We start from the raw sequence: 144179 nt of genomic DNA, 5'->3' as shown, positions 1-144179 counted from the left end.
GCAAACCCTAATAAAGATGAAGACCTTTAGATTTAGATTGGACCATATTACTAGGTAAGAGAAGAATGCATCCAAAAAGAAAAGTTTATTTTTAGATTGTGCCTAAAATGGTTTAACATGGAAAAAAGATTAGAATGAAATTGTTTAAATTATCCATCCAAGGTGATGTACCTCATGAAAACCTCCACAATAAATTTTTGCACCCTCAGTTGGTCCTCATAGTTGAACCTATTATACAAGCGAGTAATCCTCTCACCTTTCTCGATGAACTTTTTCAAATCATCCTTATAACTATCTTTAGATTTTTGGGGGAAAGAGACCTTTCATGAGGAGACCAATAGCATTTAAAATTAACTTGAACACTATAACAACAAAAGAAATGCCTCTAACATCCACCTACCCCATCCTTCTAAAAGTAAGAAAACTCCTCATAAAGAAGAAGGTCATGGTCTCTCATGGATTATATATAAGATGCTAACTTCTCTTTCTCAAGAATAAGGGAATAACCAGAAGATGAGTAATCTACTAATAATTGGTGTTGCCTACCCCATGAGCTACTTTTGTTTTTTTTATTTTTTGCACAAATAATAAGATGTTGCATTACCATTGTCTTTCTTTATTGAATCACCCATGCATTCATCCATTCTTATTACAACTTTATGGAATATAAAAATAGTAGTTGGAAATAGCTAAAATCACAAAGTACAATGCATTGTGGTACTAATGGTGACATGAGAGGGGATGCCATAGAGAATAACCTAGTACGCCTCCCCATAAATGCATCCATAGGCTAACTATTTCTAGATAGTGTCAGACTCTAATATGCATGTTGATGTCGAATTTTTCTTTAAAATTTATTATAATTTGGTTTAGTTCACGAGGACTCCTCTAACAAACTAGCAAGGCTAGTGTTGGACTGGCATGTGCAAACTTTATTTGGTTGATTGGTCTACTGCATGGGATATGCTACAAAACTAATACCATTAAGCAATATAAAGAAAAGGGGAACCTAAGCCTTACTAATACAGAGGTTGTTATATATTATGATGTGTCTCTTATATAATGTTCATGGATTCTAGCAGGTTTCTAATGATTAATAGTGTAATGAGGGTCACCCTTTTTGAATTGCACAGCATCTAGCATAGCAGCTCGCTTCTACAAGGGTACTTCTTGACATGGTTTAACTAACATTCTTTTTATTGATAAATATGAGTTTGCTACACATAGCATCTAGTCACCAGGCTTAGATTATTGGAGACGTCCCTTTTACTCTTTTTAGGAAGAGATGCTACTCATGGACTGCAAATCTATAGATTTGAGTCTCCCGCTAGATGAAATTCCGTGATAGGATTGATACTATTGTTGGTATTGTTCCTTTATTAGCTACTTCCCAACTCTTCCACATACTTTAACATAGACTAGGAGTAAATATGGACTAACCACTCATCAATTACATGTGTTCAAACTAGACAAGTGGTATGTACTAACATACCACTTTCATTTCATTGGATAATTTTTCTCTACTTTTTTAGTGTACATTTTTATATAACTTTCTTAGATTCAAATAGATCAATAAAAAATTAGAATACAATTATTTTTTTTAAAAATTAAAAATTAATATTTTAATAACATTAAAAAAATGAACGTTTTTCTCTTATACATTTTTCAAACTAATTAATTAAAAAATAGATGTACAATATCAATAAAGACTTTAGTATCATTACCTAATCTTTAAAAAAACATTTATAAACTAATCAAATGAAAATGACAAACCAAAACCAAGGCAACTATAAAAGAATAAAAGTTAATGTTTTTTTTTTCTTACTAAAAGGAGCGAGAAAATAAAAATATTACAATGGAAAGTTGCAGGTAGGGCAAAAATAAGAAGTAAAGCTAGACAGAAATAATACTCTATGTTACCCCGAGTTTTCGAGACGGGGGGACGAGGAAACGGGTTTCGACAGGGGACAACTAGCTATATATATATAATGAAATTTAATAATAGCAATTAGCAACATAATAACATTTATAAATTAGAGTCTTGATTCTAATTCTAATTATGTTACTATTCATTATTTATTCAATTTTTTTTAAAAGTGTGCATATATAATGATAAGTTGTTTCTATATGTTTAGATCATGTGTCAATAGGGTAAGGTGAAATATGTATAAATGATCCCAACTTTTTATAAGATTGTGTCCTTTTTCAAGATATAATGTATTAAAATATTTTTTTTGAGTAAAATAAAACTAAATAATGAAATGAGTCTACCAAAATCATCATAATAATTTTACCTCACTTTGAGATGCATGTAATGAAAATACTTAAAACAATAAAAGAATACAAAACAAGTTAGTTAAAAACATAATGTGAATGAGTTATAAATTCTTAATGATAATAAGTCACATTAAGCGAGCAACTTGAAAAAAATTACAATAGTAATAGAACTCACAATATGATGAAGATAAACTAACCATTACCCCTTACAAATTCTATATGTATTTCATGGAGACACCCCATTTTGGTCTAATTAAATATATATAGCTAAAGAAATTATAGTATAAATCAATTAAAGTTTATTCTAGTGACAAGTCAGCTACACAAATTCCAATGCATGATATGATCATTAGATGTTTTTGCAAAATGCTTCATCCTCCTATATTGCATCTTTATTACAAAAATTATTCCACTTATTTTACAATAATTTTAATTATAATCTCTTAGTGCATTTTGTAATGGTTCTATTTATTCTAACCTTTAGATGAATATCTAATAACTTTGTAGAGGTTGAAATTGTTTTCCCAATAGTCTTCTTCATGAAAAAATAATATAATTTTACTAATTTAGGTAACTCCAATTTATATTTTACACAACATTTTTTTTTTTTCTAGATCTTATAAAAGCTATATTATTGGGATATAAGTTTTACATCTTTCTTCTATTTTCTTAGTAGGTATTTACTAATGTGGTTATAGTTGCATAGAGATCTAATCCCCTACTCCAAAATGTATTTCTTTATATTATCAAGCTTACTACTTCATTATGTTGTATACCATTAGCAACTTTGTTTCTTAAGTAGAGAGTACCTCTAACTAGGATTGAATGTGTTCTTTAACTACTATATCCTTTGCTTGCAATTCTAATGAACATTTAGATGAAGTGCACAAAGAAGTGTTATACTACCATGCTAATAGTTGCAAATCATTTTTATCTATCTTTTCCATTTATTTGAAGCAAATTATTGGAGATGTCCATTAAAGAACTATTAAAAGTAACTTTAAATATTGTCTTTCAAAAAATAATTTAAAATTTTAATACTATTTAATTTTTCAAATGAATTTTAACTGTTGAAAGTAATAGAATATAAATATGAAGAGATTGATGTTGGTGTGTCTTATTATTGTCTTTAAACCACCTTCATAAATCATAATTAATAAATCAAATACATTTTTTTCAAATGACTAATAACAATGAAGAGAGAAAAACTTCACTCAATACAAAAAATATCTCAAATGATATATTTGGAAGCGGTTAATCTCCACACAAAAACGAACACTTCATATAGTTTTTAAAATTCGCATAACACAATAGATTTTAAAGCTATGAGATTTCCACAATCCATTTTGTATACCCATTGCTCTAGACACCCATTGCTATTAAACCACAAAAAATTCGATGAAAAAACATTGTGTTTTGCACATCTAAAAGATTTTTGGAGTGCCATATTATGTAAAAATTAACCTATACCGAATACTTTTGCCTCCTAATCATATTTCAATATTGACAAAAAATTTATAAATATTTATAATATTTATTATTTTTAAAATGAACATAAAAAATATATATCATATATAAATTTTTACAAGAAATACAAATTTGAACCCAAAAAAAATTTAAAAATTAACTACTATATTTAATATAACAATAAATTTGGACAAATTTATTATGATTGTTACCGAATGTATATATTAATATCATCTTTGACAATACCATCCTTTGACACATGAGAACAAATATAATAAATCGTCAAATTTAATAGCCATATATTTATTTTGTCATCCCTTGGAAAAAAACATTTATTTAACCTGCCGACTGAAGACTTCGCGCAACTAGTTAATTAATTAAGCTATTCGCACTTATAAATTAATTCAACTTTCGATTACTTCATTTAGTAATTGTTAATTCAACTGTTTGAAGAATTCAGAACAGCGTAGAAATTCTCATAGGCCCCAACAAACGGCAGCCTTAAATACCAGCAAATCGATCAATAAACATAGATCTTGGTTCGGTAGATCCCCAGCTCTTAACAAATTCTTCTAGCAGCTGCGAAAGAGTGAAAGGCCTGTACAGCCGCTTATGATCCTCATCATCCACAAGATGCGCTGGAGCCCATATTTCTTTCTGCTCCAGAAAGTTAATGAAAAGGGCAATTGATATTCGATCCTTCCATCCACTGTAAACAACCCGATGATCCGCACTGTGGTAGATGCCATTTGTCCATACCTGCAAAGTGCATTCTCTCTCCATAATTATGCAAATCACCTAAATTCATCAATACAAATCATACATTTTCAGTAACACTAGGCATTCGCACCTTAAGACAGTCACCTATGAAGACAACAAATGAATCGGACAGAGGCTTCACATTCAACCATTTCCCTTCCTTGGATCGGATCTGAAGGCCCTCTTGATTGGCCTGGTAAAGGATTGTAAAGCAACAGAGATCTGTATGAGGAGGCAAAGCTGCTTCCTCTGAACATATTCTTCCCTCACATGAGTAGTGGTTTATAGCCAGGTTACCTGTGTTTTTCTTGAAATCAGAACGGTAGAACGTGTCCACGTCCAAACCCAAGCTCGCAAGAATGATTTTGTTGGTCGTTTGGGCCAGATCTAAAATGGCGGTGGCAAATGTTTCAATTGTCTCGCGGCTATAGAAAAGGCACAGAAAAACACAATCAACTTAAAAAAGGTATTTGTCAACATCAAAAGGATTAGGGAAAGGGAGGTAATAATATGTACCAGATTGCTGCAGTTTCCTCGTCTGGCAGTGACCATATCTTTTTACAGACCTCCGGTATTGAATTGGAGTTGGGCAAGTCATTGAAGACAAGGACTTCGTTGGTAGGAAACTTAGTATATCCGTTCTTTGCTTTGCATGCAGCGGCTCTTTCTTTAGCTTCTGGTGGCATGGAAAATAATTGATGAGAAACAGACTCAACATGTTGTAGCAGATTTTGTGGAATGGCGTGGTTTACAAGGCGAAACATTCCCCGTTCTTTGCAAGCTTCCTTGACACTCGTGACGCTGCAATGGTTTTGTAGCTCGTTTGGTTCTCCTCTTTCTAACTCCAACTGAAACTGGGAAATGTCAATAAGAGGCAGATGAACCTCATTTTGTAAAGAGGAAGCCATGGCTGACGATAAGAAGAAAAGGAAGACTAGAGTTATGCCTCATATCTCAGGCCCACTTTACCTTCCACTTGACAACTAACGACATTAGGAATCGCATGCAAGTTGGTGTTGTTGGGAGAAAAGGAAAGTGATGGGAAGCAATTTTTTTTTCAGAAGTGATGTCAATCGCTTGTCACTCCAGCTCTAAGATTGGGAATATTATTCAAGTGGGTATAATTTAAGCTGGTAGGAATCAACGTTTTGTCTAAGCTATACTTGCGTGGAATATTTGGAGTGGGTCTAGTGTGAGTAGCATATATCACATGTGGATGAGGGATGGTTGTCTGCTTGTGAAATTTTCTGAGATGAAGGTAAGTATGTAATTTTTGTCTTTTCCTTTATTTCAAAGCATCTCCCATTTATTGGACGCAATTTCAAGTAGTTTAAGAAACTACAATCTAGTGAAAAGCTTGAGCATTTGGGAAGTTAGAAGAAAAGGAGATCAAATGAAATCAGATGGGTGATAGTGAAGATGAAGCCCACTAATATGTCCAATGATGAAGCCCACCAAGTGAAGAGTTATAGATGTCTCCAATTAAACATACAAATCATGGAGATCTCCTCCTGGATATGCACTACAATGATTGCAACCTAGTTTCCACCAATGGTTAAATTTTACATATTCTCATTTATTTTCTTTTTCTTCTTTATTTGAATGCTCTAGTTCAAGATCATTATTATCACTTCCTTTTTGTGCATTTACATATTCTCATTTATGTTCTTTTTCTTCTTTATTTGAATGTTCTAGTATCACTTCCTTTTTGTGCAAAATGCAAATATATTGAGTCAGATCCAAAGCAACTTGAGGATGTCTTCTATATTTACATTTACTTTTGTTGTTTTATTCAATGCAAGTTGTTAAAACATTATTGACATTGCATCATTTAAGTGTTTGAAAGTTCTAGATTAATGTCATCCAGCAAATTTATAGTTTTTGAATTTTACGCTATAGTTTAAAGATGGAATTCCTTTAGAATGAACTACAAGTTTTATCAAATAGCTTCATAGACAATAGAAGTGTAAACAAAATAATATATATTATAGTAAAGGTTTATTTGAAGCTAATTTTTTTTAACTAAAACAATACAATACTCAAAATTTACATCTTGTTTTCAACATCATTGTCCATCTTGTTTTATGTTTATATTTTTAAATCTCAATCTTTATATTATTTAACGATAAAATTAGTTTAAGATCTTAATTCTCACAATTTTCTATTACAAATAAGATCTCTATTTAATATTAAAGCTTTCTTTGAAGAGAGAGGGACACATTATTTTGTTCTACATGTATGTTGATGAATGTATGAAAATACATCTTAACACATGTATTTTAGTGTCCATTCCCTTGATATATTTTGGAAATTATTTTAGCTTATTTATTGATCCTTTGTCATCAATTTAAAAATCTCATTTTTTTTAACCTTTTAATCATTTTATTATTATTTTACAAAAAAAAATTATGCTTACATACTTACCCAATATGCTAGGCAGTTTTGCATTCTAGATAAGTATATCATGTCTAAAAAAATATTTCGACAACATTATCATGGTTTTAAAATTATATATATAAGACCATCTTCATGAACGTATCCAAATGACCTTTTGGTTATATAAGTGTGAATGATTCCAAATTTACAAAGGTTTGAACTCTGATATTAAAAATATCTAACACATTTTTAAATATTACCTTTTTCTAGCTAAAACCCCTACATGGACATGTTTCTTTTATATTTTTTCATTGATGATTCCCTTTTAATCTATAAAACAATACTATAAGGAAATATTTATCTCTCAAAATTATCCCTACTATCTCTTATCTATTTTCTACATTCTCTTATTCTCGTTCTACATTATATAACTAAAAATATCTAAATGAACATCCAAATGAGCCATTAATTTTTCATGATTTTTAACATTAAAACTTCGTTATAAATCTAAAAATTATTAATAAGGATATTATATTATTTTTTAGTTTCTTTTTGCATTTTTTATTTTCTAATTTGAAAGTGGTTTCCATCCATCCTTTGTTATATGCATTTTTAAAAAATTCATTAAAATGTAATTTTATATAAATAATATTTTAATTATTATTATATTTTCATTAATACTAATTTTATATTTTATCACATCCATTTACTCATGCCATGTTTGTCAAGTTGATTAAGGCAATGTCATTACTTCTTTCATGGCCATTCACTTGTTGTAAATTCAAGCGGTGAAAACAAAGGAATAGTAGGATCTCGTGCACCTTGTGTGAAATTTGGCGCTTGTAACATCCACCCTTCTTACATGTTTGTCAATATTCTCATTGGGATCCCGTGCTCCTCGCCATAACTAACCTCATAGGCATCTGCCATTTTTGTGCATCATCTTACTCTTCCATTGTCTACATTCTTTTAATATTTTGAACTTGAATCGACTCTTTTCTCTAGGTTAGCATTATAGGACAAGTTAATTATATTGCACAGAGGCTGAATAGAAAGAGGAGTTAGATATACTCTACCAATCATATGTATTGGTTATGACAATTTCATATGGACAGTTTGTATGCAACAATGGACAACTTCATAACCTTCTATCCTCTAGGACTTCGAAGAGGTTTTCACCATTGGACATGTCCTTTCTTTTTACTTTTTCATAGTCTAAAAGCATCATTGTGCAATTTCATTAGAAGACCTTTTATTATTTATTTTTTTGTTTTCGCGACTAAAAGACTTGGCACCCTCTCCCACGTAAGTCACATTGTTGAGTTCAATGATGAATTATTCTCTATGGTCCCTGATAGAAAAATTGTCTCATAGTCCAAGGTAGTCAATGATAGCCTCATCATTTTTTAATGTATCAAGTTGTGGGGACCCTTGTTGGTCCTAGTTAATGGGTTGGAGATGGACAAGTGGAATACCATCAATTTGATCGAGATCAAAATTGAAAAGGGTAAAGATGCATGAGTCTTTATGTATGTCAATGATGTTACCAATGTGGTTGTCGTTGCACCAAAACATCGACCTCTGAATACCCAATACAACCACTAGACTTATAGAATCCATAGGAGGTGGTTAAGTCACATCACAAACTCGAGAATTGCGTTGCACAGCACAAGGAGACCAAGGCCGCACACCTTGCCACAATCCCCCCAGTGCAAGCGAGGGGTTTAAACCTGTGACCAAGCTCTGATACCACTTGTTACAAGTGTGGTTTTCATTGCATCAAAAGATCAACCTCTTAATGTCCGATACAACCACTAGACTTATAGAATCCATAGGAGGCGGTTAAGCCATATCACAAACCCGAGCGTTGTGCTCACAACACAAGGAGACCAAGGGCGCACACCTTGCAATAGATTATGTCATTACGATCATGTTTGGTACTCTCCTCATCAATTTTGATTATGAAATATTTTGATTGACACTACTACAAGGACACTCAGCAATGAGGCTCTTACTTTTTACAATTTAGGCCTAGTGCGTTCATGTCCCCAAAAGGTTTTTATCCATGCTTTTCCACTAAAATTCTTATCTTGGGGTGTTTGACTTACTAACATTTGACCAACTCTGAACTTCTCTTTAAAAGTAGGCACTAGATGACTTGTCTGAGCCCCATTCCCATTCATTGGAATCTATTGATGGATGATGTTCTTCAAGTTGTGTAGTATCATTAGTACAACTTGAAGGACCAATTTGTAGTGTTTCTTTCTCAGTCTATAACTACACAACTGCAAAGATGCATATCCTAGTCCTTTGGTCCATTGTATTTAGTTACTAGTTCTTATTGAATAGGTTCCACAATTCCTTGTTTTTGCTAGTAACTACCATCATAGGTTGTGATGATTGTGGTTTGTCATAAATCTTAGGGGAGTCCATAATTTGTGTAAGATATAGAACTATATTCTCCCATTCCATTGTTCTTGACGTTAGCCTTGATCTTGGGTTGTTTGAAAGTAGAATTTTCAATGACTCTGGATTAATGTGTGATGAATATGAACTAGCCTTTTCCTTGATAGTTATTGTAGCTTCTAGCTTAAGACGAATGTTATTGCAATACATATATGGATTTGGATCTACAATAATGGTAACTTCAATTTTGTTGTTTGGGAATTTGATACATTGATAGTATGTAGATGAAACTGATCACATGAGATGGATCCAAGGATGAATCAAAAGGATTTATATGTGAGATCAAGGTCCAAAAATTACTAGACCATGTCTTGTACTACTAGCCCAACTCTGATTGGTAAGGTGACTATTCCTTTGGATGAGTATTCCTCATCATCATATGTTTTTAGTGTTATCTTTCTTTTTGAATCTACAACCCCTTTAGAGAATCCCAATGATAGAATGACTTTCAAAGTGCAAATGTTTAAACATGCTCCTCCATCTATCAAGACTCATGCTATTCAATGTTTATGGACAAAAGCTTCAATATGGAGGGGTATGTTATGAGGTTTTTAATGGGATGTATTGATCATCATGTTCAATGAATGTAAGATGATGAGGTGAGGATAAGTGTCTCGTCATGGCTTGAAACTAATCAATGTTGAGCTCGATAGCTATGGAAGTTTCTTGCAATATTTGGTCTAGGATAGCCTTATATGAAGGAAATATGCACAAAATCTCAAGATGGACCTGTGAGCTAGTGTGATTCTAAGTTTCTCAACAAGGTCATGTTAGTTAGAGGATGAAGAAGGTTTGAACATAGTGCCTTAAAGTGTGACTTTACTGCAATGTGCTGTTACATTTCATTTAGTAGTTTTATCCTTGACGGTATGGTATAAACATGATGGTCCATCTCAAAAATATGGTTGACAATACATACTCATAAAAAACATTGGCATCAGAATTAGTCTTAGGAGCTTTTCCTTTATCATGTTTTGGGAAAGGATCCTTAAAAATTGCATTTTCTTCATTCGAAGAGTGGCCCTCAACCTCAACCATGTCATTCTCAATAAGATCTTGATTAAGATTATTAAGCTTATGACAGTTTCTAGTCTTGTGCCCTTTTTTCCTTTGATATTCATCAAATTCATTGTCATTCCACCATGTTGGCTTAACCTTTGTTTCAAAAGGTTGATTATATGGTAAAGTAATGAGTTTATTTGCAACCAACCTCTATAATTTTGATTTAGTTGGTTCTCCCAAAGGTGTGTATTTCCTTTGTGGCATAGGCCTTGTTTCCCTTTGGTTATTCAGTTGATTTCTTGATAAGCCAATTTTGGGAAAACTTAAAGTTTTTACCAACTTTGTAGATCCACAACCCCAACATTGATGGTATTTATGTTCTTCTTCTAAAAGTAGGGTTTTTCCTTTGTATTAGGATCATCTTTGTTCTCTTCAAAGATTTTGTTAAGACCTTGCTCAAGAAGAACGTTCTCAATGTATAGACATTTCTCAACAACTTCTTGAAATGTGTTTAGGCATGACTTGTGAAGTTCATATCCAATTTCTTTATTTAGGTTATGTGTAAACATTTCAACCAATTGTTTTTGTGGCATATGACAAGAGAAATGACTATCCAAACTTCTCCATCTTTGCAAAAATGATGAAAATATTTCTCCATTGTGTTGTTTAGTGGAACACAAAGTTGTCACTAAAATATAATGCTTAATGTTGTACAGGAAGTGTTAAATAAATTTATTAGCCAATTCACCCCAACAATGGATCTTAGGTGGTAATCATGAATACGATTCCATAGCTTGTCCCCCTAGACTGCAAGGGAAGAGGCACATCAAGAATCCTCATGGAAAACCTATATGCAAGCACTGAAGAATTCTCTAGTATGTTCCTTGGGATTACCCTTTCTATTTTACTCATCAAATTTAGGTGTATCTAAATTAGGAGGAAAGGATGGCATGGGTATAGTCCTATCAAAAGGATAAGGACAAATATCCTAAAGTGTGTAGTTCTTGATAGGCATATTTATGCTAGCTATTTGTTGTAATTTTTTCATTTGTTGTTACAAACCATCGTTAAAAGGTATTGCATTCCTTCTATCTATCTTAGGCTTGAGTCACTGGGTGGAGGAGTTGGAGGAATGAAATAATTATGAGGACCATTAGGAGGAGGAATGTAACCATGTGGCATATAATTATAATATTAAGCATCGGGCCTTGGATGAGTGTGAGCATCATGACCATGAGAATGACTGGCATTAAAAGAATGACCTTGGTGGTGATCTTCAAATGTAACACAAGGTTGTCTAATATAACCATGACCATGATTATGTCCATGGTGGGTATCTTGATGTTGGCCTTGAGTATGATCTTGGATGTGCTCATAAAAGGTAGTACGAGGTTGTGTAATGGAAGCACAACCATGATTATGACCTTGACTGGTATCTTGATGTTGGTCATTAGTATGTGTATTGGTAGTTCTTCAACCATGAAGATCATTGATATGGGTTTTCTCATGGGTTTGTCTAGTGCGTGTGTGGATAAGAATGTCTAGTTTTTGCAAAAGGGATGAAGGTGACTCAAACTCGAGGATATCTCTATGTCTACCTTTGTTGGCACCTTGATATCCTCTTGATTGCGATTTTCTTCCACAAGTTGAGATACATCAAAATCAGGAGATAACTTAATTTCCGCTTGTGCTAGTACCATGAATAAACATTGTGGGTTCTTACATAAAATTGTCTCAAGTACCTTGCTGAGCCTTGAATTGGACAAATAATCTTAAAGTTTTGTTGAAGTTATTAAAATCATTGTTTGAATCTTTCACACTACTACAATTTTTAAAAGTCCTAATATTGTAAAATTCATCTTCATTATATGTGTAAATATATATGTCTTGAGATCTTGGAGCCTCCTTGGTTTCTCTTCTAAGTCTTTGGGCTCTAGTATCAACCATATAAGGGGAAAGGTTGGACTTCGGTGGATGAATGAATGACCAAAGATGATGGAAGAAAAAAAGGATGTAACAATGGCCAAAGGTTGGGAGTTTGTCTTGCAAAGGTACTAATGTAAGGTTCAAATGATATGATAAGATTAAGACTATGATAGATAGACACAAATCGATAGCTTAAGCAAGATATGACTTCCTAAGAGATGAAAAATTCCAACGTAAGGTAGCCCAACTCAGGAAACTATAATGGCACCCTAGATGATACATCTATGAGGAAAACCACCAAGTGATAACAAAGTTTTGATTGAAAGATAGTAAAGACAACAAGACAACATTTTCGTGACTTTGACAATGTTTTTGGATTAATGGAGGTCTGAATGTGTTAAAATGGAAAGATGACAATGGTGACCTAATGGTTGACTGAACAAGAACCTTAAGGAATCAACCACGAAGCTATTTCACTCTCTATGACCAAATATATGAAAATATACTAGATGTACAATAATATATGCCACATGTGCGTTATTAAAATCCAAATATATAGTAATAATTTTAAATATGCATTGATAATGCTCAAATATGTAGTTTTTATAAAACCATAGGTGTGACAATAAGTCTCCAATTTGCACTAGAAAGTCTCAAATACGTGATAGTATGTCTCAAATGCAGGCCAGGAAGTGCCACAAATGCAGCAATAATGACCAAATATGTGTCTCTAGTGAAAAATGTGGTTTGCCTAATGTTTTCCCAAATATGAATATTGTTTTTGGGTATCAATGTGACCAAATTTTATTGTTTGATGATAAATGTGGCAATAAAATGCTACAAACAAGAAGATACAATGGTTGTTGTGTGATTATCCAAATTTTATGTGAATTTGTATGTTCATAAGAAAAATTTTGCCTGATTTATGTGGGTCTTATCACAATTGAAAATACATTGAACACTTCCTATGCCTAAGATCAATGTTTAAGGGCAGCTATACTCAATATGACAACATGGAATCTCCATTAACTCAAGTAAGCAATCCCCTTAAGGAGGGTTGGTCACTATTATCTTTGCATGAAAAGGGTAGGTAGTGGCCTCCAAGATTGGAAGGACAAACCAATCACCCTCTCTCTCTAAAAAGCTACATATAGCTTATGCAAAGTCAAGGATTTCTACCTCAAATTATGGGAGCCTTATGGTGAGTAGCTTCAGGGTGGAATGCTACACCCTTGCACTGAGCAAGACAGGTCAACAACTCAATCAATAGGGTGGGCCTCTTAAAAAAAGTTTCTAGTTGTTGTTTGAGAGACTTCTGTGCAGGTCACTTGTTGATAAATTACTTAAAGCTCTAGCCAACTCTGCGTGAATCTAACAAAATTTAGTTCATCCCCAAGTTAGGCTCTTATTTTCACCTTTACCTTTTATATAGTGGCTTGAAGGAAAACTACTTTGGGTCATTACATTTTTGGAGTGATCACTTCTCCAAAGGTAGGCCCTTCATAAAAACAAAAATAAGATGCTTGGTGATTTTTATTATACCTAAGATCCACTAAGGCGAGGGAAGAGGAGGGAAGAGGATACTTTCACAAACACCTTAGGGTTCTACAACTCAAAGCATGCAAGTGCACAAGACACTTCAAACAAGGATTCTTTTAATGTACCAAATCGAAACATGAGCTATTATATGAAATTGCAAACACACACCTGACTGCCCTTACAAGCACAAATAGATTAGTAGTTTTAAATAATAACCCCAAATTTCAACCACAAATATTAGGATAAGATAATAATCACAGGTTAAATAGGAGCATTCGACAAACAAAATTGAAAATTTTCAAAAGATGGAAGAACCTGTGAAAACATAGACACTTCAAATAAGACCAAAAACGTATTAAGTGATAGCATAGACATGTCAAAATAGAGCCAGATATGCATCAAAATAGATCATATACGTGTTAGAAAATATGAAATACGTGACAGAAATAGAAAATGTAGAAAAATCAAAAAACCCTATTAAACCAAAAATGCACCGAAACTAGTCAGAGAAATGCCAAAATCTATCATGGATGCGGCGGAAAGTAACAAAAACACATTAGAACATAATTGTAGAAAACCAAAAATGTGGGGATATAAGTCGTAAATGTTCTAACAATGATCAGAGATGTGTCAATAAAGATCATAAATGTGATAAGAATTAGGATCTGACAAAAGAAACAAAAACACAACAGAAATTGCCAAAAATGCAAATTCACTCAAAAATTGATGCAAAATTCACCCTACAAATCTGAAAAACAATTAAAACTCAAATAAAATGTTAAAAACAAGGGACAAGATTCCCATTGAGCGTGCCAAAATGTAAATGTCAAATTTGAACTTTTATATTGCAAACCCTAGTTCTAACCACAAAACCCTAGATCTACAATGAAATTCAACAACACATCAATAAAGAAGCATAAAACATGCAAAATCATAAGATAACTCAAATGATACCTCCACACATTCACATGGTTTTAATCTTCATTGTTCTCCTATCTCCATTGATCTTGCTTTTGATATGGTTGCTCTCAAATTTTTCAAGCTTGCACATGAGCTCACTGATGAATAGATGTGGTTGTGATGATGTAGCATGATGTAGGCTAAATTCATTTCAACAAAATGTAAGTATGCTCCAAGGTTGATTCATTGGAAAGAGAGAGGAGGAAATCTCTTGTATAGAGAACATCTTAAAAATAGAGGGATAGGATTAAGAGGTGGGATAAAACATGGTTGAAGATTGAAGGGTAAGTAGAGAAAATAATAACATAAGGGGAATGGTTAAGATAAATGAGGGGGGGAAGCTAAATGAATTAATTAAATAAATTAAAGAACTTATATTTAATTAATAAAGGGGGGACCATATAAATTAAATAAATAAAAATATTTATTTAATTTAAGAAAAAAGAAAATTAAATAAGTAGAAATATTTATTTAAATTAGGATGGGGAAATGGGCTTAGAAGAGGATATGTGAATTAATTAAACAAATAAAAATTCATTTAATTGCTAGAGAAAAAAGTATTAATAAATAAATAAAAATATTTATTTAATTAGACTAGGACAATTTTAGGTGTTTACATTAGCTATTAAAAAATATTAAAATTAACATATATGTACATATAAATAAAGAAGAATATAAATAAATTTAAGCTAACCAATTAATTCGCTACATTCATAGGGCTAGGTGTGATCATCTACAATCAAATCCTAAACAAGGGTATCATTCATTGCCTTAGATCCTAGATGATTTTGTAAGGTCAACTTTAATTGTACATTTAGGGATAATCCTCATAATTTTAGGTTTGTTTCCTATCATAAGAGACCATGAGGAATTTTGTTTGGTATTATGTCCAAGGTCCTTGGATTTATTTATTTTTTAAAACTTAGGAACTTCTATTAGGTCTAAGAATGTACAATAAAATTTGGATTAGAAATATTAAAAGAAAGGTGCACTCATTGGTCTTTTTAATTCTATTAGGAAAAACAAAATCATAAATTCTATAAAATTAGTAATATTTTATAATAATCTTGGCTCTTTTTGATAATTTAAAATATTTGTGTACATCATGTTTATAGGAAGGACAACCTCCATGTGGACTTTCTTACCATCTTTACACTTGATGTGTGTGTGTGTGTACAAATACATATACATATACACCTTCACTGTAAAATAAAATCATATATATGTATGTATGTATGTATGTGCATACATGCATACATGCATACATATATATACATACAAACATACAGACATACATATACATATATATAAATATACATATATATATATATAAATATACATATATATATATATATAAATATACATATATATATATATATATATATATATGTATGTATATATATATATATATATATGTATGTATATATATATATATATGTATGTATGTATGTATATATATATAAAAATATACATATATATACATGTATATATATGTATATATACATGTATATATGTGTATGTATATATACATATATATATGTATATATACATGTGTATAGATATATATATAGAATATATAGATATATATACTTGTATATATACATGTGTGTGTGTGTATATATCTGTGTGTGTGTGTGTGTGTACATATACATACACACACACACACATGCGCGCGCGCACATACACACATGATTTTATTTATAGTGAAGATGTTAATTTATGGACAACTCAAATACCCATCAATTTACATAAATAATTTCTATGCAATGATAGTGATATTAGCATGTGATAATGTTTTTGATTAAGGGAAAAACAGGTCTTGAGGGGGACTCGAAACCCAGAACAACAGGTTTTGAAGGGACCCGAAACCCACAGATTTTACCAGGATCTGGAACCTACAATGGAACTTCTACCAAGAAGGATAGGCAAATAAAATCAGCAGATCACTTCAACAAATTTGGGTAGTGCCAGCCAAAAGCCAGCACAACCACAGAACTAAATAAGCCAGCCACAAAACTTGTTGGCAACATAGCCTAAATCATTAGATGAAGTTGATAGACTCCCACATCCAAACATCAGGGATTTTTCGAGATCCCCTACCCATATACAGAAAAATCAAGTAGCAAAAGGCTAGCCCTGCCCTTAACCAAAAACAAACACAAACTAAGTTGGGCCTTTCAAAATTGTCAGCATCCAGCCAGAGATAAGCAAGAGGGTTTTGAAAGGCTCCTCTAACCTTCGATTTGGGTTTTACAGTGGCTCCCAAAACCACCAAAAACTAAACCAAAACATGGGGGTTTTGAAAAGCTTCCCAAACCTTAGAAATGGGTTTTGAGGTGGCTCCCAAAACCACTAGTCTGACGCCAACACCCTCAAAGCATCTAATAACTGCACCTCTAACAGTAAAGCATCTATCACCTCAATAGGATAGGAATACCCAGGTTGAACTACAACACCCAATTCCACCTCTATAGGAGGGAGGTTAACTCCAAAACCATCCATCTCCATTGTCAAAGAAGGAAAGGCCACCTCAATAAGGCTAACTGAAGAGAACCCAAGTTGCAGAGAGAAGGCAGGCCAAGAGATATTGCAAGCAAAAACACAGTTGGGCCCAAGAAAACAGCCCATCATGATGTTTTCCATGATGAAAATGATTATTTTAAGGATGTGGTTCTATGATGAAGATAGTTATGAGATGTTGTGGAGTTTTCTTATTTTAGGGCTTGCATTTTCTACCATTTTTAATGGATTTGTTTGTGCTTTCTAATGGATATTTCTATTACATTGTGTATTAAAAAGGTAAATTTACATTTTCATTGATATCTGAACATTTATTTCAAGATAATATTTACAGTAATGCAATGATTATGGTGCATATCTTAGGATGGTTTTGGATGAATTATTAATCTCTATGGTGTACAAATTTTATGTCAAAATTAACATATCTTCCATATTCATCACCATTTTATTAATATATAGAGAGTGAAAAGGAATTGATTAAGTAATTCATAGTGGCTTTAATTAAAGCACGTTAGAGAGTGTTACTTGATAGGGTCCTACAAGTAGTTTTTGGTGTTCTATTTCTGTCCAAAACTTGTATGTGGCCTTCCCCAAACATTGATCCCTTTGCACAAAAGGTTCACTTTGTATAATTTGTTGTGGGTCATAATTATGCCCTTTAAAACACTAAGGAAGGTGGCCTTTATCCTCCTTGCTATCTATGAGAAAAGAGTTGGATTTTTGTACCAATAATACCACTTCTAATAATGATGATGATACTAGTATGAGGTTGCAAGTTTAATATGTAGATGTTTGATTTTTACTAATTCATATTATCATGTTTAGAAGCTCACCTTTGTGTATCATTAGAGTAGTTTTTTACTTTTCTTCCTTCTAGTCCTATAAGCAAGCCCTCCATAAATAAATTTAACAATGTTATATATATGGCCCCTTGGAAAGTGATGAGGGACCACCTGAATTAATTAATTTGACCCATTAATTCATTAAGACAAATTTTACCAATAAAAATTAGTAGTTCAAATAAATTAAATGAAACAATTATTTCAATAATTAGTAAACTATTTTATTTATCATGTGTATCTATTTCAATAAACTAGCTTTGTTGTTAAAATGGTATTTATTTATATAATTATTTTAATATACTTGTTTACTATTTTATTCATCTTCTTTCATATTGTTGTAAAATTATGTTTTATATTATTTATTTTGAAAAGGAAATAAAATATATTTCTCTATTTCCTTTCCCTAAAATCATTATTATTAATTATTTTTATTAAATTTTTATTGATTAATTTAAATTATATATAAACTAAAAAAATAGAGTAATTTTCCATGGATGATCCCATAACATAGCGCTTAGTTGTGAGCCTCCTACATTGGAGATCTTGGGTTTGAGTTTGCTTGAGCCCCATGTGTCTCACACACAGGAAATGGAGAGATAAGGTGATGCCTGAATGTGGAAGACAGGACGACACAAGGAGATATGAGGATGTTACTTTGGTCATTTGGAGGAATTGATTGTGTGTTGCATTGATGTTTTGTTATTGATGTCAACACTAGTTGTTTTGGTTGCTTTACCGGTATCCTTCTAGTCCCGGTAGGTTGTTTGGTTTCTGGTTGGATTAGATCATGATGTTTCGGTATGCCCTGGTATGTTCTGGCTTATGGAGTTGGCTTAGATCTTCTATTCATGCTACTCAGATTCATGTTTAGTCAGTTGGTTTTGATCTGGTGATCAGATGTTATCTTATATGCTGGTAAGCTTGGTTTTTTGTTTCGGTGATGGTTTCATTGGCATAGCTTTCATGAAGATCTTTGATGTTATACATAACTGGTGTTGGTGCGGCTTCTAGTAGAGATTCAGGATGTTGATGGTGATCATGTTCGAGACTTGGTTGATTGGGATCATTGTTTTAGCATGTGTGGACCTAAATTGGGTCTTGATTTATCTAGGTTATGGACCGGCTTAATGTAACATGTGGATTGGACTTCTCGATGTGTTTCTGGGATGTCTTATGGGTTGGATATTATTTTTTTGGTCTCAGGATGACATTTTTTGTAATTGTGTAATTGTTTTATTGTTTGGTGGCCGACCTTATTGTTTGTGGTCAAGGGTTTGTATATATATGATGTAGGATCTCATTGTAGATCATATGTGAGGATGAAAAAGATGTAAAGGAGTGAATAATGTAATAACCATTCATGCAGAGGATTTGGTCGATCATTGGTGATCGAGTTGGGTTTATATAAAAGGATTTACGATAGTACATTTGGGCCTAATTTCCAATGGTTAATTGTCGCACTTGCAATGACACCACGTCAAACTTCTGACCAACTTTACCATCAAAAAATCATCATCGAGCTTCCCGACGATGCCATTTGCATCAGTCGTCCAACGACGTTATGAACTCCTCCGACGATGGCTATATTTGCTCCCCTGGCCACAAATTTCGGCGGATTACCATTGGAATTCTGACGGATACTATGTTTGCTCCTCGACGACTATCTGACATGGAAGTGACGTCGGATATACAGCATCCTTGTCAAATGTTTCTTTAGTTGTCATCGGAATTCTGACAGTGAAAGATGATGTGGGTCAAACGGCTTTGTCGTCGGTACATGAAAGCATTGAATGAGTTCTACTTTTAAAAATTACATAAAACATTTATTATTTATTTGATTCAGTGTTATTTGCAAAAAAGGATTATCAATGATGTTTCCTTTCTCCAAGAATTGTCTAGGATCTTTCCGTCAGATAATATGTAACATCAAATGACTAAATTTTTTCTTTACAAATGCTTATTTTATTTAATTATTATCTGAGCATGAATTAAAATTTATATCTGTACGGAAGAAGAACATACAAGCTGAAGAGTCATGTGCAAGTAAATTTCATTAAAGAAAGCAAGAAGGCATTATCTTGAATGACATGGAAACAAGCTCATCAACTGCCTAGAAGAGAGAAATTGGAGAAAAGTAGAGGAAAGTGTTAAAGGGTGATAAATACATAGAGATTATGCAATACAAACAAAAAATGTCTAGAGTGTGTGATGTGACATCTCTAATTTATGTCTGGAGGGACTAACTGGTTTTGGAGTTCCTGCAAAACTTATTGGGCCACGCTTGGAGGAAATCAATGTGTTCATGCAAGGAGCAACTTTTTTCTATTATGAGAATGATGCTTTTGCACCGAAGGATATTTGGAAGGCAAAATCCAAAAATTTCTCTAGTGTGGAACTAGAGTTGGGGGACTCAAAGTAATTTTCAGCTTTTAAAAGACCAAGAGGTTATGTACACAATCTGTCTTTCTTCCTTAAGAGCGGCAGTGAATAGTATTTCATCAGAGTAAGAGGCAGAGCAGAGCAAGCAAGCGAGGTGTCCTAGCCACAAATCCCCAATAGAAGGGAGATTTCAAGAATTACCTATCCCCCTAATGACTATTCAAGAAGCACTTCCTCAGACAAAGGACTATTGGCCTCCATGGGATCAAAGAAAAAAATTGAAGCATAGACTCTAGACGATGTGGTGGTGTCCTTCGGGAAGAACTCTGCACTATAATTGAAAATTCACAAGGGAAACTGCAAGATAGTGAAGAGAAATACATTCTTGAAAAGTGGGAAGAATGGATCTTGGTTTGGGTGGGGCCAAGTCAGGTGGCTCCTCTAGAGGTTGACGAGATAGAAATCATATTAGGATTTGAAAAAGATCACACTCGTGGAACTTCGTGTGTGAGTGATCGATTGCAGTGTTTGGGTAATGCATTCCAAATGGGTAATGTCTTGATTAAATACTTTTATCCTGATGGCATGCAACTGTATCTATTTGGAATGCATTACCAAAACACCGCAATCGATCACTGACACACGAAGTTCCACGAGTGTGATCTTTTTCAAATCCTAATATGATTTCTATCTCATCAACCTCTAGAGGAGCCACCTGACTTGGCCCCACCCAAACCAAGATCCATTCTTCCCACTTTTCAAGATTGTATTTCTCTTCACTATCTTGCAGTTTCCCTCATGAATTTTCAATTATAGTGCAGAGCTCTTCACAAAGGACACCACCACATCGTCTAGAGTCTATTCTTCAATTTTTTTCTTTGATCCCATGGAGGCCAATAGTCCTTTGTCTAAGGAAGTGCTTCCTGAATAGTGATGGGGGGGATAGGTAATGCTTTAAATCACCCTTCTATTGGGAGATTGTGTACATAACCTCTTGGTCTTCTGAAAGTTGAAAATTACTTCGAGTCCGCCAACTCTGGTTCCACACTACAGAAATTTTTAGATATTGCCTTCCAAATATCCTTCGATGCAAAAGCATCATTCTCATAATAGAAAAAAGGTGCTCCTTGCATGAACACATTGATTTCCTCCAAGCGTGGCCCAATAGGTTTCGCAGGAACTCCAAAAACCAGTTAGTCCCTCTAGACACAAATTAGAGACGTCACATCACACACTCCAGACATTGTTTGTTTGTATTACATACTCTCTATGTATTTATCACCCTTTAATACTTTCCTCTACTTTTCTCCAATTGCTCTCTTCTAGGTAGATGATGAGCTTGTTTCCATGTCATTCAAGATAATGCATGCTTGCTTTCTTTTACGAAATTTACTTGCACATGACTCTTCAGCTTGTATGTTCTGCTTCCGTACAAATATAAATTTTAATTCAAGCTCAGATAATAATTAAATGAAATAAGCATTTGTAAAGAAAATATTTAGTCATTCGATGTTACATATTATCTGACGGAAAGATCCTAGATAATTATTGGAGAAAGGAAACATCATTGATAAACTTTTTTGCAAATAACACTTAATCAAATAAATTAAAAATGTTTCATGTAATTTTTAAAAGTAGAACTCCTACAATGCTTTCATGCACCGATGGCAAAGCCATCTGACCCACACCATTATCCATAATAGAAAAAATCAATATAATAGGCTATTATAAAGAATATATGCAAAAATATGAAAGAACATTAAATTACCATTACAAACCCATAAACCATTAAATAGTGAAAATAGATATAAATTTGTAAATGTCTCCCTACAAACACCACAACCATAACCAAAACAAAACAAAAATCTTACCTGCAAAAACTAAGTAGCTGGTGAGTTGCAAGTCTACAACATATCTCAGATGATTGAACCATTTCTTAATTTTGTTTTTCTTATTAGTCAATGGATTTAGTTGCATGTACAAGTTTTCTATTTAAAGCCTTATATTTCCCTATATTTGAGACTTAATAAAATTCTTGTGAGTAGAATGGTGTAGTTTATCACCCAAACAAATCATATGCAAGGGAGACAATCACTTAAGGTCCATCTAATCTTGAGACATTGATGCCCACTTTAGCATGTCACATCCTAAATTGATAAGACTTGTGATTGGGACCCAAAATAAGGCCCCTCATTTCTTGCCTCATGTGTGAGAAAAAATTCAAACACTTTATGTATGATTAGGTATAAAAGGAATTCTACCCTATCATTTGAAGGGGTCTACCTACAATTCAAGTGATCTCTTAACTATAAAATCAATTAAATTCCAAGTGAACAAGAAATCAAGCATTCATCAAGCATTGAAGGAGAATTCAAGTTAAATCACAACATTCATGATCAATAGTCTGCATGACATCCTTAAACCTTGTGTGAGGATTCAAGAAAGATTCATCAGGTATCATGTTCAATTTTAAGCATTTTTAAATTAGATCTAAAGGGATCATTTTAAAGAGGGAGGAAGAGATCTTTTCGTAAAGATGTCTACCTCCAAAAATAAAGGAGATATTTAATAAAGCTATCATCTTTTAAATTAAGAAATGGGAAGGAGATTAAGAATACAAACCTTCCATATTGCACACTTCAAGGTATATTCAAACCTATTTGACCTAGGAAAGCCCCCATCAACAAACCTATTTTCGTCATTTTGTGTGTAGGAAATTGATTCGGGAGTTATGTGTGAAGAATTTGGCAAAGTAAATGATGACAATCAAACTCAAATTTTATCTGTCTTGAAAGCCTTTTATCCTGATGGCATTAAATTAAAGTTCTTTCTCTATTTTCTGGTGATCTTTGGAGCAGAGGTTGCTTTGCATCGACCTGGGATACATTTAAATTGTGTTGTATCTATGGAAATATGTATCATAGGTCGATGCAATGCAACCTTTGCTCCACCAATACCAAATAGAAGAGAAAGTACTTCAATTTAATGCCATCAGGATAAAATGCTTTCAAGACATATATTAGGTATAAAAGGAAGCCTACCGTGTCATTTAAAGGGGTCTACCTACAATTCAAGTGATCTCTTAATTATAAAATCAATTCAATTCCAAGTGAACAAGCAATCAAGCATTGAAGGAGAATTCAAGTTGGTGCAGGTGCATTTGGAAGACCAAAGGACTCAATGAAGCCATTAAATACTTTTGAAGGTCTTAGGAGTGAAGAGCCAATCAATTATGATGTCTTAAGGTCCAATATGGTCTTTAATGATGAAAATTGTAATAAGTTTGTAATTTGTCCTAAAGGGTCTAGTAAGGACCTTAGGACCAACAAAAAGATGTAATAGGAATTTATGGCTTAGGGAGTCCACAAGAGTTTAGGCAAGTTCAATAAATCATTTCATGACCTTGTGTGTCAGCAATTAAGAGTTTTTGATCAAATGGTTGATGTAATGCTTTGTACGGCAAAGAATGCTAGTGTATGGACTAGGACAAGCAATAACAGCAAATTTTTGTTTTCTTGAAATTTTTTGGTGTTTTGGCTTATGGTAACTTTGTCTTCAGTGTGTATTCAAATTCCTAATGCATTGAAGAGACCTTGAACATCTTATTTGCAGGGAAGATGCACTGATAATCTATTTGTCTCAGACTTTAGACTAGTTGCATTGACTATTCTAATAGATTTGTGCAATTTAGCATTTGATTTGGTTGATTTACAATGAGAATGGTCATTCCATGAATGTAAAAGGCCTAATATTCATGGGATGGCACTCCTCTAACATGTACAGTAAATTACTAACAAGTTGATGTGCAGATTGAGTGGAGAACCAGGGTGATCACCGAAACAGCGAATGTAAGACTGGAGAAATTGCTTGCTAAGGAGCAGCAGTAGAAAATCCGCCTTAAGGAGGGGAAAATTTTATGATTGATATTGTTTAGACATTTCAAATGAAAGGTGAATTCATCATCATTTGCATTGTATAGTGTTTGGAAGAGGGGTATATGATAAACCCTACTTTTAAGGGTTTGTGAGAGGCTAAATAAGGGATTTTGCATCTAAGAAGGTTAAAACTTGTAAATAATTGCATTTCCTTAGTTTTGAATCATATACTTTCCAAAGAAACCTTTTGATAGTAGATTCTATGTACCATCCTAATCCAAAAAGCATTCATTTTGTCTACATCCAATAGTCATTGCTAAAATCAGTTTAAAGTGTATTCATTTAGAGACCTTTCATAAAATATTCTCAACTTACACATCATAAAAGGATCTTAAAATATTCATTGTTTATAATGATAATAATTTGGTTGTTCCATACACCTTCCTTTACTATTTTAAAAATATCATTGACCAAAATATTGTCTACCTCCAAAGGGATAATGATTAGATCTAAAGGGATCATTTAAAAGAGGGAGGAAGAGATCTTTTTGTAAAGATGTCTACCTCCAAAAATAGAAGAGATATTTAATAAAGATATCATCTTTTAAATTAAGAATGGGTAGGAGATTAAGAATACAAACCTTCCATATTTCACACTTCAAGGTATATTCAAACCTATTTGACCTAGGAAAGCCCCCATCAATAAATCTATTTTTGTCATTTTGTGTGTAGGAAATTGATTCAGGAGTCACGTGTGAAGAATTTGGCAAAGTAAATGATGACAATCAAACTCAAATTTTGATGGCATGAAAAGTAGAAGAGTAGGCCAGTTCCATACACCTTCCTTTACTATTTTAAAAATATCATCGACCAAAATATTGTGCAGCAGTAGTATGGAGTGTATTTCATCTATTTTATGCCCAAATATTTCATCGGTGTATATATCCCTTAAAAAACCACCTCTTACTTAATCAACGTGTCTATCATATGCAAGACAATCGATACTAATCAGTATGTATTAGTTAAGCCCAATAACAATCAATGTTCACAGTTAATATATTAAACGATATTAATCGGAGTGCATTGGTTAAGCCCGATAACAATCGGTGTTTATAGTTAATATGTTAATCGATATTAATCGAAGTGCATTGGTTTTAATGTAAACCAATACCAATCGGTATTGTGTTCTATGAGATTTACAACCAATTATTATCGGTAGTTAAGCATTGATTGAACTTTTCAAGTATGGTTGAATATATACAAATTTGAGAATGATCATCGATCAAATGAAGGAACAATAGCTTGAAGTCTTCATCATAGTTTATCGATAGGATAGATGATTGAATGAGAGACTTCATTTATCTCTCATTCAATCATTTATCTTACTAAGGCTATCATGCATTAACAGGATAGAGGGACCTTATATCAAATTAAATAAGGCTTGAGAGTGATATATGTATTAGTGTAATTATTATACTTTTTCAATATTTATCCTTGGTTACATTCAGACCAAATTACAAGTTACATTCAATATAGGACCACAAGTTACATCACCCAATTAGGGTTAGACCAAATTACAAGTTACATTTATAGGGTATGTCCTATTCGAGCTAGCTACTATTTCAACACATTCTAACACATGTATCTATTTCTATGCAATAATTAGTAGTAGCTACATAGACTAGCATGGTACATAAGTTATTTTCTAATAGTTCCCTTCATATGCAATTCTTTCAAGATTATTTAGTTGTATCTACCTTCTTAGGTTATGCAAATGGAGATTAGATTAGGTTATGTATCTACTTTCTTGCTCTGTAATTCTCATTGTGTTTAATAAATTTGTATCCCTTTGGTGAAAAAAAATGAGGTTGATGATAAATATCTATGTTGTCTATTAGTTGATTCTCATGACAATAAGTGGTTAATGTTGATACAAAGTAACACTAACAGGAAACTTTGATGACAATATAATTCACATCACTATTGAACTTACCCCTATTTCATATAACCCTATGTTGGCTAGGCCCCACCATAATTAGAAGATCCTAATTACTATTGTCCTAAACCTTGCATTGACCGTCACAATTTCACATTGAATTGAGTTAATTAGTCCATTAGCGAGATTGGGAAAGAGTTTGGTATTGAGTTAGGTGTTGGTGGAAGGTTTAAGGAGGTACACTATCATCATAATTAATGTTAGAGAGTGTTGTGTGAAGAAGAATGGACACGAAAGGAGTGACTGTCCTAAGCACTTGAGACTGTCACAAAAAGTGAGTGTTGCAGCAATGAATCTTCCTTTGACCTTTGGGTGTTTGGTAGGGTAAAGACCCATGGTGGTATATGTTGAGTGGTTGGGAGGGTAAAGACCCATATATCAACTATCTACTTTGACATCCTAGGGTGGTGTCCACCTACTCTAAAACCTTATGGGCACTCTCTGTCTAATACTAACATATACATAACATGTGCCTCTCATATAACCCTATGTTGGCTAGGCCCCACCATAATTAGAAGATCATAACTACTAAAAACACTAGACTCTCCCCTAAAAGGTTGTTGAGTCATAGAAGGCCTAGCTTGATAGCCCTATAGTCTCTCATACCTAAAATATCCTTGTGTCGATGATGGTCACATGTGACTACCCTATGGCCCCTACTCTAGACCTTTGTCCCTAATATTGATACTATTGGGTTTTTCTTTGTAAATCATATAGTAAGTCTAAATTATCCTTTGAAGGATGGGGAGGCCTATGGACACTTTAGTCCCTTCATCAAGGTTACAAACTTCTCTCATGCCTCTTGTGTCCTCCCATGTACCTTCTTTTCCATAAGAGACTTTTCCATAGCAACCCTAAAGTCATTTGGATTGGCCATGTGTAGGAAAACTGAAATTTTGGGCTTTCCACCCCTAATGAAATAATTGACAAGTAACTTGTCTTCAATGTAATCTACAAACTACAAGAACTCCAAAAACTAACTCTCATGTTGAGCCACTATGAAACCTTATTATGTAAATTGTGAAACTCATCTATGCATCTCTGTCAAAAATATTTTGAAATAGAACACACTTTGAAGCACTCCAAAATGGTATTTGGAGAGGGTTTCCAATGTGAGTTGGTGCATTTTATCCTCCCAGTACCACAAGGTGGAAGCAAGTCCTCTCAAAAATTGCATTGAAAATTATGCCTTTAGGTTTCTCACATATAGAGGCAACCCAAAGCATAAGTCCAAGCTAAGTAACCAAGACTTATCCTCAACCCCATTTGTGGATCTTAAAAATGTAGAGGATTGGAGATGAAGCAACTCTCGAATCTGATCCTTTGGCTCATGATATGTGCTTGCTATAGTCTATACCTCTTGTATTTATGCATGATGAGGCTAGGTAATGTGTATTGATCAATATTATATCTCCTCTATGTCTATTTCCCAAATTCAAGGCGAACTTCTAATAAGCTCCCAAGATGCAAGTATATGCTCCTCTACTACAAGTGGATCCTCATGGCTTGTAAGATTTGAGGTCTATGCTCGGGCTACTCATCTTGGTGAAAATTGTCAAAGTGATATGACCCTTCCTTCCATTTCCTACACCCTATTTTCTAACCCACACCTCATAACCTTTACCTCACTTCTTATCATTATTACCTTTCATCTACCTTTCATATCCCCTATCGTAACCTCCTCCCCTTTCCTACATCCTATCCTAAACCTTAACCTCATACACACTTACTTTTACTTCACCTACCTAACCCCATTCCATCCTTCACATCCTTTTATCTCCCCCCATTCACTTTCCTACCTTCCAAACCCCTAACATATCCTAACTTACTCTTTCACCATTAGATCCTTCATCACTTACCTCACTATCTTATCCTAACCCACACCTCATAACCATATACCTCCCAGCTTCCATTTTATACCACCTTCCTAACGGTACACTTATGCCCCCTTCCAGAACACTGACAAAAAATAGAACTCGATCACTACACAATGCTCTCACGGTTCTGCAGTAGGGATTTTCTATCACAACCATATATACCAGCATCCATAATTAGGATATATTTTACATAATGGCACTCGGTCATGCAAGTTTAGGTCATCCCTCTCCTTAATTAGGATATATTTTAAATATGGAAAGTAGTGTTAATATGTTTTAGGCTTACTAAATTGTTCGTTATTTAAAATGCAGTGTTTAATTAATACATGATTGTAGGATTGTTCAACGATTTAGGTCTTGTAAGAAACTCTTCTTTTAAATTGATCATATCATATTACAAAAACCTCTCACCATCTCTGTTATTGGCAATTTATTTGATAAATCTATAATAAACTTTGAATCTAAATATTTGAATATGTATAACAATGAATTTGCTGATTATACCCCACCTTTTTTCTTCAACCAGATCTTGTAATACCCAATTTAGAGTGAAGCGATGATAATTAAAATGGTCGCCCTAACAAACACATCCTTTGGCTCAAATGTAAAAGGAAAGGAAAGCGACGCTACGATAGCTGCCCATTCCTAGAACCTGCAGCGATTAAACCCACAGGGAACCTATGTCCACCTCCCTCCTTTGTGTTCATCAGGGGATGGCCCAACAATAACTTCTCAACTTACTAGACCCCCACCCATGACTTCTTGAGCGTGTAATCAATCTGGATTCTTTCGTCAGAATCGACATGGGAGGAACCACTTCATTCTGCGGCTGGATCACTAGTACTAGATAGCTAGGATAGCTGACCATTCCTACATCCTGCAGTGATTAAACCCACAGGTTCCCTACCATAGGAGACTTATCCAAGCTAGAGCTTTTGTAATGGCAGAGGTCCACAAGATGAAGAGGCAGGATTTTGTAATGGTAGAGGCAGGATGAAGAGGTGAGATTTATGAAATGACTTGGTCATTTCTTTTTTTTTTTAGTAATTCCCGCAGTCGTCGGAATTTTGACGAACGCGAGCACTTTTTCTAAAAAAACACAAATGTCATTGCCAATTCCTTCTCCGTCGAAACCAAATGTTGCATTATCATTGGAATTCCGACGAAAGTGGGCATTTTTTCAAAAAAAAATCAAATTTGATCACAATATACCTTCTCCATCGGAATTTTAGGCCAAATTTACTAGTGTTAGTATTTTGGTATTGAGCTTAACCGAAACTATACTCAGGCATAGGAGATGCTATCATTGCAATTCATTTCTTCTTCTGGATTGTAGTCTTGATTTTTATGTTGTCAGTGAGACTCCTTTTGTGATGAGCAGTGTGCTCTAGGATATTGGCCTTCCTGTAAGTGAAAGCCCCTCAATTGTAATCACATACTTATTGTAGAAGTATTAACTGACTATGGGTAGGCTTCCCACTGTGCTTTTTCCCTTTACCGGGTTTTTCACATACAAATCTTGGTCTCATGTGGATGGTATTTTATTCTCTAATTGTTGATTGTACTTAAATTGATATATCTACTATCTCGGTAATTATTTTATGCATTCTGGTATTGATCTTTTGGGTTCTGGTATTAAAGTTTTAATTTCATAAGGTTCTGGTAATCCGATGACAACTGATTCAACCCCCGCCCCCTCTCAGTTGTCTTTCGGTTATTGGTAGTGGAAATGATCATAATTGAACTAGTAACACCTTTACTAGAACAGGATGTTGAACTAGTTACTCTAGTAGTATCAGAAAATTCAACAGTAACTGAAGAACCGGGAAGAGTAACAGAGAGTCAGAAGACTCCTAAGTATGTAAGGATGAATCATTCAGAAGATCAGATAATTGGGGATAAGAACATTGGAGTGATGACAAGAAGGAGATTGGAAGCTAATGAGGTATGTTTAATTTCTCAAGTTGAACCGGTATCAGTAATTGAAGCATGTAAAAATGAATGTTGGATGAAAGCTATGGAAGAAGAATTAGATCAAATAGAGAAGAATAACACATGGACTTTAGTTCCCCGGCCTAAAAATAAGAATGTTATTGTAACTAAATGGGTTCTAGGAATAAATTAAATGAAGATGGACAAGTTGTAAGGAATAAAGCTATATTGGTTTGTAAAGGATATTCTCAAAAGGAAGGAATTGATTATGGTGAAACTTTTGCACCTGTAGCTAGGATTGAAGTTGTAAGATTATTTCTTGCCTATGTTGCACATAAAAACTACAAGGTTTATCAGATGGATGTTAAGTTTGCCTTTTTGAATGGGGATCTTGATGAGGAAGTTTATATTGAGAAACCTGATGGTTTTTCACTTTCACATGATAAAAACATGGTTTGCAGGTTAAAGAAAGCCTTATATAGATTGAAATAGGCACCTAGAGCTTGGTATGCAAGGTTGGATAAATATTTTTTGAAGCTTGGTTTCACTAAAGGTAATGTTGTCAGTAATCTATATTATAAAGTCACTGATGATGATATACTGATTATTGAGGTTTTTGTTGATGACATTATTTTTGGAGGTGAAGATAAGTTGTGCATGGAATTTTTTAACAATATGGAGAAAGAATTTGAAATGTCTATGATTGGGGAAATTAAATTTTTCTTAGGTTTGCAGATTACTCAAACTGATAAAGGTATTTTCATCTATCAAACTAAGTATGCTAGGGAATTATTGAAGAAATTTGGTATGGAAGACTCTAAACCAGTAAGTACTCCTATGGTTACCAGTGACAAGAAAAGATGAATTTGCACCAGTAAATCTTACAAGATACAAGTCCATGACTAGAGGTCTATTATACTTGACTCAGACTAGGCCTGATATAATGAATGTTGTTTGCATTGCATCAAGATATCAAAGTGGTCCTAGAGAAAGTCATGAGAGTGTGGTGAAAAGAATTTTTAATAACTTACAAGGTACATCTGAATATGGTTTGTGGTACCCTAAGGATGATGACTTTACTTTATGTGCATATACAGATGCAGATTGGGCATGTGATGTCTGTGACTAGAAAAGTACTTCCGGTGGAGCTTTCTTTCTTAGACAGAAACTTATTTCATGGATCAGCAAGAAACAATCATGTACTTATTTATCTACTATTGAAGCCGAGTATGTTGTTGTTGCTACTAACTGTACACAAGTTCTATGGATGAAGCAAATATTGAAGGACATTAAAGGGAATTGCATTGGACTAGTAGTTATTCACTATTATAACTTTGTTGGTATAGACATATCAAATAATATGATCTTTCACTCTAAGACAAAGCATGTATCTATCAAGTATAACTTTTTGAAGGAAAAGGTGGAAGAAAATGAGTTTAGACTGGTTTATGTGAACACTAAAGAGCAAATTACAGACATTTTCGCTAAACCTTTGCCTAAAGGATCATTTGAGTACCTCAGAGATAGATTAGGGGTTTTTGCCCCTCCAGTAGAGAACTGATTAATGTTATTTGGCATCAGTACGGTATGCATTATCAGATATATTATTCATTCCAAATTGATGTGGTGATGCTACTGCTCAGAGGGAGTAGTTAGTTTTGTGATTCAGTGGTTTTTGTTTTTGCTTTGATATTTTTGTCAAATTTATGGCATTGATGTTAAAGGGGGAGAGATATTCATGTGAAAAACATAAGGGATATATACATTAGGGGGAGAAATTTGAAGAAATTAATCGAGATATCATCTACAGGGAGTGTATGGATCAGAACTTCATTGCTATACTTTTGAGTGGGAAATTTGTTTGGCATTTCTTGGCACTTGGATGTTTTTCACATCTAGTGTTGCCATCAATGCCAAAGGGCAAGATTGTTGGCCATTTGAAGGAATTGATTATGTGTTGCATTAATGTCAACACTAGATGTTTTGGTTGCTTTACCGGTATCCTTCTGGTCCTAGTAGGTTGTTTGGTTTCTGGTTGGATTAGATCATGATGTTCCAATATGTTTTGTCTTATGGAATTGGCTTAGATCTACTATTCATGCTACTCAGATTCATATTCAGTCAGTTGGTTTTGATCTGGTGATCGGATGCTATCTTATATGCTGGTAAGCTTGGTTTGTTATTCTGATGAGGGTTTCATCGGTAGAGCTTTGATGAAGATATTTGATGTTATGCTTAAGTGGTGTTGGTGTGGCTTCTAGTAGAGATTCAGGATGTTGATGGTGATCATGTTTGAGACTTGGTTGATTGGGATCATTTCTTTAGCGTGTGTGGACCTACATGGGGTCCTGGTTTATCTAGGTTATGGACCGACTTAATGTAACCTGTGGATTGGACTTCTTGATGTGTTTCTGGGATGTCTTATGGGTTGGATATTATTTGTTTGATCTCAGGCCGACATGTTTTGAAATTATGTAATTGTTTTATTGTCTGATGGTTGACCTTATTGTTTGTGGTCGAAGGTTTGTATATATATGATGTAAGATCTCATTGTAGATCATATGTAAGGATGAAAAGGATGTAAAGGAGTGAATAATATAATAATAATTCATGCAGAGGATTTGGTCGATCATTGGTGATCGAGTTGGTTTTATGTAACAGGATTTATTCCTCTGGTATTGAGATTAATCATAACTATACTCAGGCATAGAAGATGTTATCAATGTAGTCCATTTCTTCTTCTGGATTGTAGTCTAGATTTTTATGTAGTCAGTGAGACTCCTTTTGTGATGAACAGTGTGCTCTAGGTTGTTGGCCTTCCTGCAAGTGCAAGCCCCTCAATTGTAATCACATACTTACTACAGAAGTATTATCTGACTATGGGTAGGCTTCTCACCATGGTTTTTCCCTTTACCGAGTTTTCCACGTACAAATCTTGGTGTCATGTGGATGGTATTTATTCTCTAATTGTTGCTTGTACTTAATTGATATATTTGTTATCTCGATAATTGGTTTATACATTTTGGTATTGATCTTTTGGGTTCTGGTATTAAAGTTTTAATTGTTTAATATTCCAGTAATCTGGTGACAACTGATTCACCCCCCCCTCTCAGTTGTCTTCTAGTTATTTGAACTGTATAACATGTTAATGCCAAACAAACATGAGAATAATGCCCCTCAAAAATGTGTTATCACTGATTCATAGCTCCAGTCAAAAGAAATTCAGCTTGGGCTCCTTTTTTTATTAAGACCTACTTTATTTAATATTTCTCTATGATGATTACAATATTAGATACTTTTAAATCCTAGTTCTATTGTAGATTATCCCATTTGGTGTGATAATTTGAGATAAGTAAGACACTTTACTTGATACAAGCATATTTAATGTGCATAATATTTCACCAATATCTAATAAAATTCTTTCTATTGATTTATTTGATCCTATTTCATTCTTTTAAACCTTCATACTTTTAAGTTTATTTAAACATGTGATGCTAAAAATGTGGTATATAAAAAAGGCATACACATATAATGAGACAATAAAACATAATGGAAAGCTTAATTGAAAACTAAATTAAAGATGCAAACCATAAGCCTTCCTTGAAATATCTCATTTTCCTCTATTTTTGAGGACCTTGAAGGTGTTGGATTGGTTGGATCTCAGCAGAGCAATGACCTCCAAAGTGGCAGCTCAAGAGTTGAGTAGCTACTTGATCATGATTGATTATGCAAATGATATGAAATGCATGATCTAAGAAACTAGATTAACATGCTATGATTAATTTAAAATGATAATTACTAGATAATTGAAATGTGAATTGCCTATAGTAATGATGCTAAGAATATGAATGCAAGGGATCCTTATTGCTCCAAAAAGGGGGATATTTATAGGAATTCCAAGGCCAAAGCTGAGGTGGCAGGAATCAACAGTCCAGATCTGATCTGAAGATATCAAGGGCCAAGATTGAGGAAGTTGGAGAAGAGGTTGGAGGAAGGGACACTTGTCATCTTTGTGGTGACAAGTGTCAAGGAGCCTTGCTTGTGAGAGGGCAAGTGTCCAAGGGAGGAGACATGTGGAAAAGGTGTCATGTGTCTCAAGGGGAGAATATCCACGCCATAGGAGGTTAGGATGTGCAAGATAGGATAGGGTTAGTTAAACCCAGGGTTATTTGGAATGGGTTAGGTTAGGGGATGGTTAGGTTAGGTGGTTAAAAATTAGGAGCCATGTGCTCATTTGAATTTAGAAATTCAAATAATTTGGAAAATGATAATTTATCTCAACAAACTTGAGTTTGTTAATTTTAATTAGGTATTAGAGGAATTGATTTATATGGGGGGAAATTAATTAATTTAGAATTAATTAATCAAAGGGAGATATGAAATGAACTATATAAATAAATAATGTAGATTTATTTACTAGTAGATGAATAGAGAAATTAATCAAATTGCTTGTGAATCAATTAATTGGGAAGAGGAATTAATCAAATAACTGCGTATTTAATTAACTATCTTCAGACCATTTTTAGGTGTATACATTTTGCTCCTCTTTGAAGCGAAGTGTGATGACGTGTTGATTCAAAGAATAATCTCAATGTGATGATGTTGATATGATATTGGTTCAATAGGATGTCTCAGCCATTGATTGCTAAATTGTGATACGATGATGCCCCCTCGGGAGACCAACTGAGTTTTTGGATCTTTACGAAATTGATTTCCTGATTAGAATTGAGTGGATTTCTGAACGTTGATTGATGAAAGTGCGAGTTCTATGATCACAGTGATGCGGTTCTTGATGTGATGATTGATAAAGCTTGATTAATTAGATTGATAAGATCGAGATTTAGTTTGGTTTCAGGAATGACACCTCCTGTATAAGGCAAAGATGATCAAAGCGTCTAGTTTCAGGAATGATATATCCTGTATAAGACTTGATCAAAACATCTGGTTCCAGGAAGGATACATTCTTTATAGGACACGATAGAATAGATTAGATGCGATAGATTGATATAATTGATAAGGTTGATTGCATAAAGAACTGCCATTTTGTTGATATCAGGTTGCAGGAAGATTCAGATATGTTGATGTTGGTTCATATTTGAGGGGGTAGCATAAGATTTGCATTGGGTCGACAATATTTGGAGAGATGAGTCATCGTTATGATTGTGTATACACCTATGATGATACATTGATGATTCCTGCAATAGATTTGGCCTTGTATAAGATGAGATTTTGTGATCCCATGCAAGAATGAAATGCAAGCTCCATGCAAATGCAAAATGAAATGAAATGTGGCGATCAGACCAGTCATGTGGTCATTGCTTTGTTTCATCATTGAGCCTTTAAAATGTGGGAAGTGAGTGCAAACATCAATGGTATAATTGAATCATGATGACCTAAGCACTATTTTCCTGGGTTTTGATATTGCAAGTTAGCACAAGCATCAAGGTATAATTGAACCAAGATGACCCGAGTGTTGTTTGCGTAAAACAAGTAGTATTAATCATTTCTATATGCAAGTCCGAAATGTCTTCTATGATACTCTAATGATCATGTCTCGAGACAACTTTGCACATATTAACGATTAATTTACAGATAGCAGACAAGAAAAATATCATGTTCCTTCCTTGTTCCTCTAGTCAGAGACATCCTGGAGTCACTCAGAAATCATGATAGCGAAAATCAAGATAAAATAGTTGAACCATTATTGTCAAAGTGTTAAAATCATGAGTCAAGATATATCATCCATTGATATGTGTTTGCCATGTTTAGATTGATATGTGATTGCCATGTTTAGATTGATATGTGATAGTTGATGGTTGACAATGTGATCTTATGTTCAACATTGGATGTGTCTCAGTTTTTTGCTTGACAAGTGTTGTCTAATTGTTGTTCTACCTGTTTGATTAAGCTCAAAGCGATGAAAATTTTTGCCCCCACCTAGGTTCAAATTCTACCCCCGGACTAGAAACAAACTTTATTATGATATATACAATGATCCAAACCATGGCGAGAAATCACCTGGGATGCTTGCGTATGTACAAAGGCTTTATTATGGATATGAACAACGCTAATGGAAATGAATGCAAGCGGAAGGATGCATGAACCAATAGATGGAAGAGCTAGTTGATAGATAGCGCCTATTTGCCAGGTTTTCACCATCTATTTTTATTGCACTTTTTCTCATATTTTATTTTTTCAATGTTTTTCACTGTTTTTGTATTTTTTTCTTTTTCATTGTTTTTGGATTTTTTTGCTTTTCCACTGTTTTTGGATTTTTCTTCTTTTTCACTGTTTTGGAATTTTTTTGCTTTTCCACTGTTTTAGGATTTTTCTACTTTTTCGTTGTTTTTGGATTTTTCTACTTTTTCACTATTTTTGGATTTTTCTGCTTTTCCACTGTTTTTGGATTTTTCTGCTTTTTCAGACATAAAACTTCTTCAAATGCATGCTATTGATGGGTTCCTCGAGTTGATCCCCATCCTGTGTTGATAGTTGATATGCTCTTGGCCCAAATATTTATGTGACCACAAACGGACCTAACTAGTTTGGTTCAAACTTTCCTTTCTTTTCTCAATCTGGTTGATTTCGTGGATTTTCCTTTAGTACTAGTTCTCCAACTTGAAAGACTCATGGTTTGACCTTGTGATTATAAATTTGGCATATTCTTTGCTGATATACCTTTAAATGATCAAAGGCATTTTGTCTTTGTTCATGGATCAATTCTAACTCCTGCAATCTAGATATTCGTTGTTCTTCATCTCGGATAAGACCTTTTAATGATACACGTAGAGAAGATATCTCTACTTCTATTGGAAGTATTGCTTCTAATCCATAAACAAGAGAGAAAGGCGTGGCACCTTTTGGTGTGCGGATACTAGTATGGTAGGCCCATAGAGAAGGGTTCAATTGAATGTGCCAATCTCTGTAAGCATCATTCACTATCTTTTTGAGGATTTTCAAAATAGTTTTGTTTGATGCTTCTGCTTTCCCATTCCCTTGTGGATAGTAAGGTGTGGAAATTTGTGTTGGATCTTGAATTTCTCACATATTTCTTGGAAATCCTGATTCTTGAATGTTTGTCCATTATCATTGATAATGGTCAAAGGTATTCTATAGTGACAGATGATGTAGTTCAAGATAAATGCAGCAATTTGTTTTCCTGTGATATTTGTGAGAGGTACTGCCTTAATCCATTTTATGAAATATTATGTAGCTACAAGGATGAATTTTTGACCATTGGATGAAGGAGGATTTATCTTGCCTACTAGATCAAGACCCCAATTGGCAGAAAGGCCAAGATGTTGCCAAAGCATGAAGTTCTTGTGCTAGTGTATGAATTAAATTTCCATGGATCTGACATTGTTTGCATGTTTTAGCTATCTAAAAATAATCTCATTCCATAGTTGGCCAATAATAGCCCAAGCGTATGAGTTTTTTTGAAAGGGTAAAACCACTTGAATGAGTGCCACAAATGTCATTATGGACTTCATGTAAGGCCTTCTCAGATTCTTCTTGTTTGAGACATCTTAAAAGAGTATCGTCTAGACCTCGTTTAAACAGGGTATCCGCGACAAGAGTATAATGGGAGGATTGGCAAATAAATTTTCTCTTTTGGTTCTTTGATAAATTGGGAGGTAGGGTGTTATCTTTCAGGTATGTATAAGTTTGGCCATAGTGGGAGGAATCATGCCCAACAAGGTGACAGATAGTTTGGGAATCAGGACAATTATGAGTGGGGTAAAACAACTCTTCCACCAAGAATTCATCATGTTCTTGATTTTCTTGTGTCTGAAGTAGAGAAGCAAGTGTTGGCATGGCATCTATTGCTTTGTTGTCATTCCTTGGAATTTTCTCAAAAGTGATTTCTACAAAATTCTTCTTGTAATCATCTACCATATTTTAATAAGGCATGAGTTTGTCATCCTTTGTTTGGTAATCATCATTAATTTGATTGATGACGAGTTGAGAGTCTCCAAAGACCTGAAGTTGTGTAATGTTCCATTCTATAGCCATTTTGATACCTATAACCAAAGCTTCATATTCTTCTCTATTGTTGGTGCATGGAAAGTTTAATTTGTATGCTTTCAAAATTGTATGACCTTGTGGTGTGATGAATAGAATACCTGCTCCTGATCCATGTTGTGTTTCATTATTGATTCCTTCTCCTGGATTGATATTCGGGTGATGTATTATAAGATTTGGATCTAACCCTAAAATGTCTACATATGACCATCTTTTGATTTGCCTCCTTTTGAAGAGTTCCAAATATTTTTGCCTTTCTAGTTCTGATAGAGAAGTTGTTGGATATAGATCAGTTGTGCCAATGTTAACTACCTCTATCGATTCTATCAGGATAGATGACCTCTCGATAAAATTCAGGTAAGGTGTCAAATTTCCCATCTTTCGGCACCTCAAGGAGGTTTTTACCGTTAGATGTGTCCTTTCTTTTTACTTTTTCTCAGTCTAATGTTGTCAGTAAGTGGTTTTCAGCATTAGACCTGATATTGTTTTCTTTATTTTCATTTTTACAACTAGGAGATTTGGCACCCACTTGACTCGAAGATACATTAGTGAAATCCCTAGTGGAAGTTGTTGTGGGTTTGATTGCATTAATATATAAGGATATGACATGGTCATTAGGAAAGGTACCAATGGTGGCATGACTTTCATTTTCCCAGTCCATAAGTTCAGGATGGATTAAGGGTAAAGGATCCTCAGGTTGAATTATTTCAAAGATATTAGGGGTCATGATAGAGATGTCAGAGCTTTTAATATGCATTTCAATGTCTAGAACGATACTCTCATCAGAATGACCTCTTGCAAGTAGCTCCTGATCATCCTCGATTTAGTCCAAGTCAACTGAATGTGATTTTGATTCAAGTGGGCTAGTTCCTAACGTTTGTCTTGCATACGTGTGAACTATATCGACACCTACATCTTCTTCATCCCTTTCAATTTCAAGTTGCTCTTGTTTGTTTTTCCATGATAGAAAATATTCTTCGTTCCCTTGATCTCTTACCTGCATTTGTTTTTCCATGCTTAACAAAATTGATGCAAATGATTGTTCCTTGGATTGTGTGCTTGAAGATGTTGCCTCTCTGTTATGTGGAACAATGACCTCTTGAGCTGGTTTTAGATTACTACAACACTACAATGGATTTGAGTCTGCTGAGATCATGATTTCCTGCCCATTGTATGGAAATTTCAGGCACTGATGAAATATTGATGGAATAGCTTGTATGTCATGTATCCATGATCTTCCCAAGAGTATGTTGTATGGTAATTCCAAGTCTAGAACTTGGCATGTTGTCTTTTTTCTGCAAAGGTCCCAGTCTGATGGGTAATATAACAATTCCCTTAGAGGAACACTCTTCTTCATCATATGCTTTGATGGTGATCTTTTTATGGGGATCAACTACATCTTCTAAATAACCTAGAGCGTGGACAAGACTCAATGAGAAAATGTTTAAGCCAGCTCCACCATCTATTAGGATATGTTTAACGAGTGTTCTATGAATGAGGACTTCAATTTGCAAGGGAGCGTTATGGGGATGTTGCAAGGAATCAATGCTTGGACATGAAGGAGATGGGCTTTGAATATGATCCTCTGAAATAGGTTTGATGGCCATTATGGATATCCCTTGGGGAACTTCATCCTTGGGTGTATTTCTTGGTGAGGATGCTATGCAAGGTTCTTGCAATTTTTTAAGAGGTGTAGGAATAGATGCCTTTGGAGAGTCAATTTGCTTATGGGGGGATGAGCCATTCCTAGACATAGGTGCATGATTTTGATCTTCCTCAACAAAATCCTTTAGGGATCTCTTTAAAAGTTACATAAGAGAGCCACCTTTCTTTGGAGATGCATTTGAATCCTTGTGAGGTTTTGACATAGTTGGATTTTGATTTTGGACTTGTTTGATTTCTCTGATATGTTGACATGTTATGTCTTCTTCTTGTATTTTACTTTGGTATTCCATGTTTCTATGCTCTTTAGCAATTTTGAATGTTTATATTTTCATTACAAGGATTCGATTGTCTAAAATGTGTTTTGATAAGTGACCAACTATCAAGGTAGGTATTATAGAGTGATATGGCATGAAAAGATAATTCAGTATTTGTAGATTTGTAAGTTTTTTGATCTTAGTTTGGAGTGCAATGATGATGATTTCAATAAAACCAAGTCTAATAGGAACGATATATCCTACGATGTGGGACAAGGTTATCCTGATCAAACATTCTAGTTTCATGATAGAGGATGATAGATCCTGATGAGAAACTTAGTTTTTGAGTGATCAATTTATCAAAGAAGGTGTGATGTCGCACTTTGAGATATTAGATCTTAAACTTTTGGAGATGAATACTTGAGAACCTTTAGCATGTCAAGTCTTGAATCTATTGTAGCAAAAGATAACCTGACTGAGTGACCCGAGAAGGTGACCTAGTCTCTATGATTGACTGTCTGAGAAATGGGTTGTCTTTGTTTTTTGATTTTGGTGCAGTTTACCAGAAACGCTAACAAAATGACTAGAAACGTTGCTATACTGACCAGAAACGCTACTATATGGACCAGAAATGCTAACAAACTGACCAAAAATGCTAATAAACTAACTGAGAACGCTACTATACTGACCATAAATGTTGCTATACTAACTAGAAACGCTAACAAACTGACTAGAAATGCTGCTATACTGACCAGAAACGTTGCTATATTGACCAGAAATGCTGCTAGATGGACCAAAAACGCTGACAAACTGACCGAGAATGCTTCTATACTAACCAGAAATGCTGACAAACTGACCAACAACACTAAGGAACATACCAAAAATGTTATTCTGTAGTGCAATGACTCTAAAGTTCAAAACAGTGATGTTTAGACTCAGCAAATTGGGTGTTTGAACTTAGGAGATTGTTGTTTTGACCTAACTTTTTTATTTTTAGACTCAGATAATTGAAATTTAGACCTAGCAAGTGCATAGTAGAAGATCTAGTGTTGAAACATGAGAAATTTGACATTTAAACCAAAAGAGCTGATGTTTAGACCAAGAGAGATGACATTTAGACCGTAAGAGTTGACGTTTAGACCAAGAGTGTCGACGTTTAGACCAAGAACTCTGAAGCTTAAACTAGTGATGTTATAACTTAGACAATGATTATTTTGACCCCAAGAGTTAACGTGTAGACTGAGAAAATTGATGTTTATATCTAGCAAGCTCAACCTTGGAGAGTTAATGTTGAAATATGAAAAAGATAACATTCATACCAAGAGAGCTGACGTTTAGACCAGAAGAGCAATTGTTTGGACCGTAGGTGTGACTATCTAGACCGTATGTGCAACTGTTTGGACCGTATGTGTGACTATTTGGACCATAGGTGAGACTGTTTGGACTGTATGTGCGACTGTTTGTACCCTATGTGCGACTGTTTGGACCGAAAGAGCTAATCTGCTATGAAACTTGTAAATTTGACAATTTGAGGTTTGAGTTTACAATTTTTGTTGTATTTCAATGGATGATATCTTGATTGGACTGAATGTGTGACTGTTTGGACCGTAGGTACGACTGTTTGGACCGTATGTGCGACTGTTTGGACCGTATGTGCGACTACTATTTGGACCGAAAGAGCTAATCTGTTGTGAAACTTGTAAATTTGATAATTTGAGGTTTGAGTTTGCAATTTTTGTTGTATTTTAATGGATGATATCTTGATTGAAGTGCGACTGTTTGGACTATATGTGCGATTGTTTGGACCGTAGGTGTGACTATTTGGACCGTATGTGCGAATGTTTGGATTGTAGGTGTGACTGTTTGGACCGTATGTGTGACTATTTGGACCATAGGTGCGACTGTTTGGACCATCGGTGCGACTGTTTGGACCATAGGTGCGACTGTTTGGACCATAGGTGCAACTATTTGGACTATATGTGCGACTGTTTGGACCGAAAGAGCTAATCTATTGTGAAACTTATAAATTTGACAATTTGAAGTTTGAGTTTGCAATTTTTGTTGTATTTCAATGGATGATATCTTGACTTGGCTTACAAACACAAAATTCATATTGTATTTATGTCCCAAAGGACACATAAAGTGTATGTTCAAGAAGCTTTAAATAAAGCCCAAGTTTTCACGGGTTTTGAACAATTGAAAACACATCATTCAGTCTATCCTAAGGAGACTGGCTTTATTATTAGTTCTTAGCCCACACTTGGTACCCTATCAGCTCACACAACCTTGTCACCCCCTAAAGGGCTCCCATGTTTTTGCCTTTGCGGGAGCTAGTGGAGTCCCATTATGAGCCTAGCAATAAGGTCTCAAAAGGGGAGTTCACACATATGCTCAAGAGGGACATATGGTGAGTATCTTAAGGAGAGATTCTTCCCCCTCCATGCACTAAGAATTTAATAATGTTCAGAGGTAAACCAGGTAGCTTCTAATTTTAATTGGAACTAGTAAGGGATCTGTTCGGCATATCAGACCATAAACTCAATTAAGAGGTCTCCCAACCTTGAAAACCAAGGTTTGATATACCTGAAGGTACAAAGGAGAGTTATTCTTGATCACTGCCATTGACTTGATTTTCATCAAATCACGTTTATTTTATAGTGGGTTGGAGTACTTGGTGTTAGCCATTCCCACTTGTGGCATTCCCCTCTCACCGGCCTTAATGGCTTTGGCCTTATAGGCTCCTCGGGAGGGCAGGCCCGCTAAAGATATGCACTATTGAAAGGAAAAGATGAGTCTAGCTTTCTGATCACCTAAGAAAGGTGAGAGCATACTTGCCTATCATCAAAATACATAAGACATGTTTGTTCATTTCCATTGTAATTAGTCTATGTGCCTAATTTATCAAAAATAAGTGCAAAATCCCACGGCCGCAAACAAAGTTAGTAGTTTATATTGCATTCTTTGACGACGAAATGGTTTATGCCTCTGGTCTCTCATAGCAATATAAGTACCTGCAAAACCAATAATCTATAAATTAGGTTCAGAAAATGACAGTCCAGAAGTAGAAATAAGGAATGCAACATACAACATTTGAAAAATCAATAAACAACTGAAAATGACATCAAATTGACCAAGAACACCATCATATGTGCCAAGAACGCTGCCAAATGGACCCAAAACGCTATTCTAAAGACCAGAAATGATGTTTTGCACACTAGAAGTGTTGTTAAATAGATTGAAAACATTGTCAAATATACCAGAAACACTAAGGTACAAACTGAAAATGCTAAAACAGAGAAAAATATAAAAACAAAGTCAAGAAATCTCCCATAAACTTCATTTGAGGTGTCAGAACGCTACAAAAGAGGCCAAGAACGCAATTCAGGAGCCCAAGAGAGCTAATATGCACTCCAAAAGAGCTAATCAACCTATCAATGAAATTTCCTACAAAGAAACTTGTTAAAGATCAAAGGGGCTAGGCCCCATGATGGGCGCCAATTAATGTGATGCTAAAAATGTGGTATATAAGAAAGGAATACACATATAATGAGACAATAAAACATAATGGAAAGCTTAATTGAAAACTAAATTAAAGATGCAAACCATAAGATTTCCTTGAAATGTCTCATTTTCCTCTATTCTTGAGGACCTTGAAGGTGTTGGATTGGTTGGCTCTTAGCGAAGCAATGACCTCCAAAGTGGCAACTCAAGAGTTGAGTAGCTACTTGATCATGATTGATTATGCAAATGATAGGAAATGTATGATCTAAGAAACTAGATTAACATGTTATGATTAATCCAAAATGCTAATTACTAGACAATTGAAATGTGAATTGCCTATAGTAATGATGCTAAGAATATGAATGTGAGGGTCCTTATTGCTCCAAAATGGGGGATATTTATAAGAATTCCAAGGCCAAAGCTGAGGTGGCAGGAATCAACAGTCCATATCTGATTTGAAGATATCAAGGGCCAAGATTGAGGAAGTTGGAGAAGAGGTTGGAGGAAGGGACACTTGTCATCTCTATGGTGACAAGTGTCAAGGAACCTTGCTCATGAGAGGGCAAGTGTCCAAGGGAGGAGACATGTGGAAACAATGCCATGTGTTTCAAGGAGAGAATATCCACACCATAGGAGGTTAGGGTAAGGAGGTTAGGATGTGCAAGATAGGATAGGGTTAGTTGGAATGGGTTAGGTTAGGGGATGGTTAGGTTAGGTGGTTAGAAGTTAGGAGCCATGTGCTCATTTGAATTTTAGAAATTCAAATAATTTGGAAAATGATAATTAATCTCAACAAACTTGAGTTTGTTAATTTTAATTAGGGATTAGAGGAATTGATTTATATGGGGGGAAATTAATTAATCAAAGGGGGATATAAAATGAACTATATAAATAAATCATGTAGATTTATTTACTAGTAGATGAATAGAGAAATTAATCAAATTGCTTGTGAATTCAATTAATTGGGAAGGGGAATTAATCAAATAACTGCATATTTAATTAACTATCTTCAGACTATTTTTAGGTGTATACAAAAGATATTTTATTTTATATATGCATTTTAGATTTTAGTATCTAGTATTCTTATTACAATTATACTATTATACAATTCTACACTTGTTATTATTATTTTATTTTTTTAATAAGTAAATAGTTGTAGAGGGGCAGCACCCTTGTATTAATCGATTTGATAAATACAAAAACCTGATTCAGTGAGGGCGGTAGGGGGAAAGAATTGAGAAGAAAACCCCCTCCCATTACCCTGTCAGAGACAGTAACAAACCAGCAGAAAGCTGGATAAAAAAGCCATCAATGGCACTTTACTAGATTGTCTTTTTTATAGTGACAGTAAACCTAAAGACTCAACCATTAAGCCATTACAATATTTCAAAATTTCCAAAAAAAACTGTCACCGGTATGTTGTTGCCTTCAACCACCTGAGTCATCTTCAGAGTTCTCTCGGGCTAATGCATGAGATGCCTCCAGCACAATGGGACATTCAGTCCCGTAGTCTATGTGCGCATAAGATTCTACCTTCTCTGTCGAGTGTCTCTAGTCATCTGGGATCCATTCTTCCCCCTAGCCAAAACCCCAATTTGTATCCTCCGCCAATGCTCCATCTGCGATGATGCCCATGTTTGGCTCAAGGGCAATGCCCTCTGCCTGCAAGAAATATTTTCTCCATTCATTGGTAAAACCCGGTTGAGCCCTCGCCACTTTCATTAGGAAGGCGATATTCCTGTTGACTATTGGCTAGATTGTCTGAAGTGCTTCAAATTCAAGTGAGTTCACAACAACAAACTTCTTTACCTCTGCTCCATTACCATGTGACATATAGTAGTTCTGTGGCAGCGGTGTATGGTGATTCCCATCAATGTTGTCTAATACTGCATTTATTTCACCCAGCAAACGGTGGTGGAATAGCATTTGTGTGAGAAATTTGGCCTTCTGCTTGGACATCCCCATATATACCAGCATTGCCAAGAAAAAGGCAGGAATATCTATATTGGACCTGTACCTGTGATTGTCCCTTAGTGTTACTGACCATCAGTTTCTGGCTTCGAGAGTCTATCAGCCTCTTCATTCCCCTCCCGATATATATGAGAAATCCGAAATTCCTCAAATTTCATTAATAGTTTCAGAATAGGCTGTAGCCATTGGTTTAGCTGCCAGCTGGGAGTGCTACAATGTCTGATTGCATTTACCACATTCAGAGAGTCCCCTTCTAGATGGATGTGTTGTATTCCCATTTCAATCCCTAGTTGAAGTCCTCTAAGTGTAGCTCTAAACTCTGCCTCATTGTTGGTAGCAATCCCAATTCTTTCTGAGACTTCCCTGAGGCTCCTGCCATCTGAGCTCCTCATAATGCAACCAATACCACTCTGGCCCGGGTTACCTACAGAAGCACCATCAAAATTTACTTTGGTCCATCCAACTTGTGGTGCTTCCCATTTGACATTCTATCTCGGAGTTACTAGTATAGCAACTGAATCCCTACCAAAGATTGGTGGAATGTTCAGATTTGGGAAGGCCAATTTTATCCTCTAATCCCAGTCTGTGTAGATATTCTTTTTTAGTGTTTTGTGCCTGACTGACTCATTCAATAGTTTAGATAGATGAAGTCCATTTTTTCCACATAGTGCTACAGGGGTCATATCCTTATTATGGAAGATCCTCCGGTTCCTTTCTTTCCATAATTCCCAGATCAATAGTGAAGGTAGGATAAGTAGCAGATCTCCAAAAATAGCCTTTCCCTTCAGCTTTGGCCATTGTTGAAACCATTCCTACAGCCCTTTAGGAAATGGGTTATGGAGATTCAATATGTTCATAAAGTACCACCAGCAGGTACAAGCATATTTGCAATGAAGGAGGAAGTGATCCGTTGTTTCTTCCTATTTCAGGCAGAGAAAGGTCCCTTCTTTGGGGAGAAGGAATTTATGCCAAAAAAGGCTAACCGGCCAATCTTTTTTATCTATGGCTGCTTCCTTAATTTTATAGCCAAAGCAAACCTTGTATCTGCCATCCGAAGAGCCACACCATTTGATGATGTCATCTTCCAAGGAAGGACTGATTGTCTATTTATTAAGGATTTTTGTGAATACACCCTTTTGGGTTTGGTTAAGACCCAAAGGATCGAGAGGTTTCCACTCCCATTTGTCAATTCCATTTATGTTGGCTGAGTACCCATAATCACACACCTTATTTCCCCATAATCAGTAGGTTCTTTCCATTATAGCATGTAGAGACTCATTAGCACCTAATGCAATTTCACCCCCCCATGAGTCCTTCCAAAAGGAGGCATTCTTCACATACTTTATCTCCCATGTAACATGGTCACTTATAATGTCTCTACTTTCAAAAATGAAATTCCAGATGCGGGATTCTTTGGGGGGGTTATCAATTGTGAGAATTCTTTTAGGTTCAAGAGAGTCCAGATACTTGTCTTTTAAGATTCTGATCCATTTCTAATTGCCACCACTGCAGATCTCCCATACAAGCTTAGCCCCCATTGCCAAGTTCATAGATGAGATTTGTCAAATACCTACTCCCCCTGCATTTTTTGGTTGACTAATTTTTTTCCAGGCTATAAGGGGAAACTTCCCTTTCTCATTTGTCTCATTCCATAAGAAGTTCCACATTATAGAGGTTAGCTCATTCTCAATTGCCACTGGTAGCTTTAGACAGGACATAGAAAAGATCGGTAGTGCAGAGAGGACTGACTTGATCATTGTGAATTTCCCTACCGATGATAACCATTTCCCTTTCCAGCTTGCTAGTCTTGTCTTACATTTCTCAATGAGATGCTTCCAATAGTCTTTCTTGTTGCTTTCGGTGAAGAGAGGAGTGCCAAGAAATTTCCCCAGGAAGTTTGCAATTCTGAGGTTGAGTATCCTGGATAGATTACCTTGCAGCGCTAACGGGGTATTATTGAAGTACACTTCTGATTTGTGCCAATTGATTTTTTGCCCAGACACTTTGCAATAATCTTCCAGACTAGTTTTGATAGTCTTTGCCTCTTTTCTACAAGCAGCCCCAAACAGGATGGTGTCATCAATGAATTGTAGGTGAGTTGTGTGCTCCACCCCATTTGCCACATTAACCCCTTGCCAGCTTCCATTTAGATGAAGATTTCTGATTGTTCTGCCTAAGGCTTCAGCCATGATTATGAATAGAAAAGGAGACATTGGATCGCCTTGTCGGATCCCTTTAGAGGTGGGGAAGAAGCCATGAGAGGAACCATTAACCAGAACCGAGAATTTTACAGATGATAGGAAACTATTAACCCATGTTATCCATTCATTGGAGAAGCCAAACTTCCTTAGTGCATCAATTAAAAAGGTCCTGTCAACCATATCATAAGCCTTTAAAATGTCCAATTTGAGAATCATGCATGAGTCTTTGTTTTCCTTGCCATATGAAGTGTTTCATGGGTAGTGATTATACCTTCCACAATTGATCTGCCCAGAGCAAATCCACTCTGTTCCTCCGATATGAGATATTTCATGAGGGGTTTCATTCTATTTGCAATAATTTTTGTCACTATCTTATAGACCGTGTTGCATAAAGAAATAGGTCTGTAATCACCCATTTCCAGGGGGGTTTGTTTCTTAGGGATGAGTGCCAAAAAAGTGTGATTGATGGCTCCTAACATAGTCCTTTTCCTCCTGGATCCTTCCACTGCTAGAGCCAGATCATGGGCAATGATATTCCAAAATTGCTGAAAAAAGGCAGCTATGAAGCCATCAGGACCTGGATTTTATCAGGGTTGAGTTGAAAAGTTGCCTTCCTGACCTTTTCAATCAAAATTTTGTTATAAAGTGCTAAGTTCTGATCCTCAATAATCACCGATGGGATAGCATCAAGAACTTTATTTCTCATAGTTTGATCTACCTGATTGACACCATTCATCATATCTTCAAAATGTCTTACCGCTTCCTTTGCAATTTCTTCATAACTGTTCATAGTATCCCCTTTGGCTTTCTTTATTTCCGATATTCTATTTCTATTCTAGTTGGCTATCACAGTTATGTGGAAGAACTTGGTGTTCCTATCTCCCTCTTTTAGCCATAATTCTCTTGTTTTCTGACGCCAATGTATTTCCTCACGCCAAAGTATTTCACTTAGCTTAGATTTCATGGATTTCTCCTTAGTGAATGTTTCTGCATTCATTCTGGATGATATCACAATGTTCGTTACTTCTTCAAGTTCCCCCTGAATCCTTAGCTTTTCCACATGGATGTTTCTAAAATGGTTAGCATTGCATTGTTTGATCTTGTTTTTAATGTGTTTAAGCTTCTTATTGAGTTTTTATATACTTGAGTTGTTTCCAAATATTGGCTCCTCCCACTAGGTTGAGATTAAGTCATATAGCTTAGGCTCTCTCGGCCACATCTTCTCAAACCGGAAGGGGGTACCCCCTTCAGACTGTCCTTTGGAAACCTCTAGGCAAATTGGGTAATGGTCTGATCCGGTGAGTGGGAGGTTTGATGCTTCCAGTGTAAGATTTTGTCCTAGCAAGTCACTGGCAACAAAGAAATGGTCTAAGCGTTCTGCTATATTGGTGAAGCCCAACCTCCTATTTGTCCATGTGAAGCTACCATTCTTAGGAATAATATCCAACAATTGGTTTCTTTCTACAAACTCCAAGAAGTCTCTCTGAATGGTACCGGTCCTCCTGATTCCACCAGACTTCTCATTGGCTGATAGTGTTAGGATTCCCACAGATACTGAGAGGGGGGGTGAATCAGTATCTAACCAATAAATAGATTTTCTTGTCTTAAAACATGTAAAGAATATTAATATTGTATATCGGTAAATAGAAAGTAATGCAATAAACAAAGATAACAGCAACCACATGAAAAACACACCATAACACAATAGTTTAACAAGGAAACCCGGTGTGGGAAAAACCTCGGTGGGATTTGTGACCCACAATATTCACTTACTAGCCAATAAGAGAATATTACTGCTACAAGAGGGGCCTACACATGCAGGAAGGCCAAGTGCCTAGAGCTCACTGCTCAATTACAAAATGGGAAGTCTCACTGACTTACAAAATGGATTATATAAATCCAATGTCTTGTACTGCTTCAAAATCGCATCTACTATGCCAGATCTAGTACTGGTTTATAGCTCTACTTCTTACATAAACCCTTAACCTATAATTCACATAATAGGTTTGCCTTATTTGGCCTAATTACATTCCTCTATGCATACCTAATTGTTCTACAATGATCTCTTATATATATGAGTCATTTTACAATTTGCCAAGTCGGCTTACAATGATTTTACAATAATAAACAAAATAAATTAAAATCAAAAATTCTTGTCGGCTTCTGTGTCAGTATGCTTCCTTTCACTACTGGTGTCGGTGGTCTGTGTGCCAGTGTAGAATCCGACTTTGTTGGTGCTAGTGGATTGCCTTGCCGGTGTAATAGGATTGTAAGGTTGCCATCAATGACAAAACCTTCAATCACCTACAATGTCTCATTGGAGTGTTCATTTGCCAACAATCTCCCCCTTTGGCATTGATAACAACATTCATGAGAAAAATTCAGAAGTGTATCCAAAAATTGAAGTCCAAAAATTGTTACCAAAAATGTGTGCTCCCCCTAAGCAGATGATCCCTAAGTTATTGGATTTTTCTCATACCACTACTCCCCCTTTGGCATCAATGACAAAGGTTGTCAAAGTGTCAATAGAGTGTAGTTTCCTACTTCACCCTTGTAACCGGTTGGTTAAAATCTGAAAAAGATCTGCCAAAACTAAATTCAAGCTTCCAAGCAACTTTTTGCTATCTTTTATTGCTACCTCTGTCCTCTGAACTATACCGGTGAGGTGTTGCATTTGCTCTGCCGGTGTTTTTTGGCCTTCAACCAAGGCATTAGATATTTCTTTCCTTAAGGTGGCGAGGTAGTCCAATTGTGGACTTAGTCTCCATTTAAGATCCTTAGCCTTACCTTTTATTCTTTCCTTTTCTCTATTCAGCTTTAATAGTTCTTCTTCAAAACTTGTTATCTTCTGCTCAAAAACTGATAATGAATCAGATGAGTTAATGAAATTGTCAGCTAGTTGATTTATTTCCTCCTATATCTTGATGATCTTCTTGTCTATATCAACTGTCAAAAAATTAGTCTTACAAGTATCTCTGTACAAAGTTATGAATTCCTTTAATGTGCTACATAATTCCGGTAGAAGTGTGTCAAACTGCCTTGTACACTTCTTTATTTGTTCCTCAAAGAATTTGTGTTTTTCTATTTCTAATCTCTCCTTGAATGCTTCCTCTTTTATTTGTTCAACTATCACAGTGTTTTCAGTAATATACTTAGACAAAGTTTCAAGTTGACTCAAAGAATCTTTATTGTCTACATTACATTTTGGAGCTATCATCTTCAAAATCGGAATTGTGTCATCTATAGCCTTATATGCTTGTGAGCTACAATCTATTATTTTCTTTATAGAATCCAAAAGAACTTTTGTTACATTAGTTGATTTGAATCTTGCAGTTGAAGTGCCAACACTCTGTATTCCATCGGTGGGAGCAATATCCTTGCTTGTGGTGACCTCTAGTAGGTTAGTTTGTGTTTCCATTTCTTTAAGAAAAGGTTTGTCTTGCTCAGTTGATGCCGGAGGTACTGACTCTATGTGAACCTGTTGCTCAGCCTGTTGTTCTGCTTGTTGCTCAATGTTACCAACTGCCAGTTTACCTTCTGTGTTATCAATTACCAGTGGCTCACTAGCCACATCTATCTTACCATTTGTGTCCTTATCTACCACAATGTTAACTTTCTGAGTATCAATATCTATTGTGTATAATACCTCAGATTTTGGGTTTGTGTCCTCTTATGGTACATCCATACTCTCATTTGTCGGTTGATCTTTAGTTACTACTGGTGGAGTATCTTGAGATGGTGGGGGAAGATTATCTATTATTTTAATGCTCGGAGGTCCACCAACCTTGCCTTTGCCTTTATCCTTATCTTTCTGATATACTTTGATAGGTTTAGGATTTCTATACTCTTCTTGTTTTTCTTTCTCTACAAGGAATATATCCCATCCATTTGCAGTTTCCTCTGCAACCTCGTTCACTCTACCAACCATTAGTGCTACATGTCGGTGTGCAGTTGAGAATACTGTCCGGTTAGCCTCTGAGATCATATCATCTATCTCTTTTAGTGAGTTAACAAGATAAACAGCAAGTAGTTTCTCAATTTTTATTTTCGAGTCAAGCTCTACAACAACTTGCCTTCTAGCTTCAAGTCTCTTAAACAGTTCTACTGGTAATTCATCTACAACTTGCATCAAAAATTTCTTATAGGTATCCAAGTGAAGAATTACACTGTTTTCAACTTTCTCCTTGTCATCAACTGATAACGAATCATATAATTTGTTGATTTTTTTTAGCTATCCATCCTCTGTTATTTCATCTAGTAGTTTGTTAGTTGGAGCAATATTTTGTTGAGTCATTTTCTTTGGTGTTAACTTTTTCTTTTTAGGAGTTATCTTCTTAGCCGAGGGCCTTACTGCCTGTTGGTTTTGTCTGTTTCTTCTAGGCGAAGGTGTAGATACTGGTGAAGGTTTTCTTTTGCTCACAACTCTTTTAAATGCAGCTGGCATATCACTTTCCAAAGAAGTTGCTACCGGTGAAAGGTGAGTTTCTGGCTGTTGTGCTTGTAACTCATCTTTAGTGATACCAGTTTGTTTAAGTACATCTTCTTTGATAGCCTTAGCCTGCCTTGATCCTCTTCTCACTATTTCTTCTACCTTCTTTACTCTTTTCTTTGATTGAATTTGATTCTCAATGGTCTCAGCATTGCCAAATACCTCTTCCTTAGGTTCGTTGGGTGCTTCCAGAAGGGCTTTGCATATGTTTCAATTATATTGTCATCAGTTTCATAACCCATCTCAGTAACCTAAATTGTTCTTGGGATAACTGCTTCCATCCAAATCTCATCCTTTTTAATAATAAAGCATATTTCATCCTTATACTTATCTACAATTGTTTGTGATAATCTGACTCTAGTGTTCATCTGGGCCTTTAATGCTTGAAAGTATTCTTTAATATTCTTTTTTTTGCCTTAGGAATGATTGATTGCTTAATTGCTTTGCTACTTTGCTTGAAATGTATTTTCTCAAAATTTTTTGCACTCTTCGAATGTTTGAATGCTCGATGAAGTAGAATGGAGCCAAAAACACTGATTTATAATGTCAATTTTGCCAACCACCACATTTAATGCTTGTCGGTTAAGTAATTACTTAACTTATCTATCAGTATAGAAGTAATTTCAACTTCTCACCATCAACTGAGGGAATAATAGCATGTTTCACATTTGTTTGCCAAACCCTCAAAGAGATTTTCTTCAGTTAAATGAAGACTCTCCTGTCGGTGGAGTGTTACTTTCTTCTACCGGTGGAGTGTTATTTTGTTATGCTGGTGGTGGAGTATTCCTATCAACATTTAGTTTTGATTTCCTGATCCATTTTTTGAGAATTCCTATTTTACTTCTTCAACCTTTTCTTTACCTTTCAAACTAGCACCATTGTTGTTTACCGGTGAGGACTTGCTTCTACAAAATTTTGCAATATGTCCAATTTTGTTACAGGCATAACAAGTCACATTATTTTTATGAATAGCTTTCCCATAACCTATGCCAGTTTGTGTTCTGCATTGAGTAGATAAGTGTCCAAATCTTCCACAAACATAACATCTCACATTCATTATGCAATTCTCTGAATTATGACCAACTTTGTTGCAATTTGAACATTGATCGGTGGGTGTATTGGTATTTTGATAATTTCTAGATCTACATTGATTTTCTCTATGACCATACTTATTACAGTTAAAGCATTTGCCATTAAATTTATAAGCAGTAGGTTGTCTTATTGGTTTTCCATGATCCTGTGTGTTTGAAGTACCGGAGCTTTCACCAGTTTCAAAGCCAAGACCATTAGTGTCACCATTAGGTTTCTGTTTCTTCAACAAGTCACCAAGTTTTTCTGAGCTTTTCTTGAATTTTTCTTTATGTTGATTTGCAGCAGCCAGTTCTCCTTCCAAGATACCTTTTTGTCTCATGAGTTCATTTGAGTCATTTTGTGCATGCATTAGATCTATTTTCAACATATCATTTTCATAGCTAAGTCTTGTGTTTTCATTTGCAGCATCATTCAGTCTTCTAGTCAAGTCTTCTTCATTCTTCTTTCTATCTTCAATTTCTTTACAAAATCTCATAATCATATCCTGCATCTCATTCTTTGTTGTCATGTTTTCTTGTTTCAGCTTATTCATCAGATCACTAAGAGTTTCCTTTTCATCATTCTCATTTTGCATCTTTTCACAAAGTTCTCTTCTCTTGTTTCTTGAAATGGTGAGATTTTCTTGAAGTGCTTGAATGATATCCTGTGCAGCTTTTAGATCATCTTCAAGTTTGATATTTTTCAATTTTTTTGCATCATAGTCTGAGAGAGTTGCTTCTAGTTTCTTCATCAAGTTTTCCATCTCTACCGGTGTCAAGATCTTCCTCAAGCTATTAGGCTTCTGAAAATAGAGGATCGGGCTCTGATAACAATTGTTAGGATTCTCATAAATACTGAGAGGGGGGGGTGAATCAGTATCTAACTAGTAAATAGATTTTCTTGTCTTAAAAAATGTAAAGCATATTAATATTGTATACCGGTAAATAGAAAGTAATGCAATAAACAAAGATAACAACAACCACATGAAAAACACACCATAACATAGTAGTTTAACGAGGAAACCCAGTGTGGGAAAAACCTTGGTGGGATTTGTAACCCACAATATTCACTTACTGGCCAATAAGAGAATATTACTGCTACAAGAGGGGCCTGCACATACAGGAAGGCCAAGTGCCTAGAGCTCACTGCTCAATTACAAAATGGGAATTCTCACTGACTTACAAAATGGATTATATAAATCCAATGTCTTGTACTGCTTCAAAATAGCATCTACTATGCCAGATCCAGTACCAGTTTATAGCTCTGCTTCTTACATAAACCCTTAACCTATAATAGGTCTGCCTTATTTTGCCTAATAACATTCCTCTATGCATACCTAATTATTCTACAGTGATCTCTTATATATATGAGTCATTTTACAATTTGCCAAGTCGGCTTACAATGATTTTACAATAATAAACAAAATAAATTACAATCAAAAATTCTTGTCGGCTTCTGTGTCGGTATGCTTCCTTTCACTGTCGGTGTCGGTGGTCTATGTGTCAGTGTAGAATCTGACTTTGCTGGTGTCTGTGGATTGCCTTGCTGGTGTAATAGGATTGTAAGGTTGCCATCAATGACAAAACCTTCAATCACCTACAATGTCTCATTGGAGTGTGCATTTGCCAATAGATAGGATTGCATTGAAATCCCCAGCAATCACACAACCGCCCACAGATACATTGCTTATTTTGCTTGAGAGTAGTGTCCAGAGAAATCGCTTCTCCTAAGAAGATGTTGGACCATAAACATTAAACAGATTGAAACTTTCATTTCTGCTTAGAATGGTGACAGTACAGAGCTGCCAATATTTGTCTTATCTTACTAAGGAGACCCTAACATTCATGGGGTTCCATATGACCCCTAATCCCCTGGATGCACCCTCTGAGCATCTCATCAGGCCCTTCCATTGTTTCCAAATTTTCATTTTGGCCTCTATCTCATCTTGAGCCCACTTAGTTTCTTGAAGTAACCATAAGTCTCCTTTAGTTTCATCAATTTGGCGCTTGATTAAACGCCACTTGTCAAGGGTGTTTATGCCCCTGACATTCCAGGTTATAAGTTTCATTGTTTCTCAAGAAGGAAGTTTCCCTTCCCTAGCTTTAATTTTGTTTGGCCACTGGCTGTACCGACAACTTCTAGCTTTGCTTTCTGGGTTTTTCGTCCCCTTTTCCTTTTGGGTTTAAAATTTGGCTTGGTGATGTTGGACTGAATCTTTTCAAATCCTCTCACTGTGTTTTTTATCAATAACTCAGAGTCTGGCTCAAAATCCTCTTCCCATTCAGATGTTGAGTCCTCTATTTTTCCTTCCTCCAAAGGGGGGCCAGTATCTTCTTCTGGTTCTCCCAGAGTACCGGTGTTCAGATTTCTTTGGGCATCTTCCTCCCCAGATTAGGGGTAGGGTATTTCCTCCGTTTCTACCTGATTTCCAACTTCAACTTCACACAGAGGGTTATACTTGTTGTCTTCTTTTACCAATATAACCTCAGAATCTACCGATGGAGTTTGTATTGTAGCAATCAATTTTCCCTCAATATCTTCCTACAAGGTTTTGGTCTTTTCTAAAAGCATTATCAAATCTTACTTACTTTCAGGCACCATATTACTAGTGTTTGACTTTGATATAGGAGGATGACCAATGTTTACTGGTATAATCTCCTTAGAGGGAGAAATATTAGTGTTCAAATCTTCACTGTTATGATCTTGCCTTTCTTCCAAAGGATTCATTGCTTCTGCTTCTGATACTTCTTCCTCTAAAGAGGTTTGCATACAGGCATAGTTTCTTTGTATACTTGCTACCATCTCACAGTCAAGTCCAAGGTGGTCAAGGGAAAAACACCTAGGGCAGATGTGTAGTTGGTCTTCCCTGTCAATTCTTTGGATCCATACTTTCCTAGTCCCTGCAATTTTAATTTCCTTTGGGATCTTTGAAACATGCTCTGTGTTGATGCAAATTCTGAGAAAACTCCCCCATAATTTATCCTCCTGAATACCATCCACCAATACAAATGTGCCCAATTTGTTACCAAGATCTTTAATGACGTCAATATCCCAATAGTCTGTTGGGCAATTATATAGCCTGATCCATACCTTGCTGCTCAGCAACACGTGTCTGTGGATCAAAATTGGGTTGCCAATCTATGATGTGAACCTCAGTACCATCCAAAATGTATGGGCCCTTATTTCTTGCAGTCCATTTTGCTTCTTTTTCCATGAATTCAATCATGTAGTAGTCATTTGGAAGAATGTTTATATTGATTTCCTTACCCCATTGCGATCTACACCAAGATTTAAAAATTCCTATATTCTTTTTCCCCCCACCCCATTTGACAAAAAAGTAGAAATTATGCAGATTCAAGTTGGCTGAATTAATTTTGGTTTCATCTAGGATAATGGAGGGAATTGCATCATGCCTTACTAGTTTCTGATGTGGAGGTTGATTGGGAGGATGATCCCATCTCCTTCATGTAGTGAACCCTTTATGCTCCTGCTTAGGGTTTTGATGATTGGTAGACCAATTGGATCTCCACTTTGTTGCTTGATCTGCCCTTGAGGTCCTTTTTTCCCTGAATCACCCATCCCATTTGCAGAAACTGTCCTGAGGTTCCCGGTATGGTTTACTGGTAACGTTGTGCAAGTTTGCATTTTCTATGGCCCTATCTGATACATTGTAGATCGGTCCAAGGGTTCTAAATAGAGGAGTGTTTGATGTCGAGAATTTGGCCTCTCAGAACCATCCCTAATTCTTCCATTCGAAACCATTTTTCTTCCAATTGATAGGGTTGATAGGGCATTGGTTGCTGTTTGAATATGGGTTTCCATTGTTTTCCCAAGATCTAGGATCTCTATTGCCTTTTTTTAACTTCTAAGCTACTTGAATCCTGACCGCTTCTATCGGGAAGGCGATGTCGACTTCATCGCTCCATGAACCACTCCATTGATTTTCTCCCTTACATTCTGTAATGCCCCGCTAGGAAACCCCGAAGGGATTAAGCTATAACACAAGAATGGAGTGCAAAATTTTTTTTTTTTAAAAGTTACAATCACATAAGATGCAACAAGATATCAAAGATTCAGATTACATAGCGGAAGACATCAACTAACACCTAAAGAGTTTCCCAACGAGATTACGTAAATTTCACGATTCACTTAGCTCACACAATTAATCCAGAAGCTGAATGTCTTAACAACGAGATAATTCATAATCAGGATAATCTCTTTCAAAGATGGAAATATAAATCACAAGCAATGACTCATCATTAAGATCCATTCATAAACTTCATTCAATCCTTTCATTTAAAATTACAAACCATACATCTAACATTCTAATTCACTAGGATTTCATCATAACATGAGAGATCTTTCCAAGCATATTTAAATTCCTTAACAACAACTGAGTAAGATTCATCACTCTAAGTTACATCATTTCATATTCCAATTTATTGCATTTCAAAAGACGATTGCATACTAGCATCTACGATAATATCATCTAAACCACTTAAGCATTTGATCAACATGGCATACAAGAAAGAACTGCATAAAAGCATTTATAGTTAATTCCAATTATCCACTTAACCATTCTAACATAAACTAATCATACATGATAAAGCTGAATAAAGGAGACATAAGAGAATACATCACATAACACCATAATGATCTCGGAGTTCACCCCTAAAGGGCACCATCTCCGGGTCTGCGCAACTGCAAGACCCCCTCTGATAAATAATGAAGTTAAGAATACAAGAGGTTACACCATACAATCCAGCCATCAAGGCGATACATAAACAATAATATACAAACGACCGCACCGGTCAATCAATACATAAACGATCCCTGGAGAGAACAGAATCCAGCTGAACATAATCAAAGCTACAACAAGAGGTCCATGAGAGCATCCATAAAACTGAGTCATCACCACCCAAGGGTCTAACATGAAACCGATACTCACAAGGGCGGAGACAAAAGGATGACTCACAAAGGACAAAATGACAACACACTAGCGAACGTAGGGACAAGTGTCATCACACAACCTGGTATGGATACCATGGCAAGTCTTCATAGGTCCCAGCCCCATACACTAGGTCACCCTGGCAACCTAATCTGAGCTTCCGACCCATCCAAGCCTCATGTGGACCCACGCATCCTCTCATGAAGACAAGGAAGATGGTTTGCCATTTCAGGCCTTCTCACAGCATGTCGAGTCTATGCTAGCACTCGTCCCATGTGTGAGGCACAATTATCTTAATTAGAGATTATATTCTAATCTACTTAGGTTATCACTTGTTAGACTCACTTTCGACGGGTTACCCAGCAGCCACTTTGGGCGCGGCCCCCAATCGAAAGCCACTTTCCCATACGACACTAGACCATACTCGGACGAACTCAAACCAAGGAATACACATGGTCAGACAAACGGAGTTCAAGAAGAGAGAATCAGTCATCTGGTCAAACACGACTCAAGATAATCACTTACTGACGGTACTCTAATCTAGAGACCCGACCAACAACGGTCAACCACAATCATCATTCGACTCACACACACAAGGAGGATATGATCAAAACAACACTACCACAATACAACAGCCAACTCAGAAACAGAGGACTGGAACAGGTACCCCAAGTCAAGCCATACGACAGGGTCCTATTAAACAAGGCAAAACATGCCATTCCTAATTAAAGGCGAATACAGAAATTAAACTCGCAAGGCAATAATCAGAAAAGACAATATTTCCTCAAATTGATTTAATCATAAAAAGACGATCAAGTTTCTACAAGATCTAAATCAGATTACAGTTATCTATCTCATCAAGGGTTAAGATGTTCTTGGTTTTCTAACTCCTAAGGTTCAACGCATCGAACAGACATATAAAGTCATAACGAGTTTTTAAACCAACTCATATTACTAAAATTCAGACAACCATTAATCAACTAAAATAGGATACATTTAATCTTCAACAAAACGTCATTAACATACCAGTCTAAAATCAATCTCTACAGATTCATAATTTCAATTCCAGTTACATAATACGGATTACGGAAATAAAAATGTAGAAAGAGAATCTAAATGGAGATAATCACTTCCAAGGCATATCGTTTAAATTCAAACACCCACGATAAATATATCACTTACTTTTCAATTACTCAACTGATATGTTCTACAATAGCATTTAACATCATCAATAGTAATTCCATCGTATTAAAACGATTTCCCAATAACAGATTATTCCCTACTATGCTTTTAAGCAATAATACCTTAATCGTACTTACAATTCCGATTATACTTAACATTAAAATATCTTTCATTAAAATGATATAAATTATCATATGTTTTTTCTTTTTTTTTTTAACGATAAAAGAAAACATTTTAAAAAAAACCATTTGTAAAAACGATGTTTCATTTAACAAAAAAAAATGCATTTAAAACAACGTTTAAAACAAACTACGTTTAAAATGAAAAAATGCATTTAACACTTAGCGGCGAGGGCGGGCTATGCCCTAACCCTAACCGCAGGGCATTGCCCAAGAGGCGGCGCTGTTGCGGTGCCCGCAGGCCCGCGGCGCCCTGCGGCCACCGCAGTGTGCCGCGGCCGGAGGCCCTAACACCAGCGAAAGGCGGGGGGGGAAACAAAGGCACGAGCGGGAGAAGAAGGGGGGACGCGCGGAGGAAGGGGGGAGGAGCGGGTGGAGCTCCGCTCCCCGCCTCCAAACCCCATCCGATGGATAAAACACGCCCGCACAGCTCGGTTCAAAATATATTTACACAGAGCTAAAAAAATAAAACACAGTTCGAACTAACATATTTTCCTTATATTTTTTTTAAACACAGCGCTATGATAAAATAAAAACACAGTTCGAACTTCCAAAACAAAAACACCCAAAAGGGATTGCTGAAGTTTTCAATTCAATATCAAACCGGTTTAAACAACTGAGATCGATATCACATTTTCTTGAAGGGTTTTTTTTTCATTCTTTACAAACACCCAAGGGAGATTTACACCAAAATTCATCAAGAACAGCAATGAGGAAAATACCCATCTCCATTAAAATTTCCAGCCAAATTCATAATGAACAATCAAATTGATTTTCAATAACTAATTCAGAATCCTACCTTAATTTGCAATCCTGGTATGGCCGAGGGAGAGCCCACCTGTCAGATCCAGCAACATTCCTTTCCCCAAAAATCTTCTCCAAAATTGTCCATCCTCCTTCAATCTTCCCCAAATTTGGGTTATATGGAAGAGTTGACCCAAAAATTCCATTTTTGGAATAAAAACTTTTATTTTGCAAATAATTCACCAAATAATTCCTTTACTAATAAAAACAACAAATTAACTTGGTTTCTAAATCCAAAAACGATTTTCTCAATTAACTGAAATTTAATCTTTCAAATTTAATAATCCAACAGAATGCAATTACGTCTATTGCGATAAAATATAAAACTTCATTTCATCAGCATATATAAAATGCATTAAATATTCGAAAACAGTCATTTAATCGAATTCACTCCCAATTTAAAACGAGCAACCCAATATCAACGAAAATCACATAACGGAAACCAGATTAATCTAATCCATTACTCATCAATGCACAAACGCATAAATAATCAAAATAATTACTAAGGACTAATTAATCAATTTAACCATGCACACCAAGCACGCAAACCGAGAAGGTCAACCAAACAGACGACTCGCAAACCCAAACAAACAGGGATTACCGACGACGACTGGCGATGCTCACTTGAGCACGACGAAGGTCAACTAGGGTCTTACGACCACCTAATCCAACTCTAAGGATTAAAAAGATACACTCAAACCTGCAATCCAGTTGAAGACGAACCTCGCACTCATGCGGCGTGGTACCTGAAATTTTCTGCAACCAAAGATCATACATGCATACATATATACAATTTAATGAAATCATTAGTCCGATACTAACATCACGAGATAGGAACACTGAAAATCTGCATACAACTAGTGTGAGAACCACATCAATAGCTATGCGTTAAATCAAACATCTGATTGTAACATCATATTACGATTAACTAATCAAGATTAAACCAAGGTTAGAGATCGATTACGGTAGGGGTACTACACATTCATTGAAGCTTCCCTTGCCTTTTTCTGTAGTCGCATACCTTGGTTCCTCACAGCCGTCGCTCCATCTTTCACTCTTCTGGGCTTTTTCGCACCTCTGCCCTTCTTCGCTCTGCTCATCTTTTTTTACACTTGTTATTATTATTGTACAATTTTTCATATAATTATTTGATATAAGTCAAGGATAATTTAGACAATCATGTTCAATCAGAATATTGTTTCACCAATATCTAATCAAATCATTTCTACTTCTGGCTACCATAAGAGTAGCTCCCTTTCATTACTCATAAATAAAATAAAATGTTAAACATAGAGAGTATTCATTAGAGTATGAATGGATCTAAGGATCTTCTAAAGCCATTTGATCTAAGCCAAGGATGATGCTTCATCATTGGCACATACAAGGCATGCATATGTGTCTATTCTATTATCCTCAAGAGCCTCCTACATAGTTGTTACAATTTCCTTCAATTGTTTATTCTCATTTTGTGACTTGATATAGATGGCATTACCTATGAGCCCAGATTTTGCTTCCAATGAAGCACCTTTCACCACTTCTATCGCCATGCTCCTCAACTGCAGGTGCAAACGTTTGATGGCACTCACTGTATGTTTCTGACCCCTAGTTGTATGGAGGATGTTATAAACATATCACTCCAAAATCTCTACATTATGTATATGTGCCCTTGATAGGTTCTTCTCCCCAATAATGGCTTGAATCACATCTCCAAAAAGTGAGAAAATTTCATTCAAATGTTCATCAGCTGATTTTTTCTTGTAGCTGCATTCACAACTTGGGAGAAAACTTAAGTCCTCTTTCCTCTTTCAACTAGTTGATGAACATGCCATATTACCAATTTCTTAACTACACATCTAAATTAATTTGAACATCTCAATCCATATTTAACCTTACTCTCAAACTCCAATTATATATATATATATATATATATATATATATATATATATATATATATATATATATATATATATATATATATATATATATATATATATATATATATATATATATATATATATTCACACACACTATGCATTTTATATTATTATTGTATTATTAATCTTAATTCATTTAATTTATTACATTGTCTTTTCTTTTTCAATATATTTCTTAATATGAATAATTTTATAATATCTTTTCATTCTTATTAGTACTTGTCGTAGGCAATGCTATTGCATTCACTAAGCATAACTAATCAATTAGTTTGCACCAATCAAAAGTGAATATTATTTTCTTTCAAAATAAACTTGGTTTTTGTAAAGTTGAGATTTATATTTTTAAATTTAAGATATTGTTAAAATTATTTATCTACATTATAATTGGTTTAAAAAATTTGGTGTTATAGGAGAAAACTTTTAGGAATGATAGGTTTTAAGGTTTTTTTGGATTTCTTTGCAATTTAAAAAAAGAAATGTCTATTTTAAATATGTTTTTATAATATTGTATATAAAATACATTTTTTAAATAAATATAAAAAAATTATTTTTTTTTTAATCTCAAAATATAGATAATAAAACCAATTATGGGGATTTGATTCAGTTTAAATTAAATTAAATACAAATATTTCTATTAAAAAATAAATCTAATTATTATATGTGTTATTTATGATTGTATTTTATATATCTTTTTAAAATCATTCTATTTTTTAATTCTTTTTTAAAATCATAATTTTTTTAATCATTTTATCATATACAAAATAATTTAATTATTTGTAATCATAAATTTAAATATTTTTCATTAACTTGTACAACTTGAGTTGGCATAGTGGTGGAGAAATCCCACAAGGGGGTAGGGTATGTATGCCTTATCGGCTTCGGCCCATTGCCGATCAAAAAAAAAAATTATATATATTTTTCATTAAGCTATTCAAAAAATGTCTATTTTCACTTTTTTTTTTTTATTAATAGTTATTTTATTAAGACTAATTATAAAAAATATTATAAAAATATAATTAAAATAATATAATATTACACTACAAATAAATAATTAGATTTAAAATTAATTTTATTATTATAATTATATATAAAAATTAAATTAAATTAGGATTATACTTTTAAGAAAAATATATTTTTTCAATATTATAATTATTTATATTATTTTTATAAAAATAAGACTTCTACATAAATATAATTATACTAATCTATTTTTAAAATAACAATGATTTAAAATTTTAATAATTAAAACTTAGAACAAGTTTTTTTATTACAATACTATGATGCCAAATACTCACCATTACCTAGCACTTATTAGTACTTGCGTCAATTAGTTTGCACTAATCAATAGGGATTCTTATTTTTGGTTTCAAAATAAACTTGATTTTTGTAAAGTTGAGATTTATATTTTTAAATTTAAAATAATGTTAAAATTATTTATCTACATTGTATTGGTTTAAAAATTTTGGTGTTATGGGAGCAAATTTTTATGAATGATAGATTTTTTAGATATTTTTTTTATTTCTTTGCATTTTTAAAAAAGAAATGTATATTTTAAATAGTTTTTAATATTATATTATTTATAATATTGTAAATAAAATATTTTTTCTTAAATAGATATATAAATTTTAATAATTCTTTCTTATCTCAAAATATACAAAATGAAACCAATTATTGGGATTTGATTCAAGTTAAATTAAATTAAATTAAAAATTAAACACAAATATTTCTATTAAAAAATAAACCTAATTATTATATGTATTCTTTATGATTGTATTTTATATATTGTTTTGAAATCATTCTATTTTTTAATATTTTTGAAAATGATAAAAAATTTAATCATTTTAATATTTTCAAGATTATAATAATTAAAAAAATAGAACAAATATTTCAATTACAACACTATGACAACAAGTACTCGGCACTAGGTGGCACTTGTTTTTATTGAGACTCTTTATTATTATTTCCAAAATTGTTATCTCTTATATATTAATTGTGCTACTCTCCTTTTCTTTAATATAATATTAATTCCATCATACCTTTTAATTTTATTTTTTATTTCCTCATATTATTTTTGAATCTATATTATATGCATTACTTTTTAAATTATTTTTTTATAAAAAAATAGAAACAAATTATTGTATTTTTCTTTATAATTTGTATTATTTCAATATTTTATTTTATTTTCTATATTTATATAATGAATCTTTTGTTTCTTTCCTTCTTATTTTTTAATATTTGATATTATACTTCATTTCATCTCCTCTATCCTTACATAAGTTACTAATTATTATTTTTTACTTAATTTGGCATTGGGTTGACATGTATGGTATTCAATGTTTTTATTTTTAAATCCAAAATAAATTTACATAATTGAATAAAAAATAGAATACAAAAAACTCCACTCCTACCTAAACCAATAGGATTATTAAAATATTATATATGAAAACAACAAATCATAAAAATCAAAATATTATTTAATTATAATTTAAAAACTAAAAATCATTATTTTCAATATAACAAAATAATATTCTGTCATGAATCTTTTAGCATTGCAGATGCAATAATTATTCTATCCCGACAAACAACAAAAAAGTAAGAATTAATGAGGTGGGAAAATCATTAATTTGGCAATCTTCCACGTAAATTGAGAGATGTTATCAGTCTCATTCTTCTTTAATCTTTAATCTTTACTGCACACACTCTTCTCTAACATCTGGCGGCTTTTGGCGTGGAGCTTTTGGTAAGACAAATAACAAGAAGATGCAAAAAGTGCATTATTGGTTTTGAAGTGATGTCAATTGCATGTTATACCATCTAAAACTTGCTTGCTTCAACATCACCTGTCAATTGATTCTCAATTGTCTATTGCCTACAAATGCTAAGATATAACAAATGGAAAATGCTAGTAGTTTTCAAGGGCCCAATTTGACCAATTGTTTTTTGTTACGTTCAGGTTTTGATCTTGGTGGCCTGGAGATTATGTTACAGGTTAAGAGAGCCTAGGAAAACCCTTCATTGAAGGTTTGGGGAGCCTTCCAAAAACCCTTGTTCCTAGATGGTCCCTTAAAGATTCTCTTCATAGATCTGGTTGTTTTGGTTTTGGGATCTTTATGTGCAAAGATTTAGGTTATGGGTGCCTGGAAAATCCCCAGGTATATGTTGAAGGTTAAGGGTGCCTTGAAAAACCATTGGACTATATTTCTTAATCATTTTTTGGCTTTGAAGGTGTAAGGTCTTGACCTTCTCTAGCTGGTTCTTTTCCATTATGGTTGCGGTGGCTACTGATTTTCTATGATTATACCTCTTGGCAGCGTTGTTATGTGGGTTTTAGATCTTGGTAAAATTTGAGGGTTTCGGGCCCCTTCAAAACCTATTGTAAGGGGTTTTGGGTCCCCCTCAAAAGTTATTTTATCCTTAATCAAAAATAAATGGAAAAGTTAAATATTGATTTGTCTACCATAAACGCATGCCAAAGTTGAAATGGTACAAAAAGAAACATATGACTGAATTCAATATTTTATTTATTTTTTAAGATTAATTTTAATCTCTAATTATATTTATTGTAGAATTTTATTTTGAAGTGTTATCAATACAGTTATGTATTTAAAAAAAGAGTTCTAGTTTTTAGAATCAAAAAAGTTTAATTGTAAAATATGATTTATTTTTTTGCTTATTTTTTAAATACAATACTTTTTATAATTCTATTAATTTGATTAAGTTGTTTATTTATAATATTATATAATTTTTAAATATCTTCTATAAATTTCACTTTAAATTATAATATCGATGGTATCTCTTTCTAGCCATTTTCTTTCTCACATTTGTATTATTAACCACAATGTTAACTAACTTAATTATTTTATTTTTAATTTGTCATTAATATACATATTAATAATGAAATGTGGCTAGAATATATTTAAAGAGGTTTATAATGAAATGTGGCTAGTTACTATGCATGACCCATTGAAATTTAAGAAAATGTTATTGTAGACAATTTACATAATTGAATAAAAAATAGAATACAAAAAACTCAACTCCTACCTAAACCAATAGGATTATTAAAACATTATATATGATAACAACAAATCATAAAAATAAAAATATTATTTAATTATAATTTATTTAAACTAAAAATCATTATTTTCAATATAACAAAATAATATTCTGTCATGGAGCCCCTACAACTTTTAGCATTGCAGATGCAAGAATTATTCTATCCCAACAAACAACAAAAAAGTAAGAATTAATGAAGTGGGGAAATCATTAATTTGGCAATCTTCCACATAAATTGAGAGATGTTATCAGTCTCATTCTTCTTTAATCTTTAATCTTTACTACACACACTCTTCTCTAACCTCTAGCAACTTTTGGTATGAAGCTTTTGGTAAGACAAATAACAAGTAGATGGAGAAAGTGCATTATTGGTTTTGAAGTGATGTCAATTGTGTGTTATACCATCTAAAAATTTCTTACTTCAACATCACCTGTCAATTCATGATCAATTGTCTATTGCCTACAAATGCTAAGATAACTCAAATGTCATGCCAAAGTTGAAATGGTAGATAGAGAAACATATGGCTGAATTTAATATTTTTATTTATTATTTAAGATTACTTTTAATCTCTAATTATATTTTTTATAGAATTTTACTTTGAAGTGTTGTCAATAAAGTTGTTTATTAAAAAATAATAAGTTTTAGTTTTAGAAGGAAACAAATTAATTATAAAAATGATTTCTTATTTTTCTTCTTTTTAAATAAAATAGTTTTTAATAATTTTATTAATCTGATTTGGTTGTTTGTTTATAAAAATATATAAATTTCACACATCTAATATAAATTTAACTTAATATTATAATATAGTTTGTATTTTCCTCACATTTAAATTATTAAACACAATGTTGATTAAGTTGATTTTTTTTTTGCAATTTTTCTTTCATATATATATATATATATTAAAATTGTTATAATATATTTAAAAAGGTTTATAATGAAATGTGGCAAGTTAATGTACATGACCCATTGAAATTTAGGAAAATGTTGTTATAGAAGATTTAAAGACAACAAAATCTATTTAGCTAAGAATACATAATCATGATAGAGGGAAGAGGGGGTAGATTATCGTAAGGTAGAGATACCCCTTCAAAGGATTAACTCAAGGGAAAATAAAAATCTACACCCCCAACTTGAGAGTATAAGATAGTAAGATGCACAATCACTACTCAATGAAGTGGGAGAGGCACAATAGTGGAATTGTTCATGCCATACAGGGAAAGGGAGAATCAACTAAAATCCCCCAATGGAATTCAAACATGATGAAGGAGTCTATCTTTAACTGATAATGAGGAAATGAGATATGAATATATTTCTAAGATTATATACTTAATTTGGAAATGGGAAACGATGGACCTTAAGAAGATCTATGAATGGAAATATAGCTCATAGTTCAATACAAACTCTCTCACTAATTGAGAATTTCTTAGAGGTTTAAAACTCCATAGTCACCTTATCGTCACTTGCCTAAAAAATAAGCAAATGGGACAAAATGAATGTTGTAATCGAGGTAAGAGGAAATAAAAATTTACCTTGTATTATTATTTTTCTACTTTGAAGATGAAAATAAAATTTTCTAAAAATTTTCACAGTTTGGAAGTGTATAAAAAAAGAATGTGTAGTGTATGGAAATGAGGAGCCTTAAAAGGGTCAAAATTGTCCATATTTTTTTGAATTAGAAAAATTTGAATTCAATAAATGATTTGACATGTTTATTCTTAAAATATAATTTTTAAACAGCTATTTTTTAAAATAATTGAGACTAAGAGGGTCATTTTCAAGAGTGCAAGAACTAGTCTTAATTTTTACTCAAAAATATAAAATATTTTTGAATGTGCTCACCCTATTTTTTTAGTTTTTGTATATAAATAGATACATACATGCATGCATGTATGTATGTATGTATGTATGTATGTATGTATGTTTGTGTCTGTGTGTGTGTGTATTTGTACATACATACATACATACATATACATATGCATATATCTATATATAGAGAGAGGTATATCTCTCTTTTATTAACTCATAAAATAAGATAACATTATGGAAAATGGTGTCAGAGCAAACTAATACTAACACGGTAATCTAAAACCCTATTAATTTTTCCCTGGGAAAATAGATTTGGGTTTGCTTTAATGAGATGGAGGAATTCTAATAAGTATTCTTTCTCTACTCCCATACCAAATTGTGTCCATGCAGACCTCATTTTTCCTTTTTTTTCCTTCCTTCTCCAAATAAAAGGTTTCAACAATAACCTAAAAAAATACCTTCACCGATTCCATATGGTGTTGTTAAAACAGAATATTAGTTATAGGCTATCACCAGGTAAGTTCTAATCTATTAGCCCCTCTCTCTAGATCCCATTACTTGAATGATCGATGAAAAGTGGTGTTTATAAATCAACATGTCATGGACATGCTCCTGTCCACCAAAATTGCCCCTAACAACCTAGTGTATTTCGTGCATTATGTATTTTTTACCAAAAAGGAAGAGCCTTTTGTACTGCTCCTCACTAGTATCCTCCACATAGTTGTAATCAAATCCAAATATAAATACCATCCTTATTAACCTATTTCCTCTACTGCTCTTAATCACCCAATTCCTCTTCTCCATCCAGAGATCCCTCTTTCTTAAATAATCCTCCTTCAAGTAACCTCTAATCTCATGTATTTGATAAATGTAATCGGTCCTAGATTGATCTTAGATTTTAAGAGATTTCCTTGAAATACCAGTGGCCTCTTTTAGGTAGGAAACCACAATTCTCAAGATAAACACCATCATCCATTTGTTTTAAGTAGTTCATATTCATTCTTTCTATCTCATTAGACTGCTCCAAAAATTATGTTTGATAAATTTAATATGTGATATCTTATCAATGACTCCTTTACATCTACTTTGAGTAGTTAAATCTCTAAATATAGCTCTTATGAACTACCCTATTGAGTATTAGGTATCTTGTATTTGTAGAGCCTTCTCTAGCTACTCTACCAAATATGGGCACTTGATTCATGGCATATTTATACTTTCCCTCATGCTTTACATTATCTTTTTGGCCTTGAGATATTTCTATTATTATATGCCTATCATATTGTTTGTTATCCCATTTTGAATAATATGTGTGTTTCCTTTCATTATTATCTCATCATTTGATAGACTAATCTTGACCATCTATTAGGATTTGGGTTTATAATTTCCTCTTCTATTTGGAAAACACCCTGATTAGCCAAAAAAATCTCCTACCCCATTTGCTTCATGGTATACATGTGATAAGGTGGATTCATTTATATCCTCCAATAAAGTCTATATTAGTTGTATCCATCCTTTCAACTTCTAGTGAGGAATGACCTTCTTTGGTATTTCTTGTATACATAATAATGAATCATCTTCAATTTCACATCTTTATATGTTATAATTTCAGCAAATTCTCAATCCAAAGGCATGTGCCACTATTTATACTTCTTTGTTTGTAGCTAGACCCAATCTTCTTCATGCAACAAAAACACATCTTCCATTTTATCTCAAATTATATAGCCTACTCTAGCCGGCCTGTGGTTTCCTTCAAATGCTCCATTGAATTTTATTTGAATCCTTCCTTCCATTGGCCCTTTCCAATCTTTCTCTTTTCTTAAGTTTGTTTTATCCTTGAGAGGGCATCTAGGCCTTTTTAGATCACTCCACTCTCTCTGTAAATCTTCATCCCATTTAGTAAAATAGTACTAGATCTAAAATAGTCTTTGGCATTCATAAATTCACACATCTCCTCCTTGATTATCTGAATAATGTGTTTTACATCCAAACTTGTTTCCTTGAAGATCCTTTGATATCTCTCCTTCCACACACTTCATACGACCATAGAAGGGGTAAATATCCATAGGTTTTCTCATAATGCTTTCTTTTTTCTTGCCAGCTAGTTGGTAATGAACTCCTTCAGATCTTCTTATCTAGGTTCCAACTATCCTATAGTAGCCTAGATCTAATTCCAAACTTTTCTTGCATAAGAGGGTTGTTGCTATTATAACACATAACACACCTATTAGAGCATTGAATCCCCATCATCTACAATCTATTAGCTATCATAATTCTCTTTTGGAGAGTCATCCATTGGAAGGCACAACCTTTAGGTAACAGTACAAAGTTCCATTACAAATCCATCAACCATGTTATATCTTTTTATAGAACATTTGTATACATGGTATCCTACCTTTACTAAATATTCCCCTATTTTGGATCCATAACACATGACTTGGTCCTCCTATTCTATGATTACAACTTGTCTTGAACCAAATTCCTCTTTTAAAACCATTTTAACATCAATACTAGGATTTTCAATATGCAGGAAACAGTATTTAATATCCTAGTGGAAGAATGATTTTCATTCTTTCAGTTTGTGAAGATTATGGCTTGTAGTTTTGAATATAATGTTTATGATTTGTGTGTATTGCACTATTATGTTTTCAAGTCCTTTGTTGTTCAGATAGTAGATTTGGTTATCACTATTTCTGGCAGCGAGGTTGTCTATCTAAACTAGTTCAGAGAACGTTTGGCAGTTCTCGGATATGTGGATTCAAGTGTTGTAGCTTGGAGGACATGTTCATTTGGTTCATGTTTGTTTCGACTCAGTTTTCTAGTGCTAGTTTGATCTGCAAGTGAAGTGATGTCATTTTGTGTTCAACATGCTTAGTTATGTTGGCTTCTAGTTGACCCAATAGGTATATCTTATTTTGATCATGCTCTTTTAGTCCAGATATGCATTGGAGGTTGAGTTTGGATGTTTATGGGTCTCACCGTGGCATGTTGATCTGCATTATGTATTTTGTATTGGAGGATGTTTTTCAGTCCAACTAGTTGTGTGCTTTATTGATCATTTATGCATTTCCTTTGATGTTGATTTTGAGGACATGTAATCTATTGCCAGCCTAATTGAGAATTTTAATGAATTATCTTATATATATGCATGTGCAGTTGTATGGGTTGAGGTATGGAATGTGCATGAATTGAAGTGAAGTGGATGGAATGATGTGAAAACATATTTGGTGTAACAGAAGAGTAAAATTCAATTAGTGAAGAGCTTTGATGATGATATGTTCAGTGTGATACTGTTTTGAGACAGTGATTGGTGGCATATATGATTTCCATGATATTGATCACTTGATACATTCGTTCAAGGATAATTTCATGATTAGGAGACCTTGTTGATTTCAATTTATTTATTCCTTGTACTTATTGAAAGATAATGTGTTCCTTTTGGTATCTTGTGTAGTCATTTCTATCTTGCCCTGAGATAGTGAGTCTCAATAATGCAAGTCCCTTGTATCTTTCCCTAATGTTGTGTGTCTTAGTCTTGCAAGTCCAATTAGATGTAGTGAGCTCCTTGGCCTTGAGCCTAAAATATTGTAATCATCTATTCATATTGTGAGTGTGATTCTCACTGTGGTAAATTTTCCTTTTTAGGGTTTTCTCATGTAAATTTGGTGTTCATGTATTTATTGTTCTTTGTGCTTTCATGTTTTGTAGTGCCCCTCCCGGATTCATCTCTTCTTTTGGTGTCATGATAGACCTAGTTAGACTTATTGGTGGTATTTTGATCGATACTTATCATTCTATTTATGTTTTTGATGCTTATGGTGGATGTTTTGATGACTTCTTATGACTCTATTTTTATGATACTAATATTGTTAGATGCTTTATATGGATATATGATGTTTGATGATTCATATCATGGACGATACATTCTAGATTATTCGATGGATGGATTTATATCGGTGGATTATATGCATTTGACATTTCTATGTGGACTATATGAGTTATGATGTTATGATGGTTCTAACCCCTATTTGGTAATTATGGTTTCATTCGATGTATTGATGTGGTTGATGTGTGACTGGTTTCATGAAAGGGACGATGCCTTATCACTCATTGCGAGCATGATAAGGTGTTGCGATTCTCTTTTCACTTGCATGCTTATTATGGTGGATATATGTTGTATATGTATCGTATAGTGGTTGCAAGATTGCAAGTACCAGACATCGACTCCACATGGCTTCACAGGTCTGAGCGTGTCCTATCCCAATGGCAAGTTGTTGGAGATGGCATGGGTTTCTTTCACTCACTCTAGGCTTAGTTGTTCACCTTGTCAGTTTGCGCCACGGTGCAAGTCAGTGGTAGAGTCTTGTGTTGATGTTTCCCCTTGTCGATTGCTTGAGTATGCGAGTGTATGATTTCTATTTAATTTAATTATGGAATAATATTTTTAATTAACGTTTGAATTAATTTATCCTATAGTATGATTATTGGTTGTTTATATGATTATTTTATTAATGGATAATTATTTATTGGGAGAATTGTATTTAATCAATTGAGATTAATTTTATTAATTTTATTTATTTATTATTGATTTATCTTGATATATTGTTTAATGATTTATTTATTATTGAATTATTTTGAGTTATTGTTTAATGGTTTATTTATTAATTTATTTTGATTTATTGTCGAATGGTTTATTTATTTATTTATTTATTTAAATTTATTGTTTCTTTATTTTATTTTATTGAGAATTTATTATTGAGTTCTGATTTATTGATTTTATTATTGATTTGATTTTATATTTTATTTTAGGATCCCTATTTATATGGCTTTATTCATTTAATTTCTTTATTTGATTTTTAGGTGAAGGTTTATTATTTAATATGTTTATACAATTATTATTTATCGGTATTATAAAGTTTACCTACCCTTGCGTGTGATTGGTTGATTTTAAATTGGTAGGTAAATAATATTGGTAAATAATATATTTCTTGAAACTATACAAGATAGGTAAAATATATTGTTTCTGGGAATGTTTTGGTGGCATTGCATGAAGATTGCATTGATGAAGTATAGTGTTGTCATTGATGTCAATAGTAACCGGTAATGAAGTTGTATTGCAACTGGTAATGATGCAGTAATGCAACCGGTAGTAAAGAAGTGAAAGCAACCGGTATTGGTATTATTATTGAAGCAGTGATCAACCGATAACCCTAGCCAATTGATAAGCAGAACCCTAATCGATGGAGCTTGATGAATTGGTTGTGATGATCTTTGACCAAATGATGATCGGAGATAAAGATGCACGTGATGAGTTTCAAAGTGGATTTGGTGCGTGAAGATAATCGTTTATCTTGGGAATGAGAAAATGCATAGCATGAAGTGGAAAACACGTGATGAGCTACAAGATCCAATGTGCAATGATCCAAGAGCAATTGAAGTTGTCTAGAACAATGTGTAGTTGATTGCTACGTAATCCAACAGTTATGATTGAACTGATATGTTTGTAATCTCTTTGAGATTTGTAGGTTTTATGTTGTGTTACCAACCTATTATATCTGTATTTAAGGTTGATGAGTTGTTTGTAATTGTGTTGGAAATTTGGTTAAGTGTGGTAGTGTGATTGTTGCCAAACCAGAAGGAGTGTTTGTAGAATGTTGTGAAGGTAGATAGGAGCATAAAAGGATCTAATTGAGAAAGGTAGTGTTATTTCCAGATCAGCAAAGAACATGTTGTTCTCTAACCATTACAACAGTTAAATCCCTTAACCGGGTAAGCTTTAACAGGCTTGGTGTTGTTTAAATCCTCTAACCAGATGATCCATTAGCTTGGATTTAAAATCCTCTACTGAGGTTGTCTTTAATAGGGTATTATAGTCAATCCCTTAACCGGGTGGTCCTTAACCGGATCTGTTCTTAACAGGACATTATTGTATAAGCTTCTAACAAGCCTTGGCTCCTAACAGGGCGAACTTTAGAAGAGTTCAAAATACTTGTGGGTATTCATCCCCACCGTGGTTTTTCCCATTTGGGTTTCCATGTGAAAAATCTTTGTGTCAAGTGGTGAATGGTTTTGTGGATGTGTTTTGATATGGTTAATATGATTAACTGGTAAAGCCACTTAGATATGTTTAGATGACTGGATTGATCTGAAATGAGCTATTACTGATGTTATTAAAGTGGTTTAATGTTTTGGTTAAATGGTATGTGAGTTTTAGATCTGTCACATTGTATCATTGATGTTTTGGTCAACCAGTAAAGTTTGACAGCACAGTTGCAGTTTTTGATACAGTGACTAAACAAGTTAGTTTAGCAAGTTGTTTTTGAGTTGGAATTAAGTTTGGTGAAATTTTAGTTTGTTTTCTATCTACTGATTCACCCCCCCCCCTCTCAGTAGTTGACCAAATCATTATAGTTTCATCATATTATCATTTTTTGATTGGTCGGTTTTACCCTATAGTTTTGAGTTTAAATTTTATTTCAATTTTATCCTGCAAATGTTGTCGAGTTAATCATCCAGCATATTTCTGGAAATTGATTTTCGATTTGGATTTGGATTGAAGATTTGGACTTTCTTGTGGATTTCTCCTCTTCACATTTCATCCTTGATTGGATTGCACTTGCAAGTTGGTTTTATTTCTCCTTTGAAGTTTTGATTTTCGAAAGTGCAATGTATTCACTATGTCGGAGAAAATGCTTGTTCAAACTTATTTGAATTTGTTTTGAGAAATTAGATTTGGGAATTGAGGAATTGATTGATTTAAAAAGGAATTTGGGAAAGGGAATTTGCAGATTTGTTAAGCTTGTTGGAAATGTATTCTTTGTATTCTCTATGAATGTCTACAATTTCATTTCCCTGAGCTTTTGAGTTTATTGTTTGGCTTTTGAAATTATCCTTTCCCTTAAGTTGCATTGTTGAATCTCCTTTGTTTTGGAGTTAGTTTTGGTGATCTTTGTCTCCCTGTTGTGGTCAAGAGTTCTTATAACTCTCTTTGACTATACATTTTGAAGTGCGGACCCTTGTAAGAGAATTTAAAGGTTATAATTGGATCTTGTGAGCCTTGAAATTGTGTCTTTTTGTTGATTATAGTGATATCTTATCTCTCCCTTGATTATATGTCTTCTTAGTGTCTATCTGAGCACTATGGGAGAAGGTTATTTATGTAGTTTCCTTTCCCTGATTCCGCAACCTCATAATTTTGTCTTCCTTCTCTGATTTTGGAAGTATCCAGACCTACTAGGTTGGTTTTTAGGTTCATTTTTTACCCCTTTGCAGATCTGGGCAAGTGCCCTATCCAGATGAGTCTTGTTTGCATGATTTTTGGCCTCTTTCACCAAAATGCTATGTGAACGCCCCAGAACATTGTCTAATGGACTAGAAGTGTTGTGGGATGTCCCAAGGGAGTTGACCTTCATACCAAGACTGTTGGGGAAAGTTCCTAGGGCGTTGGGAGATGCACCTATAAAGCTAAAGCCCTAAAACCCAGTATGCAAACATAAACACCAAAAATATTGTGGTGCATACCAAAAATGCTATCATATATACCAGGGGTGCTAACCTGCAACCCAGAAGCGTTGGACTATTTCGAGAGTCCTAAAAAGTCAGTTTTGAGCCAGTTTGGTGTCTTTTGGGGTTTGTGTTTTCTCCAAAGGCATGTGCAGACTATGGTGACATTTTTTAAGTTGTCTTTGATGTATTTTAATCATTCATGATGTTTCTTGTACTCCGGTAAGAGGATTCATGCCTTACCATTGAGGTGTTTCATATACGATGTGTTGCTCCAGCGAGAGGGAGAAACCCTTGCTATTGAGGATTGATTATATGACTCCAGTGGGATATGTTTTACCTCACTCTAGAGGATTTGATGTGGATTTTGTTTCATTCTTAGATTGTATTCATTATGGTCTTTTCTTTTGCATTGCTTTGGTGAAGGCTCTTGCCTTGTATGTGGCCATATGTGTTCGTAATGATCTATATGTTCCCAGTGATGATGTGAATGTTTATAAGTCAGTGTGAGCCTTAACGATGTGGTCGTGATGTCATTTTGATGTATGTTTCACCCTAAGGCCTAGGTGTGTGGATATTGAGAGTGTTCTTCCATGAGTCTGTCAAGGTCATGAGGAACGGACTCCTAGGATTCCTTGTGTTATGGAGCCAGGGTCTAGACAGTTTAGATAGCTCATTGGAGGTCAAATGTAATGATCAAGTGATAACATAATAAATTAATCATAGGTGGGTTGGGTAGTAGTAACTCATCTTAATAAGATAAGAAATATGTATTTGTCTTCCCATCTCATGGATGGATTTCTAGTGCAGTCGGAGTGAGGTGGCAGATCTAGTAACCAGATAGACTAAACTCCCTTGATTTCCTCAAAGGTTGAGATGGTTCCGCATGTGTGTCACAAATGTCAGGACTAAGTTCTAGGATATCCTTTGATAGCATGTGTTGACATTCTTCCATACATGTAAGTCCTAGTTCCTTGAGCATTAATTTGTTGTGAACCCTCTAGAGGTTTTATGTTTTTAATTGGATTTACCTTAGCTTTGTGTTGTGATGTGATTCATTATTGTGGTTGTCATGTTGAGTCCCTAGGTTGTTAGGTGTCAACCTAGATCTTGAGTGTGAGTTGGAACCCCATGTCATCTCCTAGCACGGGGGATGGTTCCTATTTGGTTCCACATGGTCGGGTGGTTTGATGCCTTCTTCCATTGGGATAATTTTCATTGGAGGCTTGAGTGCATGGATATGGATTCTATGATTCTTCATTATGTGGATATTCTCTTGGAGTTTATTTTTATGCATATGGAAAAGGAAACATTGTATCATGATGATTTGTATATGTAAAAGATTATGTACCTTTGTTTTATGTATCTTCATGTATTTGTAACTGAAATTGAAATAGGACATGATGTAGTGGATTACAAGAAGTAATCATTGATCATTCTATGTGGAAAAGGAATGAGATAACTTATATGTATTTGTGTTGCATTGAATTCATGAAGCGGAATTGTGATGTGTAATCCTATGGAATGAATGATGGAAAGAATAGTAATGGTTGTTTGAATCTTATTTGAGTAAAAGGAGATACCTAAATGAATGGTTAAAAGATCTATGATGCATTCATGATAGATGGTAGTAAGAGTATTAGGAATATTTGGTTAGTGTTTCAAAATGAACCTAAGAATATATAATGAGAAAAAACTTATGCATATGTGTTAGTGTTTATCCTAGTTGCATGGAAAGTAAATGATTAGTTGAATAATAGTATATGATTTTCTAGATGGTTAAGTGATGTTTTGGAAATATGTCAAGTAGTGACGTTGAGATACCCTAGGGAATGGATATGATTGTTGATGAGCCTAAATAATGGCTCTATTTTGATAGATTTTTATATAATACTCATGTCTAGGTCTTATGATTAGATGACATTTGGATTATTATACTCTCCTAAGTTGATACCTTTTAAGTCTTTTTGAAACTGGTTTAACTTATACCTAAGGATGTCATATAATGGTTTTAAATGATGTATCTATGCAAATATCTAAAATCAATTATAAATATGGTTTACATTATATCATGTTAGAATTAGTATATACGCATGTTTGTTGTGCACATTAATATCATGATGCATGGTCAGCAAAGGTGAAGTAAAGACTATATGACGGTTTAAAGGAGCATCAAGTATATGACCGCAATGCAGACCCACTCAGAGAAATGCAGTAATGATCGAAACCACTTGACCGTTTCTTCAACAAATTGATTTATGAAAACATTTATAACAGTTCTTAGTGGAGCTTAGATCTAGGAAGAGAGTCATGCTATATTTTCTCAGCTACAGGATAGATGTTGTTTTGTTTTCTTGCGCTGACTTCTTCTTCTTCTCTTGTTGATAAATCTTGTTCACCTATTCTGTAGGAATGTGGTCGATCAGTTAGAAGTTTGTTATAGGTTTTTCTATAAATAAAGGGATCTCTCTCCTCTCGGGGATTGAAGAGAATGTCCGTAATATTTTGTAATACACAGTCTTCAAGTATTTTATGTATTTTTCAGTCAAGATGAAATAAAGAGATCAATATGGTTTTGAATGATTAAATAATTGTAATCTAAAGTTCTAGAGATACTCACTCAAGGGGGCCCACTTGGTGAGTAATCCTTTGTATGTTCTATTTATTTTCATACTTCTGTAGTAGTTGTTTCCGCAATTGTCTATTTCTGCAGCCTTTGGAAACAATTCATGTGTCTGTTTGTACAGCCACATTAGCAGACTAGTTCATGTTGCTTGCCAAAACTTTATCATTTAACAATAGTTGTTTAAAGTAATTTCCAATTGTAAGATTAAGTATTAGTTCATTTAAGATTATGTGTCTTTACTTTAAGAAGAATTTCCTTTCCTGCGGTAATATAGAATGGTTGCAATATGAACTTGGTGCACATACAGTGTTGGCCCATTTCAAGTTTGCATCCCTAGTTGATAAATAAATGAGCCTTTGCCATAGGAAAGTTAGCTATTCAAGGATATTAAACCTTTGAATTGTGTTTTATTACTTAGCTATCATTCCATTTGTGAGGACCAACAATTGTAAGAGTTTATTTGGTGACATGTTAATGTTTAAATGAATTATTCTATTTGCGTAATATGGTTTTATGGTTATGTTCATGTTAGTTTATGTGATCTTGTAAATGTTTAATGTTGTATTTAATATATGTTAGTGATATCATAGAAGTAATGGATGTTTAAAAAAAAATTCCATTTTCTAGTAGATTTTAGATTATTTTTCTAGGCTATTTTGGCGGTCATTACATCTGGTATCAAATCCCATGTTCATACACTGGGTACACTGGTTTCATTTGAGCCCATTATTTGTATTAGCTTTTTAACATGGGATAGCATAGCGGTTTATCCCTTCTTGTTATCTCTTTTGCATGGTTGCCCTAGCTTTAGCTTATAGTTTCTTTTTTTGTCTTGGTTAGACAAGATGCCTTCTAGAGGTAAAGGTCGTGGTTGTGGTCATGGTGGTCGTATGGGTACTCAACAAAATCCTCATCCTGAGGTTTCTAAAGATTCACATCATGAGGAGCTACAATAGGATCAACAAGAGGAGGGAGTGTAAGGCGGTAATGGGATTCTACGGCTAGTCTATGCACTTTAGAATCTTCTTAACCAGATGGGACTGGGATAGCAAGAGAACCAACAAGAGGGATCTCATCATTCTAGTCATTTAGATAGAGAGGTTCATCAAGAGCGAGTGAGAAAGAATTCACACTCGCCTCGTAGGAGAGTTGATATAGTACCTGATCAGCATGCAATTGCGGCTAGTCATATGAGAAATCTTCTTAAGTCTCATCCCCCTATTTTTGATGGATCTAGCATAGGCCTATCGGTAGAGTCTTGGCTCCTTGATTTAGGAAGGTGTTTTGCTACGCATTTGTATAGCAATAATGCCAAGGTTAGGTGTGCGATCATACATCTTAGAGACTTTTCTTCGACATGGTGGTGTATAGAGGAGCAGAAGTTGTGTTTGGATATTGCGACGATCTCTTGGGAGTTGTTTCTTGAGCAGTTTCATGCTCGAATCCTATTGAAGATCTTTGGAGGAAATGTAGGGCTGATGAGTTTCATGATTTGAGGTAGAAGAACATGTCAGTTGAGCAGTATGAGTGGAGATTATTTGAGCTCAAGGAATACTTGAGGATAGTGGATGATGATGCGATGCTTGTGAAACATTTTGTTAGAGGTCTTAATGACTGTATCGGTGGTGATGTTTGGGTTTTCAATCCCAAGTCTATGGAGGTAGATATGGAGACGGCATGACTAGTTGAGGAGATGTTGTTCTTGGATTCAGGAGGCACCATAGGTGTGCAGTCTGTTAGTGCTCAGGTTTCAGGATCAGTGGCAAGAGATGTGCAATCTCAGGTGTCAGGATTTTCTACGAGTTTCCTCCATCATCCAAGGATGAACATTCCCAACAAAAGGAGATCTCTTAGGGACAAAATATTGCTCACAAGCAGAGGTCGTTGGCATATAGGGAGCGTAGTAGGCAACATTCCATTCCCTTTCATGCCAATTGTCTAGTGTAGAGTTCTTTGCAGAACTCTTATAGGGATAGTTTCCAACGATCTAGTGCACCTCCAGCTCCTCGTGGTTTCAATAGAGGGAGTTGTTTCACTTATGGTATATAGGTACATTACATGAATAATTATCCTCACCAATCTACTCAGATGTTATTTTATAGGCCAGCAGCTTCAGAACCTACCATTGGTGATGCAGGGAGATCTCATTGCATATTTGCCACAGTGGATAATCATCACATTGAGCATCAGGGTGTGCATGTGGAGACTTCAGGTCATGTTTGAGAAGCTTTCTTTGGAAACCGTACATCCTCTTCTGCATCAAGAGTTGATCCTCAAGGGTCACATCATGGAGAAGGTAAGGGTCCAATGGGACCCGAGTGATGATTTTTCAACTTTATGGGAAGATGTAGCATGGATGAGAGAGTTATTTCCTCACTTGTTTCAGGCTTCCAGGAGTAAGTCTAGGACAAGGGGGGGAGGATATAGTTCCCCTCCTAGATTTATCTCTTCTTTTGGTGTCATGATAGATCTAGTTAGACTTATTGGTGGTATTTTGATCAATACTTATCATTCTATTTATTTTTTCGATGCTTTTGGTGGATGTTTTGATGACTGCTTATGACTCTATTTCTATGATACTGATATTGCTAGATGCTTTATATGGACATATGTTATTTGATGATTTGTATCATGGATGATACATTCTAGATTATTTGAAGGATGGATTTATATTGATGGATTATATGCATTTGACATTTCTATGTGGACTATATGAGTTATGATGTTATGATGGTTCTAACCCCTACTTGGTAATTATGGTTTTATTCGATGTATTGATGTGGTTCATGTGTGACTATTTTTGTGAAAGGGACGATGCCTTATCACTCATTGCAAGCATGACAAGGTGTTGCGCTTCTCTTTTCACTTTCCTTCTTATTATGATGGATATATGTTGTATATGTCTCATATTGTGGTTGCAAGATTGCAGGTACTGGACATCGACTCCACCTAGCTTCACAGGTCTGAGCGTGTCCTATCCCAATGGCAAGTTGTTGGAGATGGCATGGGTTGCTTTCATTCACTCTAGGCTTAGTTATTCACCTTATCAATTTGCGCCACGACGCAAGTCAGTGGTAGAGTCTTGTGTTGATGTTTCCCTTTGTCGATTGCTTGAGTATGCGAGTGTGTGATTTCTATTTAATTTAATTATGAAATAATGTTATTAATTAAGGTCTAAATTAATTTATCCTATAGTATGATTATTGGTTGTTTAAATGATTATTTTATTAATGGATAATTATTTATTGGGAGAATTTTATTTAATCAATTGAGATTAATTTAATTAATTTAACTGATTTATTATTGATTTATCTTGATATATTGTTTGATGATTTATTTATTATTGATTTATTTTGAGTTATTGTTTAATGGTTTATTTATTAATTTATTTTGATTTATTGTCAAATGGTTTATTTATTTATTTATTGTTGCTTTGTTTTATTTAATTGATAATTTATTATTGAGTTTTGATTTATTGATTTTATTATTGATTTGATTTTATATTTTATTTGAGAATCCCTATTTATATGGCTTTATTCATTTAATTTCTTTATTTGATTTTTATTGGGTGGTCGTTTATTATTTAATATGTTTATACAATTATTATTTATTGGTAATTGAATATATTATAAAGTTTACCTACCCTTGTGTGTAATTGGTTGATTTTAAATTAGTAGGTAAATAATATATTTCTCGAAACTATAAAAAGTAGGTAAAATATATTATTTCTAGGTATTTTCTAATTGGTCGATTTTACCCTATAGTTTTGAGTTTCATTTTTATTTAAATTTCATCCTGCAAATGTTGTCGAGTTAATCATCCAACAAATTTCAAGAAATTGGTTTTCGATTTGGATTTGGATTGAAGATTTGGACTTGCTTGTGGATTTCTCTTCTTCACATTTCATCCTTGATTGGATTGCACTTGAAAGTTGGTTTTATTTGTCCTTCAAAGTTTTGATTTTTGGAAGTGCAATGTATTCATTGTGTTGGAGCAAATGCTTGTTGGATCTTATTTGAATTTGTTTTCAGAAATTGGATTTAGAAATTGATGAATTGATTGATTTAAAAAGGAATTTGGGAAAGGGAATTTGCAGATTTGTTAAGCTTGCTGGAAATGTAATCTTTGTATTCTCTTTGAATGTCTACAATTTCATTTCCCTAATCTTTTGAGTTTATTGTTTGGATTTTGGAGTTATCCTTTCCCTTAAGTTGCATTGTTGAATCTCCTTTGTTTTGGAGTCAGAATTGGTGATCTTTGTCTCACTATTGTGGTCAAGAGTTCTTATAACTCTATGTGACTGTACATTTTGAAGTGCAGGCCCTTCTAAGAGAATTTAAAGGTTATAATTAGATCATGTGAGCCTTGCAATGGTGTCTTTTTGTTGATTACAGCGATATCCTATCTCTCCCTTGATTCTATGTCTTCTTAGTGTCTATCTGAGCACTGTGGGAGAAGGTTCTTTATGTAGTTTCCTTTCCCCGATTCTGCAACCTCATAATTTTGTCTTCCTTCTTTGATTTTGGAAGTATCCAGACCTACTAGGTTGGTTTTTAGGGTCATTTTTTACCCCTTTGCAGATCTGGGCAAGTGCCCTATCCGGATGAGTCTTGTTTGTATGATATTTGGCTTCTTTCCCCTAAACACTATTGGAACACCCCATAACATTTTCCAATAGATCAGAAGTGTATTGGGATGTCCCAAGGGCGCTAACTTGCATACCAAGAGTGCAAGGGAATGTACCTAGGGTGCTAGGAGATGCACCCAGAAAGCTAAATCCCTAAAACTTAGTATGCAAGCTTAAACACCCAAAACATTATGGTGCATACCAAAAATTCTACCATACATACTAGGGATGCTAGCCTCCAAATTAGAAGTGCTAGACTGTTTCGGGAGTCATAAAAGTCAGTTTTGAGCCGGTTTGGTGTCTTTTGGGGTTTTTGTTTTCTCCAAAGGCATGTACAAATTGTGATGACATTTCCAAAGTTGTCTTTGATGTATTTTAAAAAATCATGATGTTTCTTGTGCTCGGATAAGAGGATTCATACCTTACTGTTGAGGTGTTTCATATGCGATGTGCTGCTCCGGCGAGAGGGAGAAACCCTCGCTATTGAGGATTGATTATATGACTCCAGTGGGATGTGTTTTACCTCACTATAGAGGATTTGATGTGGATTTGATTTCATTCTTGGATTGTATTCATGATTGGATTTTATTTTGCATTGCTTTGGTGAAGGCTCTTGCCTTGTATGTGGTCATATGTGTTTGTAATAATCTATATGCTCTCAGTGATGATGTGAATGTTTCTAAGTTAGTTGCGAGCCTTCATGATGTGGCCATGATGTCATTTTGATGTATGTTTTACCCTAAGGCCTAGGTGCATGGTTAGGGAGAGTGTGCTTCCATGAGTCTGTCAAGGTTGTGAGGAATGGACTACTAGGATTCCTTGTGTTATGGAGTTGGGGTCTAGACCGTTTGGATAGCTCATTGGAAGTTAATTGTAATGATCAAGTGATAACATAATAAATTAATCATAGGTGGTTTGGGTAGTAGTAACTCATCTTAATAAAATAAGAAATATGTATGTGTCTTCCCATCTCATGGCTGGATTGCTAGTGCAGTTGGAGTGAGGTGGCAGATCTGGTAACCGAATAGATCGAACTCGCTTTATTTCCTTAAAGGTTGAGATGGTTCCACATGTGTGTCATGTATGTTGGGACTGAGGTCTATTATATCCTTTGATAGCATGTGTTGACACTCTTCACTGCACGTAAGTCCTAGTTCCTTATGCGATAATTTATTGTGAATCCTCTAGAGGTCTTATGTTTTTAATTGGATTTATCTTAGCTTTGTGTTGTGTTGTGATTCATTATTGTGGTTATCATGTTGAGTCTCTTGGTTTTTAGGTGTCATCCTAGGTCTTGAGTGTTAGTTGGAACCCCATGTCATCTCCTAGCATGGGGGATGGTTCCTATTTGGTTCCAAATGGTCGGGTGGTTTGATGCCTTCTTCCATTGGGATGCTCTTCATTAGAGGCTTGAGTGTGTGGATATAGATTCTATGATTCTTCATTATATGGATATTCTCTTGGATTTGATTTCTATGTATTTGGAAAAGGAAACATTGTATCATGATGATTTGTATATGTAAAAGAGATTATGTACCTATTTTTATTTATCTTCATGTATTTGTAACTTAAACTGAAATAGGACATAATGTAGTGGATTAGGAGAAGAAATCATTCATCATTCTCTGATGTACAAAATAATCGTTATGTAGTATGTATCTATGAGTTCTACGTGGAAAATGAATGAGCTAGCTTATATGTATTTGTGTTGCATTGAATTCATGAAACAGAATTGTGATGTGTAATTCTGTGGAATGAATGATGGGTAGAATAGTAATGGTTGTTTGAATCTTATTTGAGTAAAAAGGAGTTACCTAGATGAATGGTTAAAAGATCTATGATGCATTCATGATAGATGGTAGTAAGAGTATTAGGAACATTTGGTTAGTGTTTCAAAATGAACCTAAGAATATATAATGAGAAAAGAGTTATGCATATGTGTTAGTGGTTATCCTAGTTGCATGGAAAGTAAATGATTGGTTGAATGATAGTATATGATGTTCTAGATGGTTAAACTTGATGTTTTGGAAATATTTCTAGTGATGTTGAGATACCCTAGGGAATGGATATGATTATAAGAGTTTATTTGGTGACATGTTAATGTTTAAATTGTGTATGGTGAAAAGAGGATAATGGAAACAACAATATTGAAAGACTAAATGAATTCAACCAAAAAACTCTAGCCTAACAACAATAAAGATCCACCATAACATATGAAGATTACCTAAGACAATGCAAATCAACAAAATCACAAAGATTATACCATCACATGTCCACTGGGGTTTGAATCTCCATTCTTCCTATCTCCATTGATCTTTCTTGATATATTTGCTCTCAGATTTTATGTGTGCACAAGAGCTCAACAAAGAATAGAAATGTGGTTGATAGCTTGATCGTAAAAAGGCTTGATTAGAATGCTCATTAGCTGAATAGAATGCTTAGAATGCTTAGGAGGATTGATAATGAAATAAGCATCCTCTTATATAGAAGACATTATTATAAATAGAGGGATAAGATTAAGAGGTGTAAAAGATAGATGGTTGGCTAAGATTAAAGGGTAGGTAGAGGAAATAAGAAAATAATGAGAGGGTAGGTAGTGTAGGAACTAAAAGATGAATGACATCTATCAGGGGTAGAAAAAGCTAATGAATTAATTAAATAAATAAAGATTAATTTAATTAATAGAGGAAATGGGATCAGGGAGATATAAGGCATATGGAGAGATAAGGAGAAGGGAGATATAAGGAGTATTGTGGAGAGATAAGGAGATAGGAGTTATAAGGAGTAATATGGATCTGATGGATTGTTAAGTTGCATGAGACTTACATTGGATGCGTTAATGCCTCAACTTGTTCACCTCGAGGATGGGGTCCCCCTTTGTGATCCCACTGGTTCATAGCTCCAGTCAAAAGTGTCTATATTGGAGGGGCGAGACCTTGTATTGTCTTAAGTTAGTGGTACGTTGTAGAGAAGCTGAAATTGTAATACCTATTACCGATCAAAAAAAAAATAGAGGAAATGGGATCAATTAAATATAAAAAAATATTTATTTAATTTAGGAAAAGGATAATTTAAATAAATAAATGTATTTATTTAAATGAGGAAAAAGGCTAGAAGAGGATAAATGAATTAATTAAATAAATAAAGATTCATTTAATTAATATAAGATTTAGGTTAAATTAATTAAATAAATAAAAATATTTGTTTTATTAGATGGGATAATTTTAGGTGTCTACATTTTGCCCCTCTTTGAGACAATGCAGCTTGTCGAGTTGGCTCAAAGAAGATAATATGAACTTATACAAAGTTGCCCCAAGACAGGAATGTATGCCCCCTCGAGAGATTGGATGAAAATGTTTGAAAAGATCGTAGACAATCTCTTGATAAGAAAGAAAGGCTAGAAAGGACTGACAAGATAGGATAAAATAACAGAGTCACGGGATAAAGAAGACTGACTCGGGAGACTAGGGCTAGGGTAGTCTATAAGATAGACTACGAGGGAAACCATCCTCATTGTCATCCATACACCCAAGAGATCAGAGTGCAGAGAGAGAAGAGAACAATTGGCAGTCAGCAGTGATGGCATTGGTGCATAGATTTGATCATGGTCGCCGATATCAGAGGCTAGTAGATGTAGGAGATTCGTTAAATACTACAAAACCTCCTTGTACCACATATATGCATGACAGAGGCACGTCTGTGTAATCCAAGCGTGTCTATGAAATGTAGGAATGCTTGTGGAGTATGCAAGTGTGATTGTGTCATGAATGCACGTTTATGTCTTTAAGGTCGAATCGGTAGTTCTGTGATAAACATATGTTGTCGATTGGATAAGTTGCTAAGAGGATACACTCAAACAGGTCCTCTAGAGAAGACTAGGCTAACAGATAGGGCTAGGATTGACAATTTTGTGATAGAACATATGTTGCCAATTAGGAAACTACTCAAGAGGATACACTTAAGCAGAGGCCCTAGGATAGGATAGAGCGAGTCACTTTGTGACGAACAGGGAGTACCAAAGAAATTGACAATTTTGTGATAGAACATACGTTGTCAATTGAATTAGGCTGAAATTGACAATTTTGTGATAGAACATACGTCGTCAATTAGATAAGCTACTCAAGAGGATACACTCAGGTAGATGCCCTAAAAGATAAGATAAAAGAAACACTTTGTGATGAACAGGGAGTACTACTAGGATAGAGTGTCATATGATAGATATAAGCACTAGAATAAAAAAAAGCAACACTTTGTGATGAACAGGGAGTACTACTAGGATAGAGTGCCGTATGATAAATATAAGCACTAGGATAAAAGAGCAGCACTTTGTGATGAATAGGGAGTACTACTAGGATTGACACAGTTCATTTGCTTGACTACAGGAGGACCTACCAATGCTAGAGTCATGAGAGAGATTCCCTTCGACTCGGGGATTACGACCACAGTTGACATTGGAGGATAGAGCAGCACTTGAGGCTATGGGCTTACGATACATTATGTATATGCCTAATTTTTGGGTGAGCATAGGGTTGCTAACTGCATTAGCTAAGAGATGGAACTCATAGACATGCATGTTTCATTTGTCGATGGGTGAGATGACAGTCACCTTAGAGGATGTGTATAGGATACTACAAATATCGATCGATGGGGAGTTGGTTCCTTACGATCGAGAGGGAGATCGGGAAGAATTGAGACAAGTGTTCCAGGATCTAGAGCTGGAGATGAGGGCAAGACATGTGGCCTGGGACACCATGACAACTACAGGAATGGCTCTACCAACGGTGCTGGCAGGAGTTATCAGTGGGTTTCTCTGTCCGGATAAGGCGACACAAGGGTTGGTTGTGGGATGGGGGAGGACATTGGAGACATTGGTGACTAAGCACACCAGGTTCACATAGGGTTCGTGTCTACTGGCACACTTGTATTATGAGTTGCATCAGTTTGTGTATCATGGATCAGTGGGATTAGGTTGCGGAGTGACTTTACTGCAGGTATGGGCATACGAGCATCTTCCAGTGACATGACCAATACACTTTAGAGGTAGGGGACATAGGCGCAATTATGTACATTTGTATGATATGATTACTTCCTAGCCATGGATTGGGAGGCTAGAGTATGGGCGTCGAGTGATTGATGAGGTAGACAATGTGATATGGAGGCCTTATCTAGATTGTGAGGAGTGGGAGGATGATATAGTGGAGCTGCCATATGTGTTCAAGAGTAGGTATCTAATCGGGAGAACACCATATGTTATTGAGCGGCAATTGATTGACAGAGCATGCAGGCAGTTTGGTAGGATATAGCGAATTCCACGTGGCTCAAGGATGTATGTGTGAATAGTGAGAGATCAGGCTCATTTAGGTCCATTATTGTCTTATGATCGGGCAATGGCACAGATGCAGGAGATGGTTTCCATGCCTTGGGATATTTGGGTAGATGTGGAGGATGTACGGATGGATGTTGAGTACATTGCATATTGGGAAAAGCATCTATTTCCATAACTGACGGATCCAGGGGAGTCGATAGAGGATAATGGTGGGGATGGTGGAGATGATAGTGGGGATGGTGGAGGCTAAGGCAGATGGCGAAGGCTAGGCATAATAGCAGAGAGGAGAGTGGATCAGAGGAGAGATGGAGGAGAGGAGAGATTGGTTCATGTAGTTAGAGGTAGAGGTGGATCTCCTTTATAGGTGCTAGTAGCATAGGTATAGAGACAAGGACTAAGATAGGGACAGCCACAGGGACAAGGGGAGGAGGGAGGAGAAGAGGAGGATGAGCTACTATCCTTGAGAGAGATCTTCCAGGGACAGGAAGATGAGATCCAAGAGTTGGAGCAAGATGGGGCTAGGCTCAGGAGACAGCTGAGGGACACTGAGCGGGAGAGAGATCAGGTTATTTAGCACTACATGGAGGCTGAGACAACACTGAGGGCATGCAGGAAGGCAGTAGAGGACACAGGGGTCAGATACGCCTATGTTCTATGGGCAGGGGAGGAGATATCCTACTGGAGATACCTATATTATGGAGTTGTGCCACCAAATCAAAGGGCTAGGATCTTCCGGAGACCATCGCAGACTATAACGAACACTGGAGGGAGAGACATGATACAGGCATCTAGTGGTGGGGTCATGGGTCTTCCACCACCACCAGATAGAGGGGGCAGGAGATATTATCCTGGGGCAGGGACTTCCAGGGCTCGAAATCTGTCGAGGTCGGTTGGCTCCAAGGGAGGGAGTTCATCTTAGCCTTAGAGGGCTCCCTATGTATCAGTTTTTGTACCATTTTTGTATGATGATGTAGACACCTTCGGGTGATTTTATAGCCATATATATTTTGACATCATTGTATTATGACACTTATGATTTTGAGATATATATATGAGATGATTCATCCTTGTAGCAGCTATATGCATGTGTATCTATGTGATGATTCTTCTATGTGATGTTGCTTCTATGTGATGCATGTTTCTATATGATGCTTATGATATGGATGCAAATATGTACATGATAAAAATGCAATATATTTTGGCTCTTTTATGTTTTATATGATATGCATGATGCACATGTGAATGTATGAAATGCAGATGAATGTAATAATGCAAAGTATTTATATGATGAGAATATAAAATGTGCTAACATGTGTTGTGTGCAAGATAGGGCGTAATTTTGATATCTATATGTATGTATGTATGAAATGCTAATATGTGGTAATGTACGTGAAAACTACATGAAATGTAAATATTTTTGGTGTGTCATTATACTCAGTCATGTGATTGTAGGATAAACAGACTCAAGAAGGACGATGGAGGTCCATCAAGAAAGGGGGATGGAAGGGAGAAGATATGGAAGTGAAAGAGCATCTTGTGTTTTATCATCATTGAGCTTTATTATGGCAAATAGGTTATGACAATCCAGATATAGGTTCGACCCAAAAAGTCAATGTACCCATTTGCATGGAGATCAGATAGTCACAAACAAGGAATTCCCCAATTCACACTAGACTCACTGTGTCCTCATATCCTTGGACAAGTCATAGCATTACTAAGAGACAATCCACAGACAACAAAACAATAGGTGAACATATCCCATCCTCGCCTTTCTATTCAAAGACATCCTGGAGATAAAATCTCTAGTCAGAGACATCTCGGAAAAGCTAAAAGACATGTCACCAAAAAGATAAAATCAAAAGAAAACCAAGACTCGACACCAACATCCACTGTAGTCCTCAAGTTTAGTGTCTCTTGTCACTTGTACAAGTATATTTGATTGTGGTCACAATATTTTCTTTCACAAAAGGATAGATAGCACTGAACCATAATGTTGTCTGAGTCTGTTGAAAATTTTGATTTGTTGAAGCCCATTGATGTTTGTGTCTCATCTAAAACTGACCGAATCCATGAAACTGATACTTTATTGTGGAGAAGATGAAACTTTATTGCAAATTTGTGATGCAAGTGTTTCTTTATTGTGGATTGCATGCAAATAAACTGGAGAAAAATGGAAGAAACTGTACTCCTCAGAACGTGTGATGCTCATAGTTCCACACCCATCACTCGACTTAGGATTTGTCGTAGCCACAAATAGGAGCTAATTTATTATGGATGGAAAGGGGTGAAAAGAAAGGATTATTATGAATGGCTAACCAATCTTAGGTAGATCAATAACAAGCCATGATGGGAATGGGTAAGTTTATTATGGATGGATAGGTTGTGAGTGTTCACAAAAGTTGAAGGATGAAAGTGAATCCTAAAGGATGGAGGAGCAATGTCTCTATACATGGCGTCAACCCATTTTTCACCATGATACTTGCCCAGGGCACCACCGAAGTGGTTTTCACTGTTGGACGAATTTATTTCTCTTTACTCTTTTTTTTTTTTTGTATTTTTTTTTTAATTTTATTTTTTGTTATTTTGATATTTTTTTGTGTTTTTGATATTAGGATATTCTGAAGAGCTATGTGTAAAACCTGTGAAGGTTCATGTTGTTGATCGAATCTGCCAAAGTTTCTCCATCTGGTGTCGAAAGCTAATATGCACCTGATCTATAGACTGCTATGATGATGTAAGGACCAAGACAATTTGGTTCGAACTTTCCCTTCTTATCTTTGTCTTGCTGATTTTTAGGATTTCCTTGAGAACTAAGTCACCCACCTAAAATAGATGAGGCTTAACCTTATGATTGTAATTGTGTCTCATTATTTGTTGATAAGCCCTGACGTGATTAAAAGCGGTTTGTCTTCGTTCATCCAATAGTTCTAGTTCTTGTAAGCGGGAGACCCTATAGTCTTCATCACTGATAATGTTGTGCAAAGAGACTCATAAAGATGGTAACTCAGCCTCAATAGGCAAGATAGCTTCGGTGCCATAGACAAGTGAATAAGGTGTGGCTCTTGTAGGTGTGTGAACACTTGTGTGATAAGCCCAAATTGCTGGATTAAGTTGGATATGCCAATTTCGGCCAGCATCATCGACTGTCTTTTTGAGGATTTTAAGAATGGTTTTGTTAGATGCCTCAGCTTGACCATTACCTTGGTGGTAGTATGGAGTGGAGAAATGATGGGTAATATGGAAGTGATCACAAAGTTCACCAACATCCTAGTTCTTGAAGAGACATCCGTTATCTGTGATGATGGAAAGAGGAATATCGTACAGGCAAATGATATAGTTAAGAATGAATGTAGCAATCTATTTTCCAATGACCTGTGTAAGAGGAATGACTTCAATCCATTTTGTGAAATATTATGTGGTAGTGATAATGAATTTATGGTCAACCAAAGAAGGAGGGTGAATCTTGCCTATGAGATTGAGTCCCCACTGACAAAAGGGCCAAGGAGTCACAATTGGTTGAAGCTCTTGTGCTGGCGCATGAATAAGATCTCCATAAATTTTACATTGCTTACATTTCTTGACAAACTGATTTGAATCTTTTTCCATACCGGGCCAATAATATCCAGTCCTGATGAGTTTCTTGGCTAAGGTAGGACCACTAGAATGTGGACCACATATACCTTCATTAACTTTGTGTAACGTAATCTGAGCTTCATCCCCTTCTAAACATATAAGAACAGTACCATCTAAACCTTGATTGTATAGGATATCGGCTAAAATGACATATCGGGAAGATTGGCGAATGAAAATATGATGTTGGTTGTTGGATAAGTCAAGAGGAAGGATATTGTTACAAAGGTATGTGAAAATGGAACCATGTAAATGGTAATCAGGACCAACAACACACATCATCTCAGCAGGAGTGATCTCATATGAGGGAACCATAAGGTTATCCACCAAGAACTCATAGTGGGTTTCATTCTGTGATAGATCAATCAGTGAGGCAATAGTAGCAATGGCATCTGCAACTCGATTTTGTTCTCTTGGTATCTGCTCAAAGGTTATCTTTATGAAATATTGCTTGAAATCATCTACCATTTTCTTGTAGGGTATTAATTTTTCATCCCTTTTTTGGTAGTCATCAGTTGCTTGATGAATTACAAGTTGAGAGTCCCCAAAAACGTGAAGTTCCTAGATCTTCCACTGAACTGCAATTTGTAATCTAGTTGTTAATGCCTTATATTATGCTATATTATTAGTGCAAGGAAATGACAATCGGTATGATTTTGGAATGGAATCCCCTTGAGGTGTGATAAAGAGATGCTAGCTCCTGCACCATGCTGCGTGTACGAGCCGTCAAAGTACAATTACCAAGACTTCGTGTGGGATACCATCATGATGGATTCATCTGGAAACTCTGAAGTTAGAGGAGCATCATCTATCATGGGTGCATCTACCAATTGATCTGTGATAGCTTGTCCTTTTATTGCTTTTCTATTCATATATTCAATGTCGAATTCACTCAAGATCATCTCCCATTTGGCTAGTCTAACAGTAAGTGTTGCCTTGTTGAGAAGATACTTCAATGGATCGATCCTTGTGACCAGCTTAGTTTTATGAGTTAGCATGTAATATCGTAATTTTTGCAAAGAAAAAACCACAGCAAGACATGCACACTCAATTGGTGTGTAGTTAAGCTCATAACCAACCAAAGTACAACTGATGTAATAGACTGCCTTTTCTTTGCCTTCAGCATCTTGTTGTGCCAAGAGTGTCCCCAGTGTTGTTTGTGTAGCTGATATGTAGAGTAACAGGGGTTGTTCTGGAACTGGTGGCATCAAGACTGGTGGATTCAGAAGATAATTTTTGAGTATCTGAAAAGCCTATTGATGGTTATCGTCCCATTTGAATTTGATGTTTGTGTAGCAAGTGCTGAAAAGGATGACATTTATCCACAAGTTGTGCTATGAATCTTCGTATAGACTAGAGTCTTCCCTGCAAAGATCGAAGTTGACTTATATTCTTTGGTGGTGGCATTTCTAATATAGCTTTGACTTTTGTTAGATTGGCTTCAATTCCTCTTTTTGAAACAATGTGGATTGGCTTCAATTCCTCTTTTTGAAACAATGTATCCAAGGAGCTTCCCAGGGGTTACTCAAAAGACACACTTCTTGGGATTTAGTCTCACTTTGTATTTTTCCAACCAATCAAAGACCACTGAAAGGGTGTCCAAATGTGTGTCTTTTTCTAATGATTTTCCCAAGAGTTCATCAACATAATATTCTACAGTTATGTGCATAAGATCATGAAAAATAGTAGTCATGGCTCTTTGGTATGTAGCACCTACATTATTTAGCCCAAAGGGCATGACATTCCAGCACAAAGTTCCCCAGGGACAAGTAAATGTTGTTTTGTGTTGATCCTCAAATGCAATTTTTATTTGGTTATAACCAGAAAATCTGTCCATCAAAGATAACATCGCATGACCTACTATGAGATCCACTATCAGGTCTATGTTTGGCAATGGATATTCATCCTTAGTACAAGCTTTGTTGATGTCTCTAAAATCTGTACATATTCTGATTTTGCGATCTAGCTTACTGACTGGTACTAGGTCGGAGATCCATTTAGGATAATCAATTGGTCGTATGAATCTGACATCTACCAATTTTTCAAGTTCCACCTTTACTAATAATACCACTTGTGGATGCATCTTTCTTAATTTTTGTTTTAGTTGCTTTGCTTCTAGCTTAACTTTCAAATGATTCATTACTAGATCAGGATCTAGTTCAGGCATATCGGCATATGACCATGCAAAATTGATTTGTCATTCTATGAAGAACTTATAAACTTCGGTCTTTCTCTCTCTGTCAGAGATTGTGCCAAGAATATGTTATGTGGAATCTCTTCTGTACCGATGTTCGTTTTGATAGTCTCCTCTACTAACATGGATGATTTTTCTTCGTATGATGTATGGAGGATGTCGAGCCTTCCATCTTCAGGCTCCTCAGAGAAGTTTTCACCCTCAGATACATCCTTTCTTTTTACTTTTTTAGGGTCAGACAGTGCCACAATGTGGTTTTCACCATAAAACCAATGATTTGTTTATATTCTTACATTTTTGCGACTGAAAGGTCCAACACCCTCACCAAAATATGTCACGCTGTTGATTTTTATAGTGTATCCCACCTTATGGTCCCCGAGAGAAAGATCATCTCGTATGCCTAAATAGTCGATGAAGGCCTCATAATTTTGGAATGTGTCAAATTGTACAGGTCCTTCATTATACCAATCAATAAGTTGGTGGTGAACAAGGGGAAGGCCATCAATGTTTTCAAAGTTAGAAGGAGTAAGGGTGAAGATACAGTTATATTCAGGTATATTAAGGTAGTTGTTGAGGTCATCGTTCGCACTCTCCTCATCTATCTCGATCGTGAACAAGTCCAAATTGTCATCACTAAAAGTGCATTCAGGAATGGGTGTCCTCATTCTTTGTGATTTTGACCTACAACCTAAAAACAAAGATTGTGTGGAATCCTTAGGGGTTGTTTCTCGACCAACTCTGAATTTTCTATAAAATTCCTCTTCTTCTGTGGGTTCACTTGGTTCTCTAAATGTCTTAGTGAGTTCATAATCACTGGATGATTTGTCCAAACCCCATTCCCATCCATTGGAGTCAGTAGAATAGCGGCTCTCTTGTTGATCATTGGAATTTTTTATTTGCAATGCTTCTTCTGATTTTCGAGTGTTTACCCTAAAAGGTATAAAACCAAGCCCCTTCGAGTGCTGCTTTTTAAATGTCAATTCTGGTTGTAAAGTTTGAGTGATACCTTCTTTTCTTAAGCCAAGAGTACTTTTACCATCATACCCAGACTTTTGTACGATTTTGAATCCTTTGCCATATTTTTCACATGGTATCTTGATGTGATCTTGTGTATCATCTTCAGGGTCTCTATAAAGCATTTTGTATAAGTCTTCTTCTTCCATTTCACCCCACTTTTGGAATATAGTAGGATCCCATTTTAGCGCAATGTTAGATACCTATTTAGAAGGATGTGGCCATCCATATTCTTTTGGTGAATTCATAACTTGCCACAAGCACATGGTTTGATTTAGAATGTATTCACCCATGCCTCTATCCTGATATTTCCATTTAAGCTCACCTTGCTTTGATGTTGAAGGTTTTAATGACTCAGGGTCAATATATGTAGATGATGGGATAGCCTCTCTATTAATTGGAATTATTGTCTCATCTTTTGGCCTCAAATTATTGTTGTATATAAATAGATTAGGATCACCATTAATAGTTACTTCAATTCCATTATGAGGAAACTTAATGCATTGATGGTATGTAGATGGGATTGCCCTCATCTCATGAATCCACGGTCGTCCTAGCAATATGTTGTATGTGAGATCAAGGTCTAGGAATTGACAAACCACAACCTTTGTAATCGGGCCTACTTTGAGAGGTAAGGTGACTGTGCCCTTGGATGAATGCTCTTCGTCATCATATGCCTTGATGGTAATTTTGTTTGTAGCATTCATAGCTTTATCTGAATATCTCAATTATATTATTGTGTTCAAAGTATATATTTTGAGACCGGCTCCTCCATCTATCAGGACTCGTTTTATTCGATGCTTATGCAGGAAGGCTTCAATGTGTAAAGGTGCATTATGCGATTGGCTTATGGAGGCGTCGTCGGCTTCATTGAATGCAAGAGAATGTGGAATGGAAAGATATCCCACCATGGCTTGAAACTTATCCATATTCAAATCAGTGGGTACAGAGGTTTCTCTCAAATTTTTATCAAGTATGGCTTTATGAGAAGGAGAGATATGCAACAATTCTAGGATTGAGATAAGCGCGGGTGTCTTCCCTAACTATTCTACTAGGTTGTACTTAGGTTTGGCCAATGAGGAAATGGTGGTTTTAGCTGGAGCACCTTGCAAGGTGACCTTACCTCAATGAGTTGTAACATTACATTCGGAGGTAGATTTAGAAGAAGGTCCAATTCCTTTTAGGACAACTTTAGTTCTTTGGGTAGAACTTTCAGACATTTTGTCCTTTATGATAATTTTAGAAACATAGGTATCCATCAAAATGTGGTTAACAGTTGAATCATAATCATAGGACACCTTGGTATAGTTATCTTGATCATCTATGGCTTTGGATTTTCCCTTGTCATGTTTAGGGAATGGTTCCTTAAACATCTCATATTCTTGATTGGATGTATGTCCCTCGATCTCAATGTCACCTCTATCAATAAGATCATGTATAATGTTCTTCAAGTGATGGAAATTTCCTATTTTATGTCCCTTGCTCTTGTGATATTCACAATACTCATCATCATTCCACCAATTTGGTTTGACTTTTGGTTCATATGGAGGATTGTCTGGAATTGTTATTATCTTGTTTGCCACTAGCTTCCTAAAAGCTGACTCAAGTGGTTCTCCCAATGGGGTGTATTTCCTTCATGGTTTTGAAGTTGCTTGAGTATTTACTTGGTTGTTTGTAGAAAAACTTGATCCTAAAAGAATGATTTTTGGTTTCACTGTGTTAGCATCAACAACGCCATCATTTACTGTGTTCTTGTTCTTGTTCCAAAATCATGGCTTGTCCTTTCCTTTAAAAGCCTCTTTATTTTCTTTGAATATATTTTATGATTTTTTGCTCAATTAAGACCTTCTTTGTTGCTAAACCTTTCTCAATGACATCTTTGAAAGTGGACAAACAAGATTTCCTCAAGTCATAACCAATTTCTCTGTTGACATTTTGTGTAAACATCTCTACCATTTGTTTTTGTTGAATTTCACAAGAGCATTTGCTGGCTAAATTCCTCCATCTTTATAAAAATGATGAAAATGACTCCCCATCTTTCTGTTTGTATTGCATAAAGTGGTAACTAATATATTTGTGTCTATGTTATATGAGAAATGTTGTATGAAACCTTCTACTAGATCACCCCATGAATTAATTCCAGGTGGAAGTTGGGAGAATCATTCCATAGCTTGTTCACCTAATCTTTGTGGGAACAATCTCATCAAGTACATTTCTTCGGTTGCTACCTCAATGCAAGCTATGAAAAATTGTCTTATATGTGCCTTAGGGTCCCCTTTGCCTCTGTATTTATCAAACTTTGGTGTCATGAAATGTGTAGGAAAAGGAGGCATTGGAATTCTTCTATCAAATGGATAGGGACATATATCTCTCATTGTGTAAGCTAGTTTTGGTGTATTGATGTCCTCCATCTTCTTTTGTAAGTCCTTTATCTATTGTTCCAATTGTTTTTGGGTAGAGACCAACTTCTTGGAGTATATCCCATGCCTGAGCCACTGGGTGGAGGAATAAGATACTGCATATATGGATGGTATTGATTGTAAACATGTTCATATGGAGGAGGTCTATAATGCATGTAGGGAGTTCTTGATATGGGGTCATAAGGCATATCATGATTTTGCTCTTGTGTATTGCCCCCAAATTTGACACGGGGTTTTCTTGTGTCCAAATTTTGAGAATGCCTCTTAATATCCAATTGTTTTTAAGTTGGGTCCTTAGTATTGGTATATCATTGAGTGTATTTATCCGCATAAGATTTCCATAAAGGTCTACGTAGACGGAGTTATTCATGAGATGTTCTTTCATGAGTATCATAAGATTGACCATGTGTATTTGGGATCTCAAGTTTTTGAAACAAGGATGATGGTGACTCAAGCACGAAACGTGGTCCTCTAGTACCTCCACTATTAGGTCTCCTTTGATCCATGTTGAGTTGACTTTCTTGAATAGGTCGATTTTCCACTATTTGGGACATGTCAAAATCATGAGGTATCTTAGCTCCACTTTGTGCCATCACTTGTAGGAAATATTGTCTATCTCTTCTCATGATCTCTTCAACCAATCTATTAAAATGGGGATCCATGATTGAGTCTTCCACTTCTATTGAATGCACCGAAATGTTGTCCACATTGTCATTTTGTGCATCATTGTTGTTTGTATCATCCAAGTTCTCAACATTCTGAATGTTTCTATATATGTCCATGTCAGGTAATGTGGTATGTTATCAGAATTAAAAAAGATGTTGTTGTCATACTCTTAGCCACTCATGTATGCAGAATCTTGAGCCTCTTTAGCTTCCCTCTTAGATTTTTGGGAACAGGTTTCAACCATGAACTAGGTCTTGACCAAGATGTGTAAGACTAGATGAAAATGGAAAGAGTATGGAAGACCAAGAGTTGGGTGGAATGTAAATGAATCTGAGGTGTACTTGCAATGTCCAAAGCGTAAGACCAATTATGTATGTAGTATAGTAGGTGTGGCTTCCAAAGAGATGATAGATCTCTTGATGAGGTAAGTTGACCTTGACTCTAAGTAAGACCAAATGAGACCCAAAGGTGATAGACCTTGATGAGGGACCACTTAGAAAAATGTTGTTGTATGTATTGTGTTGACAAAGCAAGATGAGGACAAGAAAGTGACCTTTTGACTCAAGTTTAGACAAATGTGAATGTAATGCAAGGTGCAAAGCAATGATGAACTTTGTGAGACCCAAAAAATAGGCTGAATGCTAGATGAAAACCTGAAGAAATAGCCTAGGAAGCTCAAGAATTCTGAAACTGATTGCTCTTGTTTGCTGGACTATAGATTTTTTCCAATACTGAACACAGACATTCTTATATACTTCACAAACGTGGTTACCCAACACAGACATGATTAGACACTGCACAAGCGCATTTCTGAGAATTTTGTGAATGCACTTTGCTATGATATCACAGACGCATTTTTATCCTACATAGATGCAGTTATAAGACACAAACATGTTTCTATTAGACACAGATGCGTTTCCAAAATCTGAGTGTAATTTTTCCAATTTGTAAAGTTGTTGTTTTGACCAAATCTAAATTTTTTACCTTTTTTGTGACAAGAGGACATAATGTTGATGAGGACTCTATGTTTGCAGGTGTTTAGACTCAAAATGACTGTAAAGAAAGTGTGTTGTTTGATGTTAAAAAAAAATTGCATACACTTGAAGACACAAAAGACACAATGGTTTGATGTTTGATCTTGAATGTTTGAATGTTTAAAATAAGACAAGCACAATTCTTATGGTTGGTCAGGACAATATTTGTTGATCCCACATGGGGTTTCCCCCGAGGCTACGCTATTCAAAGTGGATACTTAGATGCTTGACCACACTGGCTCCACCCTCATCACTCACTTCTCTGAGGTAGCCAAGAACCAGTCCCCACAAAAACTCCCCATGGTGAACTTTGTATCTCTACTAAGAACCGTATGTGTGTGAGCCGCTCTAGAGGTCCAACCTCCTGCCCCAACAACTAGAAGGATTTTGGCTTTCTAAAACAAAAAGGTGCTAGTAAGAGCATTCACTTGTGTGGCACTTTTAGCTCTATAAATAGAAGGCTCCTAGTCGATAGGGGTTACGCCCTACTATTGATCAAATAAATTTGATCAAACAAGTTTATGGGGAGACATAGTGTCGATATGGACTAATTAGCATACGTTACCCATGGCTTTCACTATGGATACAGTTATTTATAGTGGTTTGGAAGAGGGGGGTTTGCCTCTCTACCACTTGGGTTGTTCCCTCCTCACTAGTAGTCCTAGTGACCACACGGAGAGGCAGGCCCTCTAGAGATTAAACACAAAGAGCCTATTTCTCAAGACACAAAAGACACTAGTTCAATTTTAGTGCACCAATTTAAGTGTTATCTAATCTATGAAAACAACGCACACAATGAAAACCAAAAGAAAACCATTGCCAAGATCCTGCAAAAAAAGATTTGTTAATAGTTTGGGTTGTTTCAAATGATTACCCCTTCCTGCAAGCAAACAAGTTAGGTAAATTTTAGATCCAAAAGACTTTGTGAAATAGGGGTCTTCGACAATGTCATTTCTTTCAAAGACAAGCTGCACCAATTGGTTAGCTAGATCACAAGATATTAGCTCAAATAAACCAAAACTGAAACAAAAATCATGAAATGAAACCCTAAATGATGAAACAAAAATCAAAAACTGCAAAACCAAACACGGACATGATTATGCTCTAGACATATGCGGTTTTACAATACAGACGCAGTTCTAGACCCCACAGACACAATTCTGCAACACGGGCATGGTTAAAATGATCACAGACGTGATTATATCTCACAGACGCACCTATAATGAAAGCCTGCAATCTGGAAAATGAAAATATTGTCGGAGACACAGACGCGATTCAAGGGCACACAAACGTGGCAAAAAAACAAAAACGTGATTCCAAAAGGTGTAGACGTGAAAATTCAAAATGTTGTCGAAAAATGTTAGATCTGCAACTTCAAAAGCACAAAATCTGCAACAAAAGATGTTAAATGCAAAAGGGACAAGAGTCCCATCGGGCGTGCCTGTTATGGAACTTTTTCCCGTGAAAGAATTTATAATAAAAGAATATATAAATCAAAGTAATTAAGAAATATTATTATAATGAAAGGGTGTGACTTTTTTAACCACCCTTGGGGCATTATTAAAACTCGTAAATTAATAGAGAATGGGAGAAGCATGGAAATCAAAAAAACCCAGAGAAAGAGTACAAGAAGAAGGAATAATTAAGGAGAGCACAAGGAAGCGGATAGTTAAGGTTTGTGGTTGGGCATTGGGCATTGGAGAAGGGGCATATAGTGTGTGTCCAACTTGAGGTACAATGTACATCCGGGAGTGTCCTGGCCAGGGCTGTGTTTATTTCATGTTGTGAAGGCATGTGGGGTTCTATGTAGGAACCGTGTCCTCCTATGTTTATAGCATGTCCTGAAGGTATGTGGGGTTCTGTGTAGGAACCGTGTCCTCCTGGAGTGCTTCCTTGCCTGGAAACCCTAGGCCTATAAATAATCCTCTACATGCAGAAAGAAACCTCTTCGTGATTTATAGATTTGTATTAATTGATTTTATTTAGTCATTGCCCTAATATTTCACTATTACAAATTAATATCTCAAAGCTTTATTATTGATTATTGACGTTAATTCATTTTTATAATGAAAGCTCATCTTTAATATAATTTATAATTGTAGTATAAATATTTTGAATGTTCATTCAATATAAAAATATAAATTTATGAGAAAATAGTTTATTGTTACCTTGAATAATTACTTTTGGAACTTTATTTAAATATTGTACAAACTCTTCATAATAAAAGAAAAAGAATTTTTTTTTATTTGAAAAAGGTGGCAGTGCCACTTAATATATTTTATTATATAAAGTTGATTCAAAAAGCTCCCGAAGAAAAGAACCAGTAAGAAAAACTTTGATCCTTGCTCTACAATACATAGAAAGGTTGTGAGATTTAAATCTCAAATATGCCATAAAACATCCCCCAGTATTGAATGCTTTCTGGAATATATTGAACAAGATGCAATCTAAACCAAAACATCACGAGAGGTGTAAACATGTACATAGCAGTCCACAATCTATCTCACTTATGCATTTATCCAAGTTACAATCCAACACACTTCTCAAATTGATATCCCTTCACAATATACAGATACAGCAAAACCACAGGACCCTGCACTTATAATACCACACATGCCAATTTATATCATTATGAAAAAGACCACTACATAGCTATATGTAATATTATCCTATACCCATATCCTCCAAAAATTTCCCCTTAAGAATTTGATAAGAATCGAAATCACAATTTGGACCCATCATGTTAAGTTCCTCCTTGGAACTTCCCATATTTGCCAAATGATCTGCAACTCGGTTCCCTTCTCTATACACATGTGAAATGGTGAAGTTTGTAAATGTATCAATTAGTGTCCATGTTTGTTCAAGTAAATATCTTATCTGCCAATTATCAATATTTCTCTTTATGCAAGCGTTCATAATAATAGTTGAATCGCCTTCAATGTGAATATAAGAGATGTTCAGTTTTTTTACTAGTAGAATACCTTCAAGTAAAGCATATGCATCTGCAAAGTTGTTAGTACTCGATTGAATAAAAACAAATTTCAAAGCAAAAACACATCCTGTGTGATCCCTTATGCATACTCCTATCCCTGCATCACCTGGGTTCCCTTTAGAGGAGCCATCAAAATTTAATTTGAAATGCATTGAATCTAGAGGACACCATTTCACTTTATTTCTATCAATTTTACTAGTTCTCACTCTCGAAAGACAAGGTGATACAGGAATAGAAATGCCCTTCCAACAATTAATAACTTGACCATCCCAAGAAGTAAATTCCCTATTTGAATTGAATTGATTTGAAACATGAGCATTAACCAATTCTGATACTGATTTTTCAATATAATTGAAAACATCAGAAATAGGAGATGTGTGCTTTCTAAAAATACGCTTATTTCTTTCCCACCAAAGTGACCATACTACTATGGATGGGATCACTTTCCAAATACATACAAAAAGAGAGGATGAGTATAAGACTAACCATGACTGGAACAAATCCCATACATTATATGGAAGAGGGGTGCTAAAGGAAATCTTATCAAGCACAAACATCCAACAATAGTGAGCAAAAGCACATTGGAGGAGGAGATGATCTAACATTTCACTGTGTTCACCACAAAGTACACAAGAAAATGGATGTGCAATATTCAATTTAACAAGTCTCTCACTGGTGAGTATTCTCTTATGTAGAGCAAGCCAAGCAAACATCCCTGCCTTGGGAAGAACATTGTTGTTCCAATAGAAATTGTAGGCTCTTTGTGAATAGGATTGAATAGAGATTTGATGAATTGCCTTATACCCTTCCTTGATAGAGTACTTTCCATTCTTCACAGGGCACCATATCAATTTGTCCAAACCATTAGAGATAAAGACAATGCGGTTCTAAGGAATCAAAGAAAATTTTACCTTTTGACCCGGGGAGATTGGCAGTAGAGCTGGCTTCTTCCAAATGACATGATTTGAAGGCTTCTCAAGATCATCTATGTAATCATAAAGGTGAGAACCCCAATGAGTAGTAAAAATAGGGATCACGTCTACTAGGGACTCCTCAAGATTAATAGGGGGGAGACCACTCCATGAATCCTGCCAAAAGTTGACTTCTTTGCCACTATGTACTTGCCATGATAAGTATCTAGTAATCACAGTCCCAGAGTCCATCATGAAGTTCCAAACTGCAGACCCTGATGGAGGATCAAGGATAGTAAATATATGTGAAGGGGTAGGAGTATCTAAATACTTTGCTTGCATAATTTGACACAACAAAGCATGTGGTTTTCCATACATATTCCAAACTAGCTTTCCCCCAAAGGCCTTATTCCTTTTTGAAAGATCGTGCAGATCCACCTTGCCCATAGATTTGCTTGGAGTCATTTTGTTGAGAGACACAAGCCGGATATTTTTATCTTCTAAAATATTACCTTTCCAAATAAAATTCTGAATAATTTTCTCGATATGAGAGACAATAGATTTCGGGGCTTGAAGGACTGAAATGTAGTAGTTTGGAATTGTAGCCAGAATAGTTTTGACAAGAAGGATTCTACCTGACAAAGATAACCATCTAGCTTTCCACACAAAAAAATTTCTTTTTAATTTGTTAATCACATAATTCCAAAAAGAAGTTTTCCCTACTCCCATAAAGAAAGGGATACCCAAGTACAATGATGGAAGATAATACACTAGAAAGCCCAATGTCTGGATAATGTTGTTAAACACTATTTCAGAAGTATTGAATATGAATAGTTTAGATTTATGCGTACGGATTTTCTATCTAGATCCAGAAGTATATATGTCCAATATTTTCTTAATATGTCTTGCTTCTTGTATATTGGAACAACCAAATAAAAGTGTTTCATCTGCAAATAAAGTGTGGGTGATAGAAATTGAGGTATTAGGGATGCATACCCCCTTCCAAAAACCCAGACTCGACTGCTTATTGACCAATCTACTAAAAGCTTCTGCCATGATATTGAAGAGAAAAGGTGATAGTGGGTCACCTTGTCGAACCCCTTAGGTGGATCAAAAAAAACTTGAAGGATTACCATTAACAATAACTGAAAATTGTGCCCCAGAGAGGCAATTTTTGATCCATTTGCACCACTTATCTGAAAATCCAAAAATTTTAAGCACTCTCAAAAGAAAGGACCAACATAGTTTATCATATGCTTTCAACATGTCTAATTTAACTATAAAAGCAGGGGACTATGAAGAGTTAATTGAGTGCAGAACTTCATGGGCCACAAGCACACCTTTTGATGTTTCCCTGTCAGGAACAAAACCTCCTTGTTGAAGAGATATTACTTTAGGTATCAAGGATTTTAACTGGAGATAGATAGCTTTTGTGAAAATCTTGTACATTGAATTACACAAGGAGATAGGCCTAAAATCTGCAAAAGATTGAGGGTTATTGGATTTGGGGATAAGAGAAAGATGGGTTAAATTGAAGTTCTTGATAATAAAAGATTTTTGTCTTGACTCCTCCAAATCCATTAAAAGATCAAAGCCTAAAATGTCCCAACACTTTTGAAAAAATAGTATGGTGAAACCATCAGGGCCTGGAGACTTGTTAGGAGCCATCGAAACTACCACCTCTTGTAATTCAGCAAGAGAGAAAGGTTACATCATATAATCATTATCATGTTGTGAAATCAAACAAGGAATGGAGTCTAACAATATGTCGACACTGGACTCCTCAGGAACAAAAGGAGGGGAGGGAGCAAGAAGATTTTTATAGAAGAGTTCAGAAAATTAAACACCTTACTATTAAATTATTTATTGTAGGTAAAAGGTTAATTACATTAGATTTAGCTTTATATTTTATTTATTTAATCAACTGCTAAAGTACCATCACATTTGGTATCAGAGCCAAATCGATCTAGAAGCCTGCATAAGATCATCCAATTTTATTTGAACACATTAGAAAATAAATCATGAAGACAATAAAATAGTAATTACTCTTTACTTTAGGTTTTTAAACTCCCTATAAATTATTTACTAAAGTATTACCCCCTCATAAATTAATTGAATAGTTATGGAGAGCCAAAACAATGGAAATAAATAAATGCTAAAGTTCAGTTATAAGCCAAACATTTCAAACAAATTATACTTTGAAACTTCACATTAAGTAAAATCATCCTATCTTCTTGAAACCTTTTAAAATTGTGATGTGGTGAAAGATAAAATTTTCTTATGATGCAAAATATTACATAAGTTAGTTTTGCCTGTTAAATCATTTTTGGTGAAATAAAATGCAACTAAAAACCCTTCAGTTTTCTTAGCACTCCCATTAATTACTCTTAACGTATAACAAATTTTATTGTGGATAACAAAATCTATTTCAAAATCCATTGAAACTATAAAAATCCTTCCTAAACTGTAGGATTAATATATTTTTAAAATGTTTTACCTACAACTATCCCATAAAATAAATCTGGAAAATAATTCACATAATAAATTTTTTACTTACATTAATGGACTCCAAATTAAGACTATTCATAAAAATTTAATTTGATAACTGAATATAGATTTAAAAAATAAAAAATTAAAATTAAAATTAAAAAAAAATGTAACTGAGATTGAATTACCAGTTAAATGAAAATGAAGTAGAAAACTTATTATTTTTTCTTCTTTTCTAAGATGTGTGTGTTTCAAAAAGCTAAAATCTAGAAAAAAAAAAAAACTTAAACTTCTAGACTCTCCAGCAAAATATTTACTATAATTACAAAAATGCTTGGTTCTTAATGCAAAAAAATATTGTATTCTGCATTTAAATTTTCTTTTTTTTACATGTCAAAGGAAATATACAATAGAAAATTAAACTTAGTAGTCGGGTGCCTAGAGACAAATTCTTAAGAAAATTTTAATGAACGATATAAAATGAGAATATGTTGAAAATAAATCTCAACTCCAACCAATATCTTCATTTAACAAGCTGAAAGCAACTTTCAAACAGTTGAAAGGTTTCTTACCTAAGAAAAATTTAATGAGAGAATATGTCCAACTCCAACCAAAATCTTCATTTAACAAGCTGAAAACAACTTTCAAACAGCTGGAAGGTTTCTTACCTAAGAAAAATTTAATGAGAGAATGTGTTCAACTCCAACCAATATTTTCATTTAACAAGCTGGAAACAACTTTCAAACGGCTGAAAGGTTTCTTACCTCATGTCTGAAAATGATATTTTATTCCATCTCATATATAAAAAATAAAAATATAAAAATAATTAGCAGCTCCAAAACCTCGTATTCTCTTGAGATTATTAACAATGGTCATTATTCTTGTAAATTACAAAGTGCGATAGCCGAATGTTAAATGATGTCAAGTTTGTGATCTATGTGAGATGTACTCATTTCTCGAATACAAGTGCTCAGATTTTTGTGCGGCAATGGCTCTAAAATACAAGTGAAGAGAGTAAACTCTAAATATATATAAGCTGGAAATTATAAGGTAACCTAAAAAGTATGTTTGGATGTATGTGGGGGCAAATGATAACACGATGAAGCTATAGGCTAAATGGTAGTAGTAAGACTAGGCAGACTTCCATGAACTTGTAGTGTTTGAATCATGCATAAATACATTTGTATTCATACCATCTGCTACCATTGATTACTCTGATTGAACCTTCAGTGAAACATAAAGAATGTTTGCAGTCAATTTGTTTGTATATTTAGAATATCTCAATATCTAATGTTCTAAAGACTTTAGAGCCCAATATTTAGATCATTGCAAACCTAAATGGTGAGAACTTATCATTAGATCCATCAAAGGAAATGAGAATTCTTATTTATTCCGTGAACAAATGAACTAAAGATAATTTACACAAAGCATGAAAATTTAGCCTTCTAACTTAAGATTTTCAAGCACATTTCCTTCTAAAAGTAGAGGTTTCAATTGACTCTTGCCAAGGGTACATAGAATATGGCTTAATTGCATTTTTTGAAGTTTCTAAGTTGTCCAGAAATTTAAAGATCTAAAAACCCTTAAATATATTTCCCTTGGATCAGTGATGTAACTAGGTAGCTAACTCCACTTTGACATACAAGCATGAACTCTTAGGTTAGACAAGATGGCTAATGATAGCCTTCATCGATGCCAAACAAGTATCAGTAAACTATTAAATTGGTAGTCAAATAAAATTTTCTAAGTTTTTGTTTTGGTGTGAAAGAGACCACCCTCAAATTCTCTTTGGCATGTCATGATTAAATACAAATTTAGATGAATCTTTTGATAATAAAATAATCTCATGAAAATATTTCTTTTAATATATGTGAATTACTTGGGATTGGTAATGTATATGATATAATGATTCCTTATTCTTACTACAGATAAGAATGCATGTTGATAGTTGTATCATAGTCCCAATCATCTATTCTCCATTTTTGCCACTATTTCTCAATGAAATAGGCACCAATTTGGCTAGTTATGGACTCAAACATCTCACTCTATTCATTTAAGAAACAACATTTTATTTAGGTTGTAGCTTAGTTCCTAGCATTTCTGCACATTTAATTTCACATTGTGACTTTGTCATATTCCGGAGATCTCCCTCAAAGTCATATTTTCAATAATCTATGCATGTAGGAATCCTATTTATTGTCACAAATCATTTATTTAATAATACAAATTATTTCAAAATAATAGAAACATTTCAAAGCATTATGTGTGTTTATTTCCCAAAGTGCATAAACATACAAGTAAAGACAATAATAGTTTACATGAATATGATTATAGGATAGTTCATCTTCAAATGAATCTTCCTCAATTTACATAACAAACATTTGATTCATTAGTCAGTTTTTTAAGATATTTAATTAGATTTTACATATTCAATTTCTAAGCTAATCATGACCTTCTACCATATATGTGAGGTCATTGTGAATCTCTACCTACACTTAGTGGATGTTTAATATTTTAATCGATCATTTCTTGGAGTTGGGAATTTAAATAATTTGAACATGACTAAGCAATAAATTTATCATCCAACTTAGTATTAAAGACTATAAATTTTATAATGTTGATATCATGGGTCATATTTAACCCAAAAAATATAAAATAGTTATGAAATCCAACTTTAGCAATTTTCCTCTCCTTTACAAGACCTTTTCATAAAATATATCATAGTCTCACTTAAGAATTAATTATATAAATGAAGTATTGGGTGGTCAACTCAAACCCTTTGTTTTGATAGGTTTACGGTGGTCTACTTCCCGTGTTCATCATGTAAATAAATGTATGACATTGCTATCAAAGGAATGTGAGAAATTCCTACATAATAAGCAATGACAAGAAAGTATTCATACGAATAGAGTCCAAATCCATGCACCTATAATACAAATATTAAGTAGCATCTTAAATATAGGTTGTCCCATTTAGTCATTTACGTCTCCTTCCAAATTTAGACCCCGGTACCTAAAATTCATAATAAGTCTCTTTAGCTATTATTCTTCTCTCAAAATAGGATGTAATATTGATTATGGGTGAAACTTATACATATAGACATATTGTCTTAATTATTTGCCAAGGCCATTTAAAATGATAAATGTGACATATCATTTATATAATAATAGTAACTACAATATTCATAGGAAATTGAAGTAGCATACTAATATGCTCATTAGAGAAATGTATGGACTTGATGTTTTGTCTTGAATAAGATTCAAAAGACTTACATATTTCCTTGTGACTTCCTCCATAGCTTGAGTTAATATTTGCAAAATTTAATATTGTCACCTTAACTTAATGACCCTCCATAAGATTATATTTGATTGAAGCAATTAGAATCTAAAAGTTGAGTTGTTTTCAAATGGTTAAGTTTTGGTTTCTCATTGTTAAAAAAAAATATAAAATATAAAATATAAAAATATAAAAAAATGACAACTTTAAGGATATTAAGTTTAAGGCTCATCTATATTTGTCTAGTACTTTCTTATACATGACATGTGTCTTAGAATATTGAGTTAGTAGGTTGGCCTTTCTAATGATTAATTTTGTGTATCTATTGTAGACACCCAAAATTGTCCAGTCTAATTAAATAAATATATTTTATTTATTTAATTATCTAAGCTTAATTCTTCTATTAATTAAATAAATTCTTATTTATTTAATTAATTCATTTATCCTCTTCTAGCCTTATTTCTTGTTTAAATAAATACATTTATTTATTTAAATTATCCTTTTCCTAAATTAAATAAATATCTTATTTATTTAATTATCCCACTTCTTCTATTAATTAAATAAATCTTTATTTATTTAATTAATTCATTAGCCTTTTCTACCCATGACACATGACATTCATCTCTTAATTCCTATACTACCTACCCCTTTCATTATTTTATTATTTCTTTTACCTACCCTCTAATCATAGCCGACCTCCTTTTACACCTCTCAATCTTATCCCTCCATTTCTTATTGTGTCTTCTATATAAGGAGATGTTTCCTTCATTATCAAACCCTAATCAATTATCCTAATCATCTTTTATGCACTTGACTACATTGCGATCCTACTTGCAACCACATTCCGTTCTTTGTTGAGCTCTTGTGCACATAAAATCTGAGAGCTAATATATCAAGCAAGATCAATGGAGATAGGAAGAATGGAGATCCAAACCCTATTGGACATGTGATCGTATAATATTTGTGATTTCATTTGATTTGCATTGTCTTAGGTAATCTTCATATGTTATGGTGGATCTTTGTTGTTGTTAGGCTAGGGTTTTCTGGTTGAATTCATTTAGCCTTTCAATATCGTTATTATTGTTATCCATTTTCACCATATACATCTATGACAATTTTTATTTATTACCCAAGTGAGTTAAAATATTTTAAGAGGAAACATGTGGACATGTTACCTTATAGGGGGGAGATGACCTTTAAATTTATTTGTTTTATTTTAATGTTAAGATCGGTATAGTGAATTACGGTTTAAAATTCAAATACCATAGTTACTTAAACAAAAGAAAGGATAGAACTATAAAATTCCTTGTGGGTGTTTATAATGTATTATGGCTTTTCCTTTAAAATGCTAGTAATATATTTAGTACCATCTTTACCTATTGTACCATGTTATTGGACTTGATCAAGCCAATAATATTGTGCATGTCCTTTATTTAATAAGATAGTGATACTTGAAAAGTTTACATTTATACTCGATTTGTAATAAAAGAGGATACTCATGTAGTCTAGAATACATGATTATTAACTTTGACTACATTTTGAATATATAAATTATATGTTATTCAATGATGAGTGACTATGTATTATGAGATGTGCATGCCACTCACTAGTTAAATGTTATGTTAAGACAAAAAGTTTATAATTTTTAAGTTACATACAAAATTATTAAAATGTATATGTTAAAGAGAATGAGTCATATGAGAGAAAATTGATGAAGTTGAAATATATTCAACCTTAAACATATAAAATAAAAGTAATTTATTCAATTATAAACTTTTTGATAGAAGAGATATATGTGGTCTTGTCATAATTTGATTAGCAAAGTAACTCCCTTGGAGTTACTTGTTAATTTAAGCTAGAATAGAAGGATATCTATGAATGAAGGAAAAAAATATATAGATAAAGTAAAAATAAAAAAACAGAAATATTATGAAGAACAAATATGTTCAATATCTATTTCTTCAACTATTAATTATGTGTTTTTCTTTGAGTTGTGATGCAGATGCATCTCTTGCTATTGAGGACAATAGCTAAATTACAGGGGGAGAAATATTATGGGACTTTTTTCCGTGAAAGAATTTATAATAAAAGAATATAAAAATCAAAGTAATTAAGAAATATTATAATAATGAAAGGGTGTGACTTTTTTAACCACCCTTGGGGCATTATTAAAACTCGTAAATTAATAGAGAATGGGAGAGGCATTGAAATTTAAAAAAAAACCAGAGAAAGAGTACATGAAGAAGGAATAATTAAGGAGAGAACAAGGAAGGGGATAGTTAAGGTATGTGGTTGGGCATTGGGCATTGGAGAAGGGGCATACAGTGTGTGTCCAACTCAGGGTATAGCGTACATCCGGGAGTGTCCTGGCCAGGGCTGTGTTTATTTCATGTCGTGAAGGCATGTGGGGTTCTGTGTAGGAACCCTGTCTTCCTGGAGTGCTTCCTTGCCTAGAAATCCTAGGCCTATAACTAATCCTCTGCGTGCGGAAAGAAGCCTCTCCGTGATTTACAAATGTGTATTAATCGATTTTATTTAGCCTAATATTTTACTATTACAAATTATTATCTCAAAGCTTTATTATTGATTATTGACATTAATTCATGTTTATAATGAAAGCTCATCTTTAATATAATTTATAATTTTAGTATAAATGTTTTGAATGTTCATTCAATATAAAAATATAAATTTATGAGAAATTATTTTATTGTTACCTTGAATAATTACTATTGGAACTTTATTTAAATATTGTGCAAACTCTTCATAATAAACAAAAATTAAACACCTTACTATTAAATTATTTATTGTGGGTAAAAGGTTAATTACATTAGATTTAGCTTAATAATTTATTTATTTAATCTACTGCTAAAGTACCATCACAGTGCCAAAATGTGTATTGTGAAAAGTGGATAATGGAAACAACAATATTGAAAGACTAAATGAATTCAACCACAAAACCCTAGCCTAACAACAACAAAGATCCACCATAACATAAGAAGATTACCTAAGACAATGCAAATCAACAAAATCACAAAGATTATACCATCACATGTCCACTAGGGTTTGAATCTCCATTCTTCCTTTCTCCATTGATCTTACTTGATATATTTGCTCTCAAATTTTATGTGTGCACAAGAGATCGACAATGAACGGAAATGTGGTTGATAGCTTGATCACAAAAAGGCTTGATTAGAATGCTCATTAGTTGAATAGAATGCTTAGAATGCTTAGGAGGATTGATAATGAAAGAAGAATCCTCTTATATAGAAGACACTGTAAGAAATGGAGGGATAAGATTAAGAGGTGTAAAAGATAGATGGTCAGCTAAGATTAAAGGGTAGGTAGAGGAAATAAGAAAATAATGAGAGGGTAGGTAGTGTAGGAATTAAGAGATGAATGGCATGTGTCATGGGTAGAAAAGGCTAATGAATTAATTAAATAAATAAAGATTCATTTAATTAATAGAGGAAATGAGATCAATTAAATAAATAAAAATATTTATTTAATTTAGGAAAAGGATAATTTAAATAAATAAATATAGTTATTTAAATGAAGAAAAAGGCTAGAAGAGGATAAATGAATTAATTAAATAAATAAAGATTCATTTAATTAATAGAAGAATTAGGCTAAAATAATTAAATAGATAAAAATATTTATTTAATTAGACAGGACAATTTTAGGTGTCTACATAAGTAATTTTTTTTGCTTGCGTAATATGGTTCTGTGGTTATGTTCATGTTGGTTTGTGTGATCTTGTAAATGGTTAATGTTGTATTTAATATATGTTAGTGATAACATATAACTAATGGATGTTTAAAAAAAAAAATTAATTCCATTTGCTAGTAGATTTTAGATTATTTCTCTAGGGTATTTTGGCAGGCATTACATCTGGTATCAAAGCCCATGTCCATACACTGGGTACTCAGGTTTCATTTGAGCCCATTGTGCGTATTAGCATTTAGCATGGGATAGCTTAGCAGTTTATCCCTGCTTGTTATCTATTTTTCATTGTTGCCCTAGCTTTAGCTTATAGTTTCTTTTTGTGTCTTAGTTAGACAAGATGCATGCTAGAGGTAGAGGGCATGGTCGTGGTCGTGGTCATGGTCGTGGTCGTGGTGCTCATATGGGTACTCAATGGAATCCTTGTCCTAAGGTTTATGAAGATTCACATCATGAGGAGCTGTAGCAGGATCAACAGGAGGAAGGAGCGCAAGGTGGTAATGGGATTCTACGACTAGTCTATGCACTTCAAAATATTCTTGACCTTTTGGGACCGAGACAGTAGGAGAATCAGCAGGAGGAGAATCAGTAGGAGGGATCTCATCATTCTATTCATTCGGATAGAGAGGTTCATCAGGAGCAAGTGAGGGAGCGTTCACACTCACCTCAAAGGAGAGTCTATACAGTACCTGATCAGGATGCAGTTGCGGCTAGTCATATGAGAAATCTTCTTTGGTCTCGTCCCCCTAGTTTTGATGGATCTAGTAGAGGCATGGCGGCAGAGACTTGGCTTCTTGATTTAGGAAGGTGTTTTTCTATATATCCGTATAGCAGTAACACTAAGGCTAGGTGCGCGATCATGCATCTTCGAGACTTTTTTTTGACATGGTGGCATACGGAGGAGCAGAAGTTGCATTTGGATATTGCGACGATCTCTTAGGAATTATTCCTTGAGCGGTTTCGTGCCCGATTCCAATCAGATCTTTGGAGGTAGCGTAGGGCTTATGAGTTTCATGATTTGGGGCAGCAAAACATGTCATTTGAGCAATATGAGCACAGATTCTATGAGCTCGAGGAATACTCAGAGATAGCCGATGATGATGTGTTGCTTGTGCAGCATTTTGGTAGAAGTCTTAAAGACCACATTGGTGGTGATGTTTAGGTTTTCAAACCCAAGTCTATGGAGGTATCTATGGAGAAGGCACAACTAGTTGAGGAGAAGTTGTCCTTGGCTTTGGGAGGCACCACAGGTGTGTAGTCTATTCGTGCTCAGGTTTCAAGATAAGTGGCGAGAGGTGTACAATCTCAGGTGTCAGGATTTTCCAAGAGTCAACCTCCATCATCCAAGGATGAACGTTCCTAATAGAAGGAAAGCTCTCAGGGACAAAATTTTGCTCACAAGAAGAGGTCATTGGCATATAGGGAGCGTAGTAGGGGGTTCTGGTTGTGCACTAGTAATGGTGATCTTAGTCATAGGTGAGTAACCCAAGCCCCTATTGTACTTGTAAGAGATTGAAGAGATGGGTTCTTTTCTACCTTTCTCTTCTGGTCCAAGACCATGTCCTTCAAAACCCATATTTTCTACCATAGAGGAAGCCTTCAAATACATCTTCTTTGGGATTTTTGTTGGTTCTTCTTCTTCCTCTCGATACAACCAAGAGGTGACATCGGTTTCCAAGCTTTCCTCATCAAGTGGGCCCCACTATTGGAAGGTAGTCTCTTTGAATTGGATTGTGGGTTTAGCTTGTTTCTTGATTTCTTTTGGCTTCCCATATGACTTAGAAGAGGATGGGAGTTGACCCACATAGAGAGAATTTTGCAAAGTGTACTCTCCATAGCCATTGTCTATGATTTTGACCTTGATATCATATTCTAATGAGGTAAATGTGAAATTGGATGGGTTGGATGGAGGAAGTGGAGCAGTTCTATTAAATGGGAAATGGTAGGGGTTCTTCCCTTCAAGAATTTTACAATATTGGAAGGGTTGTAGGTCTACGTGGATCATTATCTCTCTACCATTGAATGGGAATTTGAGGAATTAATGGTATGTGGATGGAATGACTTGGATGGAATGGATCCATGGGTGGCCAAGAAGAATGTTATAGGGGAGATCAAGGTCCAAAACTTGGAAAGTTGTATCCACAATAGCGAGGCCCACTTGGAGAGGCAATGTTATGGTTCCTTTAGACACTCTCTTTGCATCATCATATGCTTTAATTATGCTTTTTCCAGATGGATCAACCAAGTCTTCAAATATTCCAAGTCATTTGATGAACTTATATGTACATAGATTCAAACCAAATCCACCTTCTATGAGGAACCTCTTAACTTTATGTTTTTGTACAAAGGCTTCAATGTGGAGGGGTTTGTTGTGGGATGGGTCATCGATGGGTGCATCCTTAGATGTGAAGATGAGATGGTGTTGCGCAGAAAGGTTATCTATCAGGGCTTGGAATTGGGTTGTGTTGATGTTATCAGGAACGCAGGATTTTAGGAGGGCTTACTCAAGGATCTCTTTATGAATAGGGGATTTTTTGAGTAGCTAAAGGATGGAAATCTGTGTAGGTGTTTTACCAAGATGATCAAGGATATTAGAACAGTGGGTAGATGACATGGGGGGTTGGGGAGGAGGAGGAGCTCCTTGGATAATCACTCTTCCTCTATGAGTGGTAACATTGCAGTCATTCTAGGAATTGGAAGGTGGGGCACCTTGAATGACTATCCTTGCTTGGGAGGATTGGTTTCAGGGTTATGGAGGAGGGGCACCTTGAATGGTGGCTTCAGGTCTATGAGTGCTGGGAGAGGGATCAACTCCTTTGATTGTGATTGTGTTAACAAAGGTGTCAACAGGCTCTATACAACCCACCAAGGAGTCAAAGTCGGATACATAGTTGGTATAACCATAGTTGACAGCATGAGATGATGAGGCCTTATCTTTACCATGCTTAGGAAATGGTTCCTAGTACATTTTAAGCTTATCATTGGAGTTACAAAGTTTCACAAAATCAACCTCGATATCACCCTTATCAATAAGGTCTTGGATATAGTTCTTAAGTTTCATACACTTACGTGTGTCATTACCATTGATACGATGGTAGTCACAATATTCATTTTCATTATACCCTCGAGGTTTAGATTGATTCAAGTCAAAAGGGCATGTCATCGAAAAGACAACAACATCGACCTTGATGAGCTTTTGGAAAATGACTTTGATAGGCTCACCAAGCGGGGTGTATTCACGTTGATTGTTGGATCGGGGAGGGCGACCTTGGATGGAGGTAGTGTTATGGGGTTGCGATGGATCGTGAGAGTTGGGTTGATTGTGAGAATTGGATCGAGTATCAAAGAATTTTTTGGTGGTGGGTTTTGATGGGGCAACAACAATTTGGACATACTTGCCATCGGTGACTCCATCATCAACAACATTTTTGTTTTTGGACCAGAATTTTGTCTCGTCATTATAAGAGGAATAATTTTGATTTGATTTTTGACAGTGTTTTAAAGTTCCATCCTCTAAGAACATGTGCTCTAAGGCTAACCCTTTTTTGGAAATTTCGTCAAAGAAGGTTAGGCATTGACAAGTCAAGGGTTTTGACAATTATGGCACCAAGTTGCATCAGAACAACTCAACTTGCTAAGGTTTTGGTATTTCCCACGAGAATCTTTTCATGAGATGTCGCCATCTTTGAAGGAAGTTGGCGAAAGTTTCTTCGGGCCTTTGTATTGCATAATTCCATCATAGAAGCCTCGTTCTCAATGTTGTAGGCATAGTGAGACACAAAATTTTCTACCATGTCCAAGAATGTGAAGCAATCACCAGTGAGGAGGGACCTCAAGGAGATCAGTCCAAACCGGTCAGCAAGAGTTAACACAATGGAAACACACAGATATGATGGAGGCAATTCATAACAGATAGCTTTATTGCATGAAATTTAATTACATCCAACTAGTAACAACCGGGATACAACATACCGGCACACAGGCCTGGTAGAATAGGTCACACTGGGACCTTGAATCGAAAGATCTATCTTCTAGGTACATTCTATCTATCTGACACTCCTTGATTTTCTAATTAATTTCATTCTAAAGCATGATTACAAAAATATATATATATCGATCCAAAAGGATCTGGTCAGCCTAAAAAGAATCAAAACCCTAACGTGCGAAAATGAATGAGGTCGGCCTCCGCCAAGAGATTCTGGCCAAGAGATTCCTCCAGAAAATCCAAAGGATGAAACACAGAAGGTCGGCCACATGCCAAGCAACATCAATATCAATGTCCAAGGCTCTGCAAGCTTCGGAATGGGTTCTGGTAGATCACTAGAATAAGTCTTAGGCAACTGGTAACAAAGGAACAACCGGTAACAGGAAACTGTCAAGGAAATCAGTAGTAATATCTTGTCAGAAAGTGATCCAAATGAGATGCGGTTAGAAAGCAAGCAGGATGATCAAGTCTTCAAGTAGAACCCAACTCCACAGGAACCGGTGAGCCAAAACTGGGACACATAGAAAGGAAAACTGAAACTACAAGTAGAAAACAAAAAAAAAAAGAAAATGTTTTTGGTTGATGCAAGATTGTTGTGAACCAGGGATGCTCTTGCATCAGACATCTAGGGTTAATAAAAAGTGAGCCTCTCACTTTGCTAGGTTCAAAGGCAAACCAAGGTGGTCTACCTCTGCTTGAGAAATCCAAGATGAATCTTCCACTAGTGTGTTCTTCCACTTCATAAGATAATATTTGTACTGACTGCTTCGAGTACTACACCCAATCCTACTATCCAAAATCTCTTCAATCTGATCCGGTTCCTTCTGGGGCAATTGTTTCTCCAAGTCTGTAATATTATCCTCACTGAATTTTGCTTCATGGTACTCATGAGGATCTATAATGTTGAATATACATGAAATACTTAGACTATCTGGTAGCTCCACCTCATATGCATTTCTAGAACTAAACCTTCTCAACATCTTACAAAGTCCAAACTTCTTCATTTTCAACTTAAAATTCCTTATGTCTCCTCTTCTCATTTGCCTTCTCCTTGTATTTTCTATTCATGTCTTCCAAGTGTTGTTTAACCTGAATATGCAATGCTACCATGTGATCTCCAAATTCTTCTGCTTCTGAACTCTTTTGGTCTTCACTGCTAATGTCTTTCAATTCTGTTATTCCTTTAGGATGCACTCTAGTAACAATCTCAAAAGGTGTTTTTTCGGTACTTCTATTCACTAAATTGTTATAGGCAAACTCTGCTTGTGCAAGGACCAAATCCCAACTTCTAGTTTTATCTCTTACTAAACATCTCAACAAGTTTCCCAAACTCCAGTTAACTACTTATGTCTGTCCATTAGTCTATGAATGAAAAGTAGAACTAAACTTCAAATTTGTCTTCATCTTCTTCCAAAGTGTTCTCCAAAAATAGCCAACAAACTTAGTGTCTCTGTCTGAAACTATGCTCTTAGGTAATCCATGCAATCTTACCACTTCCTTGAAAAATAGGTCTGCTACATGCAATGCATCTGATGTCTTTTACAAGGTATGAAATGATCCATCTTTGAAAATCTATCCACTACCACAAATATAGAATCATTCCCTCTTGGTGTCTTAGCTAAGCCAAGTACAAAATCCATACTTATATCCTCCCAAGGTCTTATCGGTATTGTCAAAGGTTTATACAATCCCACATTTTGACTACTACCTTTTGCAACTTGACAAACTCTACAACTCTAGACATATCTCTTAACATCCTTATGAATTTGGGGCCAAAAGTACTACTCGCTCACCAATGCAACTGTTTTATCAATGCCAAAATGTCCAACTAAACCTCCACTATGCTTCTCTTTTATCAAGTTCTCTCTCATGGAACTTTTAGGTATGCATAATTGAACTCCCTTAAATAACATCCCATCTTGAATGAAGTAATCCAACCGTTTTCTCCTATCAACCATAACTGGTTCTCTACATGCTTTCCAAGGTTCTGCAAAATCTGGGTCTTTGTCATACAAGGTCTTCAAATTTTCAAAACCTAATACTGTCACTCACATTTCTGTCAGTAAATTCCTTCTCCTACTCAATGCATCGACAACTTTGTTATATTTCCCACTTTTATGTTTCAACACAAAGGTGTAACTCTGCAAGAACTCTACCCATCTCATGTGTCTCTGATTCAACTTACTCTGACTGTTCAAATATTGTAAAGCTTGATGATCTGTATACAACACAAACTCCTTAGGCAAAAAGTAATGTCTCCATTTCTTCAAGGCTTGAATTATGGCATAAGATTCCTGATCATATACTGAATATCTCTTCTGGGCATCATTCAATTTCTCATTGAAATATGCTATTGCTCTCCCTTCTTGACTCAAAACTGCTCCTATTGTTGTTCCACTTGCATCACAATCCACTTGAAATACCTTATTGAAATCTGATAAAGCCAACATAGGTTGCTCAGTCATAGGATTACAAACTGAACTCAAATTTCTAATAAACTTTTGGTAAAAAATAGCCAATCCATGAAATGATCTTACCTCTCCAATGCTTTCTGGCATAGGCCACTCAAAAAAGGCTTTCACTTTCTCAGGGTCCATCTTCAAACCATCCTCAGATTTCACAAAGCCCAAATAGACTAACTCATTCTTCATGAAAGTGCGCTTCTTGATATTGATCAGTAACTTTTCTTCTCTCAACCTCTGCTAAACTTTTCTTAACTGCAACAAATGCTTCTCTTTTGTCTTACTAAAAATCAAAATATCATCCAAATACACAATAACAAATTTACCCAATAATTTCTTCAAAACCTCATTCATCAGCCTCATGAAAGTACTTGGTACATTAGTCAATCCAAAAGGCATTGCCAACCATTCATATAATCCTTCATTTGTCTTAAATGTTGTCTTCCATTCATCACCTTCTCTGATCCTAATCTGATGATATCTACTCTTCAAATCTATCTTTGTAAAGTACTTTGCTCCACTCAAACAATCCATTATGTCATCCATCCTAGACAAGGGAAACCGTTATTTCACTGTGATATTGTTTATTGCTCTTGAATCAGTACACATCCTACATTCTCCATTCTTCTTAGGTACTAGTATTGTTGGTACTACATAAAGGCTCAGACTTTCCTTGATCAAACCTTTCTTCAATAGCTCCTGCACTTGTCTATTCAGTTCTTCATTCTCTATCGGTGTTAACTGGTGTGCACTTTTTTAGGCAAACTAGCTCCGGGAACTAAGTTCATGCAATGACTAATACTTGTAACAGGAGGCAATCCATTAAGTACATTATCGGAAATGATGTCCCCATACTCTGTCAGCAAATCTCTTATTTCTATTGGGTGTTCCCTTCCGGTTCCGGTCTCTCAGTCTTCTTAGGAATTAAGGAAAATCACACATTCTTGTGTCTTAGTCCATCCATGAACTTCCTTCCATCTACTAGATAGATTCTGGTATTTGTACAGACTTCATTTTTCAAAGGTTCCTCCAAACACAACAGGGTTCACTTCATCCCATTGGCTACAATAGTGTATGTATTCTTCTTCCCATCATGTATTGTTTGTATATCAAACTCCCAAGGTCTTCTAAGCAAAAGATGACAAATGTCCATAGGCATAATGTCACACAAAACTCCATCATGATAATTCCCAATTTTCAATTTACTAAACACTATTCACTTACTAACAACTTATGTTCATCCTGAATCCATGCTATCTAGAAAGGCTTAGGGTGTTTCGATCTCTCCAATTTCAACTTATTCTCCATCTCTTCTAAAACAAGATTATCTGAACTACCACTATCAATGACAACTTTACAACACTTACCAGATACCTTACATCTGGTCTTGAACAGGTTCTTCCTCTGCAAGGGTTCTTTATCTTCTCCGATATGACACAAAGCTCTCCTCATCATCAACAGTTCTCCATATTCTAGTTTATTGTCTGATCTGGTGGGGTTCTCTTCCACCACTGCTGCTCTTCTGGTAGCCTCTTACTTCTTACATTCAAATGCATGGTGTCCTTCTCCTCTACATTTAAAACAAGTTCCTCTGAATGTCCTTTGTCTTGTCTTCCAAAGTTCTCATTCCGGTAACCATCTGGTTCTCTCCTCCAATAGAAATTTCTATCATCCTTCTAGTATGAATTACCTTCCTTTCTCACTCCCTTGTCCTTATTTCGATCTATATTGATTCCACTTCCTCTGGCGTATTCACGTTGAGTTCCTCTTTGTGACCCCTAGTTCCTCTTTGTGCCATTGATCCACGCTAGTGGATGCTACAAAGAGAGATGTTTAATTTGCCATAGGTGATTATGTGATGGTTCATTTGAATAAGGCAAGGCTACAAAAGGGAGTTCCAAGCAAGCTTCAGATGAGGAGGATAGGCCCTTGCAAGATCTTGGCTAAGTATGGGTCTAATGCTTATAAAGTTGATTTGCCTACTAATGTTTCTTTGTCCCCCATTTTTTGTGTTGCAGATCTGATTGCTTTCAAAGGGTAGCCACCTAAGGAGATTCAAAGATTTTCAGATGTTTCTCAATCCCTTTCTGATCTATCTCTCCCTTCTCTTTATTTTCCCCAAGCTGAATAGGTTCTAGACTCCAGAGTTCTCAAAAAGACAAGGAATCACACCTACATGGAGCATCTCATCAAATGGAAGGATCAGCCTATCTCAGAGGCCACTTGGATACCTGAAGCTGACTTTTAGAAAGTTGTCATTTCTTCTTCTTTTCTGCCTCAAGGAGTCACATGACTTCTTTGTTTTTGGGGGAGTATGGTGCAGGAGCACCTAGTTGGGTAAAAACTCTCATTTTTGGGTATTTAATGCTTGTATGTTTGTCAAGTCTTGTGTTAGGTTTATTTTGTTGTTTTAGGTTGTTTTGGGTCATGTTTAGTGGTTTTGATCTCATTTTGAGCTCTAGAGATCAAGTTTTGCCTTTTAGGCCTTGAGTTGACAATTTTTGGCAAAAATGTGAAAAATTGCCAAAAAGGTCTCCTAATGTCTTCAAGAGAATTGAAAAATGTTTGTTTAGTGTTTTTAAGCATGTCTAAGTTGTTTAGGAAAGTTTATAAGGTTAGGTTGTCAAAAATGCCTTTGTGAGCAAGAAAAGTTGTCATTTGGCTTAAGAAAGTTGTCAAAATTGTCATTTCTTGAAAAATGAAGTTATTGAAGCCTCATGTCCGTACAAGGGCACAAAAAAAAACTATAGAAACTATATAAGGCCTCCCTTTGCCTTGGAAAGGGTTGGTGATTGTACTTACAAGTGAAACTTAATAGAAATCAAGTTTTTTGGCTTTTATGACTGTTTTCCTTTCCTTTTGAAGGGCAGTCTATACTGTAGCTGTACAAATCCGTATTGTACCTTCTTGTAAGTTGAGATGTTGATGTAATAAGGCTTCTCATGTAATTGTTTCATTGTTTTTTCATTTGCAAGGTGTTTATACAAAAATATTTGTAAATTGTGTATCTGCTGCCCTGCCAGGGGTTTGGAGTTGTAAAATGTGTCAACTTGGTTGATCCAGGTCTGGGATCCCTCCAATGGATTATTCCAAGTTGATTCATATGTATATTGTGTACATAAATCTCTTTTTATTCCAAAGAAGTGTTTGGAATATGCAATTGAGTGAATACTAGGCAAGTGTTTGTCATTTGGCTAGTAGATTGAATGAAACTCAAAGTTTGCACTCAAAAGTAATTTGAGTGAGCAAATGAATGTGACAAGGGCCTGGAAATTTGGCCAAAGGCATTGAGTATACTTCTTGGAGGACTAGTTTAGCTTGTTATTTCTTAAATCCTTCTCATCTTGTAATCAAATAGTGAGTTCACTATTTTCATGAATTGTATATGGCAAAATGCCCATGGAATGCTTGAAGGGCATAATCCAAGCCTTGAATCTTGAAGGAAATGTAATAGGAGTTCCTCTAATACATCTCAAACCTCTTTGAGGTATTCTCTCTATACAAATTCTTCTTGGTACAGGTTTAAAGTGATGACAACAATTGACTGGCAAAGGGTAGTAAAAAGACAGTGACAAAGGTAATTCACGGTTTTCCTTCTTGTTTTCCAAGTGTTTGACATTTTCCTTGCAGGGAAAAAGAAGGGGAAGGTTCTTTAAGGTGTGGTAGAGGTCCTAAACCATTGTGGAGGCTTGAAGAGTGGAGTGAGAGGGCCTTTCCAACATTACTTGTCCCAAACCCTACCAAACCCTCCAAATATGCCACAAAAGGTGGACAATCCTAAATCTGCACTAAAAGTGGGCCAAACCTCAAAAATCCTTGAGCATACACTCCTAAAACATCATTCCAAACATTTTTTGTGGTGGAAATGACCATTGTTGACCGGTAGGAGCAAAATAAGGCCAATTTGGCCTCCACGGGCTAGTAGCCCTCTAGGACTGCATAACACACAAATGACTGGTTTTTGTAAAATGCATGAACCCGATGGAAAAATAAAACTTGGAGACTTATGAAACATGTTGAGAGCAATCCAAACAGTCCAAAAAGTGTACTTGGGACTCCTAGACAATGTGCAGCCTCATTTGGGGGTAGTTGAGCCTTGTTAAGGAATTTGAGCAAGTTAAGGGTTATAGACCTCAAAACAAGTTTATGAGCATCCAAAGGTGAGTAGTACCTCACTACCCCTACATTTACATGTGGAAGACCCCTAGTACACTCTGAAACCTAAGGTTGAAGGCCCCAAGAGCCAAACATGAGAAAGTGTAGTTGGAAGGATTAAGTATTTTGAGTAGATCTGTGCATGGGCAAGAGTCATCACCAAAAAGGGAGTTTGTTAGGCAAGAAAACCATGGAATACTTGGCATTACAACAACAAGACAAGTTGAGTATTCATACACAACAGACTCTACAAGTCTTTGGTCAATAAATTGATCCTTTTGAGCAAACTAACCTTGTGAGTGCTTTCCTAGTAAGCTCCCTATCACCTTCCACCTCTACCTCTCTATCTCTGCTCATGCCTCTTATTCAATTTATCTTCAGCCTTTATTGCATACTAGTAAGCCTCTTCAACACTCTCTAATTTGATCATACTGAGTTCATCTTGTATAGACATCCGCAATCCATTAAAATATCTTGCAATTTGTTCAATTTCATCATCCACATGTTTGGATCTGATGTTCAACTTGTAAAATGCTTTGGTGTACTCCTTCACACTAGATTCCTTTTGTCTCATATTATGCAAATTTTGGAATAAATCTACTTGATAATTTGTCAGGACAAACTTTGATTTTAACTTAGCAATCACCCTATCCCACGTCTTAATCTTTTCTTTACCCCTTCCTTGCCTATCAACTTTCTAGTGCTCCCACCATAGAGATGCATGACCCTTCAACCAGGTATAGGCATACTTCACCTTTCTTTCTTCTGTCGTGTTTTCAAAATCAAAATAATTCTCCATCTCTGAGATCCAATCCATCAATTCATCTGAATCTAACTTCCCATCATATTTTGGTGGGGTAAAATGAGGTTTAGTGTTCGCCCTACTCAAAACCCTTAAAAATCTTTCCTCCTTCTGATCAACTATCGGTAGGTTCACTTGTTCTATCAGGGTTTCTTCTCCTTCATCTTTGCTCACATCCTCAATATGTCGGCCTCTTCTCTAGGTTGTCTCCACGGCTTCTAATCGGGCTGCTATTCCTCACAACATCTCCATTACAGCAGTGTTTGCATTCCCACGTGCTCCACCATTCCTAGTTCCTCTTTGTGCCATTGATCCATGCTAGTCCTCTATAATTGTAGGTTGGATCCACAATCCGCCACTCTACAACAAGATTTAGGACATTCAACCTCTGGAACGAACTTCGCTCTAATGCCACCTGAAGCAGTCACCGATGAGGAGGGACCTCAAGGAGATAAGTCCAAACCGATCAGCAAGAGTTAACACAACAGAAACACACAGATATGATGGAGGCAATGCATAATAGATAGCTTTATTGCATAATAGTTAATTACATCCAACCGGTAACAATCGGGTTACAATATACCAGCACACCAGCCTGGTAGAATAGGTCACACCGGGACCTTGAATCAAAAGATCTATCTTCTAGGTATAGTCTATCTATCTGATACTCCTTAATTTTCTGATTGATTCCATTCTAAGGCATGATTACAAATATATATATATATATATATATATATATATATATATATATATATATTGATCCAAAAGGATCTGGTCGGCCCAAAAAGGATCAAAACCCTAACGTGCAAAAATGAATGAGATCGGCCTCCGCCAAGAGATTCCTCCTGAAAATCCAAAGGATGAAATGCTAAAGGTCAATCACATGCCAAGCAACATTGAGATCAACATCCAAGGCTCTGCAAGCTTCGGAATGGGTTCTGGTAGATCACTAGAATAGGTCTCAGGCTACCAATAACAAAGGAACAACCAGTAACAAGAAACTATCAAGGAAACCGGTAGTGATATCTTGCGAGAAAGTGATCCAAATGAGATGCGGTTAGACAGCAAGCAGGATGATCAATTCTTCAAGTAGAATCCAACTCCACAGGAACCGGTGAGCCAAAACTGGGACACACAGAAAGGAAAATTAAAGCTACAAATAGAAAACAAAACAAAAAAGAAAATGTTTTTGGTTGATGCAAGATTGTTGTGAACCGGGGATGCTCCCGCATCAGAATGATGTGATGGAACCATAGGATAGGGCTGGGAAAACCAAGCAAGGGCATCCTCGGTAAGACTTTTTGGGAAAAGTCTTCTAAGGTAGATGTTACTATGAGCAACCTTTTTACATAAGGCATGGAATCCACAAACTTGATTTCTAGGGTCACCCTCACCTTGATATTTCTTAAATTTAGGTATTTCAAATCCAAGTGGGTAGGGTGCAACCGAGATAAAGGGACCGTAGGGACAAGGACATATTTCCTCAAAAGTGTAATGTCTTTTATTTGTTCCACCCTTAAGGTTTTTAATGAGGTCCTTCATGTCCTAGATTTCCTTGAGTAGATCGGTTCGTTGATTGGGGATATTAGGAACATAGTGACCCATGTTTAGTGTTGGGATTTGATAAGACAAGGATAGGATGCCACCACCACCACCAATATATTGGTATGAATAATGGGGACGGTATGTGCACAAAGATGGTGGTCATAAAAGTGGACACCACCTAAAAAAACATGAAAAAACAAGCCGCACGTACGCGATATTAAAATTTGAAAACATCGTGTATGCGCTTAGGTCTGTTGTTCTTGAGCCTAAAGAAAGATACTCCGTACGTGGTGTTTTTAGGAAGGTAAGCACGTACGGAGTGTTTTTAGAAAAGAGAATGCGTGCGTGCTCATAAGTCCTAAAAAACCACGTACGTGATACCTGTCAAAAAAAGATTTTAAAAAATGACTAGGTCTTATTTTCCCCTTGACCACGGCGTTTTTTCCTCTATTTTCTCCACGAAACCGTGAATGAGCTGCCACATTTCTCCACCAAACGCTATGGTACAAGTTAGTTTTATTTAATTTTTGTCTTTCTTTCTCGTTTATTCAATTTGTTTTACATTTTGAATTTAATTTCGTTTATTTTGATTAGATTTTTTTATTTTTTGTTTCAAAAACCAGATTCTGTTAATCCACAACAACAACAACAACAAAATGCACTTCCTAAAAACCCCGAAAAAAACCCACAAGATAAACCTCCAGTTCCTCCTTTTGACTGTACGCCTGAAACATAGGAGCAATTGATTAATCAGTTAGGGCAAACACGTCTAAAATAAATAGACTAATTAATAAATTAAAAACATCTAAGCTTGAGCATCATAAATCCCTCGCCACTAGCCTAGAAACATTAGCTAGTAGTGCCAGAACCGTTTCCACACAAATTACAAAATGGGGAAACTTTAGAGATATGTGTCGTCAATACTATGCTGGTGGGTTATCATATGAGGGAGTGAAAAATAAAAAATATTAGTAAACAACAAATATGTGCCCTTTTTGTTGATCCTAAAACTGGTCAGTCATTACCTCTTAATGCAAAGAGATTTCCCATACATTGGTGTGCCAATGTGTAGATGAAGAAACTTTTTTGGCAGAGGTGGTGGATGCTCTTTAATGATCCACCGTGTAATAATTATGAGGTGCCATTGTATTTTTTGAGAAAAGTATACTGTGAGTTTGTCCTCAATTTGCGGCAAAACTATTTTGACATGAGAGAGTTCCATGGTAGAGGTGGCGGCTCTGCCCAAGAAAACCGAATGGAAAGCAAAACAAAGGAACAAAAAAGTGAATAAAACTAGATTAAAGGCCTAGATAGCTAATAGCAACTACAAGACTTAAGAAGATCAGCCGCCTTAATGACCAGCAGGTCATAATTTGCCAAAGCAGCTTTGAGCTCTTCAATTTCCTTGTTTGGATTTTTCTCCTTCTTCTTGCCTCTGGTCCTCATTCTTGGTCCTTGCACATCTCCCATGCCTTCCATGTCAGGTTCTAGCTCCAGGGATTCCTTCTCGTTCTCCATCTTGCTGATAAGAACTTTGGTGTTGTCAGTCAAGGCCTTCAGAATGTTATGGCTTTGTTCAGTAATGCTTCTGAGGTAGGTTTCAATTTTGTTGAGTTTGTTGTTAGTGTCCGCCATTCTCTGGTCCATAGCATTGTCATTGGTTTTTATCTCTTCCAGGACCTTCTCCACTTGCTTAAACCTTGGGTTTAAGGCGTCCCTAATCTCTTCAACTCTGGTAACAGTTTTACCCAAATCATCAACATATTCAGCCATGAATTTACCTTCACCAATGTTAATTGTCTCCAGAATTTGAACCTTGTGGCTCAGCTTCTTATTATCCTCCACAACTTTCTTGTGACTGTTAATGAGCCAGTCGAGGGTGTCCACAAACCCTTTCAAACCCTCGATAGGAGGATTTGAAGGGGGGATTTTCTCACCAGCCTTGGTCTGTTTAGTATTGGGAACATCTCCACCAGTAATATGTTTGGCATTTCCACCAACACTCTGGTTGAAACCTTCCCCCGTAATCTCCTCCTCCACTTTTTGGTTGATGTTAGGATCCTTTCTCTGCACTTTGTCCTCCAACTCCAACTCAGAATTGCCCTACCTTTTCTATTTTTTCCTTTTCTGAATGGAAGTTTTAGTTTTCTTTTTCTGAGGGGATGGAGATTCATCATTTTTAGAGTCCTCAGAGACCTCTGAGGAGGAGGAGGAGGAGTGAATCTAGAAAATCTTCTCTTTGCTTTTTTTCTTTCCCTTAGAAGAGGATGGCTTAATGCTCACCTTTTTTCTTTTCTTACCAAGTTCAACTTCAGAGTCTTCCAGACTCTCCTCTGTCTCACTTTTTGAATCACTTTCAAATTCATCACCCATAGAAAAATCAGAATCTGACCCTTCCTCCTCAGAATCAGAGATAGAAAGCTGGGGGTGGGCAATTTGGTTAGCTTTTAAATGGTAATAAACCATAAGACCTTGGTGCATGGTTGTGTCTTCTTTAAGTTTATCTCTATGGGCTTTAATAGTAGCATTCATTGAACAAATTAGGAAATAGGGTATGTTAACTTTTTCATCATACCAAAAATGGTTGAGCAGCACAAAATGGTAGCCATAAACTTTGGTGAATCTGCCATCCAAGGTAATATATCGCATAATAGAAAATAGAACCTCCCTCTAACGCTTAGCAAAAGCCCTAGGAGGGTAGTAGGTCTTGCTAAGCTTAACCAGGCACTTCTTCTCCTTAGCAGTTTCAGGGTATCGCTCGATGGCCTCCTTGCTAAGCTTTCTATCCCTGTAGAAATTACTTCCCTCCCTACAGAGACCCGTCACCTGAGAAATGAGGTCTTAATCAATGGAGATAGTTTGATCTCCCATCTTCGGGGTTCCCTTCCTCTAATTTTTGTTGAAAACAATTAGTGATTTTGGCATCCCTCCCATGGAGTCTCTCCATATACTTTGTAAGCCCACCCTTCTACAAGATGCTCCAAATTTCCTCCTTTTGTTTCCAATCCTTACAATTACTAGGCTCATAGCGACGCCTATTACCTCCCATAGTTTCATAGCTCAAAACAAAAAATTGAGAGTTGCAGAAAGCTAAAGGAAAGAAATTTCTCAAAACGACCCCATAGACCCAAAAAGCGTTGGAAAAGGTGGCATTCATCTTGTCATTAATGATACTGACACAAAGAAAAGTAGTAATAGCCCACCAAGTAATGCTATTAACTATTATATTATCCATTTAAGATCTTTGGAGTGCAGTTATATCGATCCATGAAAATGATCAATCTGGCGTCATTGAGGAGATCCTCTTCACCCTTCGAGGTAACCATGTTGTCATGAGTGACCGCCATGTTGGCTACCCAGTCAGCGGGGCCATTTGCTTCATGATAAATGTGGGAAATAAAACATTTATCGAAGGTGTTAATGAGATCTCTAGCAGTCTTTATAATGTTGTTGATAGTCCATGAGGGCTTAAAAATTCCTTTAAGGCATTTAACGATATTATTAGAGTCCCCCTCAATCCATAGATAGGGACAGTTCCACCTTTATCCAGGAGAATGCCTTGAAGAGGAGCCATAGCTTCCACCATGTGGTTAGTTTGGCAACCTATAGGAACAACTACCATTTCCTTACAAATGTCATTTTCATCTCTGAGAATTGCACCACATCCCGCTGGTCCAGGATTGCCTTTGGCAGCTCCATCAAAGTTGATTTTGAGCTATCCATGAGGGGGAGAGTTCCATTTAGCTTCAAATCTCTTGCTTTGTTTAGAATCAATACTAACAATACTCTTCAGATTCTAGGAGTTGAGGATGTGAGCTTCCAGACAATTGACAGGATTGCATGGTTCTCCAATGATCCTGATGTTCTCCACAATAGGCCTTTGAATTTTCTGAAAAACAACAGCCTAGGTGAGAGAAGTATCCCTGAAGATGCGGTTGTTTCTTTCTTTCCAAATCCCCCACAGATGCATAGTTATGTTGTTAATTGTGAACTATTTCTACAAAAGAATTCTAATTTGGCTTTTGAATTGTGGTTTTGCAGTCATCTACAGAGCTACGTACTACATCGAAGAGGCTCGATTTTGATGATCCACCACAAGTTTGGGATCATATAGTGCTAGTTGTGGTCATAGAATTACCAATACATGTAAATATACTCTACATTTTTATTGTATATCGATTTGGACATGGCATATGCCACATTTTTGCAATACCTGTATTGACTTGGCAGACATGCCTTTTTTTTATATATATAAATGTTGATATTTGATCCAATAAATGTGTACTGAGTTCATTATTGTGTATTCATTGTATTTCGTGGTTGCCCTTTTATAAATTTAATTGATCGTTTGCCTATTTAATCAACAAAATGAATATAAACAACAAAAATCTATGATATAAAACATTGCAATCGAAGAATATGATTTGATAAAATTTCTAAAATGTTGAATTAACCCTAAAAAACTCCTTGTATTCAGTTCATTATTGTGTATTCATTGTATTTGGTGGCTGCCCTTTTATAAATTTAAATGAATATTTGCCTATATAATCAACAATATGAATATAAACAAAAAAAATAAACAATATGAATATAAACAACAATATGTGTGTGGTGTGACAGCACCCTCATGCTCCCAATGGTCAAATTTTGGTTCTCGTGTTTGGGGTCATTTGGATCAAAGATGTAAAAGTTGCTCAATTGTTGTCAAATTTGCTCAATTTTATCATCAAAGTTGTCAAATTTGTCAAAGTTGTCAAAGTTTGGCTTCATTTGGATAAAAGATGTAAAAGTTGCTCAATTGTTGTCAAAGTTGTCAAAGTTGTCAAAACTACAAGATAGGCTAGAATTGATTTGGTTCATCATGTGCACAAACTGATGTCACAAGTGCATCCGAGTGGGCAATTTTACACTAGGCATGCTCCTCTTGTGCATCCCAAAGCATCGAAGCGTCGAGAGTCATACCCTACCAGCACGATCTCTCAAGCGTCCTAAGTCCAAAAAATTGTCAAACTTTGACGGACTGTTTCTTCCAATCCAAGACACATATGATCAATCTATTTAAACCAATGGGGTCATGTGAGGCTCCTCTATAATGGCCTATCTTGGTTTCTGACGACTCAGAGCCATTTTCAATTGGTAGCATTTTTTTGCCTGTTGCAAAAACCATCAGTTGCATGTAATGCAAAGTTGTAAGAGAGGCTAGAATTGATTCGGTTTGTCATGTGCACAAACCGATGTCACGGGCGCGTCCAGGTGGGTAGGTTTACTCTATGCATGCTCCTCTCATGCATCCCAAAGCATCAGAATGTCGAGAGTCATGGCGCGATCTCTCAAGTACCCTAGGTCCAAAAAAGTGAATCCACAACACATATGATCAATTTGTTTGAACCAGTGGGGTTGCATGAGGCTCCTCTATAATAGCCTATCTCTATTTTTGATGGATCAGAGCCATTTTTAATTGGTAGCATTGTTTCACCTGCTGCAAAAATCATCAGTTGCATACAATGCAAAGTTGCAAGATAGGCTAGAATTGATTCGGTTCGTCCTATGCACAAACTGACGTCATGAGCACATATGGGTGGGCAGGTTTACGCTAGGTATGCTCCTCTCGTACATCCCAAAGTGTCAGAACATCGAGAGTCATACCCTACCAGTGCAATCTCTCAAGTGCCCTAAGTCCAAAAAATTATCAAACTTTGACGGACTGTTTCTTCCAATCTAGGACACATATGATCAATCTGTTTGAACATGTGGGGTCATGTGAGGCTCCTCTATAATGGCCTATCTTTTTTTTTATGACTCAAATCTATTTTCAATTGGTGGCATTTTTTTGCCTGGTGCAAAAACCATTAGTTGCATGCAATGCAAAGTTACAAGATAGGCTAGAATTGATACGGTTCGTCCTGTGCACAAACCGACGTCACGAACGAATCCAGGTGGGAAAATTTATGCTAGGCATTCTCCTCTCGTGCATCCCAAAGCATTGGAACATCGAGAGTCATACCCTACCTGTGCGATCTCTCAAGTGCCCTGAGTCCAAAAAATTGTCAAACTTTGACGATCTGTTTCTTCCAATATAGGACACATATGATCGATCTGTATGAACCTGTGTGGTCGTGTATGGCTCCTCTACAATGGCCTATCTCATTTTTTGACGACTCAGGGCCATTTTTAATTGGTAGCATTTTTTTGCCTGCTGCAAAAATCGTCAATTGCATGCAATGCAAAGTTGCAAGATAGGATAGAATTGATTTGGTTCGTCCTGTGCACAAACCGACGTCACGAGCACATCTAAGTGGGCACTTTTACGCTAGGCATGCTCCTCTCATACATCCCAAAGTGTCGAAACATTGAGAGTCATACCCTACCCGTGCGATGTACAAATTGCTTGACAATTTTTTTTACAATAATGACAATTTTTGCTCAAATTGTATCTAGACTCAATCTATGACTCCTATGACCCGATAATGACTCAAATAATTATCCATGATTATACAAGAATCAAGAATACTTATGATTGACCTTATCACATCACATAAACTCAAAACATAGTCACAAAACATAGACACAAAAAATAGTCACATATTATTCAAAAATATGCCTCTAAATATGGTCCAATCAGCTCTTGGCTATTTGAAGATACAAAAAAATGTCTTACAAATCATCTCATGGGATTTTCTACAAAATTTGGCATTACAATATGTGCGATTCAGCTCATCACCATTTTAATATACAAAATTTGGCATCTAAATATGTACAAATCATCTCATTGCCATTTAAATATACAAAATTATGCCCCTAAACATGTACAAATCAGCTCATGGGCATTTATATATACAAAAAATGAATATAGAACAATTCGTCGATGATATATACAAAATTCTCAAAACCATTCTACTCTTAATCGTAGAATCAATCATGTGAGCCTTTAGGATCGACTCTAACCCGTATTTTGTCAAGTATTACCTTGTGGTCAGATTCATGAACTTTCAATAAAATCTTATTATGAGGTCTACCACAACACTTCATCAAATGAATATTTGTTGCAACAACAAGGTTAGAGAAATGAAGAATATGTATGTGTGTTTCAAAGTCCTCGAACAACCAAATATCAGAATTGTTGATAGGGTATCTCCTAAGCCATGTTCCTGTCATAACAACAGACCCTATTGGGTACTCAATACCCTCTTCGTCAATGATTGTGGTTGTCAATTTTCTTTTAGGCTCAACACAACGACACAAATAGTAATTTGTTCCTTCTTCATTTATCTCTTCTACAACTACATACACATGACCTACATTTTATAAAGTGATAATTAATACCAAAAATAAAGTGTGATGTACAACAAAATGAACCAAAAAGAATAATTGCAAAAAAATTAACTCAAAAAATCACCTGAATCCACTAGGTCGGATACATGGTCAAAATCCACTGATGTCTCTATCTAGCTCAATTGTAGTGCTTTGGGAATTTAATATGTATCAATGGGAACCAACGGTCTATAAGACCATTTGTCAACCCACTCTTTTGATTCACATTCTTCCCACAAACAATACATTCATGAAGAGAAAAAACATACCATCTGTCTCGTATAAATTACTAGTGAACTTGCATTTGAACTCATAAATGAGTGCATATCACTCAATCCTACAATTGTACAACAATATAGATAGTTTTCAATGTTAGATTCAGTGATCATCCAAAAATATTTATGAACATTGATGTACCTGGATTACCTGGACCCATTGTAGAGTTACACCATCGCACAATTGTTTATGCATCTATCAACTCAGTACCACCTTCGTACTTCAATTCCTCTCTAGCTAGGGATATTTTTACACATGCTTCTGCACCATCATGCTCTCCCTTACCATGTCCAGCCTCAATGAAATTCCAAAACTATTGTACACTGCTTGTTATATGCATCCTTGTCAACCAATAAAACATCCTTGCACTCTTGAATTGTATGGTGCAATTATCTGACCATATTAAGTGTCGATTGTATTGTATGTTTCTTTGCTTTAAATTATCATAGAAAAGTTTAAAGTATCCTTATACAAACTCTGATGAATGAGTACGATCATCACTTATGTAGAAGTGATACTCTCTTACAACCTTTCTATCCTCCTCTATGTTTTCATATGCATGCATGAATTTTAGTGTGTTAGTATTCCCACAGATACTGAGAGGGGGGGTGAATCAGTATCTAACCGATTATAAGATTTTCCTAAATTAAAACATGTAGAGCATATTAATACTGTGTACCGGTAAATAGAAAGTAATGCAATAAATAGAGACAAAAGCAACCACATGAAAAACATACCATAACACAATATTTTAACGAGGAAACCCGATGTGGGAAAAACCTCAATGGTATTTATGACCCACAATATTCACTTACTGGCCAATAAGAGAATATTACTGCTACAAGAGGGGCCTGCACATGCAGGAAGGCCAAGTGCTTAGAGCTCACTGCTCAATTACAAAATGGAAGTCTCACTGACTTACAAAATGGAAGTCTCACTGACTTACAAAATGGATTATATAAATCCAGTGTCTTGTACTGCTTCAAAATAGCATCTATAATGCCAGATCCAGTACCGATTTCTGCTTTGCTTCTTACATAAACCCTTAACCTATAATTTGCATAATAGGTCTACCTTATTTCGCCTAATTACATTCCACTATCTATTACAAAATATTCTATAATGATCTCTCTTATATAAGTCATTTTACAACTTACCGAGTCGGCTTACAATGATTTTTCAATAATAAACAAAATATATTAACAATAAAATTCCTGTCAGCTTTTGTGCCGGTATGCTTCCTTTCATTGTCGGTGCCGGTGGTCTGAGTGCCGGTGTAGAGTCTGATCTTGCTAGTGTCAGTGGAATGCCTTGTCGGTGTCATAGGATTGTAAGGTTGCCATCAATGACAAAACCTTCAATCACCTACAATGTCTCATTGGACTGTGCATATGCCAACAATCTCCCCCTTTGGCATTGATGGCAACACTCATGAGAAAATTCAAAAAGTGTATCCAAAAAAAATTGTGTACCAAAAATATGTGAGCTCCCCCTGAGCAGATAAGTCTTTTGCTGATTATTTTCTCATACTACTACTCCCCCTTTGGCATCAATGACAAAGTTTGTCAAAGTGTCAATAGAGTTGTAGTTTTCTGTCTCAACCTTGTAACTGGGTGGTTACAATTTGAAAAAGATCCACCAAAACCAAATTTATGCTTTCCAAAAACTTCTTACTGTCTTTTATTGTTGCCTTTATTCTTTGAACTGTACCGATGAGGTGCTGCATATGCTATGTCAGTGTTTTCTGTCCTTGTACTAGTGCCTTAGATATTTCCTTCCTCGGGGATGCTAGATAGTCCAGTCTTGGACTTAGTCTTAATCTTGTATTCTTAGCCTTGTTCATTATTCTCTCATTTTCTCTTTCTAGCTTCAGTAATTCTTCCTCAAAATTAGTTATCTTTTGCTCAAAAACTGATAATGAATCAGATGAATTAATAAAATTGTCAGCAAGTTTATTTATTTCTTCTTGTATCTTGCTCATTTTCTTATCTATGTCAACTATTAAAAAGTTTGTCTTACAAGTGTATTTGTACAAAGTTTTGAACTCCTTGAGTGTGCTGCACAGTTCCGATAGAAGTGTGTCAAATTGCCTTGTACACTTCTTTATTTGTTCCTCAAAGAATTTTTGTTTTTCCTTTTCTAACCTCTCTTTGAATGCTTCCTCCTTTATTTGTTCAACTGTCACTGTGTTGTCAGTAATATACTTAGACAAAGTGTCGAGTTGGCTCAACGAATCCTTATTATCTACATTGCATTTTGGAGCTATCATCTTCAAAACTGGAATTGTGTCATCTATAGCTTTATATGCCTGTGAACCGCAATCTGTTATTTTCTTAATGGAGTCCAAAAGAACTTCAGTTACATTTGTTGATTTAAATCCTTCAGTTGAAGAGCTAACATTCTGAATTCTGTCGGTGGGAGCAATATCCTTGCTTGCAGTGACCTCTAGTAGGTCAGCCTATGTTTCCATTTTCTTAAGCAAAGGTTTTTGTTGTTCTCCTATTGCCGGTGGCACTGTTTCCACATGAACCTGTTGTTGTTCTGGAGCCTGTTGCTCTGCTTGTCTCTCTATTTGTTGATCTGTTTGTTGTTCTATTTTCCCATCTATCGATTTACCTTCAATGTTATCAATGTTGGCAGCTACCGGTGGCTCACTAGCCATATCTGTGTTACTGGTTGTGTCCTTGTCTATCATAATGTTGACCTTTTGAGTATCAACATCAACTGTGTATAAGACCTCGGGATTAGGATTTGTATCCTCTATATCCATACTCTCATCTGTCGGTTGATCTTTAGTTGTTGTTATCGATGGAGTAATCAGAGGCCGTGGGAATAAGTTATCTCTTATTTTGATACTAGGAGGTCCACCAACCTTTCCTTTACCCTTATCCTTGTCTTTCTGATATACCTTGATTGGTTTGGGATTTCTATACTCTTCCTATTTTTCCTTCTCAATAAGGAATATATCCCATGCATTTTCAGTTTCTTCTGCAACTTCATTTACTCTTCCAACCATTAGTGCAATATGTCGGTGTGCAGTAGAAAATACTGACCGGTTGGCTTCTACAATTAGATCATCTATCTCCTTCGATGAGTTAACTAGGTAAACAACAAGTAATTTTTCAACTTTAATTTTCTTGTCAAGTTCTACAACAGATTGTCTTCTTGCTTCTAATCTCTTGAATAGTTCATCGGGTAGTTCATCTACAACTTGCATCAAGAACTTTTTGTAGATATCCAAGTGTAAAATAACACTGTTTTCAACCTTTTCTTTATCATCAACTGATAGTGAGTCATATAGTTTGTCGATGTTTTTAAGTTTTCCTTCTTCTATGATTTCATCCAACAGTTTGCCAATCGGAGAAATATTTTGTTGAGTCCTTTTCTTTGGTGTCAACTTTTTCTTCTTAGGAGTAGATTTCTTGACCGAGGGCCTCACTGCCTGTTGTTTTTGCTTGGTTCTTCTAGGTGAAGGTGTGGATACCGGTGAAGGTTTTCTTTTCCTCACAACTCTTTTAAATTCAGCTGGCATGTCACTTTCTAAAGAAGTTGCTATTGGTGAAAGGTGAGTTTCTGGTTGTTGTGTCTGTAACTCATCTTCAGTTATACCGGTTTGTTTTAGTACATCTTCTTTGATAGCCTTAGCCTGCCTTGAACCTCTTCTCACAGTTGCTTCAACTTTCTTTACTCTCTTCTTAGATTGAATTTGGCTTTCAATGGTCTCTGCACTACCAAATACCTCTTCCTTAGGTTCCTTAGGTGCTTCCAGAAGGGCTTTTGCATATGTTTCGATGATGTGATCATCAGTCTCATAACCCATCTCAGTAACCCAAATTATTCTTGGGATAAGTGCTTCCATCCAGATCTCATCCTTTTTAATCACAAAACATATATCATCTTTGTATTTGTTAACAATTTCCTGTGACAATCTGACTCTTTTGTTCATTCTAGCCTTTAGTGCTTGAAAATACTCATCAATATTCTTTTGTTTGCTTTCACCCATGTTGTTGAACAAGTCTGATAATTGTTTCCCTACCGGTATGTCAAATCCAAGGTTCTTGATACCTATACCAAGCACCTGTTTGGTTATGTGTAGCATTAAGCATACAAGTAAGTTGCCAAATCTAAATGTTCCTTTCTTATCCTTCTTGATCTTCCCTAAATTGTCAATCAATTCATCCTTTAACCATTCACATACATCAATTTTCACATTCTCATTTACCATATCATGTGCACTTTTTATGCATAAACTGGAGACTGAGTTAAGTCTGTTTGTATGAGTTACTTTGTAACCTAGAATCATGCTAATGAATCTTACATTTATGTCGGTTACATCATTAACCCTCAAGGACCTTTTGTCAGATGTTGCACCTGTTAGATTTGTTACTAGGTCATTTGAGACTTTTTTCTCTTGTCTGGTCTATTACTGGTGGAAGGTAACCCTGTTACAGCTTTCACAGCTTCCTTGGTAATTTTATGAATTGAATCTAGCCAGAAAAATTCACCATGTACCCTGCTCAATACTATCTTAATAACTTCCTTAGGAAAGTCTGGAATGCAAAGGATCTCAGTGAATCCTAGGGTTTCAACAATTTTGTATTTAGGTTTTACATTTTCGGAGTCATCACATATGACAATCTTGTACATGTTTTTGATTTCTTCATCTCCTAATTCTTCTATATGGCAATGGATATAAATTCTAGGGTCTTCTGCAAAAACAACTCCTTTTGGGATTTGGGAAAATGCACCAACATTATCATCCTTTTTAGCTATCTCGGGAACTAGCTAAAATACGGGCCTAGGGTGTTTGATTACCTCGACTATAGTAGGGTTTGCTATGAATTCAGGTACAGAGGAGGATGCCATGATTATAAATACCTTTTTCTACCTTTGGAAAGATTGATTGCTGAAATGTCTTGCCTCTTTGCTCGAAATGCCTTAGCTCTTGAAATTTCACGCTCTGGAAATTTCACGCTCTTCGAATGTTTGAATGCTCGGTGAAGTGAAATGGAGCCAAAAACACTAATTTATAATGTCAATTTGCCAACTACCACATTTAATGCTTGTTCGTTAAGTAATTACTTAACTTTGTCTGCCGGTATAGAAGTAATTTTCAACTTCTCACCATTAACCGAGGGAATAATAGCATATGTCTCATTGATTGCCAGACCCCTCAAAGAAATTTCTTCAATTTGATGAAGAGACTCTTGTCGGTGGAGTGCTACTTTGTTCTGCCAGTGGAGTGTTGGTTGGTTCTACCAGTGGAGGAGTATCCCCAACACCATTCAGTTCTGATGTCTTGATCCATTGTTTTGACAATTCTTGCTTAACTTCTTCAACTTTTTCTTTTCCTTTCAAACTAGGACCTTTTTTGTCTACCGGTGGTGCCTTACTTCTGTAGAATTTTGCAATATGTCCAATCTTGTTACAAGCATAACAAGTCACATTATTTTTCTGAATAGCCTTTCCATAACCTATGTCAGTTTGTGTTCTGCATTGATTAGATAAGCATCCAAATCTTCCACAAATATAACATCTCACATTCATTCTGCAATTCTCAGAGTTATGACCAACTTTGTTGTATTTTGAACATTGACCGGTGGGTGTATTGGTATTCTGATAATTTCTAGATCTACATTGATTTGCTCTATGACCATACTTGTTACAATTAAATCATTTTCCATTGAATTTATAAGCAGTAGGTTGTCTTACCGGTTTGCTATGATCCTGTGTGTTTGCAGTACCGAAGCTTTCACCAGTTTCAAAGCCAAGACCATTAGTGTCACCATTAGGTTTCTAATTCTTCAGCAAGTTACCAAGTTCTTCTGAGCTTTTCTTGAATTTCTCTTTATGTTGATTTGCAGTATCTAGTTCTCTTTCTAAGACTTCTTTCTGCCTCATCAGTTCATTTGAGTCATTTTGTGCATGCATTAGATCTGTTTTCAACATATCATTTTCATAATTGAGTCTTGTGTTTTCATTTGCAGCATCATTCAATCTTCTAGTAAAGTCTTCTTCATTCTTCTTTCTATCTTCAATTTCTTTACAGAATCTCATAGTCATATCCTGCATCTCATTCTTTGTTGCCATGTTCTCTTGCTTCAGCTTATCCATCAGATCACTAAGAGTTTCCTTTTCATCATTCTCATTTTGCATCTTTTCACAAAGTTCTCTTCTCTTATTTCTTGAAATAGTAAGATTTTCTTGAAGTGCTTGAATGATATCCTGAGCAGCCTTTAGATCATCTTCAAGTTTGAAATTTTTCAATTTTTCTGCATCATAGTCTGAGAGAGCTCCTTCAAGTTGCTTCATCAAGTTTTCCATCTCTACCGGTATCAAGATCTTCCTCAAGCTGTTAGGCTTTTGAAAATAGAGGACCAAGCTCTAATACCAATTGTTAGGATTCCCACAGATACTAAGAGGGGGGGGTGAATCAATATCTAACCGGTTATAAGATTTTCTTAACTTAAAACATGTAAAGCATATTAATAATGTGTATCGGTAAACAGAAAGTAATGCAATAAATAGAGACAAAAGCAACCACATGAAAAACACACCATAACACAATATTTTAACGAGGAAACCCGGTGTGGGAAAAACCTCGGTGGGATTTGTGACCCACAATATTCATTTACTGGCCAATAAGAGAATATTACTACTACAAGAGGGGCCTGCACATGCAGGAAGGCCAAGTGCCTAGAGCTCAATTGCTCAATTACAAAATGGATTATATAAATCTAGTGTCTTGTACTACTTCAAAATAGCATCTATAATGCCAAATCCAGTACAGGTTTCTGCTCTACTTCTTACATAAACCCTTAACCTATAATTCACATAATAGGTTTGCCTTATTTCGCCTAATTACATTCCACTATCTATTACAAAATGTTCTACAATGATATCTCTTATATAAGAGTCATTTTACAACTTACCAAGTCGGCTTACAATGATTTTTCAATAATAAACAAAATATATTAACAATAAAATTCTTGTCGGCTTTTGTGTCGGTATGCTTCCTTTCACTGCCGGTGCCGATGGTCTGAGTGTCGTTGTAGAGTCTGATCTTGCTAGTGCCGGTAGAATGCCTTGTCAGTGTCATAGGATTGTAAGGTTGCCATCAATGGCAAAACCTTCAATCACCTACAATGTCTCATTGGAGTGTGCATATGCCAACAATGTGTACAAAAATAGAAAATTGTGTAGAATGATAATACATAGATTGCACTTCATTTTGAGGTTGTAGTGTATAATTTTCAGAAAAATCAACAGTAGAGAATATGGTTCCAAGAGGAAATGTGTCCTTACATAACTTGAATTGCACATCTAACCATCAAGCTCTATGTATATGCATTATGTACTCATAAACTAGTTTCTCTTGAAACATTTTCATAAATTCTGCTACACATATATCATTTTTTACTAACTCACATCTCTTCAAATCTTTTCCATCTTTAACTCCATATGTGATTGTCTTCTATTTTCCAAAAGAAACTAGTTTCCTACCAATTTCATGTGTGCTCTCCAAATGTACACATCTTGGTAAACGTTGCAAACCACCACCTTCCAAACAATGCATCTTATAATAAATGCAAGCATCATGTCTACTACATAGCACACTTGAAATAAATTCTCTTACCGACTTAATAGGTGCTTGTATATTACATTCCTACAAAATATTGTTAGTGTGCAAAGTAGAACAAATATGAAGAAAAATATCATAGTGCATGAAAAATTCAATATGCATCCTACAACAACGTGTGGTGCGTACATGATTAATCTTAATATAAAAAGGTTTTTCCATTTCAAAAAATATTTGAGAAATTATTATTTGAGGAAACTTTTCAAGGAATCTTTCACAAAATTATTGTTTGAGTCATATCCAAATAGTTTTTTTCATGTGGCTCATGATTTGTAGACCCGATTCGCCTTCTAACAACATCTCTTTGGTTGGGCAAAACTCTTGTGTTGTCATGCCAAAAAATTTCAATTAATGTTCTTACTGCATCAACAACAACCTTGTCTTTGTGTGGTAGTCTGCACAAGAATGCCTAAAGAGAATTATTGTTAGGTTCCTCTATGTTTTCTCGCCTCTGTAATGCTTTACTTAATGTTGTTCTACTAACGTTTAATGACTTGCGTGTTTTGCCTATCAAACAATCTTTTTTTATTTTCTTTCTCATTATAGTTGATGTAATGACATGTCAAGTAACATTAGAATCTTTAGTACGTGATTTTGAACCAATAGCTTGATATGCATCAAATAGATTTCCCACAGTTCTTTTGTTGTTACTTTCAGATGATCTTAGGCCTAGAATTTTCAGTCTCTCTAAAATTCAAATTTTTAATCATTTGAACAATTAATTGACATCTTGCGGTTTGATTTAAGTTTTCAAAATAGTTTTATCATATTCTTTTAACCATTCTCCTACAAGTTTGTTCATTCATTTTATCGAGCATTGGCTTCAATATTTTCTCATCAATGTCAATTAGATACTTTGGTTTCCTACGAATGATTCTAGGAGGTGTTAACATCGGTGTGTTGTGTACATTCAATTCATCAAATAGAGAAGGTGTATGTTCATCATTTAATTGATTATTCAATGTGGTCTCTTTTTTAATTGCATTAGGTTCATACGATAAATCAAATGTCTCTTCTTCAATTACATTAGGTGCATTATGTTCATTTGGTAAATCAAATTAAGTTGTTGAGGATGATATACCTTCTTGTTCCATTGTTCTTATGTCATGTAATTTCTTCATATGTTGCCTTTGTCTTTCCTTTTCAGCCTCTTGTTGTTCCATCGCTCCTCGCTTGTTCTTTCCCATGGTTGATATCAGTTGTCCTAAATAGAATCATATTACATATATATGTAAACAAAAGTTCATAAACAATCAAATAACCATAAATATGCATCTTATCATTATTTTTTAAATCAAAACTATTAAACAATCACAAAAATATTTACAAAACTAATAAGAACAACAATTCAATCACTTTAAATCATGCAAAAACAAAAAATTCACTTACTTCTATGTATAAAATAGTGATATAAGTGCAGATACAGTTGCAGTGGGACCTTCAATGACCTCAAAAACTTCTTTTGAGGCCATTGAGGCTCTTCAACAAATAAAACTATGTCTAAGTATCGCGTACATGGTATATTAATAACCGCGTACGCGTTGTTAGTCCCTAAAATTTTGGCAAGCCCAACGGTGTATTTTTTTCACCCTGTATGCACTTAGAACTCATAAATACTGCGTACACACTCCTATGCCTTAAAAATTTTATGGCAAGGAAGTGAACTAATAGGCTCAATACCCCGTAAGCGCTATTTGTAGTAAAAAAAATGTGAAGGAAAAGGGAGGGAGGGAGAGGGGGAGGGAGGGAGAGAGAGGGGGGGAGAGGGAGAAAGGGAGAGAGGGAGAGGGAGAGGGAGAGAGGGGGAGAGAGAAAGAGTGGGGAGGGAGAGAAGAAGAGAGAGAGGGATGGGGTATGGAGGAAGGGAGAAGGAGAGAGAGAGAGAGAGAGAGAGAGAGAGAGAGAGAGGAATGATGCACAATGGGTTTTTTACACTAATTCAAATGCTAAGTCTATCAAGGAAAGCATAGCCTCTCAAGCTCAAACTATGGACCTTGGGATTATTAGGTCTACCATTCATCCAAATGGTGACCACTACATGCAAGACCTAATTGCAATACAAAAATATAAAGTAAGGGAGATAAAAGGGGTTGGGAGAGAGAAAGAGTGGGGAGGGAGAGAAGAAGAGAGAGGGATGAGGTATGGAGGAAGGGAGAAGGGGAGAGAGGGAGAGAGAGGTAGAAGGAGGGAGAAAGAGAGAGAGGGAGAGGAAGAGAGAGGGGGACATAGAGAGAGAGAGGGACACAGAGAGGGGGAGAGAGGGACACAGAGAGAGAGAGAGGCACCCTATACATGCTTGAGAGGGGGAGAGAGGGAGACAATACACATACACACACACACATATGTGTATATATATACTTAATATATTATATATTATATATTATTTTATACATATATATATTTATTTTTTTAGATAAGTGATATCAAGTATGGGGATAGTGCCCTATATTGATAATAAAAAGTATTACATATGCACCGGACCCCCAAAAAAGATATGGCCCATACCAGAAAAATAAAAAATAGTCATCAACCAATCAAGGCCAAAGACACTACAGAAGCCTCAGAATAGTCACAATACAAGCACCCAAAGTTGCCACCTTTTCAATGTTGTTGTCTAACAGCCAGCCCAGATCTTCATTCATCATCCTTCGAAATGGACCCATTTCGCCAATGGAGAACCCTGCACAAAAAACATCCCCTGCATTGCCCATAAAATTCTCCTTCTTTGTCTGCAACTCTATCGTAGCAACTTGGTTCTCATCTTCAGAATCTAAAACATCCACATCCGAGAGGAAGCACTCGGGATTAAAGAAAGGACCCAAGATGCTCGCCCATTCCTCTTCCAGCTCCATGATGACATTGCCTACTACGTTGGCATCCACATCCTTGACAAACCCGTCCATTTTCTCAATGCATGCCTCATGGGAAAGAAGAATGTCCACTAGCGGGCAAAGAATGATCTCGTAAATGAAACCATTGCACTAGTGCCTTTCTTCACTGAGTGCGTCCTCAACAATCGCAACAATCACTGCCTGCCCTTCGACATCAATGTCAAACAGTCGATCATATTGCTCTGCCAGAGACTCATCATGACACATATAGCTCAGCCCAAAGTGATGAACCATGATTCTAAAATAACTGTGATGAAAGCCTCCTCAAAAACAAACCCAGTCATTGCAAGAAGTTACTAAACCAAAAACTGCTCTGTGAATCCTCCAAACATCCTAAAATAGTCGGTCGGGAAACAACTTTGAGGTTTTTGCTCGAACGAAATCCAAGCAAATCTACTTCTGTTGTCTAAGAAAAGA

General features: G+C 35.3%; 2 protein-coding genes across 2 annotated transcripts; both read right to left on the bottom strand.

The window, feature by feature from the left end:
• Positions 1-4016: 4016 nt before the first annotated feature.
• On the bottom strand, positions 4017-5498 carry LOC131057260 (probable 2-oxoglutarate-dependent dioxygenase AOP1). The gene is made up of 3 exons (XM_057991430.2): positions 5020-5498; positions 4595-4928; positions 4017-4503 (listed from the first exon to the last, which is right to left on the bottom strand). Exons 1-3 carry the CDS (start codon positions 5409-5411, stop codon positions 4246-4248), a joined length of 984 nt encoding a protein of 327 aa, XP_057847413.2. The 5' UTR covers positions 5412-5498; the 3' UTR covers positions 4017-4245.
• A 39714-nt stretch (positions 5499-45212) lies between these two features.
• On the bottom strand, positions 45213-128177 carry LOC131857752 (uncharacterized). The gene is made up of 8 exons (XM_059210461.1): positions 127929-128177; positions 127583-127712; positions 127079-127426; positions 51274-51403; positions 47539-47975; positions 45679-46029; positions 45444-45520; positions 45213-45296 (listed from the first exon to the last, which is right to left on the bottom strand). Exons 1-8 carry the CDS (start codon positions 128175-128177, stop codon positions 45213-45215), a joined length of 1806 nt encoding a protein of 601 aa, XP_059066444.1.
• Positions 128178-144179: the final 16002 nt, after the last annotated feature.

The sequence above is a fragment of the Cryptomeria japonica genome, chromosome 8 (genome assembly GCF_030272615.1).
Source record: "Cryptomeria japonica chromosome 8, Sugi_1.0, whole genome shotgun sequence".
In the NCBI taxonomy this organism is placed as follows: Eukaryota; Viridiplantae; Streptophyta; class Pinopsida; order Cupressales; family Cupressaceae; genus Cryptomeria; species Cryptomeria japonica.
Note: the sequence above shows the minus strand (reverse complement) of the source record. Positions and strands in the feature narration are given on the sequence as shown.

Coding starts and splice junctions, on each gene's coding strand:
- LOC131057260 (XM_057991430.2), bottom strand. CDS start 5,411: ATGGCTTCCTCTTTACAAAATGAGGTTCATCTGCCTCTTATTGACATT. Junction 4,929..5,019: donor GAGGAAACTGCAGCAATCTG/GTACATATTATT, acceptor CCTTTTCTATAG/CCGCGAGACAATTGAAACAT. Junction 4,504..4,594: donor TCATAGGTGACTGTCTTAAG/GTGCGAATGCCT, acceptor TGCACTTTGCAG/GTATGGACAAATGGCATCTA.
- LOC131857752 (XM_059210461.1), bottom strand. CDS start 128,177: ATGAATGCTACTATTAAAGCCCATAGAGATAAACTTAAAGAAGACACA. Junction 127,427..127,582: donor TACTAAACAGACCAAGGCTG/GTGAGAAAATCC, acceptor ACATTGGTGAAG/GTAAATTCATGGCTGAATAT. Junction 45,297..45,443: donor CACATGGTAATGGAGCAGAG/GTAAAGAAGTTT, acceptor TATTTCTTGCAG/GCAGAGGGCATTGCCCTTGA.